The sequence below is a fragment of the Gymnodraco acuticeps genome, unplaced genomic scaffold (genome assembly GCF_902827175.1).
Source record: "Gymnodraco acuticeps unplaced genomic scaffold, fGymAcu1.1, whole genome shotgun sequence".
NCBI classification, from domain to species: domain Eukaryota; kingdom Metazoa; phylum Chordata; class Actinopteri; order Perciformes; family Bathydraconidae; genus Gymnodraco; species Gymnodraco acuticeps.
Window position 1 is genome coordinate 175,507 of NW_022990514.1, and position 144,179 is coordinate 319,685.

General features: G+C 40.6%; 5 protein-coding genes across 5 annotated transcripts; 3 read left to right on the top strand and 2 right to left on the bottom strand.

Moving 5' to 3' along the window:
- Positions 1-15,323: 15,323 nt before the first annotated feature.
- tmx1 (thioredoxin-related transmembrane protein 1) lies at positions 15,324-28,178 on the bottom strand. Its single transcript, XM_034227163.1, is given in 10 exon segments — positions 15,324-17,387; positions 20,253-20,319; positions 20,410-20,511; positions 22,392-22,437; positions 24,888-24,901; positions 24,904-25,005; positions 25,008-25,020; positions 25,912-25,957; positions 26,792-26,907; positions 27,970-28,178. Coding segments are annotated over 10 exon segments (921 nt in total). The 5' UTR covers positions 28,161-28,178; the 3' UTR covers positions 15,324-17,163.
- Positions 28,179-41,835: 13,657 nt separating this feature from the next.
- On the top strand, positions 41,836-89,789 carry trim9 (tripartite motif containing 9). Its single transcript, XM_034227162.1, is given in 15 exon segments — positions 41,836-42,821; positions 60,458-60,553; positions 63,008-63,130; positions 76,741-76,851; positions 77,565-77,718; positions 78,462-78,607; positions 81,022-81,160; positions 83,777-83,812; positions 85,128-85,168; positions 85,170-85,199; positions 85,201-85,251; positions 85,253-85,300; positions 85,302-85,436; positions 85,974-86,138; positions 89,271-89,789. Coding segments are annotated over 15 exon segments (2,286 nt in total). The 5' UTR covers positions 41,836-41,888; the 3' UTR covers positions 89,349-89,789.
- A 6,257-nt stretch (positions 89,790-96,046) lies between these two features.
- Positions 96,047-114,520, top strand: LOC117553283 (glycogen phosphorylase, liver form-like). Its single transcript, XM_034227159.1, is given in 21 exon segments — positions 96,047-96,361; positions 97,747-97,848; positions 99,069-99,147; positions 99,820-99,923; positions 102,959-103,090; positions 104,452-104,563; positions 105,492-105,574; positions 105,674-105,811; positions 106,349-106,441; positions 107,104-107,250; positions 107,528-107,691; positions 108,389-108,503; positions 109,038-109,139; positions 109,829-109,976; positions 111,900-111,958; positions 112,049-112,190; positions 112,853-113,060; positions 113,559-113,693; positions 113,803-113,869; positions 114,197-114,322; positions 114,324-114,520. Coding segments are annotated over 21 exon segments (2,562 nt in total). The 5' UTR covers positions 96,047-96,118; the 3' UTR covers positions 114,387-114,520.
- A 559-nt stretch (positions 114,521-115,079) lies between these two features.
- Positions 115,080-121,663, bottom strand: LOC117553284 (lysophosphatidylserine lipase ABHD12-like). Its single transcript, XM_034227160.1, has 12 exons — positions 121,404-121,663; positions 120,370-120,472; positions 120,130-120,249; positions 120,011-120,041; positions 118,820-118,865; positions 118,450-118,579; positions 118,318-118,355; positions 118,128-118,207; positions 117,963-118,045; positions 117,357-117,435; positions 117,133-117,266; positions 115,080-115,560 (listed from the first exon to the last, which is right to left on the bottom strand). Exons 1-12 carry the CDS (start codon positions 121,504-121,506, stop codon positions 115,533-115,535), a joined length of 975 nt encoding a protein of 324 aa, XP_034083051.1. The 5' UTR covers positions 121,507-121,663; the 3' UTR covers positions 115,080-115,532.
- A 3,451-nt stretch (positions 121,664-125,114) lies between these two features.
- LOC117553287 (chromatin modification-related protein eaf-1-like) lies at positions 125,115-131,755 on the top strand. The gene is made up of 7 exons (XM_034227164.1): positions 125,115-125,541; positions 125,656-125,793; positions 125,878-125,996; positions 126,355-127,651; positions 127,693-127,766; positions 127,855-130,035; positions 131,215-131,755. The coding sequence occupies exons 1-7, from the start codon at positions 125,247-125,249 to the stop codon at positions 131,725-131,727; spliced, it is 4,617 nt and encodes a 1,538-aa protein (XP_034083055.1). The 5' UTR covers positions 125,115-125,246; the 3' UTR covers positions 131,728-131,755.
- The last annotated feature ends 12,424 nt before the right edge of the window (positions 131,756-144,179 follow it).

Below are 144,179 nucleotides of genomic sequence, written 5' to 3' on the forward strand. Positions count from 1 at the left end.
ATTTTCCTCACCGCTGCCCCCAGATTTCCCTAAAGGCCACTTTGAAAGAAAGTACATTTCCTGTCACATATGAAGAGATCGATCCACCCAGAGGTTTTGTGCAACAGGCTGCAGACAACACTGCAAGATTATGAAACATTTTCTTGCAGATTTAATGTATAAAAGTTATGGTTGTGGCTGAGACACTCCAGGAGGTTTGCAGGCAGCAGCTGCTCCTCTAAACTGCATCCGTTGCACACCACATCAACCACAAACTGTTTGTATTTTCAATCCATCAGGAAGATGCATTATCATCCTGCAGAGAAGCTCCAACTTCACAATAACTCTGGGGGCAGAAACTGTCTTGTTTTCGCACAAGTTATAACAATCAAAGTATCAAAAAACGTGCCTGTTCTTGTAAAAGTTACAATCGTTCAAACAAAACTGCATTGTGAAATCCACCTAAAGCAAATCAGGCCCGTGGTGGATTTTATTTCGGCCCGCAGGATCATTTCTAATTACTATTAGATCTGGCCCGCCGGTATATTGCACGCACACCTTCACTCAATCCTGAGGGTCTCCTCAGTTCAGAGCCTGAGCCCAAACATTGATGACCTTGAACCTAAAATGAGATGCCAAGTATCTGGCTTGAGCTAGCATCACAGAGCAGCACACTGAGTTTAATGGATGTTTCCTTCTGCACTTTCTCTCAGGACAACAGGGCATGTTTGTTTTCTCTTTGAGGGAAATAGTTTTTTGAAGCTGTTGTTGGCCTGTGGAAAAATGTAATCATAAGAAATGACTCCGGAAAAGCTGCAGATAGAGCCATAAGAAATTAATGCAACTGATTATGTAATGTTTAATGTTGTTTTTATAGGCAATAATTTAAACTGTGTTAGTTCCAGGTTTAATATGTGCAATAAGTTCATTTCAATACGTTTTGCAAAACACATTGAACCAGTCCGGCCCTCGACTAGTACCCATTTTTTAATTTTGGCCCACTGTGTATTTGAGTTTGACACCCTAAAGGGATATGTGTTTTCTCCTGGATTATTTCTGATCTATCACAAATATGTGTCAAATGAAAGCCCATATAAGAAGGATGTAGGGATTGATTGACCGCTGTTCGTGTTAAACCATAACCACAATGTTTACTTGCTTTATGTCTGATTAAAAAAAACATTCAGTCAGTAATTGTGTTGACACAGGGTTCATGCAAACGTCTATGAGGATAATGTAAAATTGTGAAGAATAGATCCGTGTTGAGACCTGCAGGAGAGCTAGCTAACGTTAGCTGTTACCTGTGAGCTGGAGGCTGGAAGAAAAGTCCTGCTAACGGAGCTAGAAGCTAACTAACAGAGGCTGAATTGTGATATATTATGATGCATTCAGGCTGTGTCTGAAATAATAATTTCCCAGCAACATACATATATATTAGAGAGGGAATTTGGACCTTTTTGACTTCCTGACACTAGCTAAGCAGCTGCAAATAACCACAATTGTTAGCGTTAGCTGTTAGCTCCTAGCAGCATGCGGGTAGCACAGTCCTGCTAATGGAGCTAACAGCTAACGGATACTACATTGCAGTGACGTGCGGTGAGGTTCATGGCTGGTGAGGCACTGACTCTTTCAGGGTCAGATTTACAAATATTATATTTTGACCTTAATCGAAATATTCGGTTATTTTAAAAATCTTTTTTAGTCTGATGCTTCGATTCATTTTAAACAGACAATTCAACAAAAGGATACCCACAATCTAAATATTGGATTGTTCTTTCTTAGTAAGATAAGATCCCATTTTCATTACAATTGGGGTCTTACCTTGACTTGAAGATGAAGTCCATGCTATCCTTCTGGATAACAATCTCTAATACTTTTTTGTAAAAGTCCTCCTTATCTTCCTCTAGTTTCAAAAGTCTAGTTTGTTGTTTGCGTCTACCGTCTCTGTGTAGAATAACAGTAGCAACAAGAACCTGTGGGCTCACTTGCGCCCCCTTCAGTGTGGCAGAGGTTGTGGCTGCCTGCCTGCAGACCGTTCTTATTATACATCCATGGCAGACCTCCACTCTCAGGACAGTTCCGGTGCAGACCTCCACTCTCAGGACACCTCCACTGTCAGTACGGGAAGTGACGATTCTGACGCGTTTTTTTTCCCGCCCACCAAAGGACTCGTTTGATGGAAGTTTTCAAATCACAATGGAGACTCATCACGGAAGTGATGAGTCCGCCCACCGTGCACTTTGGGTCGGCCTTGGTCAAGCCCTTTTGACCCCCCCAGCCTGGTTCTCGTAAAAGTTTTTAGCTCAAATGACACCATGGAGGAATCTAACGGGAGTTGACAGGGGACTCTGCCCGCCTCACGAGTGCCTATTTTCGGACGCTTTTTTTCACTTTTCCCCGGTTTTATTATTTTTTTATTTTTGTGGCTATTTCACCCGGTTTCTACCAGGGACATTGCCCGGTCTCGGGTGTCCCCCCACGGCCTGTGTCCAGCCGTCTCCCCCCACTCATCCATATATTAACGCAGAGTGGGGGACTTCCCCCACTCTGCGTGTCTCTTCCTTCCCGAGCCGGCCGATATGAAGCGTGCACCGTCCAGGGGTCCCACGGGTACCGCAGCGGGGTAGAGGTTCCCAGCTGGAACCTCCCCACCTCCGCCGCGGTGCACCCGGCAAACACGGTTGTTTCTCGAACCTTCCACTGTTGTCTAGCGGGTGTAACTAAAATACAAGATGTCGTATTTATATATATAAATAAATATATATCTATATATATCTATGATATAGAAAAAAATATATCTATGATATATATATAGATAATGTGTGTCAAGGACTTTACATTTACATTTACATTACTTGAGCGCGCTCACAAAATAAGTGCCCGCGTTAAATTAGTGCCCGCGCTCCAGCCAGTTACTGTGGGCTTACGAGAGGCAGAGCTCGTCCCTGCCTCACTTCTCATTGCTACCCGTAGTTGTAGCGGAGCTCGGCAAATTTGCTGATTTTGACTATAAAAAGCTATTGGAATCAAACAGAAATCACATTTGCAACACAGATCAGTGGAGACATTTTATTATTATTACTATTTAGTTTTTCTTTAGTTGTTTTTCCGTTACATTGGAGTATGACAGGTGAGGCTCTGCCTCCCCTGCCTCCCCTGACTGCACGTCGCTGCTACATTGAGTTAGTATGGTGTTGTGTTCAGGCTGTATACAGTAACATTTAGAATTGGGCAAATGAAATTACAAGGTTATCATGATGTATTCAGATGTAATCTCATACAACTATTTCAATTACAGCAACATAAATATATATTTCAGACGGAATTATCACCTGTATGACTTCCTGAAACTAGCTTTGAAACAACTTTTGTCAAAAATGTCTTCAATTAAAGTAAGTATTTAAATACATATACAATAATTCATTTCCTTATAACTTGGTTAATAACCACCATTGATTACAGTTTCCTGACGGTTTACAATATTTTGGGACGGTTGAAAGTAAGTGTTTTACAGATTTACAGACTTTGGAAACCAGTCTATTGTGGTGACCACTGTATAACTGGGATATAACTGGGTCCTCTGTGGACTTTAAATAAAGTCTACAGAGTCTGATTAAAGCCTGGTCACACAATGTGAGGAAACATGAGCATTATAGTCTTGAAAGTGCCCAAACAAATCCAGTTAATTTGCAGTAAATCAACCAGCCATAGAGACATCTTTAACACTTATCCCAGGTGTGATGACTCTCTGAATAGGAGTTGATTACAGTAATAAATATTCCCATTAAAACAGGTCTAATCTTTAGGATCATCCCTGGCACACGACTGCCTGTTTGAAGGTTTAAAATCGCTAACCTCAGGGTGAATTCCAATCCCCAAACGTGATCAAACAGCTTACTGCTGAGTCAGCGCTTCGGCTCGTCAGGTGTTCACCAGGTCTGGCTTCTGATTGGCTCTGAGTGATTTCTGTCCAGGTGATGCAGCTTTGAGGTTCTTTACTCTGAGACAACATGACGAGACACGAGGAGACACACCTGCAGAGTTTATGATGACCTTTATGATAAGGCAGCCCACGTGAGGATGTTACACACTTTGTTCCTGTGTGCTGATTAATAATGCCTCATTATCATTTTACACAACCAGGACATTTCCCCGAGATGTTCAGGAACATTTCCCTGTATGGGCTTGTGTATTTAGGGAAATCTGTAATAGTGAATAATAATTAATAAATGTGGAAATATTAAGTACAATAAACAAAATAATAAATAAGTAGCAAAAAAAAGCTAATTTACAAATTAAAAGGAAATAAACTAAATACAAAGATATAAAGAAATATAAAAATATTTAAAATATATAATAATACAAAATAAAATAAAGTGAAATAAATAATACATGAAAAAAATAACAGGTAAACATTTTTTTTTAAATATAGAGACAATAAAAAAATTATGATTAAATAGAAATAAATAAAACATAAACAAGTTAATAGAAATAATTTGAAGATATTATATTCAAAAATATTGAAAAATAAAGAGAAATAAATTATATAACAAGGTAAATTACAAAAATTAATTAAAGCGGACCTATCATGCAAAATGCACTTTGTGATGTCTTTTATACATAAACATGTGTCCCCGGTGTGTCAGGGAACTCAAGCAGCGTCAGAAAATAAAACGCTCTCTCTTTTCCTCCGTACCCAAATCTCTAAAAACGGGGAACAACGGAGCTGATCCAGATTTGCTGCCAATATGACGTCAAATCGGCGGCGGCGGACCCACAGAAAGTTGCTATCAGAAACAATGCCTGACGTGTTTTGGACGTAATCTCGTCTTTGTTTGTCGCTAACACTCAGAGCTAACCTGTCCTGGAGGGCACATGTGTTTAAAAAGCAGGAAATAAAAAAAGGAACTCACCTTGTGATAAACCCGCAAGAGAAAAAGCATTTGAGCTCCATACTATTTCAGAAATAATCCTTGATGTGGTTTAGAACAGGACGGCGTTTTATCACAGCAGAATTTAACTTTATCTCTGATATTCTGATCAGGCATTAGCTCCGCCTCCTCTTTTTTATTTTTTCAAGTTAAGGACCCAAAATCTGCGTTTCTCTAACAGGGCTGAAATAGAGGGGTATGAAAAAATGCATGATCTGTTTGTATTTTGAGCAAAACACATCATGTTTTTATATATTTTTATATATTTGAGACCCAGCATATAACCTGCCTCACCCTCACAGTATAAACGTGTCCTTCTGCCTATTTTTATTTTACTTTAAAGGTTGTTTTTTACAGCCCTGCCTCCATCATAAAGTGCTTTACAGTATCCTGCAGGACGTCTGTGGGACACAAAGACCAACAAAGGAGCCCCCCCCCCCCCTTTCCTTTATTATCCTTAACGAGCTAATTAGGGAGAACAGTTGCTGAGGAGAACCACCCACCTCGTGTGAACCGAACCTGGGTCTGAATTACGACGTCTGCTTTCACTATTTCATGTTAATAACCAGGAACAAACTGGGTCCAAAATAATCTGAATTACAAGCAAATAAAATAAGAATGTCAGAAGGTTAATTACATTTAAAAAGATACAGAAATATTCAATCTTTTGTCAAACTTCTGAATAATAACAAGATTATGAAGAACTTTTATTTTGTATTTATTGGATATTTCTATGGATTCATTTTTTTTAAATTAAGTTTTTGTTATTAATTATTATGATCTGTTGTGTGTCCGTAATAATTGTATCTTTAAAGTGTATATTTTTACCTAAACTGCTAATGTTTTATATACATATTTGTATTCTATTTTATTTTATTTCCTTTAATTTGTTATATTTACATAAATATCTTTGTTCCCCCAAAACATTATTGCACTTTTTTAATTTAAATATTTTAATTTGAACTTTTTCATAGAAATGTTATTCTTTTTTAATAATGGTTTTATAAATATTTGTATTTAATGTATTGAACGTTTTTACTCCACATCTTTATATATTTTTTTACTTTTTCAAACATTTTCTAAAATGGAGCAACTGTCACAAAACCCAATTTTAACTTTTTCTATTAACTATTATAATTGGGTTTAACTACTTCTAAACCCAATTTCCGAAAGTGAATGCAGAGCTAAACCCTGTTAGCTTCAATGCTAAAAACATCCACAAACAATAAGAACAATCTATATTCTGTTCTCTTATCTGACGGTGGAGGATAGAGAGGGTTAAATCCATTTCAGCCGGAGCTCAGAGACTCTTCAGGAATCTCAAACCAGCTCTGATCAGATCCAGATGTTCCTGCTCTGGGTTCTGGGTTGGGCTGATCCCAGATTCAGGCCTCAGCCAAACATCTCTCTTCCTGTTCCTCACAGAGGGGGTGTTTCTCAATGTCGGGAACGCTTCCTTGGTAGGACATGTCTTCCGAGTCAGGTCCTTCAGAAGCGAGGCAAGAATCGTTCCTAGCCTCGGAAAACGAAGAATGGTGGAACAGGCTAACAGGTGTGCAGGTGTGCGTCATATTCGAGGCCCCGCCTTAAATGGAGCGCGATTTCCGCCAAAGATTTTGGAAATTGATCCGTGCGCAAAGCATTGTGCGGATTTTAAGATCGCGGAGTCTACACCATGTGCAGCCTCGAAATTTCCCGCAACGAAGGACGCCGGCCTCGTTAGAATTACAAGGATCCTGGACATTGGAACAGTCCTTCGGCGGCACTCGATGACGTAGCATCCTTGAAATAGTGGCTCTGGAGAACCCTTCCTCGACTTTGAGAAACACCCAGAGACTCTGTTCATGCTCTGAGTGCTTTTAATTTGAAAGGGTATTAAAGCTGTGAGGAGGGGAAGTATTTGAAGGAGAAACGAGCTCTGTGTTTCTGAAGGAGAAGACTTTGGGGTTTGTTGAGCTGTGGTCTTTCATATTTTTCTGATGTGGACCAAAAAGTCGATGAACTAAGATTACAACCTGCCTTCAAAATAAAAGCACCTATACAAGTTCAGATACTACCATTAGTACACAATGTTCTTTTAGACATGGTATGTCTTAAATCAGTGCTGTCGTGCACTTCCTGAAAATAAGGATTGAAATATCTGCCTTCTTGCTCACTTAACAATTGCATTAGCTTAACTGCTGCAGCTTCGATCGGCCGCCAGTTTCACAGGTTTGCTGGTTGTAGTTAATACATCCAGTAAGTAGGGTTTTATTATTTTCCATAGACTTCAATAGAAAGTGCAAAGATTGGGTAATCATGCTAGATATCACAAAGAAAATTAAGGTTTAAGGATTGTAGACCCGGAGGTTTTTTTCTTCTTTTAGCTAAATGCTATTAGCATGCTTACATTTGACCTGCTGGTGCTAGAGGAAACATCTCCAAAGTGTTGTTCATCCACCCTGAAGGAGAAACACCTCATGGAAATGCTTATGTAGTTTAAGTCATCATGCTTACATGTTATCCTTTCAACAAACTCTGCACAATGTTCTTATATTTAGGACAAAGTGTGGTGATGCATGGTTCTTGTGTGAAATCAGCTTCATGATGGAAGAATGTCTAACAAAGAGTGTTGTCTGTTTCCTTCTTGTCCTCCGGTTGTCTTCATCACTTCCTCTCCTGTCATAAACACATCCCATAACAGATATTTCATACTGAACATCGTCCCACATCAGCAGGGTCAAGACCTTTCAGCAGCTGTGATTTGATGCCGAATATGTCTCCTCTTACATCACATTACATGTCACTTGTTAAACGCTTTTATCCAAAGTGACTTACATACTCAATACTGTGGACAATCCCCACAGGAGCACTTTGGGGTGAAGTGTCTCAGGGACACAACGACACGCTGACTGCAGTGGGGTTTGAACCTGTGACCCCCTGATACCAACACCAACACACAACCCACTGCGCCACACGCCTTCTCTTACAGATCTTCTGCATTTCAATAAACCCCCAGCCCGTGTTGCAGAAATCTCCAAATCCCCGTCTTCTCACCGCAGGAGAAATAACTTGTGATGTTTGGGCGTCGTGTTTTTCAGCCTCAGAGGAACAGCTTCCTGTCCTCAGAATAACTCTGTTAAAGATGATGATGATGATGATGTGTTTAAATCTGCTGTGGGGAGGCAGAGTGGGAATTTCCCACATGTCATTTAATGTGGGAAAACTGCACACAAACATGTTAGTGAGGGTGAGAGGCCAGAGGAAGATTTCAGTTTTAATTTGACCGTCAGGATGACTCTGTTTACTGAAGAGCATTTACTCCGCAGCGTTAGTCCGATGGGACGTCCTGGTTGCTTTTAACTTATCATTTAACATTTTAATTTATTTAATATTCTTTTCGGAGACCGGAAACTTTCCAAGGGTTCTTGAAATCCTTAAAATGTTGTGAATTTGAAAAAGAGAAATCAGTACTGTTTAAAGTTTTTGCAGAGACATGATCATTAGTATTAATTTATAAATATATATTTATTTTTTAATAATATATTTTGCCTCATCTGCAAGTGTTTCCCTGTCATTTAAATGAAGACCCTGTAATTATAAACGTGTACTTGTTTTCCCCCTAATTATATTCATGTTTCTTGTTTTTATTAAATATTTAAATGTTGCTCTTGATTTTAATTTTGATTTGCATTCATTTATTATTAATACACCAAAGCAACGTCTTCTTTGCTTATGTATGTCTTATAGAAGAGGCATCAGTATTCCATTTAGACTAGATACAAACTCTTTATAAGGACATTATTATCAAATCAAAGTTTATTTTTAAAGCCCAATATATGATGGGACACAAGTCTGCTGAATTGATGCGCAAATAACTTAAGGCAGGAAGAACTGTGACTGTAAATAATGCACTGTTTACATGTCTTTAAAACAGAAATGTTCTTAACTTAAAACAAAAGAAAACCCAGCCTTAAGATCAACATCGTGAGAATCGTGCAAAGATCTTAACTACACAAATGTCACATATTTGTAACACACACTCCTCTTTTCTTGTCAGTGTGTTTCAAACGCAGCGCCCTGTTTTACCTGTTGGAACCTGAATGCTTCCTCTGCATGTCTGGACCTGAAGCTGAGTTTTACCGAGGCATTGAACGCACCGTCTCCACAAACAGACCTGAGGAGAAACAGGAGGTTGTGTTGAGGTTTAGGGTTACTACTTTAGGTTAGTACTTTCAATACTTCAGGTCTTTGTGACCAGAGTAAAATAAGAGATACACAAGATGAAGAAGTTAGAGAACTAATGATTCGTGTAACAATACTGTAAAAGTCCTACATTCAGTAATTATACACAAAATGTACTCAAAAGTAAAAGTACTTATTCTGCAGAATAATGGCCCTCGATATGTGATTTATTATTATATATTGTGTGACTTGAATAGATTGTTAATGTTGCTGCATAGGGTGGCATTTTACCGTTTTAGAAATTGCATATTATTCATGTTTACAACTCTTTTCTTACTTAAAACAAAATAAAAAAACAAGAAATGTGTTTTTCACGTTTTTCAACTCATAATCTTCATCTGAAAAGTGAGTAAAGGTTTAAAAAAAAAAAAACGGGAAGTGGAGAGAAATACACATTTAAATAGAAATACAATAAAATAACTTGTCATGAGTTAAGACAGCAGATACCAAACGTTTTTTATGCTTTTGATTATTGATTTTGCACAGTAACAGGGTTTATGTGTGTGTGTGTGTGTGTGTGTGTGTGTGTGTGTGTGTGTGTGTGTGTGTGTGTGTGTGTGTGTGTGTGTGTGTGTGTGTGTGTGTGTGTGTGTGTGTGTGCGTGCGTGTCAATTGATTTATTAAACATTGTAATTTGTATTATAAGTATTTTTTAAGGTTTCATTTTTAATTATTATAATTATTATATTTATTTTATTGAAGAATACATCTCAGACAGGAGGGAAATCCAAATCCCTCTGACCCCTGGTGACTCTGTGGAGGCGTTTGAGGGCTGCAGGACAGATGAGTCCTCCACATGCTGCAGGAGGAATGTCCTGCTGCACAGATGCATGCTGGGAGTTCAGGAGTTCAGGCACCTGTGATGTTTGCATCTGCAGGACGGGAAGTTGTTCCTTTCAGGTGTATTTAGGTATTCTCTAGCCTTTGAGCTAGTTCAGGCAGTCAGCTCGAGCACCAAGGAAACATTTACACGTGACACGCCTCGTCCCTCTTACAACCAACCAATCACATTCTCTTAAACTCTATTTAAGCTGACAGATCTCCATACCTCTGCCTCACTAATGCTGCTGCTCTCCTGCCTCACCCCAGCTTCCACCTGTAAGCTCGGGGGATAGTTATATAATCATCACTCAATGTTCTACATCTGTGGAGTGATGAGGCCCGAGCCTAGACTCCAAACTCAAAATATAAGCTGCTTCTAGAAACATATCAAGAAAAGTTGTCTGACTGAAATATATTAACCTTTAACTCCTTCAAATATATGTTATATATTTCAGTATGGATAAAAGGCAAGGACTGACAAAAGAGCAACACTAAAACTACTTATTTTACTTTATTAAGCTGCTGCAAATGTTTTCTCTCCTGTATGCTTATGATAACAGAAAATATGCGCGTGTGTGTGTGTGTGCATGTGTGTGTGCGCGTGTTGTGTGTGTGTGTGTGTGTGTGTGTGTGTGTGTGTGTGTGTGTGTGTGTGTGTGTGTGTGTGTGTGTGTGTGTGTGTGTGTGTGTGTGTGTGTGTGTGTGTGTGTTTGATGTTCACAGAGCTTCAGTATCTGCAGGACGACGTGTCGGCGTCCCATTTCATAATCTCTGAGAGGAGCTTTGAAGCTGCAGAGGAGAAACTCTGCAGGATCTGAAGATGAAACTTTACCACGTAATAAATGAATAATGCATTAAATCAAATATATTAACAACTAAACCTTTTATATATAAATTATGGAGGTGTGCAGTTTGAGAGAAATGTGTATAGTTTAAATGAAGGATCCTCCAGATGTATTCATTCTGCATGTCGGGACAAGCCTTAAAGTACGCTGTATGCACTTGGCAGGAGGTGAATGCAATATCTTTGCAATAGGAATTTGTTGCAGATTGCATGATATAAAAGTGCAGATTGCAGGAAAACGTTTTTTTTTTAAATTCTAAAAAAGTGTAGGAATACTCTGTTACAGTAAAAGTCCTGCATTCAAAATGTTCCTCAAGTAAAAGTAGAAAAGCATTATCATCAAAATATAGTGAAAGTAGCGACAGTAAAAGTAGTCATTGTGCAGATTGGTCCATTTCAGAATAATATATATGATATGTTTTATAATGATTGATCATGAAAGTGTTCTCAAAGCTGGTAAAGGTGCAGCTAGTCTGAATTCAATTCAATTCAAAACCTTTATTTATCCAGGTAAAATCCCATTGAGATCAATGATCTCTTTTTCAAGGGAGACCTGCAGCAGTAGGTTCCACAAGAAGACATAAACACATAAACAACAGAACAACAAAAGGACATCATACAGCAAAATGTACAGGGATTACAATTTACATATTTAACCACAAGTACAGGTACCAACAGCATCTGATTGTGTAGCATCCAACCGAGCTTTAAAAACATGTAGTGGTACTAGCTTGGTAATTTTCCATTCTTTTTGCAGACTGTTCCATGTTAGTGGAGCTGCACATCTAAAAGCTTTCTTCCCTAAGACAGTCCTAGCACTTGGCACATTTAATAAAACCACAGCATGCGATCTCAGGCAATAAGTACTTTCAATTCGCAGAGAGATCAGGGAGCAGATATAAGATGGTATTTCATCCAACATGGCTTTGTAAATGAAAAAGTACCAGTGACTGAGCCTCCGTACAGTAAGTGATGGCATAACCGCCTTGGTATACAGGGTACAGTGATGCGTAAGTGCACTGTGATACGCAGCATCTAACTTGTTCAGGTAATTGGCAGGTGCATTCATATATAACAAATCACCATAATCCAGCACAGGTAAAAAGGTCACAGTGACTAGCCTTTTCCTGGCCTCAAGCGAGAAACAGGACTTGTTTCTGTAAAAGAAACCTAGCCTAACCCTCAGCTTTTGTATACTGCAGGGTAGCTGGTGGATTTACTCCAGGTGGAACTAAAGTCTGATTCAACACTTTATTATATTTCACATCATTCATCCACATCTGTAGAGTAACTAAAGGTATTAAATACATGTAGTGGAGTAAAAGTACACCATGTACCTCTGAACTGTAGTGGAGTAGAATTACAAGGTAGCATAAAATTGAAATACTCAAGTAAAGCACCTCCAAGTTGCTTGAGGTGCTTGTATTACTTCCCACCTCTGCCCAGCAGAGACTCAGAACTACATCTTTGTTTTCATTCCCGTTGCACACCCTGTGTGTCACTTCCTCTCAGCTCGCATAATTACATGATGCTTGAAACAGAAATAAAGTTTGAACAGTTTGTTGTTGTTTCTGCCCATAGCCTCTGTGAGAAGAAGATGCCTCCGTCAGTGTGTGTGTGTGTGTGTGTGTCAGAGGATTTAACTGTTAGTAACATATATTTAAAGAGGACTCTAATAAACGTGTTCATGTGACTGAAGGAGGGTTAAATCTGTGTGTGTGTCTGTGTGTGTCTTCACACTGATGATTCAGCAGGCAGTCACCTGGTCTGAGGTCAGATAATTCATTAGAATTGAATTATGATTTAAATAACTGTTAAAGAGATCATGCATGAAGAGAGACGCAGCAGCCGAACAAAACTGAAGCCCTTTTCTTTTTTGTGTAAAATGAACTGGATATAATATATCATACGGCTGTGTACCTCTTCAGAAGGGTCATCATGATGTTTCCCTGAGACAGATTTGACTTTTTATGAATGTGTGTGTTCAGCTTATTAAAATGAATTCTGTGTTTGACAGGTTCATCACTTTCAATCACGTCCTGATCGACCTGCAGACACGAGAGCATGTCATCTCGTCTAACGTCCACCTCCTGAACAGCAGTATTAATATCAAAGATGTGCATAAAGTAAAACATACTAGAATATGTCAAAGCTTAAATACAATCAGTGGCTGGGACTTCAACACTAGCTATTGTTCTCTGAAATACATTTAATTTGAACCATTATTATCCATTTGTCATTTATTTTTTACAATATCTTACCTTTTTAAAACACCTTTGTAGACTGATTAATAAATGACCGTGTAGCAGTGTAGTCAGGGTTCTGGTTAGTTTCAGGATATTTGGTCAAAGTCTAACAGAAGGGATTTTGATCTTGTTGAACAAAATATAAACTTGCCTTTCTGAACAAAATATTAAACTAGTGTAAGAGCGACATCTGCTGGCCGATATTATATATTTGCTTTTATTTTCATATTATTTTTGCAAAGAAATACCCACTTTTTATTGAATTTTAATGTTGGGAAGTTACAAAGAGACACAAAATGTATAAAACAAGAAATAAAAAGACACGAAAGGCTCACAAAATAACAAATAAGAGACTAAAGAGGAATAACAACAGGCAACACGTCACAACAGAGGTGCACAATTATCAAAGCAGAAACAAAATATGCAAATATGGACAAGAAACAACCAGAAAATATCTATAAAAGAGGTGAAAAAACATCCAAATGATGCCAACTAACCAATAAAAGACAGAATACTACCACTGTATACTCTAACTTAAAGTGGATCTATTATGCTATATTGGGAACATATATTGTAGGGCCTATACAAAACATGTCTGTGAAGTGTTTTGCTTAAAATACCAAACAGATCCCCCATTGTAGCCATGCCTCATACTGCTCATACCCCTCTTTTGCTGCCCTGTTAGAGAAACGCAGATTTTGGGTCCTTAGCTTGAAAAAAAAAAGAAAAGAAAAGAGGAGGCAGAGCTAATGCCTGATCAGAATTCTACCGGAGATAAAGTTAAATTCTGCTGTGATAGAACACCATCCTGTTCTAAACCACACCAAGGATTATTTCTGAAACAGTATGGAGCTCAAAGGCTTTTTCTCTTGCAGGTTTATCACAAGGTGAGTTCCTTTTATTATTTCCTGCAAACTCGCTCGGATCAGTCATTAGCCCGCATGGTTTTTCTTACCACTGCTACGCTGACGACACCCAATTAATTCTGTCCTTTCCCCGCTCAGAGACCCAGGTCGTTGCACGCATCTCTGCTTGTCTAGCGGACATCTCTCAGTGGATGTCTGCTCATCACCTCAAGCTCAACCTTGACAAGACTGAGCTGCTCTCTTCCGGGAAAAGATTGTCCCACTCTTGACCTAACAATCAACATCGGCACCTCAGTTGTTTCCCCGACTCAGACTGCAAGGAATCTGGGTGTGACCCTAGATAACAACCTGTCCTTCACTGCAAACATCGCTGCTACAACCCGTTGCTGCAGATACACGCTTTACAACATCAGGAGGATGCGTCCCAAGCTGACACAGAAAGCGACTCAGGTTCTGGTCCAGGCTCTCGTCATCTCACGCCTAGACTACTGCAACTCCCTCCTGGCTGGTCTACCTGCATGTGCCATCCGACCTCTGCAGCTCATCCAGAATGCAGCGGCTCGTCTGGTCTTCAACCTTCCTAAATTCTCCCACACCACTCCGCTCCTCCGCTCCCTTCACTGGCTTCCGGTAACTGCTAGAATCCACTTCAAGACACTGGTACTTGCTTACCATGCTGCGAATGGATCTGGCCCTTCGTACATCCAGGACATGGTTAAACCGTACACCCCAGCGCGTGCACTCCGCTCTGCATCAGCCAAACGACTCGTTGCGCCCTCGCTGCGAGGGGGACCCAAGTTCCCATCAGCAAAAACACGTGGGTTTGCTATCCTGGCTCCAAGATGGTGGAATGAGCTCCCCATTGACATCAGGACGGCAGATAGCTTACACACCTTCCGGCGCAAACTGAAAACTCATCTCTTTCGACTCCACTTCGAGCGATAGATTTATTAACAAAGCACTTATATACTAATAAAGGACTGGCTTATCTAAAGCCAGTTGAGTAGCACTTGAAATGTTTGGCTCTATGAAACCTGATGTACTTATATGATTCTGTTTTCTTCAAGGTTGTGTCTTCCTGGTCGAATGTACTTATTGTAAGTCGCTTTGGATAAAAGCGTCAGCTAAATGCAATGTAATGTAATGCTTTTAAAACACATGTGCCCTCCAGTACAGGTTAGCTCTGAGTGTTAGCGAGGCTTGCTAATGTAAACAAAGACGAGATTACGTCCAAAACACGTCAGGCATTGTTTCTGATAGCTACTCTCTGTGGGTCCACCATCCGATTTGACGTCATATCGGCAGCAAATCTGTATCCGCTCGTTGTACTCAAATATTGTCCTGTTTTTACTTCCAGTGTGCATCCCTAATACATGCATTTGTGTTAGTAGGAATAAACAACATGAGACAGTTTTTTCAGAGTTAATCTTTATTTAAAAGAAATATTGAAACAATGAAAGGAGCTCAGAGTAAAGTGTGAATGCTACGAGGCGGGTAAAATAAAAATCACAACCGTCTCCAAAAATTATAATTATAAGAAATAAATCAAAGTCTAAACTGGTCATTATACGCCTAATCAAAACTGAAATGTGTGTACACACACACACACACACACACACACACACACACACACACACACACACACACACACACACACACACACACACACACACACACACACACACACACACACACACACACACACACACACACACACACACACACACACACACACACACACACACACACACACACACACACACACACACACACACACACACACACACACACACACACACACATTTTGCCTTACACACTGAAATGAATACAAGCCGAGCGCCGTTAATATCTGAAAAATTAGCAGAAAAAGTGCAAATTTGTTCGAGATTTCAAAAAGAAACCAAAAAGCACTCGTTTAGATAAATTCACCAAGCAAATCCAGGTTACATTTGACATGTTAGCGTAAAAAAGTTGGAATTTAAAGTGGTTAAAATAAGACAGCATTATTCGCTCCGTATTTGATTTATATAAAAAGGCGTCCCTAAATATATCCTCTTCCTTTTGTTTTCTTTAATGGCATGCAGATACATCTGGGCTCTTTAATTAAACGTCTCCTTTCATAATTAGAGAATCACACGTAAACATAATAACACAAAGTAAAATGAAACATCCCGTTGGTTGATTGTTGGGACTGGGACAAAAAAATACACCAGGGCTTTTATTTTGGAGGGGATATAGTTCCTTTCACAATAAAATCTGCTTCTAACTCACTGCATTTCTGCAAACTAAAGTGCAGCTCACATCAAATTAAAGTTTCGTCTGATTCAAAGGTATAATCCTTAAGATTTTCATGAACAAAACATACATTTAATGTCGTACATGGTGCCAAGGTATTTATATTAATTATTGACCTCTATAAAAGTAGTTTTTTTAATTGATGGCGGGTTTTTGCTGGAATGAAATTGCCTTTTTTTAGCAGGAAATAAATAATATTTACAAGTATCAGCGTCACTTTGTTTATCCTGATATCAACATAACATTTCCTGCTTTTCCTACTTCACAACAAAAGCATGTAACTGGAGAAACAGTGGGGCTTTATTGTGAAGGAGTGACAGGATGCGATAATACAAAATAAGACGATTTTATTTATTTATTTAGCAGAATTAGATATTTTTTGGCATGAAATATAACTTTAGTTTACTACAGTCGCAGCTCTAGCCTAAATTAAAACCATCCTCACACATTTCCTGCGGCTGCTGCTACTTCACAATTATGAAGGAGTAACAGGAAATGCTTTGACTACAAAATAAGACGCCATTCCTATTTGAATTTTTGCTAAATCTTAAGGATTATAACACTTCAGGTATTTCACACTTTCCTCCATCAAACACAGAGATGATTTGGGTTAATATGTTACGTTTGGGTTAAGGAAAACATAAGAAACATAAAATAACCGTATGAATACATTAGAGGAGGAGGAGGAACACGCCTGGGATAAAATAATAATAATATTTCTGAGGCAAACACATAATAAACGCACATTTAAAAAAACGATGCATAGCATAAACAACATTGCCAAGATCCAGCTTCATACCGACTCCTCGGCGCTCCTCCTGCTGCTGGGGAGTGTTTCTGTTTCAGGAGGAGTCTGAGGCTCTGAGGAGCAACTAGGGAGGAAGAGGAGGAGGAAGAGGAAGAGGAGGTTTCTACTCCCTGCTGTAAACACTGACTCCAGGTCTTCACTGCAGACTTTAGGAATCGTCGTCCTCTTCGTCGTCCTGCTGCTCCCGGGTCCCCACCACCCTCTTCCTCAGCGCCTCGTCGGGCAGGCCCTCGGGGGAGCCTCTCCTCCTCCTCCTCCACACCTCGTCCTGCTCTTCGTCCTCCTCGTCTTCGTCCTCCTCCTCCTCTCCGTCCGCCTCGTGCTCGTCCTCCTGACGCTGAATCAGACGAGCCTGCTCCAGGGTCTGCTTCTCTGTCGGGTTAGAATCAGGAAAAAAGGTTAAAAAAAAGATTTTCTGAATTTTGAGAAAAAACATTGTTTTCAGAAAAAAATCAAATGTAAATTCAGAGATTTTCAGAATAAAAACAAATCAGAAGACACTAAATTATAGTAGAAATAGATATGTTTTATTTTCAGAAAAAAATGAGAAATATTTATTTCAGAAAAATTATAGTATATTTTTCTCAACAAATACAAATATTGTCAGAATTCCAACTTTTTCCCAGAACTCCAAAAAATCTCACTTTTGGTCAGATCTAACAAAAAAAAGAGTAATTTTCAAACACCCAGAACATTTATTAATTCTAGCAATGCTTATTTTTTATATTGAAAGATTATTTATAGTTTAAAACTAGGGATGGTCGGATCGATATCGACCGATACTCACTCTCTGCCGATCGATCGGTGCTCTCTAAAAATGCCGATCGCGAGAGCCGATCGCATGGCGTAAAATGATGACGTAAAATACATGACGCTTTTCTCTGTGTGCGGCAAAACAAGCTCGCCAAAATGGCTTCACCAGTCTGGCATTATTTTAAGGTGTCCGAAAATGACAGTAAAATAGCGTTATGTAACGTGTGTGAAGCAGAAATCCTGCAGCTCTACCCGCTGTGACGGACCGGTGAGCGGAGCAACACACACTAAGAGTTAGACCTAACACACTTGGCTATTTGATCTACCTCTGGAACAAGCTACACTAGTTATACATATGTTTATTCTTCACTGTCGGGTCACTCAGTCATTACTGGATCAGTGAGCTGCAGGAGACGATACTGACAGGCTGTCAGGGGAGAGAGAGAGGAAAAGAGAGCGCTTCCGCTCATTTCTCCCGTGTTATTCTCCAAAGTTAATGTAAACTTGAATAATGTACTTCATTTGAATGTAATAATTATGTTGGTTGTTGTTTGTGGAAGCGCAACATCACTTTAAATGGAAGATCCCCATAGGCCCCGCCCACTCGATCGGTATCGGCCGATACTGATTCCGGCGATCGGCCCCAAAAGTGGCGATCGGAGCGTCCCTATTTAAAACGAATCAATATAATGGCGCGTTTCCACTGCAGCGCGGAGCTCGCTTTAAGCGTGCCGAGCCGTGCGGGGCCCGTTTTTGGTTGCGTTTCCACTTGGCTAGCGGGTCCTAATTCACAGTTTTTCTGGCCCCATAAAATCGTGGTTCTAGGGCCAGGAACAACCAGGCTGAGTCGGGCTGAGTATGCTAAACTAGAGAGAGAATCGCTGGCAAGGGGGCTACAACTACAACAAGATGAACATATTTGACCGTGATTTAATTGTAATACACGTTTCAAAATGATGCCGAAGTAACAACATACTGATACCGGTTAGTAAAAACCATGAATTAATGCTTTGACAAGTCTGCAGACAGACGGCAGGCGAACAACCATTTAAAATGCGTGTTTTCTGAATGGAGATCGACTAAGCTAACGCAGTATATGCTCCGTCCACACTCACAACAACGGCCTACACAGACATAAATAAACCAGCGACTGTATTCGCCATGACACTGGCAGTCTGTGGTTTGTACTTGTTTAACTTTTGTCTAGTTTCTGAACAGATATGAGGAGCTGTGAGCTCTGAGGGCTAAGAGCTAACGGCTGATGTTTTTCTGGGGCACTCATTGAAGATGACGTCACGGCTCCGCCTACACTGCGTTACTATAGTAACTACCCCAGTTCCTAAACTGTAATGGAAGCGCAGCATTAAAGTGAGCCGGGCCTAATAAGGCCTAACCAAACTGAGCGAGGCCTGCAGTGGAAACGCGCCATTAATTGACTGTAAAATTACACATTTTGAACATGTTCTCTTTCTTCCAGACGCTCGTGATCAGGTGGCGAGGCAGAAAAAACAGACTCCAAGTTATACAACTCTTTCTTTCAAACTAATAAAAGTAATCCAGGGTTTGCTTCTCAATCAATATTTATACATTATAACTGTAAATAAACAAATTAAAGATCAAATAAAAAGTGCTCCAGAGTCTGTGTCTCTGCAGGAGAACAGGGAGGGTGGCGTTAGAAGATATAGCAGACACGAAGGGTTAATAACTATAAAACATAGTGTGGGGGAAACGTCTGAAGCAATGGGAGTCAGGACTCAGAGACACGAGGAGAGCTGGAGCTTTGATGGCAAACACTGACGGTTTATTTGGAGCTTCGGCCGGAGAATTCACGAGACATGTCACGGGCCACGAGTTGACCACACGGTTGAGATGCCACAATCAGTTCTGAAGAGCCCTCCTGTAGCTCCAGGTTTTAACTAGAGAGTGTAATAATCAACATTCTTCAATAGATAGACTAAACAGCTGAGGACACTTTTGTTGTCGCTTATGGCTCGGGGTCATCTCCACCCGAGAAGGATGTGTTCCAGGTGTCCCACAACAATAACTATCTCTGACAGAGAGTTGCCCGGTCACAAACTGGCAACATCAACAACTTGCTAGGGCAGCCCCTCCTTACGGGAGATAACGGCTGCTCAAGGCTGGTCAGCTGCGTCAGAGGGCGAAAGGTAAACATGCAGGGCGAAATTATTCCCTGACAACTATCAGTACAAATATTTGTTTCGAAATCACGCAGCTCTAATTTTGTCCCTTTTTGTTTGCATGACGACGTGATAAAATATGACGGCTCTTATTTGAAGTTTCCTCGGGAACACAGTTTAAAAGTGTGTGTGACTTCCTTTTTTATCATGAGGCACGTGTCTGGCGGAAACATTGATATTTGAGCCTGATGGATCTTTGTGGCCCTTCATAGAATATCCGGGCTTTCTCCTGACGTGTGTTGAAGTTCAGTAAAGCAGCATTTCTATGATCGAATGTGAGACTCACTCTGGTAGTAGTCCGAAGAGGAAAAGCGTCTCGAGGGGAAGGCGAAGTCTGCGATGAACACCAGGAGCTGCAGAGAGAACCGGCACCATTAAGACACTGTGATGCATGATTAGACTCAATGCACTATATCTGTTTACAATGATGAATAATAACCAACCAGTCCCAGAGCGAGTCCAGAGAAGAGCGTGGCGAGGCCGAAGATCACGTACGATCCCCACACAGGGATCCCCAGATGATCCGTCATGTAGTTGTGACAGCGCTGCAAAACATTACAACACATCGTCACTACAGGAACAGACATTAAAGGTCTCCTATCATGCTACTTTTAGGCATATATTATGGGTCTCAGATATATACAAATATATAAAAACATGTCTATAATGTGTTTAGCTCAAAATACCAAACAGATCATGCATTTTAGAAATCCCTCATACCCCTCTATTCCAGCCCTGTTAGAGAAATGCTGATTTGGGGTCCTTAGCTTGAAAAAAATATATATAGGAGAATGAGAATGAGAATTCTACCGGAGATAAAGTTAAATTCTGCTGTGATTAAATGCCATCATGTTCTGAACCACATCAAGGATTCTCTCTGAAACAGTTTGGAGCTCAAAGGCTTTCTCTCTTGCCGGTTATACCACAAGGTGAGTTCCTTTTTACTTCCTGCTTCTTCACACACATGCTCTCCAGTACAGGTTAGCTCTGAGTGTTAGCGATGCTAATGTAAACACCGACCATATTACGTCCAAAGCAGTCGGGCATTGTTTCTGATAGCAAAGTTTCTGATTGGGCCGTGGGTCCACATTTCAGATATGACGTCATATCGGACGCAAATCTGGATCAGCTCCGTTGTAGCCCGTTTTTAGAGATGTGGGTACGGAGGAAAAGAGTGACGGAAAAATCTGAAAGCAGTCCGTCATTTTGACGGATTAGAACACAACTCGGAACAGCGCCAAAATGCCTACCAGCGGCCCACATTATATTACATCCTTAGTGGCCAGGTAGATTGAGGGCGATCTACTGTAGCTACTCTACTGTAACTATTATTTAGTCATTCACACCCCTGTCCGGTTGGTGGCGAGTGTGTGCATATTAAGTAGCTATTGTCTAGTCTTGTATTTGACCTCGTTGATTACCTCGTTGTTTAACCGGCTTTAGCAATCGCAAATTGTCACGGCAGCTGATCGTCCGAAGCTTTTTTTAATAAGCCCAGTAATTGTGATGATGTGGATAAACGAGGTGAAAAAAGAGGGATTGATGCGGTAGACTAGAGGATGAAGGACAAGCCAGTAAGACTAAAACTGACAACGTTCAGCCAGCAGCAGAGGGACAAGCAAGTGGCAAGGAAAAATAAATCATTCATGTTCGTTTTGACATGAAAAGTGACCGCACGGTCGGTGTCTCTGTTCATCTTTTTTTTTCTCCATGCCCTTAAAAGTTCTGTATGAACCATAAAAAAAAGGAATGAATGAACATTTGCTGCTTAGTACCCAAACATAAATATGTCTCATCATTAAAACATGAAAATAAAATGACGGGTAATAATGGATTATGACGGAAATTTTACGATCCTGTCCGTCAAAATGACGGACAACGAAAAAGTCTAACGCAACCACTGCCGGGGACACATCTTTATGTATAAAAGACATCAGAAAATGCATTTTGCATGATAGGTCCTCTTTAACACATTAACTAAAATACTAAATATCTGGGTTGTTGGCTCAACCTGCAGCTGAAAATAGTCTCCAATACATTCGTAAAACTAAGTCAATACATAAAAAGTAAAAAAAGAAATATGAGAAAGAATTGAAAATGGAAATAATATATCATATACCAGAAGAGATCTGCTTCGTCTAAACCCTGCTCCACAGCGTCATTTCTTTTAATTAAGTTTAACAGCTTTGAGTTTCCTATAAGTGTGCCCTTCCTAAAATACGTCCTATCTGTGCTTCACATGAGGCTGCATTTTGAATGTGTATCCTGTAAAACTGGATTTGTTTTGTTGTGCAGGTAAAAGCCGCTCTGATTCTCTCCCACCGAGCAGACTATTCTTCTTCAAATGGATTATGAGAATTTAAATAAATATCTTCCTACAATAAACCTCCTGTGTGTGACAGTGAGCGGGTAGGTCCTCACTTACCCGGATAAACATGGAGAGCTTGAACAAAGCCGACATGGAATTCATTCTGCGAGAGGAGGAAACAACAGCAGGTTATTCAAACTGTAACTTCTACACAGACAATAACAAACATCAAGGAGGAGATTAAACCGACAGAGAACAGACGCTAAGAATAGATTTTTTGTTTTTTTACACACGAGAATTTATATATCTTATTCACAAGATCAGCGTATAATCAGTGTTGCCCTCATACTAAATGTTTCTAGAAGAAAAACCTGTTATATTAATTTCATCAACTTTATCGTCTTATTTTAGTCATGATAAAAAAATGGTGTTAATCATATTTGATCATAGTTTTCATTAACAATCACTCCATCCTCACATGTATCACCAGTTAAACACCTGAACCAAGAACATCATCACCTGTTTGCAACTTACATATTCATATGTATGTATATAGACTCGTACGGCACTACTTCTATTCTATTTGATTGTATTTACTTGCACTATTGTATATGTTGTATTCAGTGTTGGGCAAGTTACTTCCAAAATGTAATACAGTACATATTACTGTCCTTTTTAAGTAATAAGTTACATTACAATATTACTGTCTCTGAAATCTAATGAGTTACACTACTTTTATAATACTTTACCAAAATAACCGCGAAAGAATGGCTAGGTATTTTAAATGCTAAAATGTAGTTTAGTTCAGCTCATTATGCATCCAGCGAAGGGCGATGTGGTATAGCATAACAACTGTGTAGACCATTAAGGCTACGAACAACTTGTATTACACGGCTTAGTTGAATACTCGATTCTGATTGTAAATTCATGTGACACGTTGTTAATACAGTACAGACCGCTGTCGAGGACTATAATGAAGGTTGCTAAGGAGGATCAAGAAAGAGAAAGAGGTTAAAGACGGAGCGCTGGACGTCAGATAAATCACCAGAAGAAGGCAGACAGGAAGTGAACAATAACAGGAACACGCAATGGGCTCTGTAGTTTGTTAATAAGCGGGATAATGCGCAGCGAGGCGTCATTATGGGGAAAAGAACACCCGACAGGCGGATCAGGGAGCCTGACGCGAAGCGGAGGGATCTTGATGAGCCTGAAGGGAAAACACCAGACTTACTAATCTACCCGCAATATTTTTCTCTGGTGTCGGAATGTCTCACGATGCTAGTGAATTCTTAAAAAACAAAACACCATTTAATTTCGGGTTAAAATGTGTTGCAACTGCGTTACTGAGAATTGTAACGGGTAGCATATTACCCAAATGTCATTAGTAATGCGTTACATTACCGTAACTCTGTTACACCCAACACTGGATGGCGCACGCAATATTTAAATTTGGCCTGTTTTACTTGTCGTACCATTGAATGGACCTTGTTGGTGTTCAACCCCAGTCAAATAAACTGAGAAACGGCTCTTATTCAAAGTTGAACTGCTGACTGGATGTTGGCCTCTCGTGTTATTGGAACAGAAACATCCTTATTTCCCTGCAGTAGTTTGTGAGTACAGCGAATATAATATAATATATAATATATATATATATATATATATATATATATATATTATATTTAATTACTGAAGTAGATAGATAGATATATAGATAGATAGATAGATAGATGGATAGATAGATAGATGGATGGATAGATGGATGGATAGATGGATAGAGAGATGGATAGATAGATGGATAGTAGATGGATAGGTAGATAGATAGATAGATGGATGGATAGATGGATAGAGAGATGGATAGATAGATGGATAGTAGATGGATAGGTAGAGAGATAGATAGATGGATAGGTAGATAGATAGATAGATAGATAGATGGATAGTAGATGGATAGATAGATAGATGGATGGATAGATGGATGGATAGATGGATAGAGAGATGGATAGATGGATGGATAGTAGATGGATAGATAGATGGATAGATGGATAGATAGATGGATAGATAGATAGATGGATGGATGGATAGATAGATGGATAGATAGATAGATGGATGGATAGATAGATAGAGAGATGGATAGATGGATAGATAGAGAGATGGATAGATGGATGGATAGATAGAGAGATGGATAGATGGATGGATAGATAGAGAGATGGATAGATGGATAGATAGAGAGATGGATAGATGGATAGATAGAGAGATGGATAGATGGATAGATAGATAGATGGATAGATAGATAGAGAGATAGAGAGATGGATAGATGGATAGATAGATAGAGAGATGGATAGGATGGATAGATAGAGAGATGGATTAGATGGATCGATAGATAGAGAGGATGGATAGATGGATGGCTAGATGTATGGATGGATAATAGAGAGATGGATAGATGGATAGATAGATAGAGAGATGGATAGATGGATGGATGGAATGGATTAGATACTGGTTGTATTGTGTTGCCACTGTGGAGCCTGGGACATAGATTTTCATTGATATACTACACTGTAGCTCTGTAGGATTAGACAATAAAAGCCTTGAATCTTGAAGTGTTTGCATTTACCTCACAGGAAGGAGGACGGGACCGAAACCAGGAAGAGATCGGCTCGATGGATTTCCATTTCTGCTCGTCCACGAAGCTCAGGAAGTTCTTCTTTAGTGCGAGCGCCTGATACTTCCTGAAACACGGCCGTCTTTACATCTATGACACAAATAAACAAAACATACATTAGGAACAGTGAGGCGACTTGAGCCCTATTTTCTGTGAGGGATATATCATGGCCAGACACATGTGTTTAGCTGCTGGGGAGTTATTGTGTTGAGGGACAGCATAAAGAATGAAACAGCAAAATGGGTATATCTGTACAAATATACGTGCACATTTTCTCTGCAATGTTATGATCATAGACTGTATATATAAAGGTTATGATCAGCAGAAACGATGCATCTGTCAAAGTAAAACCAGAATCTGAACGTAAAACATTTTGGATGTTTACTTTACACAGAAATGACTTATACACTGAAAATAGAAAGGAAACTCTGCGATCACAGGATGTGTTTGTGTCTGCTGGTGGTATTTAGTGAAGAGGGAAGTGATTTTCTCTAAGGTTAAAACTATTTAAAAACTTTTAGGGGACAAAGCAGCATTTTACATACATTTTAAAGCATAAAACACACTTTTTAGTAGCTCTTTTTCTTACCATTTTATACATTTTTATCAGGGATTAAATCATATTTAGTTCTACGATTGGGGAAAAAATAACTTTTAAGTCTTCACTATTTCCTTATATGTCACCGGCAAATGATTAATCAGAATAAATAATATAATCCAATGGTTAAAAATGACCTGCTTCCCTACAATGTGCATGTATTCATACCCTCCTTTAATTAAAACAAGTGAGATGTTTTTTCCTTACTAATGATTAGTTAAAGTAAGTTGTGCAGACATAAGATGGAGACACTTCAAAATGGAGAGAAAGGAGAACAGCGTTGATCTAAACTGATATTAAGAGCCACATCTATCAAAATGGTGAACATCCGCTTTACTGACCCCACAAGAGGAAGTGATAAAACACAGTTACTCAGAACTTACTGGTAAATGGTTGGAAGTGAAGTGATGATGAAGCGCCCGCTCAGACCTGACAGAGAGGACATTTAATACAGAGCTGGGTCAAAACATGGACACACAACACAGTGAATTACAGTAACACTGAGTCAGTATCACGGTTTCAAAGCACATACAGATATTTCAGGTTGTAATCTCTAAAAGACCACGTTTCACACATTTCATTTCCTCCCTTTCCCCGTGATAATCAGCCTTCTAATGGTTTTCCTGAGATCACAAGATATTTATTAATTACTACGAAATAAGTGTTGTTTTCATGGGACAACGAGATAAAGGCCTATTACGTTGGATTTCTTTGTTTTCTCATGATATTGAATTCATGATCTTATCCCATGATCTTGGGAAAACAACATTAGTTATTTCGAGATAATAACAAATAATTTGTGATCTCAACAAAACAAAATATTGATTATAATGTGGAAAACAGAGTAAATAAAAAGTTTGAGCCATGTTTGTTTAAGGCTTCTGTACCTAGTAGACTTTGCATCTTATACTTCCTACATTTTATGCACACAGTTAAAAATTAAAGCCTTTCAGATAATGACATTAGAAACTGTGAACTCGATAAAAACAAATCAAATGTAGCAATCATTTGTGGAAAATTGAGGATATACATTTTTTTAAACATGCTGTTTGTGTAGGGCTTCAACAGCAGTATACTTTGCACCCTTTTCTTAACATGTGGATTTGTGGAGTGTTTTTAAGGATTTCCATCCCCCTCATGCATGTGTATTTGTTGCATGTAAAGTCCCAGTGTAGCTGTAGAAGTGCATGTAAAGTAGCTGCAGAAGTGCATGTATGTTGCATGTAAAGTCCCAGTGTAGCTGCAGAGGTCACTGAGTCTTACCGGGCTGCTCGGTCACGTCCACCTTGGCGATGTTGACCCCCATGTCATCCCCCCAATCTGCAAAATCCTTCCACACCGTCTGGAGCTGCTGGCAGGCTGGGCACCAGGGAGCGTAACTGGGGGGGTCACAAGTCAAGCCTCAGATAAACAACAACATCCCTCACAATAATGTGTCTGTCTAATGTCTGCATCATAGTTTAAATCACGTTTTAATTTTGTTGTGATTTCCCATAGTTTTTTTATTTATCCATTTGTTTTGTTTCCATTTAGTTTACTAAATGCAATATGATATTGAGTTTGTGGTACATTTGTAAAATAAACCAATTACAAGCTGAAACACCCCGAGTGTTTACTTTAAGAGTTAGCATAACAATATGGCTAGCATGGAACTCTGTGGTATGCTAGTTAGCTCAGTGAAGGTGACAGCTATTAACTTAGATTCAGCTACTTTTCAGGATTACAACCAGGCACATTGATCGTTTATCATATTTATTTATTGTATCTTTAGGTAAAATAGACATTTAAGCGTCAACCTAAACTTATAAGGGATGTCATGCCCGTTTCTAGAAGCTGGAAATAGCTAACTGACAGGCTAGTTAGCCGTTAGCTGCTAGCCGGTAGCTCCCATAGGAATGAACAGGCCCCAGTTCTCTTTATATATCCTTGTTATGTTTTTACAAATTAAATTAAATTTGAATATGGGCCAAACATGAAACGTGTACTTGTCCTATATTGTACTTCTAAAATATATGTGTAAACATCAATTAAACAGTAGTATTCAAATGTTATAAGCCCACTTTTCAAATAAATTCAGTACATTTTCTAACTAATCTTAGTTGATAAAAAAAGTCACTTATTTGCATATGAAGCTTGAAATATACCCTTCACTATTATTATTATTATTATTGTTTGTTCCCAATAAGGATTTATAAATGCGAGTTTGTTTGTTTTTTTACCTTGCATAAGCTCAAACATGTTTTATTCTTATGTTGTTATTTATTTATTTTTCATAGAATCATATTTAAATGTATTTATTAGTATGTCTGCTGACACAAACAGACAAAATAAACTCAAAGGTTGACCTAAAAGGATTAAGGGAAGTCAAGCCCGATTTTAGGAGCTGGAAATAGCTAACTGACAGGCTAGTTAGCATTAGCAGTTAGCATTAGCACACTCACAATTCTATCATCCATTCTCCCGACAGGATTTCCTCCCAGCTGCTGTCCGTCACTTCTCTCAGGCTGTCCAGCTTAGCGGAGGATGTCGACACATGAATCACTAGAAACAAACAGAGTATCCATGAGGAGCGATGTTTTATAAAAGAAAACATTGAGGAGCTCATGCTGCTAACGGCTAGCAAACACGCCATGTCTGTTAGAAACAGACTTCCGGTATGACGTCACAGTCAGGTGGGGAGAGGGTAGGATGTTTGTGTTGAAATAATTCAATTGAATCAAATAGTATTTTTTTGTTGTTTGTCTTCTTTTAGACTAGTGAAAACCTGTAATCAATTATTTATTTATTTAGTCTGTTTTTGTCTGCAGATTTATCCTAAATTCACCAAAGGTTATCATTACATAATGCCTCATTTGCATATGTAAACATGACATGTCAGAACACTTGTAATATAAAACATAATTGTGTTAATGTCACTAATTACGTGGGGAGGTTTCATGATGATATATGTTAGTTAAATAGTTGTTATCGATTCACCTGTACCTAAAGACCATAAAGTAAAGCAGTGTAACATGTATTGAGCGTGTTTGACCAGCAGGTGGTGGTATTGAATTATAAATGACTCAGAAAGAATAATAATAATAATAAATTAAATTTCAGGTGCTCAAAGACGCTTTACAGTGGTGATAAAACGAGATAAAATAGAATACAAAATATTAAAACATAATTCACAAATTAAAAGCCAATCTGAAGAGGTGTGTTTTGGTCAGTGTTTTGAAAGTGTGTGTGTGTGGGGGGGGGGGGTCGGTGCAGTCTCTGATGTGTTGTGGAAGGAAGTTCTAGAGGGTGGGGGCAGCGACGGAGAAGGCTCTGTCCCCCCAGGTTCGGAGTTTGGTTCGTGTGGGGATAGAGAGTAGGTTCGCTTCTGATGAACGAAGGCTGCGGGAAAGAAGGTATACTGTTGCGTTCAAGGGTGAGAAAAATGTAGGTATTTTCAGTACCTCGACTTTGTATTTAAGTACAGTACTTGAGAAATCAATTTAGTTTATTTTCATGACAAATTATGATTATCTTAACATGTCTTGTCTGATATACTGTCAAGACCTAAGTGTATGCTCTGCAGAAACTGTGGAGACATGTTCAAATGTTTTCTTGAATAAACACTGTTTTCTTGAATAAACACTCAAATATTTCCAAGGTTCAGATTCATGTGTTTATGCTCCTGATGAAGTCTGATAGTATTCATTGCTTTGATCCAGGAGGAACTGAGACTTCTTCAAAGCTGCAGCATCAAAGTGTTTAATATTTTGCATGTGAATGTGTGGAAACCCCACGGAGTTTAGAGAGAAATCCATTAAATCTGACCCGAGGTGAAGTGCAACCCAGCCTGCTAATAATGTCGAAATAGATTCTCCTTCAATATTTTTCATTTATCTCAATATGTTAATGTCCTGTTAATGCCTTTTAGTTGGAAAATGAATTGTTAATTCCTCTTGTGAACTAAAACACGTAGAATCTGATAAAAACCTTAATCTGCCACCCACTCATTTCCATCCAAGTAGGTGCTTCGAATATCAACGAAACATAATTGATGAAACCACCTGAACTAAATAAAATTGACATTTTCCATGTGTTATTTTCAACAAATATATGTTTTGTCGGTCATTGTATTGTATTATTTTATTGTTGATCTATTAAAGAATCTATATTCACAATTATTTGTAAAAAAACATATTTAGAAAATGTCAGAAACAAGTTCGTACAAAATAAGTGAAAAATCAAGGAGATAATTACTGAAACATTTCTGTAAAGGATGTAAAAGAAACACATGTGAAATGTTAAAAAAATGACCCAAAATTATTAAACATATTTTGGAAAATGTTGATTAAAATATCCAAATATGCAGAATGAAAAGTTTTCTAAGAATTTCCCAAATAATCTGTGAAAATCTTCCGGAAAAAAACATAATTTTATAGCATTTGAATATAGGCAGTAACATGCTGAAAGAATGTAAATGAAGTGAAAATATGATGATAATAATAATAATAATAATAATAATAATAATAATAATAATAATAGCAGCTTGGATTTATATAGCACCTTTCATGAGACCCAAGGTCGCGTTACAAAGAAGAACAGGAGTAGGAACAAACATACAAAACAAAAGGCAGTCAGACAAACAGTCAGACAGACAAAACAACAAAGAGATTAGGCAGGGCCGTCCCTGGCCAACATGAGGCCCATGCAAAGTTATATGATGAGGCCCTCTGTTTCGCGAGCGTCGACGGGGGGTCACACTAATTGCGCCGCATAGGTGCGGCTCAGTTGAGGCACCCTCCCCAAGGTGAGGCCCCACGCAGTCTGCATGATTGGCCTGTAGGGAGGGATGGCCCTGAGATTAGGGGCCAAAGGCCGTGGCAAACAGATGGGTCTTGAGGGCCCTTTTGAAGGCGCCAAGCGTGGGGATGTTGCGGATCTCCGCAGGGAGAGGGTTCCAGAGGGTGGGGGCTGCCACACTGAAGGCTCTGTCCCCGAAGGTTCGCAGGTTGGTGTGGGGGGGTGGTAAGCAGGCCAGAGTCTGAAGACTGCAGGTTCCGGGGTCGGGCATGTGGGCGGAGGAGGCCCGATAAGTACCCGGGAGCATGGGCATGGAGGGACTTGTAGGTGAGGAGGAGAGCTTTGTAGGATATGCGGGACAGCCAGTGGAGGTGGATGAGGGTGGGAGTGATGTGCTGCCACGGCTTTGTGTGTGTGAGTACCCTGGCAGCACAGTTTTGAACATGGAGCCTGACCAGGGTTTTGTTGGGGACCCCAAACAGGACACCATTGCAGTAGTCCAAGCGGGAGGTGACAAAAGCATTGACTAGGGTTTCTGCAACCGAGAGTGACGGTCGGAGTCTGGCAAATAAATCCAAAATATCCCAGAAGAACATTTTCCAGGAATGACTCAGAGATTTTCTTCTTTAAAATAGGAGAGAATGCCCAAGCTCTCAAATCCTGACCTGCAGTCTGTCACCCTGAATTAATATGTCATGCTCACTTTGTTTTGTCACTTATAACCTCCCATGCTTGTTTGCCCATTTGTAAAAACGTCAATCAGCTGTTGTGTGTTTCTGCAGGAGCGTCTTCTTCCTCTCTGTGCAGAAGGACAGCAGTTTTTGTTTGAATGGTGAATCTGCAGCAGTTTTCACCTCCTGCTCTATAAATACCCAGCAGAGGACACACCAGCAGCTCTGCTCCACTTCTATGAAGCCTCCGCCTCCTCCTTCGTGTGGCAGCGAGGAGAGGAAGTGGCATGTCGGGGGCTGAAGAGGAGACTCATCCTTCAAACTGCATTACTGTGCAAGTTGGAGGTAGGAAACAAACCACATGGATTTAGCAGATTATCAACAGGGTTACTCTACAGAAAGTCCAATACTAAAGTTTCAAATCCACACAAGATGTTCACTGGATTAAGTACAAGAAGGTAATCTAATGCATAAAGTAAATCCACTTTATAAATTAGTCTGTGGCAATGATTGAGACGGTCGAGTAACACAAGTTGGAAGGAGCGGTCGAGATGGTGTAACACCTGGAATCAGAGACAGAGAGAGAGAGAGACTTAATTATGTTGTTGTGTTAGCAGAATCAGCTGTTTCCCAGAGGAACACCAGACTCACCTGAGAGCAGATAGAAACCACAGCGAGGAAACCTGACCATCTGTCAGGATCTGCAGAAACATCTGGATGCAGCAGAGCGTCCTCAGAAACAAAGGAAAGGATTCACATCCTGTCGACTGTCCTCTCCTCAATCTTAATCTGTTTCTTAAGGAGGCCTGCAGAGATTCACACATCACGGAGCGTCTGCAGGTAACTACATCTGATGTTAGTTATGAGACACATTGTCCTGGAAGAGCGGTTTCTGAAGGATTTATTGAAGCCTCCTTGAAAAATTATAAACATTTCTTACAATGTAAAGCCTTATACTGTCTATCCGAAATGCACATAATGAAACATCTTGAGTTTGACATGTCTGTGCGTTTTGTTTTTGTTTAAACTAAAGATCATACACATTGATGTCTTTAAAGAGGACATATCCTGCTGTGAGACTGGGACATGTCTCCATGCTTTAATGTTCACAAAGCTCTTTATTTTTCTCATGCCTGTGCTGCAGCACCTCTTTTCACCCTCTGTCTGAAACCAGAGCCCAGTCTGCTCTGATTGGTTAGCTGGCCGGCTCTGCTGTGATTGGTCAACCGCTTAGAGATGACCCCCCCTTAGCCTATCACCTACAATGTGTTGGAGCGTCAGCCAATAGGAGTGCGAGTGTTACATAGCGAAGACACTTTGTTCCGGAAGTAAATAGAGAAGACTAATGGATTTGTTTCTTATTTTAAAAAAAACTGTAACAGTGAGAAACTGCAGATTGGACTGCTCTGCACTAAAGTGTGGACATTGCCTTATTTTATTCATCTTTTAGGACTATTTATGACAACCATCTTGAATTAAATCCGAACCATAGGCTGATCTAAAGCAGGGGTAACAGTTTCCACCCCTTCTGTAAAATAAATGTTTGTTTCTGTCAATCATCTTTTATCCAAAAGCATGCTTAGCGAGGTTCTCTTTCTCTTACGACATGAGCCTCTCAAAGCATTGCACTGAATACGAAACATAAAAACCTCTTTGCTTCTTTCTATCTGTACACCAGAGAACAAACAACATGTTTTATTTTCCACGTCTTGATCATCGATTGATTCTCCACTTCCCGTCTTTATATCTGAGTGAAAAGCTGAACACCGTGAACCACAGAACAGAAAATAACCTTACAATGTTCCCGAACACTCCTCCAGTCGTCTCGTTTGAAAGCAGATTATTATTCAGTGTGTGCAGGTGATTCACTCCCATTCAGTTTCACAGCAGAAGCATTAACAGTGCCCATTAGCTTCGAACATTAACGCTGTTTAGATCTGGAGCTGAGGAACATGTGTGACGATAATAAACTGCGAGAACAATCGCAGCTCTGCAAACTCATTACCTGCTAATGGAGCATTCAATGGAGAGACTTCTGAAACACACACACTAATGGAGAACAATGCTTCAAAATAAGGTTAAAGAAGACGCTCCTGAGATCAACCTTTGCTATTAGAAAGATAGATGTCATCACATTTGAGGGAAATTATGTCAACTAATTGTAAAGATGTCAGTGGATACAAAAATATATTTTTTTTTTACCAGCTTTGGATCGCAAGGTACGTCCACAGGTTGAAGCTTGCCGGTGGGCGTGTCTGGCGCGCGACCATCAACCAATCACATTAATCTCCCGCCCCGTTTGATTGGCAAGCGCTTGTACTGGCATATGATTTGATTGGCTGGCGCTTCCGTCGACGCTTGAAAAGTTGAACTTTTCTCAATTTTTGAAGCGAGCAACGGAGGCAAAGCGACGCGACGGAACCACAATGCAGTTCGGCAAAGTGTGACGACACTCCATTCAAAGGAATGGGAAGCGTCTCCGTTGAAGCCTATGGTTGAAGCACGCGACGCTGCCGTGTGGACGGGCCGGAACTGTATTATTACATTGATTGTATTTGTATTTATTTATTCATCTTTTATCTGTATGTTTATTTAATTATTTTGCTGCTATTTTATTTTTAAAATGTTGAGGAATATTTATTTATATTGTTAACTAAATCATGTCTGTTAACTTTACTGTTGTTTTTATTATTTTTATTTACATATTTTGTATGTTATTTTTTCTTACTAATGTATTTTGTATTTCCTATTTATTTGTTTGAAGGGCTTACTACATAATATATATTAACTGTATTATTGTTATTAATTATTTTTTGTATTAATTTATTTTGGTGGAGGGATTATAATTTGTTTTAATAATTACTATGATTATTTAATTTTTTAAAGATATTTTTTATTGTATGTTTGTGATATTCATCTCTATACATGCAGTCTATGATATTCACAACTAACAGAAGGAGATGCTTACATAAGGATGAGCTGCGATGCCCATGTAAGTAAAATCCTTCATGAGTCACTGACAGAGAGGAAGCAGTGGGAGGACACACACACACACACACACACACACTTTCATCAAAACGCTGGAATATATATTTTTGCAACAAGCTTCATGCCTGGAGCAAAGTCCACATAAATGCATCTCCTTCATAAAAATAAACCTGATACTGACTAATCTCTGGAGCGTGACGTAAACGCTTCCCCTGCTCAACTCGTAATACTAGTCATTCACATTTTTGTAGTTATTGCAAATTGTAAATCATATATTAAATGAGAAACAGACATAAGGGCACAAATGCATTCACATGAAAAAAGGAAGCCACATTTTTTTCCTCTGCCAGCTGATTTGTCAGGAGACAACATAAGATAAATAATTAGACCTTGTCAATATGAATACGCTTTATTTGTGCGTTAAAGGATCACAGTATTTGGATTTACGATACTGTTTTCTCTCAGTGATTGTGCTGTTATGTTAAATATTCGTTGTTTCTGTTTCACGTCTGGATATTTGTCTATGTTGATGTGACACCTGGAGCTGCTGTGATGCAAGTCACATTTCAGACTTGATCTGAACAATAAAGTATTATCGTATCGTATTTAGTTATTTTGAGTTATCTTCATGGTTTAAGGATTTTTTCTTAGAGGTCCCATGTCATGCTTTTCTGGTTATTACCCGTCCCCCTGTTATGTAGCTTTTTATGCATGTCAACGGTCTGCAAAGTCACAAACCCTCACAGTACACCCTGTAGCGAGTAAAACTCTAACACAGAAAATATCTGTCTGTGCTGCCCCAGAACGCCTCGTTGGACATTTCTCTTTTTCCATTTTTTTCTTCTTGGGTATAGTGACGTATTTGGGTATGGTGACGTAACATAACGGCTCCGCAGATTGGTCCAAATGGACGTTATGTTACGTCTGCGGAGCCGTTATGTTAAGTCCGCGGAGCCGTTACGTTAAGTCCGCGGAGCCGTTACGTTATTTACATCTAATTTAGTAGACCTCAACAATGGAATTATGATCAGTAGAAATGGCCATGACATGGGACCTTTAAAGGAATAAGAACCCATTGAGATGTTATAAAAAGTATTAAAAAGCCTCAGTTACACTTTCATTAAAGACGGATAACGTCAAGACTAAATTCACAATACTGGGTCATGTGGGATCTTGTTAGTATAAATATCAATCAATCAATCAATCAATGTTTATTTATATAGACCAATATCACAAATGTAACATTTGTCTCAGTGGACTTCACAGTTTGTACAGAATATCATACATACATAAATATGATATATAATGATTTTTAATTTTATGTATTTTAGTCATTTCTATATAAAGGCTAGTTGGGATTTGAGCCCAGAACCTTTAGCTTGGGAATGTTTTTTCTACCTGCTGAGACAACGGGTCTTTGTGTATTACGATAGGATTTAGGACAAAGTCAGACACAACTCAGTCTGCTCTCTTCTATTTAATGTAAAGAGATTTGAACATTAACAAAAATGAAGCGAATAGAATAAATCGTAAAATGACACATGTTAACCCACAGTTGAAAACAATATAACCAACAATGAGGACACAAAGCTATGAAATAAATATATCTGTGCTCCCTTTTTCTTGTTTCCTCGTCCTCTGTTTCCTCCAGCTTTCTTTAATGTCCTCCCCCAGTCACTTCAGGGTAATTGTAAATCTCTCCTTCTTGCCATTGACCCTTGACCTCCACCATCTGAAGATGAGGATGGGGGGGTTGGTTTTGGAGATATTGATCCACTGGTTTGCACATTGAGACCCCCCCTCTCCTCCCCGGGGAGCAATAGGAGGCTTGTGGTCCGACAGAGAGGACGTTAGGAAGCCAGCAGCAGGTCTGAGTCGTTCTGCAGGATAAATCACAGTGAAGGGTCAGGATTCATGTTTGACTTTATATATTTCTTATGGGAACCATAAATCTTTTGGTTTATGTAAATGCACGCACTAAAAAAACACTCAGAGCATGAAGAGAAATCCACTATTATTATCCGAGAGCAGGTGTGAAGTGTATCTGGCTGTATGGGCTGAATGGTTTGTGAGGTTTAAAGAAATATATACATGTTTTTAATTTATTTTTGACTATTGACAACATGTGCTTTGTTTTTTTTACAAAGATATGTTTGGTACTTACTGTACAAATAAAACAAAACAAAGAAACATGTCTAATCAAATGCCTTTTATCCAACAGCAAATTAATTATGTGAAAACATTTAAATTGACTTTTTTTCCAATCGCCAAATTATTATTTATTGACTCTAACGTACAGATATCAATCCTTTCTTATAGAGAGTATAAACAAAGCAAAACAAGGAAACATACCTTAATTCCGAAAGCATTTTTTCTTAATAAATTAATTAACATGCTCCCTTCGCGTCGAAAGGAGCCAGTTGAGGTGGTTCGGGCACCTAGTAAGGATGCCACCTGGGCGCCTATAGGGAGGTGTTCCAGGCTGGGAAGAGACCGAGAGGTAGACCTAGGACCAGGTGGAGGGATTATATCTCTTCCCTGGCCTGGGAGCGCCTTGGGATCCCCCAGTCAGAGCTGGTTGATGTCGCCAGGGTAAGGAACGTTTGGGGCTCTCTGCTGGAACTGCTACCCCCGCGACCCGACCACGGATAAGCGGGAGAAGATGGATGGATGGATGCATAAAAAATAAACTTCCAAAATTATGTAAATACATTCAAATTAAATAAAAAATGTACAATTTGTGCACATGTCAAATTACTTTTTATTTGTTGACTTTAATAATAATGTATCTTACAAACGGTGGTGATGATGCAACAAAAAACCCACGAAACACGCCTTATGGCATGCCTTAAATCCAAAACCAAAAGTGAGTCAGTCTTTAGAAAAATAATGTAATATAAAATAAAATTACAGAAATAAACTGTGAAAAAAGAAATGATATTAAAATAATATGAGTAATTTGTTCTATTGAGTACCACACAAAAGATGTGATTCCCACTGCAAAGATATGCAGAATAACTGACAACAGGGAGAAAAACAATATGTGTTTTCCTGTTGTTCTTGATGCAGTTTGCATTCTGTTCAATTATTCTGCAATGAAGATACAAAAGGAAAATCAGAGGCATCTAAACATTAGAGTTCCTTTTTATCTGCACACAGGAATCAGGGTCAGAGTTATGGTGAATGACACAAAACAAGATCAATCACTGCTGTATGTCCTTAATGAAGAGCAGCACATAGTGAAGTGTGAGTGTCCTTTCTCTGAGTGTGTGGGCTGAGAGAAGAGACATGTGCGCAGGAAAGGACTCAGTGTGCAGCAGCACCTCCACGTCTGCTTGCAAACTGTCTGTGAATCATAGAATAATGTTTGATTTAACGACATTTCTTTGGCAACTCTCACTGCAGTGAAAAAATATACACAATAAATAAGAGTGGTAAAAGCAGAGGTATAGCGATGACAGTGCAACGAGATAAAATGCAATGTCAATGTGCATATTTACACTTACAGTCCAGATATATGTTAGTAAAATAGCCATAAGTATTTCTAAACAGTAGTCTTTGAGGGGTGGAGTTGTGTGTGTGTGTGTGTGTGTGTGTGTGTATGTATGGTGTGTGTGTGTGTATATGTGTGAGTGTGTGTATGTGTGGCCTAGCGTTACCATACTTGTGGGGACCTATCTGTTTACATAGTCACGTGTGGGGACTCGCCTCCCTTATGGGGACAACATGGAGGTCCCCATGAAGGGAATCATTCATTTTAGGGTGAAGACTTGGTTAGGGTTAGGGTTAGGGTAAGATTAAGGGTTAGGGTTAGGGTTAGGCATGTGTTGGTTATGGTTAAGGTTAGGATAAGTCTCCAGGAAATGCATGTAAGTCAATGTAATGTCCCCTGAAGTGATGTATACATGGTGTGTGTGTGTGTGTGTGTGTGTGTGTGTGTGTGTTCACAGTTGTTGTAATGTGCTCTGAGGTTGGACAGGGATAGGACATAGAATACAGAATGTTGATTATTTATATACATACAATCAGTCATATTCAGGTGTTTCTGAGCTTAAAGAGGATGTATTGTTCAGGTTAGTATATACCATTTACATGCACAACAACCATAACACACTAAAGGAGAGGGAAAACCCCAAGAGGCAGAATAGTATCTCTTTCAACATGTACGTTTACTCTTTATACCGTACCTTTGTTGCTCTAACAGCGTAAATGTCCCCGCTGTGGGAAGAGTAAAAGTGTTATAATACTTCATATCAGTGTAGTCATATCTTTATCTGAAACTGTGCATAAACACTGTCTTTAAACGCAATCAATGGACATGCAAACTATTCAGAAGTAGCTTTTCTTAGATGCTCATTCTCCATTTCCCTGCACCTGTTCAGTGTTCTGAGATAAACGCTAACGGAATCCTCTAACAAAGCTGCAGTAATAGGAGCTGACTCCATTAGATGGTGTGTGTGTGTGTGTGTGTGCGTGTGTGTGTGTGTGTGTGTGTGTGTGTGTGTGTGTGTGTGTGTGTGTGTGTGGGGGGGGGGGGGTTCCCTGCAGGCTGCTGGGTGTGGGGGTGGGGATGAGAAGAAGGGGAAACAATAAGTTACTCATCAGGGAATCCATCCGCACCGCGCACAACAACATTACTCTTCATTTCACTGACACTCTGGGTTATTGAGAGTAAGAGGTAGGCGCTGATTGGTAAAACAAAACAGTATAAAGTGAGGTCCTGTTGAGCTACACGTATATATTAGTCACAGAAATGATGCCTAAAGATACACTGATTTAAAACACATCACACTGTTTGTACGTTTTAAAAATATCCTATTATGCTTTAGGGGGTGTTCCCTCTCCTGTAGTGTGTTCTATTGGTTTTTGTGCATCCAACACATTGTATGTGATAGGCTAAGGGGCGGGACATCTCGAAGCAGTTGACCAATCACAACAGAGCCGACCAGCTAACCAATCAGAGCAGGAGAGGACTCTTTAAAGTAGAGACACTACATACTGATATACACCTGAACATCAGCAGGAGAGGACTCTTTAAAGTAGAGACGCTACATACTGATATACACCTGAACATCAGCAGGAGAGGACTCTTTAAAGTAGAGACACTACATACTGATATACCTGAACATCAGCAGGAGAGGACTCTTTAAAGTAGAGACACTACATACTGATATACACCTGAACATCAGCAGGAGAGGACTCTTTAAAGGAGAGACACTACATACTGATATACACCTGAACATCAGCAGGAGAGGACTCTTTAAAGTAGAGACACTACATACTGATATACACCTGAACATCAGCAGGAGAGGACTCTTTAAAGTAGAGACACTACATACTGATATACACCTGAACATCAGCAGGAGAGGACTCTTTAAAGGAGAGACACTACATACTGATATACACCTGAACATCAGCAGGAGAGGACTCTTTAAAGTAGAGACACTACATACTGATATACACCTGAACATCAGCAGGAGAGGACTCTTTAAAGTAGAGACACTACATACTGATATACACCTGAACATCAGCAGGAGAGGACTCTTTAAAGTAGAGACACTACATACTGATATACACCTGAACATCAGCAGGAGAGGACTCTTTAAAGTAGAGACACTACATATATGATATACACCTGAACATCAGCAGGAGAGGATCCCAAATTGAAACTTCTGTTATTTATTACCTCTTCTTAACTTCCCACTTCTTATTGTTCTTCAGGATAAATCACACTTTAATATCTTCAGAAACACATTTCTGCGTCGTGTTTACTATCATTAATTCTGCGGGATATTGCAAACAATAACCATACATTTAAGTTTCCCCCTGGAGGTCTAATTTACATGATGAAAATATATATGTAATTTTTTGTTCAGGTGGGTGTGAAGGGCACAGATGGAGCAGAATAAATAATCATGAGATCTGGGGTCTCAGTGACTTTGGGCTTTTTATAGAATAACTGCAGATGGAGATAATTTGAAAAGTGTTGAATAAATAAAAGTTACTGCAGAGTTTATGAAGGTTAATTACAGGCATGAACTTTGCAAACTTCAGATGCACTCCATAAATGTCTGTGGTGTTCCCTCTCCTGTAGTGTTTTGTTTTGCGTCCTGTAGTTTCTCTCCCCTGCATTGGACTTCTTTGTTTACTTCCAAAAAATGGTGACATCACTCTGTAACACTCATGCTCCTACAGTATAGGCACAACATTGGCTCTATGAGGAGGGCAGACAGGACAGACTTTTAGAGCCAGTTTGTGCAGAATAACAGCCGTGCAGCTCTCAGAGTAAACTCAGGATTTATGTTGTTTGTTTGCAGAGCTTCTCCTCAGCACATGGACACGTCGGGAGATAAAGGAGGTTTTTCTCTCGTCTATACATTTCTGCAACCTAAAGTCCTCAGACATCTCCAACAACATGGGTCCCAGAGTTGGTTGTCAGTGAGGCTTTTTATGGGGAAATTGGTCTAAATAATCCCATTTTACGGGACGCTCTCTGAGGGTAACGTGAGGCCACTCTAGTGTGATTACATCTGCATATTCTGAAAAGCAGGAAGGGCATTCATATGCACGTCTTTGTGTATGGGAGAAAATCCTGCAGGAATGTGTCTCAATAACATACAAAAGAAAATAACAAGGTACAGAGAACAAAGTAGCACAAGAAGAAAATAAATACATATCTACAACAAAATACATATCTACAACAAAAGTAATTCAAACAGATTTAATACAAAAAAATAATAATAACATTAAACACACAGACATCATTAAATGAAAAAATGTAAATCCTCAACAAAAAATACAAAATATAGTAATTATTAAAACATTAAATAACATTCAAAATATATATAAAAAGAAAAAATTCCAACAATTAAATAAAACATGTATTAAATTAAAAAAAGACCTAACATTTAAAAATGCAAATACATTTAAAAAATAATTAAAAGTTAGCGTGACATACTGACTAATTTGCATATTTAAACATGAGATGTCAGAAAATAGTTTTTTACCCGATTCACCCTTTGTGTCTCTTATTAACAGCTTTTCTGTTTCTGCTCATAATTCTCTTCAGATTTGGGTAAATATGCAACAAATGGCGACTTCATCCCTGTAAATATTTCCCTGGATTTAACCAAACCCCCCGAGTTATTCCTGGTTTGATGCCAGCAGCTTCCTGTGAGCCGCCTGCGAGTTCATAAAGTGGCCAATCTTTCTGAATTATATTTATTTGTGTCAGCGCCAACTCTCTGCTGCTGCCAGCAAAGAAATACATGCAGCTCTCAGAGAAGAACCTGCACAGAGTTATTTATACCTTAAGATGCTCCTAAAGTCTCAGATTTGGTTCTTTTTTATGTGACCTCATGTGAACTAAGAGAAAGAAGATGAAAATATAAAAATAGCTGTTGGTTAATGAAGCAACCTTATGAGCAAACACAAATTAATTATTTGATATACTATTATGTTAAATAAATAAGCACAAAATACTAATATGAACCTGAACATCTGCAGAATATCGCCCCTTTAAATATCATTACATATTTGTAGACAACGCTTCAGTATTTTGGTTGAATTAAACAAATCAACTTAATCAGCTTAAAGAGCATCTTTAGAACAATGTTTTTTTCTTCATATGAGTGATGCATGGTCTCATTTGAATAATTATGCATTCAGAGCAAAGTGTAGTCCTTTTAATCCTCCAAACAATCAGTCCAGTGTCCACAGAGACTTTAAAACTCATTACTCTGCTGACTGACAGCTGATCCAACCAATGGCTGCTCAGCATCCCCTTATCAGCCAATGGGAGAGCACCGTGACCAGCAGCTGGCTTCCTATTGGTGCAGATCTGCTGAGCCCTCTCTCTGCTCCAGGTCTGTCCCGCAGATCAGCAGCAGCAGCTCAGTCCGGATCTGTAAGCACCGACAGAAGCCATGGACGAGATGGAGGAAGAGCTGAAGTGCCCGGTGTGCGGCTCCTTCTTCCGGGAGCCCATCATCCTGCCCTGTTCCCACAACATCTGTTCTGCGTGCGCGAGGAACATCCTCGTGCAGACCCCCGACGCGGATGACTCCCCGCAGAGCAGATCTGGGGGGGACTATGACTACCTGGATCTGGACAAGATGAGCCTGTACAGCGAGGCGGACAGCGGGTACGGATCCTACGGGGGCTTCGTGAGCGCGCCCACCACCCCGTGCCTGAAGTCTCCAAACGGGGTGCGAGTTTTCCCTCAGCCTCCTCCCCCCCAAAGCCTCCTGCAGCCCGGATCCTTAGCCCAAAACCTCCTGCAGCCCGGATCCTTATCCCCGAACTTCCTGCAGTCCGGATCCTTATCCCCGAACGTTCTGCAGTCCGGATCCTTATCCCCGAACCTCCTGCAGCCCGGATCTTTGCCCCCCATCCCCCGCAACTCCTGCATCACATGCCCGCAGTGCCACCGCAGCCTGATCCTGGACGAGCGGGGTCTGCGCGGCTTCGCCAGGAACCGGGTCCTGGAGGGGGTGGTGGACCGGTACCAGCACAGCAAGGCGGCCGCGCTCCGGTGCCAGCTGTGCGAGAAGAGCCCCCCTCACGAGGCCACTGTGATGTGCGAGCAGTGTGACGTCTTCTATTGCGACCCGTGCCGCGTGCGCTGCCACCCCCCGCGCGGCCCGCTCGCCAAACACCGCCTGGTTCCGCCCGCGCAGGGCCGGATCAGCCGCCGCACGAGCCCCCGCAAAACCTCCACCTGCACGGAGCACGAGCTGGAGAACCTGAGCATGTACTGCGTGCAGTGCAAAATGCCCGTGTGCTACCAGTGTCTCGAGGAGGGCAAGCACGGGACGCATGAGGTCAAAGCTCTTGGAGCCATGTGGAAACTGCACAAGGTAAAACAAACATGTTTGTGTTTGCTTCTTTTCTGAGTGTGTGTGTATGTGTGTGAGAAAACATGTGTGTGTGGTTCATCTTGCTCTGAACTGAGCAACAAGTGCTACCTGTCAGTTCCGCTTTCCTCCACTGAGCGGTAACTGTCACAGTGCATATATTAATATTCACGTATAAAGGGGATGTATGCAAAATGTTGAAATGCGCACATATCCAAAACGCTGTTGCGCAAAACTGTTGCATTTCAGAACAGCAGCAGGCATCCATCGCCAACAGGAAACTGACCCTCCTCAGAATCACTATCGGAAAGGTCTTTACAGATAACCTGTCTTCTGCCTGGAAATCCATTTATATTCCATGTCTTTAGCAAAGTCCAGCACATTTGACTTGACACTGCATGTATCAAAGAGACAGTCATAGCTAGAGATGTAAAGTAAGTACATTTACTCAAGGCTACTCTCCTTAAATACAACATGAGGTACTTGTACTTTACTTGAGTATTTCAATGTTTTGCTACTTTGTACTTTTACTCCACTACATGTATTTAATAGCTTTAGTTACTTTACAGATCTGGATGAATGATGTGAAATATAATCAATGTTAAATCAGACTTTAGTTCCACCTGGAGTAAATCCACCAGCTACCCTGCAGTATACAAAGTCCTTCAAACTAGCTGCACCTTTACCAGCTTTGAGAACACTTTCATGATCAATCATTATAAAACATATCATATATATTATTCTGAAATGGACCAATCTGCAGGATGAATACTTTTACTTTTGGTACTTTAAGTATATTTTGATGCTAATACTTTTGTACTTGAGTAACATTTTGAATGCAGGACTTTTACTTGTAATATAATAGAATTGGATGGATGAAACCCTCTCACACATGTAGAGCACACAGCACACACAGTGACATTTGTTCTCTGCTTTTAACCCATCCTAGTTCTAGGAGCAGTTGTAACAGAGTATTCCTACAGTCTGGTATTTCTACTTTTACTCAAGTACAAGTTATGAGTACTTCTTCCACATCTAGTCATAAGAAGTAATGAATTAGCAGCCAGTAAAAACAGTATATATTAAGGAGCGAACAGTAATACACATATTAAAAGGTATATACTGGCTAACATTGGAGCTATGCTTTACACATGCAGGGAGGGGGTGTGTAGTGCTGGTGAAGCATCAATGTTGTTATAAAAAGTATTGACGCAATAAGCATTTTTGATAAATATCCATCAGAAATGTGGATATAGAGAGGTTCGAGGCAAGTAATAGTCCAGTATGTTCAGATAATGGCCTCTATTTAAATGTAATGCAGCTTTTAAAACCAGTAAAAACACTTGTACAATATATGGGTGTCCAAAATAAGACGATATCTGGTCTTCTATCATGATGTTGATATACTATGGAACCAGTTTTCCTCATCACTTACAGTCAGACGCAGGGGTCTTCAACGTTTTTCAGGCCAGGGACCCCCAAACTGATGGAGAGCTGGAGCAGGGACCCCCCTACTATATGTATGGCATACAATTGTGTTTTATATTAAACGGGGCCTAGTGCCGTGTATAAACATAGCTACTCTGTTATTGTACATTCAATACTAAGCTATTCAAATAATACACAGGTTAATATATTCATGTTTTTATTTTAAACATGTGCAAGGTACAAGGTGGCCGTGCCACTGCCATTTATAAACATACATCTTGAACACAACACAGAGCTATTAAAATAATTCACAGATTCAAGTTTTAACTTCAAACAAGTGCAAGGTACAGGGTGGCCATGCCACTGCCATTTATAAACATACATCTTGAACACAACACAGAGCTATTAAAATAATTCACAGATTCAAATTTTAACTTCAAACAAGTGCAAGGTACAGGGTGGCCGTGCCACTGCCATTTATAAACATACATCTTGCATACAACATTGAGCTATTAAATTAATTCACAGATTTTAACTTTAAACATACATGTAGAAGGGACAGTGAATCCTCAAACCATCTGTGGATGGCATATGCATATTTTTGGGTCTTCTCTTGTTTGCGCTTACCCTTATTAGCTGCTACATCAGCAGCAGGTTCCGCCTCGCCACTTGCATGTTCACTGGTGGTTTCTGAGGTGGATGGTATCTCTCTTGTGCTTGTGGATTTTTTTGGTCGAGTTACAAAACGATCCATTTCTATATATATATATAAATGTATGGTCTTCTCAATAATATCGCAGCGTGCGTCCTTGTGTCTGGGTCCTTAGTAAACTGGGGACTGAATAGGCTCTCGGCCAATCACGGGGAACCTGACAGAGCCAGCGTGTGTCATGCGGCCTCGTGATTGGCACAGCAGCGATAGGGGCGGGTCCTCCCCTTTGTGTACAGGAGGCCTGGTGGGACAGGTCCGGGGTAGTCTCCTGCTGTGAGTGAACCGGCGCCTAGCTTGAGATAGCTACTGTGTGTAGCTGAATGCGTGCATTGCTGACTGAAAGATAACGTCTTCTTCCTCCATTTCTCCGTTCGCTACAATATGTTGGAATCATGTTAATGTGCATTTAAAGACATTTCAATTTGTGGGAAAAAAACATTTTGAATTTTTTTTTTTTAAGAAATATAAAAAATTGTCTAATCAACCAAAGATTTCGTGACCCCCCTGCAGTACCTCCGCGGACCCCCTGTGTCTCCTAACAGCTGTTGAACGTCCTACGGTTCAATCACCTCCTCCTGATCGTCCTGCAGATTGACTCCCCTCACATGTGGGAGGCAATTTTAAAATTGATGGAAAAATCAGAAGGGGGGTTTCATCATATCACTGACATCAGACTCCCATCACCTGATACATTACCCGCCTCTTGTGCTGCATCTCCTTCTTTCTTGGCTATGAATGGTGTATATTTGAGAAACTGCTCAGTGGTGGCAGAGATCTTGTTGCCTGTTTCTGTTTTTTGGCTTTAATAACGACAGCACCTGCTAGCCTCTGAGCGCTGGAGCCTGCAGCTCGGCAGCAGATGGCAGCGAACAGGACGGACATGTTTCAGAGCTTCAGGGAGTTCCTCACAGCGCTCATCAGGGAACAAATGTTTCCATGTCCTGCAGACATACTGGAGACCCATGTGTCATGTATGCATACTGTACATGTGCTGTGTTTCTAGTTGGATTCTTCCTTAGATGGCACACACATGTGAACACCACTGTGCTTTGACCGTGAAGTGTTGTCTGAAATCCCACACGGCTGCTGAGCCCTCACAGGAAGTGAGAGTTACGGATGTTAGATAGCAACAATTGTTTGCAGTCTTCCTCTGAATTCTGGTTGTTCCCTATGTTCTTACATTACTGGCTGTTAAACTCTGATATTGAAATAACCCCGAAGTATAAGAGTTGGTTGCCTTTGGTGGGGCGCTACCTGCCTTCTATAAATAGCAGAAAACTGTAAAACAAGCGTGATTTTGAAATAGCTGTGTCCAATTACGTGCATGCATCCATTCTTTCATGCATTGACAACCTAAAAGCTTGACCTCCATGGCAAATTGTAGCTTCATTGGGTGAAAACTGTGGCTGCTTACAGCTGCTGATTAAAGACTTTTACAGTGTACAGGTACCAACAAAAAGGCTTTTAAATAGCTTGTTGTATCTGTCAAAATACCCAAACATATGACATGCTGTGAAACAGACAAAATGCTCAGAAATGTAATATGTTCCGCCTTGGCCCAAGCTTCACTCTTTGATCAAGTTTTGTGAAAATCAGGCTTGTAGTATTCTAGTAATCCGGCTGAAAAACAGACAAACGGACCAGAGATCTGATTTGCACAGGTTTTAATGACTATTTCAGCTTCCACTACTTAGATAGCTAAAGATTCATTTGAAAAAGGTTCTCATCCAAGTACAGAACAATGCACCTAAACACACATTAATATATTGTTATTCCATTAAATCTGATGAAATCTGGTAGTTAAATGTTGTGTTTCCAGTTTGATATATTTCTGCAGGAGGAAGTACAGAAACCTGTTACTCAGCCAGAAACTCCTAAATGTGCCCCCTTTGGTATCATTTAATAAGATCTGGGATTTCTCCCTCAAGGTTTTTTTTATCTGTGCCATCGTGGAAGTGTTGTTGGTACAAGCTGTGCTCTCGCTCGATCTCTCTGTGTGTGGGCGGCTGAAGCACCTGCAGCCATGGCAACACTATCCCTCTGAGTACTGTGTGTGTGTGTGTGTGTGTGTGTGTGTGTGTGTGTGTGGTGTGTGTGTGTGTGTGTGTGTGTGTGTGTGTGTGTGTGTGTGTGTGTGTGTGTGTGTGTGGTGTGTGGTGTGTGTGTGTGTGTGTGTGTGTGTGTGTGTGTGTGTGTGTGTGTGTGTGTGTGTGTGTGTGTGTGTGTGTGTGTGTGTGTGTGTGTGTTGTGGTGTGTGTGTGTGTGTGTGTGTGTGTGTGTTGTGTGTGTGTGTGTGTGGTGTGTGTGGTGTGTGTGTGTGTGTGTGGTGGTGTGTGTGTGTGTGTGTCTCTGTTCATCTTACTGTACAGGAAATTTGACTTGCAGGAGAGCACAATTAACAACGATTTAGGAAAAACCGATAAAAAGATTTTTTAGGGTTGGATTGAAAAATGCTTTTGTGCAAATGAAGCATGTTTATTGCACAACACAAATAGAAATGTAAATCGAATGCACTTTCATTGCTCTCTCATCTGAGGAAAGGACATAACATTTCTGAATCCATCCTGCTTCCCTTAGTATAGAAACTGTTCGACAATGATCTCGTCGACCTTCCTTTTAAAATATAAGATACATTGTTTTTTGGACATGAATGAATAAAATAACTAGAACCTTTATTTTCTGTTACAAATCAAATATATGGAGCCTTCTCAAGAAGTCTCCAACATTTAAAATCCGCCTTTATAACCAATTTTGCGTCTTAAAGTCAGTTTTTAAATTATAATTTAAAGCGCGTGACTGTCTGTTCACATCGGTGTCAGAGGGTTTTCATGTGGTGTCAGGACGACTGCAGTAATCTCAGTAAATCTTATTAAATCAGTAAATGTTGTGTCGAAACTCTGCTCTCTTCATGGTTTGTCATAAGAGGTCGCTCATGAATCCAGAATGTAATCTGAGTCCGGCTGTGTCGCCTCCATGTGCTTAGTTTCCAATTAAAGGGGATTAATTGGAGCTTTAGAAGATGTGTGTGTGTGTGTGTGTGTGTGTGTGTGTGTGTGTGACTGTGTGTGTGACTGTGTGTGTGTGTGACTGTGTGTGTGTGTGTGTGTGTGTTGAAAGTAAGATGCAGATCAGAACATTTGTAATTTACCCTCTTGCTATCCGAGCTACACGAGGCAGCAGAGATAACCCTGATGTCCCTGGAAGTTTCCCTCTGAATTTGGCATCTAGTCATTTAGATTGTATGTAGTTTTAGTTTGTTGTTTATTTTACACAGACGGCATCTATTGCACGTCTGTCCTGAGGTTTCTTTCATTTTTTTCTGACGTTATTTGGTCTATTTTGTGTTCAGTTATTTATAAAATTAAAGACGGACAGTTCTGTTGGTCCGCAAACATTTCCCCGCCCCTTGGAGACAACATTTTCATCATGAAGCTAACATTTTGAATTTAGTTTTTGTGAGGTTGAGTATGAATGTGTGGATGCATTCATGTTTGTGGTCGCAGCTGTCGCAAAGTTGGGCTTGTTTACGCATGCAATAAGTTGTATTTTAGCAGGACACTGAAAGGCAGGACTGACTCTACTATCAGTGTATTTATTGCAAGATAAATCGTTATTGTGATATGCAAAAACCTTATTGCATATTTTCTCATATCGTGCAGCCCTATCCTGCATGCACGCAGTGAAATGGTGTAGAAGTGAGGAACTTGAGGAATCTGCAAGAGCTTTTTTTGCACACATGTGCTGCCCTTTAAAGTCCCCATGTGTTCGATCCTGACACAAACAGACGCTCTGCATGCTGCCATCAGTGTGTGTGTTCGTGTGTGTGTCCTGCTTTGACTCCTGTCTGCTCCGAGTAATGAGGCTGCTGTCACACCCAGGACTCCCAGACAAAGACCAGCATGCACCTGTCCTTTGCAGAAATTTAAAGAATTGCATCAGTTAAACGTGCAGCTAATAGCTACGGCTGCTCCATAAATACCTGACCCACAACTGGGGTTTCTGTCTCACAGCATGTGGCCGAAATAATAAGCTGCACCAAGGTTTGGAGCTGTAGTTCAGCTTCAGATTTCAACAGACATAGGAACCCTTTAAAGAAATTCCTGCAGGAAATTGTATCATTCTTACAGCACATAAAAGCATACACATTGTAGTTCAGAGTGCCTTTTCTCAGTTAAACTGTATGGAATTGGATTAAACTATTTGTGTTGAAGAAGCCGACTTGCTATAAGTGATCCTGTGCAAGAAAGACACTTTAGCTTGATGTGCATTGATGAGGGATGAGACGGAGGATAAAGGCGGGACAAATATCTGTAAAGAAGGGAATTAAAGCTTAGTTTGACGGCGCTGATATCTAGCCCTTGAGCTGCAGTGTAAAGAGATTATCTGTGAACATGTTAATGAAAGACGGGGAGGAAGCAGGAGAATGATCGGGAAAGAGGGGTTTGATTTCCAGGTTGGGTCATTTCAGTCCAGCACAGAAAACACTGCTCATGCCTTAAAGGTATTTCAGCTCTCACATATTGTTATATAAGTTTCCGTGGGAACACAGACGGCTGAATATTTGAAATGGCTCCAGGCTGAGAGATAATGTGCCAGTTTCCCTCTGTGGCCCAGCTTCTCCTCTCTGGTTAAATGAGTCCAAACCAAGAGAAAGTGATCAGATTTGAACAGAATAATTTATGATGTGGTCACAAAGTCGACCCACATTTAACGAGGACATGGTTGCGTAAGGAAGTGAGCTCAACCTGGATCTGTGCAGCAGCTGGGGACGAGTTAGACCTGCAGTGACCCTGTTTATAACGTCATCATTATCATCAGCGTTAATGATAGTGTGTTCATTTGGAAGATGAGGTTAATAGCTTTGCATTGTTATCCTCAATTTGTTGTAGGAGTTTGGAATTAGAGAACATTTTACGGAGCAGAAACATGATTTAAGGTAAAATGAAGAGATCTTATTGGGTTAAAAGTCGGTGTGTAAGGTCTGTCTACACCTAAATGTAAAGTTTAAAAAATATATTTATCCAGTCAGAAGAAAATAATCTAAATAATTCTCTCTGTAGGATTTTTCAACAAACATACCCAACATGCCCAGTGATCTGACTCCTTTGTTTACTTCAGGAACATAGTGACATCACTATGAAGCAGTCACGTTCCTATTGGCTAGCGCTCCAACTCATTGTACGTGATAGGCTAAGGGGCGGGATTTTTTTTTAACATTAATGCATGGAGACATGTCACAGTAGAGGCACTAAATACTGATATACACCTGAACATCAGCAGGAGAGGACTCTTTAAAGTAGAGACACTAAATACTGATATACACCTGAACATCAGCAGGAGAGGACTCTTTAAAGTAGAGACACTACATACTGATATACACCTGAACATCAGCAGGAGAGGACTCTTTAAAAGTAGAGACACTACATACTGATATACACCTGAACATCAGCAGGAGAGGGCTCTTTAAAGTAGAGACACTACATACTGATATACACCTGAACATCAGCAGGAGAGGACTCTTTAAAGTAGAGACACTAAATACTGATATACACCTGAACATCAGCAGGAGAGGACTCTTTAAAGTAGAGACACTACATACTGATATACACCTGAACATCAGCAGGAGAGGACTCTTTAAAGTAGAGACACTACATACTGATATACACCTGAACATCAGCAGGAGAGGACTCTTTAAAGTAGAGACACTACATACTGATATACACCTGAACATCAGCAGGAGAGGACTCTTTAAAGTAGAGACACTAAATACTGATATACACCTGAACATCAGCAGGAGAGGACTCTTTAAAGTAGAGACACTACATACTGATATACACCTGAACATCAGCAGGAGAGGACTCTTTAAAGTAGAGACACTACATACTGATATACACCTGAACATCAGCAGGAGAGGACTCTTTAAAGTAGAGACACTACATACTGATATACACCTGAACATCAGCAGGAGAGGACTCTTTAAAGTAGAGTCACTACATACTGATATACACCTGAACATCAGCAGGAGAGGACTCTTTAAAGTAGAGACACTACATACTGATATACACCTGAACATCAGCAGGAGAGGACTCTTTAAAGTAGAGACACTACATACTGATATACACCTGAACATCAGCAGGAGAGGACTCTTTAAAGTAGAGACACTACATACTGATATACACCTGAACATCAGCAGGAGGGGACTCTTTAAAGTAGAGACACTACATACTGATATACACCTGAACATCAGCAGGAGAGGACTCTTTAAAGTAGAGACACTACATACTGATATACACCTGAACATCAGCAGGAGAGGACTGTTTAAAGTAGAGACACTATAAACTGATATACACCTGAACATCAGCAGGAGAGGACTCTTTAAAGTAGAGACACTAAATACTGATATACACCTGAACATCAGCAGGAGGGGACTCTTTAAAGTAGAGACACTACATACTGATATACACCTGAACATCAGCAGGAGAGGACTCTTTAAAGTAGAGACACTACATACTGATATACACCTGAACATCAGCAGGAGAGGACTCTTTAAAGTAGAGACACTATAAACTGATATACACCTGAACATCAGCAGGAGAGGACTCTTTAAAGTAGAGACACTATAAACTGATATACACCTGAACATCAGCAGGAGAGGACTCTTTAAAGTAGAGACACTATACATACTGATATACACCTGAACATCAGCAGGAGAGGACTCTTTAAAGTAGAGACACTACATACTGATATACACCTAAACATCAGCAGGAGAGGACTCTTTAAAGAGTGAGAGTTTCCTGCCTCCTGTGTCCTGACTAGACACTCCATATTGGTGTCTACGTTCCATACCAGTATAGTAGTACAGTTGTAACGATCAACTATCTAAAATAGTTGTGTTAATTAAACGCACAAGGGGTTCTTGAATGAAATAATATTATAAAGGTAAACAGAACTGATAAACGGACAATCTGCTCCTTAAACAAAATAAACAGAGACAGAATTCATGCATGGATCCATTATATTGACAGTTTTCCAGCCAAACAACACAAACAAAATTAAACAGTCCGCTCTGCGATACACAACAAGTGTCTTTACTTGCCTAATCCAGGCTATTGTTCATTGACAACAAAGGTTGTTGCTCCTGCGCCCGTCGGCGACAAAAACAGAAATGTTTGTAGGCCTTTTCAGGCTATAATCCACAAAACAAAGGAAACACGAGGACCGGCGTGTCCCAGAGGAGCGATCTCACCCGTGGTTGTAGAGAATATCTCTCTCTTTGAGCGCGTCCTCTCCACGGAGACGTGCTTCTTGGCCCGTCGATGCAATATCCACAGATTCGGTTTTTCATTAACTTCTCCGTCCCATGTTGAGGAAATTACAATATCCCGCTGAATACCAGCATTTCGCCACACACACTTTCTCCTCCCGTGAGAACCAACCCCCGGCATCCTGTTGGCGCACGCATAAGCCTCTGGGCGCGCCAAGACAGGTGAATATGTAAATGGGATTGCAGAACCACACCCTCAAACTTTACATGAAAGTGGACATTTAACAACTGTAGTTGCGAGGATAATACACATGTATCATAGATGTCATTTCATTTTCAATCTAAACCACATGCCTTAACCTTTTCCCCTGCCACTACAGTTTATAAGAAACACTTTGATCAATCATGCGACTGCGACTGTCACACAGTAGTAGGAGCCTTATTACAGAAGTGTTACTCTTTAAAAAACTTCTGCATGAAAACTTTTTTGCTTGCATTTACTACATGTTGGACACAGATGGATACAACTTTATGCAGAAATGTTTTAAGGAATACGGGTTATTCAGAAGTCAAGTGTTTGTGAAGTAATGAGCATGGTCTTCATGAATGAGACGTTATCATTCTGCAGAGTTGTGTGACCGTTTGTGAAGAGATGTTTTCATAAAGTTGGTGAACATGGCCCCACATTTACTTCAATTTATCAAGACTTTTCTTGATTCCCTCACCATGGTGGCATGACAGAAAAACAACGATTTCTTCACGAATTCAGGGAAGGAGTAACTGATAAACAGAGGAGCATTTTGGTAACATATTCCTTGGCTTGTTGTTGAGCACCATGGAAATCGTGCAACATGAGCGCAGAGCGGAGGACTGTGTGCAGAGAGCTCTGAGGATGTGTTGAGATGATGGGAGCACTAATAATCTCAGTAATTAAGCCGAGTGGGAACATGTGCACAGCATGAATAATTCAGCAGCAGCTTCTGGGTCATTCAACGTTTTCTCATCTTCCCTCTGCGTCCGATGAGTCGCAGGAGATCAACGTCAGTTTGGATTAAAACCTCCTCCAGGAGAGGGCAAGAGGTCAAAGTTAACTTTATTGGGTGTGTGTGTGTGTGTGTGTGTGTGTGTGTGTGTGTGTGTGTGTGTGTGTGTGTGTGTGTGTGTGTGTGTGTGTGTGTGTGTGTGTGGTGTGTGTGTGTGTGTGTGTGTGTGTGTGTGTGTGTGTGTGTGTGTGTGTGTGTGTGTGTGTGTGTGTGTGTGTGTGTGTGTGTGTGTGTGTGTGTGTGTGTGTGTGTGTGTGTGTGTGTGTGTGTGTGTGTGTGTGTGTGTGTGTGTGTGTGTGTGTGTGTGTGTGTGTGTGTGTGTATGTATGTGTGTGACTCTATGAGGTTAAAATGAAGCTTCAGCACTCGGACCATGAGAAGTCTTCAAGGTGGCTGAAAACGTGTTTGTCCGCCTGCCTGATGGTATTTGTACTTGTGTTTATTTATTTTATCCAGTTCAAAGTGTTTAAGCCGGTACTTTACTGCCAAAGGATCTATGCAATTTGAATAAATAAAACCCTCAAGACGTACCCGTGACTACGTGGTATTCATTGAAGGTATTTGGACGCTTTAAACGCAAGTCAACACTCGGCCATTATTTGTGATAATCAGTCACTATAAAAAAGATAGAATAAATACATACAAATAGCAGTCTACACACACATTTGGACAGGAGACTTCTGGTAGACTAGACTTCTAAACGGATATGACAACAGTAGAAATATACAAGTATACTGTCCATAGCAGCTAGTAGAAGGAGAAGGGGGAGGTGTAACGTCAGCGCTTAGCTCTTAAAGCATTTCTCTACAGGCTTATTAAAAACACATATGTACATTACAATTTCCCCGGTAAAGATAGATCTGCGTAACCTACTTTCTAAAAGCGTCTCTCAGAGAAAGTTCCTGCTCTTTAGAGCTGCAGGCTTTTCTCTTTAGCCTCCTTTAATCCAATATGCAGATCCACAGCGGAGTGAAGAGAGCGAGACAGGAAACACCAAACAGGAAGTGTTTGATTCCTGATTGTGTTCCTGAAGTTATCAGAGGCTCCAACATTAAAGCTGCCGTTGTCTCGTCCCTCAGAGGAAACGTCTTTTACATATCTATCATTCGCAGGGGCGAGCCGTCAGGGCCCTCTAGGACCTCTGTGAGGGCCTAAGATATTCTACGAAATAATATTTAAAAACATAAAAAAAAAAAAAATGTTTTTAAAAATATTTTTTTTAATATTTGTTTGAGTTATATTTTTCATTAGTTTTAACAAAATAACTTGATTTAATTGTATTTAAAATAACATTTCCAAAGAAATAAATCCTTCGAATCTGCCTATTCAGTTTCTGTTGGAATGTGAAGGTTAAATGAAAGAAGCTCGTCTCTGCGAGTCTGTAAAGAGAGGAGCTGTTGGACGTCCAGGCGGTCCAGCTATGAATTCACAGAGGGCCCGCTGAACGAGAGAGTAATGTCAAATGACAGTACAATTGACCAATCATATCTTCCCTCTAAATGGGTGGGTGTTATTATCGCGGACTTTATGACAAGTTCCGCCCGCTGTGAAACTTTTCTTGTTTCCATAGCAACAACAACAACTTCCTGTCAACAGCGTTAACTCGCCTTCAAAAATAAAAGCATGCCAAATTACACTTAAGACATACAACTGCAACGAAAGTAATAAACACAATGCAATATCCTTTTCAATTTCAAAGAACACAAACAGGGTTATTTACAAGTGTTGTTTTGTGTGGTAGAGGGTCGCTTTCATTGATGCGTTTTGCACCCTGGGCTGTTGTTTTGATATTCCGCTGAAGTATACGCTGTGACTTAATAACTCGAGGGAAGGGGTGGGGGTCAGAGGGCCTAGGTATAAAAGTCACGGCTCGCCACTGATCATTCGATGCTGTGATATGTATTTACCGCCATGGGAACCTTGTTGTTAGAAATAAAGCGCTCACATCTACTAACTCACGTGAAGAGTTATCATGTTTAACAAGATCCCCGAAGAAAGATCTGCACAAGTGGCCCGTGCATTATTCATCAGCGATATCTGCAGACATGTATAATGCAGAGTGAGTCATTAACTACAAAAAGAGATGAATATGTGGGAGCCCTTATTTGACGGACACCGGGGACAGGACTGCAGGAAATGGGACGACGGGACCTATTCTCGTCAGCGAGGCAAAGACTTCTGCAGACGATCAGTCGCTTTATGAGATGATCTAGTTTAAATGTGTCAGAAAAGTTCAATTGAGTACAAAGACACAGTGATATGGAGAGGGTTAATACTTAACCTGTGGAAGAGAAGGTGTTTTAAACGGATGCTTCACCCACAAAATCCTTGTTGAAAACGTATTTTGTTAAAAGAGCTATTCATATGTTTGTACAACCCAGTCTCATGGCATTTCGTGTTCACCAACACGATTTTTAATCTATTGATTCGTGTTCACCAACACGATTTCCCCCTTTTTTTCGTGTTGCACAGCACGATTTTAAAAGCAATGTATTTCTACTGGTAATGTGTTTCGTGCCTGCAGCACGTCTTTTTCTCCGGTCGGGTCGTGGAAGACCGGAAGCTGTGTGGTTCATAAAAACATGTTCTTACTGGTTCTTACTCAATATCAAGCCACAATTATTGCTTTTATTTTAAATCGTATAATTTCGGACTTTTGTTGCCGTCTGTGAGGAAAATAAATGGGGCTCAGAGCCTCAGAATACTGAAATCTGTATTTTTTAAAATCTTTTTTTCCTTCTAATTTGTTATTCTTTTCAAAATAACACACTGTTATTTACTCACCAATAACACACAATTATTCTTGCTTTTATTTATTGGTTTAATTCCATAATCTCAGGCTTTTTTGGCGTCCGTCAGGAACTGAATTTCAAAATAAAAATAACCGGAAACAGACGTAGGCATTTCGAGCGATTACCCAAGATCCTCAGCTATGATTTAAGCTAGCTGATTGGATGTTTTAGCCGCAATGCATGCTGGGATTTGGTGTTTATATGATATGAAATCCGGAAAACATTTTAAAAGAATAAAAGAATACTTAATTCCGAGTGTTCTTGCTTTTCTCTTTGAAAGTCATCACATAACCGCATTGTAATACACGGTTCGGCTGTATTACATATTACAGATCTGCCGTAGTTCTTTATTTATAGAGCCCTGATGAGAAGACCTTTGGAAAAACTGAAGAAATGCAGCCGAAACTGAATACTTGACGTGGATCATAAATATATCAACAATTAAACAACATCTTCAATTTCTCTTCACACAATACATCTCCTTGCAGTATCAACATTAATTCGGCTGAGTTTTATATTTGATCCAATTGGTAGATAGGTTATATTTACACCATAACGGTGCACAGCTGATAGAAAAGGACTGTAGTTTTTAAAGATATTACTGATTTTCTTTGACTATAAGAATGTAAATACTGAGTCTGAAATAGTATAGCAATATGCTGTAAAATTATGTGAAAGCATGAATAAAACTATACATCTTCAGATGTTGTACATACATAAGTGTCCTACACTAATAATACAAAGTTATTATGGCTGTGTGTTCTTGTGTGCAGTGGTTAAAGCACGTTATTGAATTATTGTTTTTATGTGTTATATTTGATTACAAAAATATTAAGAGTACATACTTTCATAGGAGGAAAGTAGAAGGTCTGTGATAGAAATATAGAATATAAAAATCAACCTTTGAAAAAAAAATCTATCAAATATCTCTCCTGATTGTTGGCACTTGACAATCAGGAGAGATATTTGATAGTTGGTACTTTAAAGAGTCCTCTCCTGCTGATCTTCAGGTGTATATCAGTATGTAGTCTCTCCATGCTTTAATGTTCAAAAAGCTCTTAATTTTTCTCATACTGCAGCACCTCTTTTCACCCTCCGTCTGAAACCAGAGCCCAGTCTGCTCTGATTGGTTAGCTGGCCGGCTCTGTTGTGATTGGTCAACCGCTTAGAGATGTCCCGCCCCCTAAGCCTATGAGGTACAATGTGTTGGAGCGCTAGCCAATAGGAGCGTGAGTGTTCCATAGTGATGTCACTATGTTAGGGAAGTAGACAAAGGAGTTCCTAAACATGTCAAAAGCCTATAGATCACACTACAGGAGAGGAAACACTACAACAAGCCAAATATGGCTTCTTTAACAGAAAATAGTGCAATAAAAAAGTGCAAGAGACAAAAAGAATAGTAGAAGCTTTGGTCTCATGGTGCTCTTCAAGGCTCTTTGTCTCTAAAGTCTGTCTCTATCTGTCCAGCTGCTTGTCTTCACCCTGCAGGTATAGTGAGGAGTAAAGCAGCTCTTTGCCTCGCTGTGACCTGGTTTCTGAGGACTGAGCTGTGCACACTGTGGAAAAACGCCTGCAGACAATCAAGAGCTTTTCTGCTCTCTGACTGTAAACTCATCACTGTTTCAAAGGAGAGAGAATGATGTGTGGTTTCAGAGATGAGAGGGCAGCTGCAGTGACCCCGATGAAAACACTCTGAAGGACTGGAGAGCATCTTAAAACCATGGAGAGGAGAATTTCATTTCAGAGATTTAAACGTGTCATCGCAGAGAAATAGGCTGACCTGGAGTATCCTTACCATATATATAGTGTGTGATCCTTAAATATCAGGAGGCATGGATTGGACATTTCATGGTTTCTTTTTTTACCTTCCCCATCACGTTCATTTCTCAGTTTGCTTCAGTTTGCTCTTTGTCTTGCCCAATCAACTAACTACATAGAGAACTAAACAACTACCTATATCATTACATCAACTATATAAATATAAAGAAAATAACTGACAAAAAAAATCAAATGTAACTAGAAAGAAGTTGCCTAAATAATTCCCTAAATCCTTAACTAACTAAATAACAAAAATAAAAAACACATAATAACAATTAACTAACTAAATAAATAAATGAATAATTAACTAAATAAATAAATATGTATCTTACTTCATAGATAAACAAATAACTTACTAAATAAATCAGCTAACCAAAATAGGCAAATATATAAATTACAAAATAAATAACTAAATACGAAACAAAAATCTGAATAAATGTCTAACTTAATAAATAAATAAACTTACTGACCAACTAACTAAAATACTAAAAATAAATACATGAATAAATAACTAAATTAAGAAAATAGCTAAAGCAAACATAACTTAATAAATACATTAAAACAATTATACATTAAATAATACAAATAATAAATAAGTTACAAAATAACAAATATAATTACTTAAATAAATAGATAACTTGTGAGAAAGCTCCTGTCTTCCTGTCTCTCCTCCTGAGAGCAGGAGCAGAGTTTCCTGCAGCTTACTCTCTGTCTTTGCTCAGCTGTTCGCAGCTAAAGTCTCTCTGCAGGAATAATGTTAGCAGCAGCTGTCATCCTTTCCCAAACGCCAGGGTCAAAGGTCAGCCCCCCCACCCCACCCTGACCTGCTGACCTCAGAGCTGTTTCCACACAGTTTCCACTGGATCAGCTTTTTATACAGCTTTTATTGCTCTGTTCTGGAGAGGATTCCTCTTTTCCCTTCAGCTCCAGAACTACCACTTGTTTCCCAGATCTCAGTATCTGTGTTTGTTTTTTCAATCATCTTCATGCATTTTGAATGCTTTACAGTAAACATCCTCTGTTGAGCACCTTTGTTGTTGTCTGGGAGAATTATTCAGACAATATTAATATTTCAGTTTTAGTGATTTCCCGCTCTTTTCCTCTCAGAAGACAAACGCTCCCTAAAGTGACGGTTTGTTCAGTGAAGCAGAGAAGTTTCCCACAGACTCGTCCTCTCGCTCCGTCACCTCTGAGTTCACACACACACACACACACAACACACACACACACACACACACACACACACACACACACACACACACACACACACACACACACACACACACACACACACACACACACACACATATATATATATATATATATATATATATACACACACACATGTATATATATATATATATATATATACACACACACATGTATATATATATATATATATATACACACACACATGCACATCGCTCTGAACAAACAGCAGAGTGTGTGAGAGGGTGTTTCCCGTCACGTGCACGGTGCTCTGCTCGTGCACAGTGGACTGTAATCCAATAATAAGTCCTGCAGCAGCTTGATTGTGCATTAATCGTCTGAGTGTTAAATGTCACTTTGTGTGAGAGACACTTCATTTTGTCTCAGGATGAGTCTCTGCAGAATGTCAGTTTCTCTGCGGGATGAAAAGCTGCTTTGTGTTAAAACTGATCGCTCTCGGTTCATGAACAACTTCAAAAACAGAGTCAGCTTATTTCCCAGAATCCCAGCAATGGTTTGATGTAAATAATTTCTTGATATTGTCAGGAAAATATGACAAATGTCCCCCAAAAATATGAAAAAAGTCAAAACGATATATAAAACATTTCCTAAAAATATGTGAACCAGTAAAATGGACTTTAATATGATTTAAAACAGAGTAAGATTTAAGAGGCATTTCTGCAGGACTCATTAATCAATTATCAAAATAGTTCTCAGGGTGAGTCTTTCAGAATATATGTTTCTTTGCGGGATGAAAAGCCGCTTTGTGTTCGAACTGACCGCTCTGAGTTCATCCAAAACTTAAACATGGACATATTTAAAGTCTACAGATTTTCACAGCATGCTGGTTGTTTGTGGTTTGTTTGTATATGCATGAACTGCAGAGGTCAAACTGACTGAGGAATCTGCATCTAAAATAACTCGAGCTGCTGGGAACGTGCTGCTGCCTCCATGAGTGTTTCCTGTCGGTCTCATAGGTCACTTTAAATCTGCATTTACTACATTTGTCCGATTAAAACAAGATGTCCATACTCGAGAAAAGCACATAAATAACTGCATATCGATTACTTTTTCTTATTTGGTTAATATGTTGGTTTAATTGACCCAAACATAGGATTACATTTTACTAGATGACATAGTTGTAAAATGAGTTAAATTATGTTGTAATATGAGACAAAAAAAATCACACTTCTCAACCAAAAAAAATTCTCAACCAAAAAGTATTAAAAAGAAAATGGATGCTTCAGTCTGACTTTATTGAATCGCGGGACCCTGTATCTCCAATGCAGCGCGTAGTATGGATGGAGTGTAATGTGTTTGCAGACACATTTATCTGCAGGTATCTCTAACTCTCTCTCTCTCTCTCTCTGCAGGGTCAGCTGTCTCAGGCTCTCACCGGACTCTCAGACCGAGCCACCGAGGCCAAAGACTTCCTGGTTCAGCTGAGGAACATGGTGCAGCACATCCAGGTACGACACACACACACACACACACACACACACACACACACACACACACACACACACACACACACACAACACACACACACACACACACACACACCACACACACACACACACACACACACACACACACACACACACACACACACACACACACACACACACCACACACACACACATACACACATACAGACACACACACCATGTATACACTTCACTTCAGAGGACATTACATTGACTCACATGCATTTCCTGGAGACTTATCCTAACCTTAACCATAACCAACACATCCCTTACCCTAACCCTAATCCTAACCCTAACCAAGTCTTCACCCTAAAATTAATGATTCCCCTCATGGGGACCTCCAATTTGTCCCCATAAGGGAGGCGAGTCCCCACACGTGACTGTGTAGACAGATTTAGGTCCCCACAAGTATAGTAATGCTAGGCCACACTAACACACACACAGCCACACACACTCTAGCACTCACACACCCAGGTACTACACACACACACACACACACACACACACACACACACACACACACACACACACAAACACTCGCACATCCAGGTACTACACACACACTCACACACACAGTACATACATATACATATACATACACACACAAACACTCACACATCCAGTTCCTAAACACACACACACACACACACACACACTCTAACACTCACACATCCAGGTACTACACACACACACACTCACACATCCAGTTACTAAACACACTCACACTCACTCACTCACTCACTCACTCACACACACACACACACACACACACACTCGCACATCCAGTTACTAAACACACTCACACTCTCACACACTTTATCAAATCAAACTGTTGCATCCCCATGGTAACAGCAGAGTGTGTGTGCATTGGTTTTACATTACAATAACATGTGCAGCACTTACTGAGAGCACATCGACCAGGAATAGATTTACAACCTGCTGCTGCGTGGGGGGATTACAGACGATTAGAGGGGGGGGTCGGGGGGGGGGGGGATAGAGAACTACAGGGATTCCTTAGTGGTCGCTGAAGGCAGCATCTCATTGGTTCAATGAGGGAGGCTGTGGCTCGGTGGACAGAGTGCTGGACTTCGAATCAGGGGATAGCAAGTTCGAGTCCCACTGCAGTCAGCATGTCGTTGTGTCCCTGGGCAAGACACTTCACCCCAAATTGCTCCTGTGGGGATTGTCCACAGTACTGAATGTATGTAAGTCGCTTTGGACAAAAGCGTCTAACAAATTACATGTAATGGGATTTCTTTCTCAGAATTCTTTTTTTTTTTATTCCGAATTGTCTTTTCTTAAAAACAAATTTTTTCTCAAGTTTTTTTTTTCTGACTCACGATCAACATGTTATTTTAGATTTAGATTCCACTTCCTCATGGTTAAGTGCTATATTTTTGACGCCTGTTTAGCATTTTGCGGTCCATCTTATCATGTCGCAAAATGCCAAAAATAGGTCAACTCACGGTGACTACATCCATTTACTTAATACATCCATTTGTTCAGGACCCCATTGTCCTTCACAAACAACGTGTCATTTACTGAGATTTGGGGTTTCTTTCTGAGACTTTTACGTTTTGTCCTACGGCACAAAATACGAGAATTTAGAGAATGGATTTTTCTCGATTTCCATTTTTTTCAGAAAATAATAAAAAGAAAAAAATAATTCTGATTGTCAGAAATCAGAAAAAACTATTTAAATCTCGGAAAATAATTTAATTTTGTTCTCTATATACTGCAGTTACATTCTTATTAAATGCAGCGTTTACCAACAGCTAACAGCGTAAAGCCTAAAGTTGTTTTTTATAGTAATAATAATCAATTTGATTTATAAGCGCACTTTTCATTTGAGTAAACAAAACTCAAAGTGCTACAGAGTAAAATGGTTGAAACCAAACATGTACAACAACAAAAAAATGTAATAAAGTAAACAAGAGAATAAAAACATTACCAGTTTACATTTGAGCAGAAGTAATAAGATATAATACAAGCTATTATAAGCTGACTACTTTTATTTTGTGAACAGGCAGCATTTAAACATTTTTGTACATCCTTTTCTTGAAGTCACTATGAATTGAGGAAACTCGTTCAGTAAAAAGTCCATCATGAATATCCTCTTAGCTTTTCCTTTGCATGTTTACATTACAAATCTTAGTCACCTTTTACTCTGCTTTCAGGCCATCAGCAAACACACCACCTTTATTAGAAATTAGCTAATCTTTTTACTGAATACTAAGTACTTACTAATACAATCTTGAAATACTGAAATCTTAATTTAAATCTGTATTTAAATTAGATTTCCTCGTGGATTCCTGGTAACTCATTAGTAGCGCCACGGGTTTGTGTGGTATTCTGTATAATTATAAAAGTGGTTGCTATAGTTTATTATTTGTATAGATGTGTTATTCCTCTCAGCCTGTTCCTGTTGTGTTGCAGGAGAACGGAGTGGAGTTCGAGGCGTGTCTCGTGGCTCAGTGCGACGCTCTCATCGAGGCTCTCAATCGACGCAAAGCCCAGCTGCTGTCCCGGGTCACCAAGGAGCACGAGCACAAGCTCAACGTGAGTTTCAAATAATAAAAATACATCTCATCATGTTTCAAAACAGTCGGACAACTGTCTTTGTTGTCGGAAACGTACCTAAAATGTTTTACCGGCTTATTTTAACAATGTGATCACATGACTCCTTCTGATGTTACTGCAGATCTGCTGTAAGCTAGCTAGCTAACGTAGCTAACCTAGTCATTTCAGATATACTGACCAACACTAACAGTTATGAGACGACTCACTCTGCAACCGAGACAGTTGTTCAGCTTTATAATCCTGAACGTCACCAAGCGCTCCAGCTGTGTGTTTTTATATCTGCATCGTTTTCTGAAGCTGCAAAGCGTTTCTCTTCATGGAAATGTTTTGGGTCGTTGTAGAGCGTTCGCACCGGTCGGCCACCGTAGGTCTCCGGTTGAAAATTCCCTGTGTTCACGAAAGAGGCTTTTTGATTGAAGATGATTTTGATGCAAATATTAAAACAATTAAAGGAGAAAAACATGTTTTGTAAATGATTTAAAATAAGAAATCTGGAAATGTCTCACTTAAAGGTCACCTATCATGCTATTTTTAGGCAATAGCATAGGTCTCAGATATATAAAAAACATGTCTATGAAGTGTTTTGCTCAAAATACCAAACAGATCACCCATTCTAGCCATGCCTCATATCCCTCTATTTCACTTCCTGTTTCAAAAGTGCTGATTTGGGGTATAAAGATAAAAATAAAAATAAAAATGTATCAAATAAAAAAGGAGGGGTCTGAGCTCATGCGGGACCCGGCAGCTACTGTCTAAACTAAATGCTGCCGTGATGAAACGCCATATCATGGATTATCAAGGATTCTCTCTGAAACAGTCTGGAGCTCAAAGGCTTTCTCTCTTGCCAGTTATACCACAAGGTGAGTTCCTTTTTATTTCCTGCTTCTTCACACACATGCTCTCCAGTACAGGTTAGCTCTGAGTGTTAGCCATGCTAATGTAAACACTGACCATATCACGTCCAAAACAGTCGGGCATTGTTTCTGATAGCAACTTTCTGATAGTGCCGTGGGTCCACATTTCAGATATTACGTCATATCGGACGCAAATCTGGATCAGCTCCGTTGTTCCCCCGTTTTTAGAGATTTGGGTACGGAGGAAAAGTAAGAGGGTTTTATTTTATGATGCTGCTTGAGTTCCCCGACACACCGGAGACACATGTTTATGTATAAAAGACATCAAAAAGTGCATTTTGCATGATAGGTCCCCTTCAAAACTCCAAATGAGATTTCCCTACTCTTAAATTCAAATTTGAATGACATTAGAGTTTTAATCAGAATCAGAAACGTTATTTGTCCCAGGGAAATGTACAATCTCACAGCAAAGGGACAGCGACAAAAGGGCAAAACAAGTGCTCGACTGCACTGATTTAAGGCATACAGAGCAACATTTGTCTTTCTACGTCTGCAACACGATGAACAGCAACATAACTGAGTAGGAGGAAGAGGAGGAGATAGATTTGCGATGAACAGCATCCAATTTCACACTCGGCCGCTCTGCAGAATCACACATGTAGGAGGAGAAACACACTGTGCATCGCTCAAACACTCATTACACATTTCTCCCCTATGTATGAAATATTTAAATGTGAAGCATTTTATGGCAGGGCTTCATCAATCACTCACAAACTCATTATACTCACGTTCAATTCCCTACAAGCAGGAACGTTCTGTTTTCTTTTTCTTTAAACATTTAGAAACATTATATTACATTAAAACAACGATGCAATATTTGGGTAAATGCACTTATTTGCCAAGAGTTGAATGAGAACACTGATAGCGTTCATCCTCCTTTCCATCTTGTCAAGCTTTAATTATTTTTGTTTTGAAAAGTGGGATTGTATAGAAGTCTATGATAAAACGTTCATGCTTCTCTCTTGATCTATTACCTCAGATTGTATAGAGGTCTATGAGAAAATTAGCCAACTTTCCTCTTGGTTTATTACCTCAGTTCAATCAGGAGAGACGGTTTTGATGTAAGAATACATATTTATTGCAAAGATACACAAATGAATGTAATGGTGATTTTGGCGATTAGGCCCCGTTGTGCAGGAAGTATCATTCGGGAAGGTAGAACCGATCCGATGAAACCCCCCTGGGGTCTAGACACTGGTGGTGGTGAATGGATGGTTGGGTTCGGTCTGAAGGGGAGTGGCTTAGCTTGACCCTGGTGGTGGTGAATGGATGGTTGGGTTCGGTCTGAAGGGGAGTGGCTTAGCTTGACCCTGGTGGTGGTGAATGGATAGTTGGGTCGGTCTGAAGGGGAGGGGCTTAGCTTGACACTGGTGGTGGTGAATAGATGGTTGGGGTCGGCCTGAAGGGGAGTGGCTTAGCTTGACCCTGGTGGTGGTGAATGGATGGTTGGGTTCTGTCTGAAGGGGAGGAGCTTAGCTTGACACTGGTGGTGGTGAATGGATGGTTGGGTTCGGTCTGAAGGGGAGGGGCTTAGCTTGACCCTGGTGGTGGTAAATGGATAGTTGGAGTCGGTCTGAAGGGGAGTGGCTTAGCTTGACCCTGGTGGTGGTGAATGGATAGTTGGGGTCGGTCTGAAGGGGAGTGGCTTAGCTTGACCCTGGTGGTGGTGAATGGATGGTTGGGCTCGGTCTGAAGGGGAGTGGCTTAGCTTGACCCTGGTGGTGGTGAATAGATGGTTGGGGTCGGTCTGAAGGGGAGTGGCTTAACTTGACCCTGGTGGTGGTGAATAGATGGTTGGGGTCGGTCTGAAGGGGAGTGGCTTAGCTTGACCCTGGTGGTGGTGAATAGATGGTTGGGGTCGGCCTGAAGGGGAGTGGCTTAGCTTGACCCTGGTGGTGGTGAATAGATGGTTGGGGTCGGTCTGAAGGGGAGTGGCTTAGCTTGACCCTGGTGGTGGTGAATGGATGGTTGGGTCGGTCTGAAGGGGAGGGGCTTAGCTTGACACTGGTGGTGGTGAATAGATGGTTGGGGTCGGTCTGAAGGGGAGTGGCTTAGCTTGACCCTCGTGGTGGTGAATGGATGGTTGGGGTCGGTCTGAAGGGGAGTGGCTTAGCTTGACCCTGGTGGTGGTGAATGGATGGTTGGGTTCGGTCTGAAGGGGAGGAGCTTAGCTTGACACTGGTGGTGGTGAATGGATGGTTGGGTTCGGTCTGAAGGAGAGAGGCTTAGCTTGACACTGGTGGTGGTGAATGGATAGTTGGGTTCGGTCTGAAGGGGAGTGACTTAGCTTGACCATGGTGGTGGTGGTGGTGAATGGACGGTTGGGTTCGGTCTGAAGGGGAGTGACTTAGCTTGACCCTGGTGGTGGTGGTGGTGGTGAATGGACGGTTGGGGTCGGTCTGAAGGGGAGTGGGATAGCTTGACCCTGGTGTGGTGAATGGATAGTTGGGGTCGGTCTGAAGGGGAGTGGCTTAGCTGGACACTGGTGGTGGTGAATGGATGGTTGGGGTCGGTCTGAAGGGGAGGGGCTTAGCTTGACACTGGTGGTGGTGAATGGATAGTTGGGTTCGGTCTGAAGGGGAGTGACTTAGCTTGACCATGGTGGTGGTGGTGGTGAATGGACGGTTGGGTTCGGTCTGAAGGGGAGTGACTTAGCTTGACCCTGGTGGTGGTGGTGGTGGTGAATGGACGGTTGGGGTCGGTCTGAAGGGGAGTGGGATAGCTTGACCCTGGTGTGGTGAATGGATAGTTGGGGTCGGTCTGAAGGGGAGTGGCTTAGCTGGACACTGGTGGTGGTGAATGGATGGTTGGGGTCGGTCTGAAGGGGAGGGGCTTAGCTTGACCCTGGATTCAGAGGGACGGGAGGTGAAAAGGGGTGGAGGAGGGTTGCGTTCAGTCACCTGAAATGACAGCTGTCAGAGGGTGGAGAGCAGACTTAAAAGGTTTGGCAGAGCGCTATGATAGGTTCTTGGGAATAGAGCGAAGTGATTGGTTAAGCTGGAGAGTGACGCCCCCGATCACTTATTGAGAGGAGAGAGAGTAGTTACATGGGAATAGTAAAGAGTAAAGACGGTCTTCCTGGTTGAACTTACGCTGAGCTTCATTAAACATTTTCCAGATCAGTTTTTTCAAATTATGGTACCAGTTAAAGTAAAAAATAGTCAATAAAATAGCATGTGGGCAGCGCTACCACAATGTTTATTATACAAATGTAACCCTTTCACTATGTCGTCAATCTTTTTCTGGCATTTGATCATCAGTCAAACCATTTTAGCACTGCAGGGTCTCACATTTAAATATGTTGTGCCAAAGAAAGAGATGAATTTAAAGTTATTTGCATATCTTTTCATTTACTGTTCTCCTTTGTCAGTTTTTGTTCAATGGACAACAACAATGAGACCACCATCCCTTCCTCTGAAATAAAACCACAAAAGACACACACAGCCGCTCTGAGCAGTGTGTGCTGTTCAACAACACTCGTACATTGTGAAGGTTATAAACATAAAACTCTCCCTCCCACACTCGACACTCATCGCCTGTAGAGACACAAATGTCACCATTACAGCAGAAATCACCTTTTCCTGTTGCCTGTAGGTGGAAAACACTGCGGCTTGTTTACAGCTGCCGATACTGACGTTGCTTTATCAATTTAAAGACGTTTTTTACACGCATAGGATGTAAGATCTGTTCCCTTAATGATTGATTAGCTGTGAGACGACTGATGAATGATTAACGCGGGGAATCGGACATGTTCACACCTCCAAGACGGATGAATTTGAATGCATCTCGGTGCAGATCTGATGCCTGCTGACAGCCAGCAGACCAGAGACGCTGCTCTCTGAATCTCAATGCAACAAGAAGCTGATTTTATTTTTTACTGCGATGCTCACTCAGGGACACTGCCTCCATTATGTGGCCAACAGACACAGTTAGCTGGTGAAAGTTAGTTTGAAGAGCGGCTGGAAGACATTTGTAGCTGCAATTTGGTGCTTTTACAGGCCTCACACGTCACCATGGCTACAGAGTGCTTGAGGAGAGGCGAGCAGCATGTTTGTATGCAGCAGTTTTATGTCCTTATTTATGGATTTTAATCATACAAAAATGACTGAATAGGCAGGATTAATCAGGGCACCTCATTAGCTTCTTAATTGGTCATGTATTAAATGCATAGCTGGCATTTTGTTCCATGCAACAATCTGCTTTCCATGTGTAAAGAAATGCTAAATATGCAAGGGATTCATGAGCATCAGGAGGGCACAATTGGATGAGGAACTACAGGATTCAATTTGTCTTTAATAATAATAATAATGCATTTTATTTATATAGCGCTTTTCACAACTCAAAGACGCTTTACAGTATGAGGGAGGGTAGACAAACAAGGACAGGCAAACAAGTAAGTACATAATTAAAAGGCAGTCAAGAGGAAGTTGATTGAGAGGGGGGGGGGCTTATGGGTAGACAGAGTTGAAAAGATGTGTTTTGAGGCGGGACTGAAAGACTGTGAGGGACTCACAGTCTTGGGGGAGGGAGTTCCAGAGCCTAGGAGCTGCCACTGAGAAGGCTCTGTCCCCAAAGCTGCAGAGTGTGGATGTGGGAGTGGATAGGAGTCCGGCTGTGGTGGATCTGAGGGACCGTGGGGGTTGATAAGGAGTGAGAAGGTTTGTGAGATAAGGGGGGGCCAGATGGTGGAGTGCTTTGTAGGTGAGGACCAGAATTTTGTAGTTGATGCGATGGGAGACAGGAAGCCAGTGGAGGTCTTTGAGGATTGGGGTGATGATACAATTGTCTAAATAAACGTAAGTACATTTTTGCCCATGTGTGTCGAGTGCAGAAATCACTTTGGGTGCTAAATATCCATTTTAGCATTCAGCAAAGAGTGGTGCAGGTATTACTTTGTATTTTTTCGTAGGTTGACCCTGAAGGCAGCATCTCCCTGGTTCTCTCCAACAAAAGCCAAACGGCCAATTGGTCAAAGTAAATGAGCATTTACTTCCCTGTGATATTCAGAAATTATCTCTATATATGATATAGAATAACATTTGGAGTTAGAAAATAACTGCAGTGAGAATATGACAAATTAATATGAAAAAGTGGAAGCACTGTGCAGTTTTAAAAGAGGTAGCATTTAATAGAAATTGTGCAAAATATACAGATGAATCTCAATTAAAAGTTTTCTGAGTTCAATCACGACTCCACTGATTGCAAACATTTGTCAGATTGAATAGAAGTCAATGAGAAAATGTTCCTAATTCCCTCTTTATTTATGACCTCACATTTCCCTGATGAGTTTAAGGTCTCAACCTGCAGTGTCAAGTCTTCTTCAACACAGCTTGATGTTCATTTATCAAATGATGTTCCCATTTAGAGTAAAATAGAGGATGAAGCAGTGTGTGCTTTAGGGCGGGGCTACCTTTTGATTGACAGGTTGCTACCATGTCCATATTAATTTACTGTTTACCATTACATGTCTTTAAGGTCATTTTCTGATGCATTTACTTTGAGAGACATCAATGGCTAACAGGAAGCTCCCTGATGCTCGCTGAGTGTCACAGGAAGTGGCACCTGTCACTTCCTGTGATCGTCACTGTAGCGTGAAGCATACAGGAAGTGGATTGAAATCCCTTTATTCATCCCCCCTTTCATCTGCATCCTCTCCTCCCTTACTACTCGCCCTTTCCTCACCTCTCTCTTCTTCTCTCTCTTCTTGTCAGTATCGTTGAGTCCTCTCCGTCTCAGAGGTAATGCATGCTGCCGTCTGACTGTAAAGGTTATGTTAGGTTAGATTCTGCAGTCACAGTGCCGCAGTGTCCTGGTAACTCCAACAGAAACAGAGAAGGAGGTCATTTATTCACACAGGCAGCTCCTCCTGGCAGTAACCTGCCATGCACGGCTGCAGACAGTGATGCTGCAAAAGTTTTAACCATTTTGTCTCCCAGTTGTGTGCGTCACTCTTTAGTGTCCTCTTGTCTCCCAGCTGTGTGCGTCACTCTTTAGTGTCCCCTGGTCTCCCAGTTGTGTGCGTCACTCTTTAGTGTCCCCTGGTCTCCGAGCTGTGTGTGTCATCTTTTAGTGTCCCCTTGTCTCCCAGCTGTGTGTGTCACTTTTTAGTGTCTCCTGGTCTCCCAGCTGTGTGCGTCACTCTTTAGTGTCCCCTTATCTCACAGTGGTGTGCGTCACTCTTTAGTGTCCCCTGGTCTCCCAGTTGTGTGCGTCATTCTTTAGTGTCCCCTGGTCTCCCAGTTGTGTGCGTCACTCTTTAGTGTCCCCTGGTCTCCCAGCTGTGTGTGTCATCTTTTAGTGTCCCCTTGTCTCCCAGCTGTGTGCGTCACTTTTTAGTGTCCCCTGGTCTCCCAGCTGTGTGCGTCACTCTTTAGTGTCCCCTGGTCTCCCAGCTGTGTGCGTCACCTTTTAGTGTCCCCTTGTCTCCCAGCTGTGTGTGTCACTTTTTAGTGTCCCCTTGTCTCTCAGTTGTGTGTATCACTCTTTAGTGTCCCCTGGTCTCCCAGCTGGGTGTGTCACTCTTTAGTGTCCCCTGGTCTCCCAGCTGTGTGCGTCACTCTTTAGTGTCCCCTGGTCTCCCAGCTGGGTGCGTCACTTTGTAGTGTCCCCATGTCTCCCAGCTGTGTGCGTCACTCTTTAGTGTCCCCTGGTCTCCCAGCTGTGTGCGTCACTCTTTAGTGTCCCCTGGTCTCCCAGTTGGGTGCGTCACTTTTTAGTGTCCCCTGGTCTCCCAGCTGTGTGTGTCACTCTTTAATGTCCCCTGGTCTCCCAGCTGTGTGTGTCACTCTTTAATGTCCCCTGGTCTCCCAGCTGTTTGTATCACTCTTTAGTGTCCCCTGGTCTCCGAGCTGTTTGTGTCACTTTTTAGTGTCCCCATGTCTCCCAGCTGTGTGTGTCACTCTTTAATGTCCCCTGGTCTCCCAGCTGTTTGTATCACTCTTTAGTGTCCCCTGGTCTCCCAGCTGTTTGTGTCACTTTTTAGTGTCCCCTGATCTCCCAGTTGTGTGTGTCACTCTTTAGTGTCCCCTGGTCTCCCAGCTGTTTGTGTACATTTTTAGTGTCCCCTGGTCTCCCAGTTGTGTGCGTCACTCTTTAGTGTCCCCTGGTTTCCGTTGTGTTTTCAGCTTCTCGCAGTGTTTGGTTTATGCAGCGTTTAGTAAACGCTGCGCATGTTTCCTCAAGTTGGTGTGTTTTGGCACATTTGTGTTTTTGTATCTGCATCGTTTCTGAAGCTGCAGCACGTTTATCCTATTTGAAATGTTTTGGGCCATTGTAGCACGTTAGCCCCTCTCGCCCACCGTAGCTTGGAGATGCCAAAGACAGCAGTAATGGCATTTTGCCAAATAAAGAGCTCCTTTTGCAACAAGAGGACTAACATGTTTTAACGAGTATGATGATAAAACCATCACCTGGTGCCTTGGATATAGTCATGTCGGTTAAACCTGCTTTTCCTAACCTGAATAATAACGGTGTGTCTCGTTGTCTGCGGTTGTTTGTGTGGCGTTTTTTTCACCAGAACAGCCATATATTTGTCTCCCCCTGCAGACACTTTCCTCCTCTCACCTCTCTCTCTCTCTTCATTCATTACTCCCACATCTCCTCTCTAAAGATGCTTCATTTCTGCACACACCTTTAAATGTTCTGGAAAGTTCCTTATACAGCTTTAGCCTAGAGCTGCTCGATTATAAGATAAGATAAGACTTTATTCATCCCGAAGGAAATTGTTGTGCAGAGTAACAAAATACAATAAACACAATAAACACAGCAGAAAAAGAGCAATTAAACATCCACAGACAACATGAAACATAGAAACATAGATGGTCACACAATCAATGCAATCATTATTAGCAGTATTAAGTAGTTAGTAGTGCAAAAATTAAAACGTAGTGGCAGTTACGTAATTGCACGTTATCATAGCATTATTAATAATAATACTAATAATAATATAATATAATATTGCACATAGTTATATATATATATATATAGCAGCGAGTGTATTGCAATGATGTTAATTATATTGATTTTTTTGGCCAAAATTATAATCTCGATTATTTGGGTCAATAATTGATATCACGATTATTAAAAACGATTATCCATTTACTTTGAAAACATCCATTTATTGAAAAAACATTTTTTAACAGTGTGTTTTTAACAGTTGATTACCCTGAACTTTATAATTCAACTGAAAAACCAATACAAAAAAATCGTTTTATTTCGATTACGTTGTTTTCGTAATCTTTGCAAGCCAAAATCGTAATTGCGATTAAAATACGATTAATTGAGCAACCCTACTTTAGCCTTGTTTTATCTCATGAAGTCCCTAACTAAAACACCCTGAACAGTCTGGTGAGTCATGGTCCAGGTCATGGGACTTTGTGTTCCCATGACAACATGTCCATGTGCCAGGCTAACACATGTGACATATCGAGCTACATTTCAAAAGCTTTAGTTTTGTTGCTAAAGGTCAAATTCAAGCCATTTAAGAATTCAAATGCTTACATAACATGTCCTTTATTACATTTAACCTGTTGTGGAAACATGTATTGATCAAATTGATATGAAACAAATGAGACAAACATCGCTGTGACACTGATCGGGACTTTAACCCTAAACCTTCACAGTAAACCCAAAGTGACATATATGCACAATCAGAAATATGATTCTGATCTCAGTTAATTTAGCTGATTCAATGATATTTAGTTAATATATTCTTTATTCTTCAATTCAAAGAATGTTCAAACAAATTTAAACCAAAAAATAATCCTCATTAAAGGTAGGGTATGTAATTTATTTCAGAAACACTTTTTGTTATATTCCATGGAATGCTCTTAACATCCCGATAGCAATGAATATATTAAATGCTTTGACAATAAATACATAAAAACACGTCATCTGTGGAAGCCGTGGCGCTGTAAAAAGCACGACCAATCATCTGAGCCGGCCCGGCTAAAGTAATTGGATGGCCTACCTGCCTGTCAGCCTTCCATCTGTGCACAAACTTATCTCGTGCCCTCATTGGTCATGTGCGCGTTCGTGTGTGTTGGAGGAGGGGCTCTGTAAGGAAGTCAGAAGGAAGAGGCCTAAATGGGTTCTAGGTGGGAGGCTGTGGCGCAGTGGAGTAGTGCGTTGTCAGCATGTCGTTGTGTCCCTGAGACACTTCACCCCAAATTGCTCCTGTGGGGATTGCCCACAGTATTGAGTATGTAAGTTGCTTTGGATAAAAGCGTCTAACAAATAACATGTAATGTAATGTTTATTTAGTCTAAATGAGGTCCCCCTTAATTTCCCCAAAGTAGAAATGGGTCCGGGTTCTTACGGGTTAAAGCAGGTTTCAGGAGCTGCAGAGAGGAGCTGCTCAGGATGCAGCGGGCGTTCGAGAGGAAAGGGAAAAGGGAGGAGGACGAGATAAAGTTGTCGGCACAGGAATCATCCTCGATGAATTTGGAGATTGTGATTTCAGCTGCGTGGAGAGGACACAGTGATTGTTAAACAGAGAGGAGCCGCCTGCAGCTGATTGATCACAGCATCACATAGTTTTGTATTATGTGGTTCATTTCAGGTCACATCGTCTTAGTGCCGATGGCGGTTAATGACAATCGTTTCATCTTTCTGCACAATACTACCACAACTGCACATCTGCTACAATTGTATTTAGACATAGTGATCATATTTGTTCAACCTAATATGTCTCTATTTTCATTCGATTTTTTGTATTGATATGTTGTTGTACAAAAACAATTACGTAATTAAAATAAATCACATGCATATTAATGTGCTACAATTTAAATAATAAACACATATGTCTAAAAAGTTTTAAATCATACTCGAATGAAAGATACATTTAAGTAGAAAAACATATATAAACATGTATAAACGGGGTTGATTATGAATGTGATAATACATTCAGATAGCGCTCTGCCTAACGACGCCCTCCATGGTTAACAGTTCTGTGGCGCAGCATTTCACTCTGCTGCCTGCAGCCGTCAGTAAATCTCCTTCCTGTTTCCTGTCCGTCTGCAGACAGGATTCTCCTCTCCGATAGCAACAGTGAAGTTTCTGTTTCCTAGCAACCCTCAGTCCAGCTCCAGCACCCCCGCACGGAGCTCTGCGGACATCAGGAGTGCGGAGGATCTCCCAAATCTGTCAAAGATGCAACACAAAAGAAATCTAGGAAAAACGTTGATGCATGTTCAGAAAGGACGGTTTAGGATTCAAGATTCAAGTCTTTTATTGTCCTTCTGACTGCTCCACTGCAAGCAGATTCAAAGACAGTGTCACAGCCAGTATAATTAAGATATACATAGGAATAAAGAATTAAAAAAGTGCAGTAAAAAGCAGGATTAAATTAAATACATCAAATAAAAAATAATTTAAAATGTATGATGATGTTATCAGAATACTGTATTTACCCCAAGGGGAAATTGGGATTTATAAGATAACATAAAATGAATATCATTAAAGCGGACCTATCATGCTAAATGCACTTTTTGATGTCTTTTATACATAAACATGTGTCCCCGGTGTGTCGGGGAACTCGCGCAGAGTCATAAAATAAAACCCTCTCTCTTTTCCTCCGTACCCAAATCTCTAAAAACGGGGGTACAACGAGCGGATACAGATTTGCTGCCGATATGACGTAATTTCGGATGGTGAACCTGTGGAGAGTTGCTATCAGAAACAATGCCTGACGTGTTTTGGACGTAATCTTGTCTTTGTTTACATTAGCAAGCCTCGCTAACACTCAGAGCTAACCTGTACTGGAGAGAGCATGTGTTTAAAAAGCAGGAAATAAAGAAAGGAACTCACCTTGTGATAAACCCGCAAGAGAAAAAGCATTTGAGCTCCATGCTGTTTCAGAAATAATCCTTGATGTGGTTTAGAACAGGATGGCGTTTTATCACAGCAGAATTTAACTTTATCTCCGGTAGAATTCTGATCAGGCATTAGCTCCGCCTCCTCTTTTCTTTTTCAAGCTAAGGACCCAAAATCCGCGTTTCTCTAACAGGGCAGCAAAAGAAGGGTACGAGCAGTATGAGGCATGGCTACAACGGGGGATCTGTTTGGGATTTTAAACTGTATAGGTATATGTTTCCAATATAGCATGATAGGTCCACTTTCAATTAAATACAAATAACTTAAAATAAAAATGTATTAACAATAACATTTAATACAATTAAATATAAATTAAAAATCACACAAAAATAAACTAAAATACAAATATTTCAAAACCATATGAAATTAAATGTGTAAAAATGCACATGTTGTACTTAAATATATAAAAACAATACATATGTAAACAAAATATGTAAATAATAACAAATATATTATTATTTAGCTCGAGGAAAATTATTTTTTGACAGTTTCTTTATTTGACAATAAATTAAATAATAACAATAAAGTCAATATGTTAACATCAAATTCAAATATACAGTAAAAATTTAACATATTTTACCACAAAATGTAATACAAATAAATATGTAAAAATGTGTATATTACAATATATCCATTGGGTATTAGTATTAATTTAAAGATATTAATAATTCATCTGTATTGCACACTTAGGAGTGTAGATGATATATAGTGAGAGGGGTGAAATAAAAACTGATTTATTAATGTGGGTTTTTTTTTTTCTGAGGAGAATTCAAAACTGCGTTCATGTTTATTTTTTGCTGCTGATGCACAGAAGCCTCTCTGATGCTCACAGCTTCACCACTCGTGTGAAAAACAAAATGTCACTTTCCCTCCGGCCACGTCAGTAACAGATCAGCCTCCTCTTCCTCCTCAATCTGAGCATGAGAGGAAGAGTACATCTCTCTGACTCTCCGGCTGCTGATCTCAATGTTGGTGTTCCTGCAGGTCTCCTTCTCTCTTCATGCTTCAACAGCCTCTTTCATTTTACTCTGCATCCTCCATCTTTTATTCCGTCATATTTTACTCTTCTCTCTGCGTTCATATTTCTCATTCATCAATAGTTCTGCAACCTTGTGCGTATTTAGTTCAATTTGTATTATAATTAATTTAGCTGGTTTCATTAAATGTAATAAATTGTACTTATATATTATTAATTATATATATATTTTTTTACCAATACCCAGAGCCCAACGTGACAGCTTCACAATTTATTTGATCTATTATTTATTTTTGTATTATCATTTGTTGTTGTATTTATTTTAATTTGTATTATTATTATTATTAAAGTAATAATTTCTTATTATACTTATTATTTGTTGTATTTATTATTATTCATAAAGTTATTATCGCACTTTTTATTTTTTTATTTTATTTTGAAACTGTCATGGAAACCCAATTTACCCTGGGATAAATAAGACATTCAGATTATGATTTAGATGTGTTCTCTAACCAACATTTACATACATACTATATTAAATCATAATTACAAACAATACATAAAAAACCATGAAAAGTTCATGCATGGGAAACCATTTATTTAATGAAGGCATCTCCAGTTTTCCCACTCATCTTCTGCCCTATGTATCCTCTCCTTTGTGCATTCTACCCATGTTGCACACCAGAGTGATTCAAGGAAAGAGTGATTACCATGTGATTATCTTCTGTGTGCTTGTTGTTGTTTTCTACAAGCAGAACGTGATTCCCTCGTGTATTTTCCTCGTCTTTTCCTAACACCATCCGTGGTTATTTGTGTGTTTCCTGCAGGTGGTGCGGGATCAGATCTCCCACTGCACGGTGAAGCTGCGTCAGACCACCGGCCTGATGGAGTACTGCCTGGAGGTCATCAAGGAGAACGACCCCAGTGGATTCCTGCAGGTAACACACACAAACTGCCAGGGTTACACCGGAGAGGTGCCCTTGAGCAAGGCACCGGGCAACTCTCACTCCCACTGCTCCTAGTACTAGGATGGGTAAAAAGCAGAGAACACATTTCACTGTGTGCCCTGCATGTGCAGAGATGGCAAAAGTACACACATCCTTTACTCAAGTAGAAGTACAGATACTCGTGTTTAGAAATACTCTGGTAAAAGTAGAAGTACTGACTAAACTTCTTTACTCAAGTAAAAGTAAAGAAGTATGGGCTTTGAAATGTACTTCAGTAAAAAGTACCCATAACGACCAGCTGTTTTAAAGAGTACCTGACCTCCCTTTATATTAATAGAACAATAATGTCATTGTTAGCTAATGAATGTTTCCATGCTGAACAACGGCAACATGACAACGTTTCCATTGGTCCCTCTTCTTTAGAGAAGACCAGGAAATGATGGATACACGGATCGTGTTCAAATCAATAGGCACGCAATGACTCTAAAGAATAATGATCACGCACCAAACACACATTCAGACTAAAGGAACCAGCTGTTTGGAAAATGTGAGAAGTAGAAAGTACAGGTATTTGAGTTCAACATGTAAGAAGTAGAAAGTACAGGTATTTATGACCATTAAAGAGGGTTTCATCCCTCCAATTCTATTCTATTCTACAGGGTGTTTGTATTGATGTGAATGAATTGATTTGTTGTTGTGTTCAGATCTCGGACGCTCTGATCCGGAGGGTGCACATGACGGAGGGGCAGTGGGGGAAGGGAACCCTCACCCCTCGCATGAACAGCGACTTCGACCTGACTCTGGACAGCAGCCCCCTCCTGCAGACCATCCACCAGCTGGACTTTGTGCAGATGAAAGGTGAGAGGAGGGGGGTTCAGACAGAAACAGGTAAATACATGACTGTTTGACTGTGAGTTCGGTTGAGGGGGGGGGGGGGGGTGGGTGGGTGGATGTATGTCTGTCTGAGTGGGGATGTTATATTACCTTTGATGACAACAGTTTTTTGCAGCTGTCTTTTTTTTTTATTAATTTTTTTTTTATTTTCACATTTTTTATCATTTTTCAATTTCTGATTTGATTTATTGTTATTATTTTCAAATAATAATGTTTCTGTTTTTTTCTATTGAATTTTAAATGTATTAATTTTTTTAATGATTATTATACATTTTTTTCAATTATCTAACATGATTAAATATTAAATGACATTGAAATCCTAAATTCATCAAAAAAATCCATTTAATGTACAACCTTAAAATATGCTTTGTCAAACCAACAAAATAAAATGTAAAAAAATGCAATGACATAATTAAAATTGAAATAGCATAAGCATAACATTTGATAATTAAAATGGAAAATGGTTTAACAAAATATATATTAACTTTAAAGGCCAAACTATTTATATATCAGTGCAACAATAAAGTAGTTAACTAGTACATTTTTTTAACATTTGCAATGTTGTAAAACACACCATTAAATTCTCTCTGAAGGTGATGCATGGCTTACAAGATGCAACCTCTGCTAGGCTCCATCAAAATGGTCCTTTTTATATGATTTGTATTCCTCCCGGTGCAGTAATATGATTTTTTATTATTTCCCATCAGTCCCGGCGGCCCCCATGCTGCAGCTGGAGGAGTGCTGCACGCAGAACAACAGTGCCACGTTGTCATGGAAACAACCGCCGCTGTCCACCATCGCCGTGGACGGTTACATCCTGGAGCTCGACGACGGAAACATGGGGCACTTCAGGGTACATGAACCCCCCCCCCCCCCACACACACACACACACACACACACACACACACACACACACACACACACACACACACACACACACACACACACACACACACCACACACACACACACGCACACACACACACACACACACACACACACCACACACACACACTCTCTCTCTCTCTTTAACAGGAAGCATTACATTTATTAGTCCGTGGGGGGGGCTGTGCTGCATTTCCATTTAGATTACAGAACAAATAGAGAGGACCAGTTACAGTAATAACTCACCTTCACAGAAATACTACAACAAAGACTCCTTTATTCAGTGTTGGGGGGGGGGGGGGGGGGCACCAGCTCCACCAGTGGGAGGAATGCTTTGTGTCTGAAATCCCACAATGCATCTGACTGGTTATATGTTCGACCTTATCTATACAGTCTTTGGATATAACCTCATATACAGAGAGGACTCTACATTAGGGACACTACATGCTGATATACACCTGAACATCAGCAGGAGAGGACTCTTTAAAGTAGAGACACTACCTACTGATATACACCTGAACATCAGCAGGAGAGGACTCTTTAAAGTAGAGACACTACATACTGATATACACCTGAACATCAGCAGGAGAGGGACTCTTTAAAGTAGAGACACTACATACTAATATACACCTGAACTTCAGCAGGAGAGGACTCTTTAAAGTAGAGACACTACATACTGATATACACCTGAACTTCAGCAGGAGAGGACTCTTTAAAGTAGAGACACTACATACTGATATACACCTGAACATCAGCAGGAGAGGACTCTTTAAAGTAAGACACTACATACTGATATACACCCTGAACATCAGCAGGAGAGGACTCTTTAAAGTAGAGACACTACATACTGATATACACCTGAACATCAGCAGGAGAGGACTCTTTAAAGTAGAGACACTACATACTGATATACACCTGAACTTCAGCAGGAGAGGACTCTTTAAAGTAGAGACACTACATACTGATATACACCTGAACTTCAGCAGGAGAGGACTCTTAAAGTAGAGACACTACATACTGATATACACCTGAACATCAGCAGGAGAGGACTCTTTAAAGTAGAGACACTACATAGTGATATACACCTGAACATCAGCAGGAGAGGACTCTTTAAAGTAGAGACACTACATACTGATATACACCTGAACATCAGCAGGAGAGGACTCTTTAAAGTAGAGACCTACATACTGATATACACCTGAACATCAGCAGGAGAGGACTCTTTAAAGTAGAGACACTACATACTGATATACACCTGAACTTCAGCAGGAGAGGACTCTTTAAAGTAGAGACACTACATACTGATATACACCTGAACATCAGCAGGATAGATGATAAACCTTTTGTTTTTAAGTTTAAAGGACTCTATAGACCCCTCAGATCAGTTTCCAAAGAGTGAACGGCTCTGTTCTGCAGGAGGAGCTTTACGGTTTAAATATCCTCCACCATTGATATACCGTTATTGTTCATTGGGTTTAAAGTTTCTATGTAACAAAGAGCCGGGGCCTCTCTGTGTGTGTACAGAAGGTTGGGGGGGTATTTGGATTACACGTCGGACCCCTGAGAAGATAAATATACGCTCTGATTCTGCAGGACCCTGCCTCACTCAGTCTCGGAGGTCTGCAACTTATCTGTTTCCACTGCACCTTGGCATATAATAACACATTTTCACTTTAGAGGGAAACCCCAAAAAGCAGAATAGGGCCTATTCAAACGTGATTCAGCAGAGAATATTTGCAAACATTAATCATACATGTTACCTTCACTGTCGGGAATTGAGAATATGTGTGAGGAACTTTTATTTCTGTAACCGTGTGTGTGTGTGTGTGTGTGTGTGTGTGTGTGTGTGGTGTGTGGTGTGTGTGTGTGTGTGTGTGTCGTGTGTGGTGTGTGGCCTAGTATTACTATACTTGTGGGGACCTAAATCTGTTTACACAGTCACGTGTGGGGACTCGCCTCCCTTATGGGGACAAATTGGAGGTCCCCATGAGGGGAATCATTAATTTTAGGGTCAAGACTTGGTAAGGTTAAGGGTTAGGGTTAGGGTTAGGGTTAGGCATGTGTTGGTTATGGTTAAGGTTAGGATAAGTCTCCAGGAAATGCATGTAAGTCAATGTAATGTCCCCTGAAGTGATGTATACATGGTGTGTGTGTGTGTGTGTGTGTGTGTGTGTGTGTGTGTGTGTGTGTGTGTGTGTGTGTGTGTGTGTGTGTCTGCATCTCTATTTATACAGTGTGTGGGATCCTCTCCCACTCTCTGCTCTACAAACTCTTCTGTTTCACAAAATAAATCCTAAAATAAATCCTAAAGAGACTCTGTGTGTGTCATCACTGCACACAGCATGTCTCTGTAACAGTGTATGTATGTGTGTGTGTGTTACAGGAAGTGTACGTGGGCACGGAGACCATCTGCACAGTGGACGGGCTTCACTTCAACAGCACCTACAAAGCCCGGGTGAAAGCGTTCAACAACAGCGGGCTGGGCCAGTACAGCAAGACCCTCGTCATGCAGACCTCCGAGAGTACGTGAATACATCAAATACTACTTCAAATACTACTTATTTATTAATCTGGTGCAGACCTCTGATAGTATGTTAAGCATCATCTCCTCCTCATACTAGATATATAATTCTAAGTCATATTTATAAGTATTATAATTCTAAGTATTATATTAAAATGTTTTAAGGAAATACTCTGAAACAGAATTCAGTTGTTTCTTATCGTTCAGTCAGGATGTGGAGATAGTTTCCAAAGAAAAGAGCAGAGACTCGTCTTGAGTAACATTTTGAATGTAGGACTTTTATTTGTAAAAGAGTATTCCTACACTCTGGTACTTCTACTTTTACTAGAGTACAAGATCTGAGTACTTCTACTTTTACTCAAGTACAAGATCTGAGTACTTCTACTTATACTCAAGTACAAGATCTGAGTACTTCTACTTATACTCAAGTCCAAGATCTGAGTACTTCTACTTTTACTCAAGTACAAGATCCGAGTACTTCTACTTTTACTCAAGTACAAGATCTGAGTACTTCTACTATTACTCAAGTACAATATCTGAGTACTTCTACTTTTACTCAAGTACAAGATCTGAGTACTTATACTTATACTCAAGTACAAGATCTGAGTACTTCTACTCAAGTACAAGATCTGAGTACTTCTACTTATACTCAAGTACAAGATCTGAGTACTTCTACTTTTACTCAAGTACAAGATCTGAGTACTTATACTTATACTCAAGCACAAGATCTGAGTATTTATACTCAAGTAGGCCTAAAAGATCTGAGTACTTCTACTTTTACTCAAGTACAAGATCTGAGTACTTGTACTTATACTCAAGCACAAGATCTGAGTACTTATACTCAAGTACAATATCTGAGTACTTATACTTATACTCAAGCACAAGATCTGAGTTCTTATACTCAAGTACAAGATCTGAGTACTTATACTTATACTCAAGAACCAGATCTGAGTACTTCTTCCATCTCAGAGTAAGTCTGAAGTAGAGTGAGGCTGAGGCTGATACTGAATTTGTCAATTTAAGATCTGTATTACACAGTTCGTCCAGCAGAGAGCGCTGACAAATATATTTCTGCAGCATATATTAAAAGGGCAAGTTAAAAAACACCTGGATCATTTTCTAAATGACTTTTTTTAATCGTTCAAAGCCAATACAAAAATTGGGTTCGGCTTGCTTAATATTTATAAAATATAAATCTTAGTCAAAACATTTTATAGTAATTATTTGACTTTTTAATTCAAGCCATTTCCTATAATTATTAGTAGCAATTAATTAGTTGCTTTATTTAATGCCTTCCACATGTTTGTTTTTTAATGATGCAAAATGTGTCTAATAGACTTCTTTGACATAATGTTGGATTTATATAGTAATTAATCAAATTTGATCAAACAGCTGGCAGGTATTTAATTGCTGGTAATTAACAACGTATACAAATATAATTTGTATCACTTCAGATCCCAGACGAGGGTCTCACTCTCCTTCCTCTTTCTGAGTGCAGCGTTCATTCAAATATGATAAATCCTGACTGAATAATAAAGTGCTTCTGACTGTTAAAGACTCCATCTTCAGAAACACTTCTTACATGTTGGGGGAAAAAGAAGTTATTTGGGCAGATTTGAAAATATGCACTTTGAGTTTTTAATGATGTCTTTCAGAGACACGCGGGCCATCAAACGCCCTCGTCCTCTTTCATTTTCATCTGACACTAAAGTCAAATAAAGTAAACTTCTCTACTTGCAAGGATTTAAAAGAAGCAGCAGCAGCAGGAAGTGGATTCTGTTTGAGCTTTGACACACACACACACACACACACACACACACACACACACACACACACACACACACACACACACACACACACACACACACACACACACACACACACACACACACCATGTATACATCACTTCAGGGGACATTACATTGACTTACATGCATTTCCTGGAGTCTTATCCTAACCCTAACCAACACATGCCTAACCCTTGCCCTAAACCTAACCAAGTCTTCACCCTAAAATGTATTATTATGGGGACCTCCATGTTGTCCCCATAAGGGAGTCGAGTCCCCACACGTGACTGTTAACAGATTTAGGTCCCCACAAGTATAGTAATGCTAGGACACCGACACACACACACACACGTTTTATTCTCTATAAGTTTAAGATGTATAGAGACTATACAGATTATACTATTTGGTCATTTTGTCACATTTTTGGGTAATTTTGTTTCTCTTTTTGCAGTCGTTGTTCTCTCTATAGTCATTTTAAGTCACTCTGTGGTCATTTTGGAGGTTTTTCTGGTCATTTTGTGTCACATTGCGTTTCTTTTGTGCTTTTTTGGTAATCGTATGTCTCTTTGTTGTATTATTTGCAGTTACGAGTCATTTTCTGTTTTTTCTGGGTCATTTTTGCCTCTTTTTGTGGTTTCAGTCTCTTTGTGTTCAGAAAGAGTTTCTTCCTGGTTGTATCTCAGGGGCCTCGGACATTAGTGTTTGCTGCTGGTTTACCTGCTTTTTGTTTTTACTTTTCCTCCTCCTCCTCCTCTTCACCGTTTGCTCCCCGGCTACGCTGCACTTCCTCCTCCGTCTCTTCCTCCCCCTCTTCCTCTCCTCTCCTATAGCTGGACTCCCTCCATGTGATATTCAGTCTCTAGGCTCAGGTATGGCTCTCCTGCTTCCTCTCTTAACCCCCCCCTCCCTCTCATCATCAGTTCTCCTCCCCCCTGCAGAGGGTCTGTTTGCTGCTCCTGTTAATAAAGATCTTTCTGTCCTGTGGGAAATAAAGCGGTGCTATAAACGTTACTGCTCACAGTGACAGGGAAGGGGAGCAAACAGCCCCCCTGTGCACCCCCATATCTGTGTGTAGAGGATAACATGTTAGTACACCCAGAGTCCGACAGTCGGCACCGTTATCAGCGTCTGATTCAGCCTGTGATGTGGGTGAAGAGACCAAACTAATTACAAGTCTCCCTGCAGGTGGTTAGGGTTTTACTCACCACCAAGACCATGCAATTAATGTGCATTAAATGATGTTTAAAGTGCGTAAACAGACGCAGAATTGTTTATCTGTTTTAGTAACATATCCATCCATCATCTACCGGGTCGTGGAGGTATCAGTTCCAGCAGAGGGACCCAAACTTCTCTTTCGCAGAGATGAAGTCCCTCCACCTGGTCCTGGGTCTGCCCCTCGGTCTCCTGCCAGCTATCACCATATCAAACTCCTATAAAGATAATTAGAAGCAAACATTTTAGCACACATCACAATAAGACATTATTCTTTTTTTTAAATTGTAAATGGGAATTTGAAACAATGTTTTCAAAAAGTCCAAAATGCTGCAGAAATGTTCCATTTACTTACATCAAATAATCATAATAACCCAATTAAATATTTATTTTGGTCCGCTAAATCGTGTTTCCCTCTTTTAATTTGGCTGAACTGACCTTTTATGATAACAGAGATAATAAGAAATAATTAAAATATATAGTTCAAAATCTATTTATTAATAACATTATATAAAGTCGAGTCTCCAAGCTGATGAACACAAACGCCAGATATATTTGCAGACTGTCTGACACGGGTGTGATTTTAATATAAATAAGTTAAATTATAGAGTAATAGAGTATAAGATGTATTAACCATAACAATTATAGTAAGTCATCTAATCTTCTTTCTTATATTTCATATTAATTTATGAAGTTTTTACAGTGAAACTCACCTCATCTAACCTCCAGCCTCATCTCACCTGCAGTGTGAAATCGTCATCAGCTGTTGTGATGTCACTAATGTGTGTGTGTGTGTGTGTGTGTGTGTGTTGTGTGTGTGTGTGTGTGTGTGTGTGTGTGTAGTGTGTGTGTGTGTGTGTGTGGTGTGTGTGTGTGTGTGTGTGTGTGTGGTGTGTGTGTGTGTGTGTGTGTGTGTGTGTGTGTGTGTGTGGTGTGTGTGTGTGTGTGTGTGTGTGTGGTGTGTGTGTGCTGTCTCCTGGTTCACCTTCGACCGGGCCTCGGCCCTACCAGGACATCATCCTGTCCAACGACAACCTGACGGGTGTCGTGCAACAGCTACGATGACAGGGTGGTTATGGGTAATTCTGCGTTTGTCGCGCGGCGTTCACTACTGGGAGATGACGGTCGATCGCTATGACAACCAACCCCGACCCGGCGTTCGGCGTTGCCCGTAGCGACGTGCTGAAGGACGTCATGCTGGGGAAGGACGACAAGGCCTGGCGATGTACGTTCGACAACAACCGGTCCTGGTTCATGCACAACAACTCACACACCAACAGCGTACAACACACACACACACACACACACACACACACACACACACACACACACACACACACACACACACACACACACACCAACAGGTACAACACACACAAACACACACCCTACCAACCTGTCCTTGTTCATGCACAACAACTCACACACCAACAGGTAAACACACACACACACATACAACTCACACACCAACAACTCACACACCAACAGGTACAACACACACACACACACACACACACACACACACACACACCCCCCACAACACCAACCTGTCCTTGTTCATGCACAACAACTCACACACCAGCAGGTAAACAAACACACAGGTAAATAACTACAGGTAAAACACACACACACACACACACACACACACACACACACACACACACACACACACACACACACACACACACACACACACACACACACACACACACACACACACACACACACACAACTCACACACCAACAGGTAAACACAACTTAAAGTAAAGACATTGACAGGTAGACACAACAACTTCCTCATGTCTGTGTGTGTTTAGGACGGACGGTGGCATCAGTAAAGGAGCCACGATAGGGATCCTGATGGACTTCACCCGAGGTATCCTCATCTTCCTCATTAACGACGAGCAGCAGGGGCCGGTCGCCTTCCAGGGCCTGGAGGGCGTCTACTACCCCGCCATCAGCCTCAACAGGAACGTACAGGTACAGAGACATATTTCATTTTAAATGCTTACTGTTGGAAAAATATCACTCGTCACCGGCTTGAGCTTCAATCTCAGGATCCATGTATCTGTGATCCTCTCCAGAATGGAAGTAGTCATCACATACAGAGCATCAACTAGTTCCTGAACAGTGTCCTTCACATGCTGATATCCAAGAGAGGGAGTTACACAGTCACAAGATGGAGGAATAGAAAGCAGTATTCAATGTTTACTTCAGATTAGCTCCACGTCAGAAATGAGCATGCTTGATGTCTCTCTCCATAGAGGCTGAATCATCATGTTAATCACATAGCTATCATATGCCTCAAACAGTCCTGATGCTCTTCTAGGTAATCACACATCCTGTCATGTTCACAGCTACAGTTGGGATACCTTTGTTACCATGGGGACTCTGATATTGGAAGAGTACATTCAGTATTTTCACAACACTTACTATATTTTGTAGTTAATTTAGAAAAATAATCCCTGAAATACACCCCTTATTGTCTCGTGTTTGTGAAGTAGCTGCAGTAAAAGTCCTCTAGGCTTCTAAGTTTGGCGGGAAAGTTCCTGCAGTTGAAGAGGGTTAGCTTAGCTTTGCATTAATAGCGGAAATGGAGGGGAAAACCAGCCAAATGAACAAAAACCGAGGTGAGAAAACAACAGGAAGTCATTGGTCCAAGCCAAGAAAAGAGCCATATAAACCAGCAAATGATCTTTTAGTGTCTTTTTAGCTGTTTCCCCAGTTCCATACCCTACTGTATGCTGAGATGAGTAAGCTTACCCATTTGTGCGATTAACTGATATGAAAATGTATTTTGATGAAAATAAATTCAAGTTGGTGGAAAGATATTTTTTTATTTGATTAGATTTATTTCGAATGTGTAAAACAATAATACAAAAATGTTGCATGATAATTATTATACAATACAAAATTAAAGGTCCCATGTCATGCTTTTCCGGTTATCACCCGTCCCCTTGTGTGTTATGTAGGCTTTCTCTGCATGTAAACGGTCTGCAGAGTCACAAACCCTCAAAGTACACCCTGTAGCGAGTAAAACTCTAACACAGAAAAGACCTGTCTGTGCTGCCCCAGAACGCCTCGTTGGACATTTCTCTTTTTCCATTGTTTACTTCTTGGGTACAGTGACGTGCCCATACCCAAATGGACAAATCCACGGACTTCCTCACACACACTCAATCTTTTCTCAGCTGCAGCACCGCCAATTTCTCCTCCGCGGGACGTGGCGAGGCTGTGAGTCGGTGTGTGAGCACACACAAACTCCCAGCCAGGCTGTGTGTGTGTGTGTGTGTTGGGGCTGGTTTCGGGCTGGGTTTAGCTGTGTCTCGCTGTCTCGCAGACGGCCACTGGGCTCATAGGGAGGGGGGGGGCAGGAGCTCCAACAAGCCGTTTTAGGACAGAGAGTGAATACACATACTATACAGAGATGCTGTATGAGAAACCAATGTGAGTTTGGAACATTGAACAATGTAAATGTATTCTAGTAGACCTCAACAATGGAATTATGATCAGTGGAAATGGCCATGACATGGGACCTTTAAGCAATGTCAAATTGATATACAAAAATATTATTAATTCTAAATTATTTATATGTGGTGTCAAATATTTGTGTACAGTAGACATTTAATACAAATAATGTTAGCAATCTTTGTCAATTGTTAACAAATCCTTTCTTTGACTATTGTTTAAAGTATGATTTTATTTTTTACAATTGACCTAAAAATGTCAGTTTGATTTTTACCCAAACCATATCAACACTTTAAACCAATCAGAACACATTATGGCATTTCCTCTTCCTATTTCCCACCATTTAACAGTTCATAATGTATTTATAACCTGCGAGGATATATTATTTAAGAGATTTCCGAACACTTTGAGAGTTTGAGTCATGCACCGCTCCATTAGCCGCAGAAACAGCTGCAGGGTTGTTTGAGCCGTCTTTACGCTGCAGGCAGATGCAGAGTTTTTAACTTAGATTATGAGTTCAGTTATTATTCATTAAAACTGCTTTTTAAGTTTTACAAACACAGAGGATTAAAGCTTGAAGGGGGAAGCTTCAAAGACTCAACAGCAGTGATGGCTTTGAATGTCTTATTGCTCTGTTTACTGAGAGATAATCCAGCAGCTCCCTCTGCAGGCTGGACATATATTACAGCTGAGACACTGCAGGGGAATGGGGTAACATATTTAACTAGCAGATATCACCGTGACCCCCCACTTCACTATTGACATTAACACTTTATATTACAAGTTTTCTGACAAATTAGTTGTAATGCTATTTTTTGGTGAATTTAAGAGAAATCTGCAGACACAAACAGACGGGCCATTTCTCAATGTCGAGTAAACCTGCTGCAGAGCCACTATTCCAAGTATACTACGTCATCGAGTGGCGCCGCAGGACTGTTTAAATGCATGTTAAATGCCCAGCATTCGACGCCCACTCGATGACGTAGTATACTTGGAATAGTGGCTCTGCAGCAGGTTTACTCGACATTGAGAAACGGCCACAGAGTCACAAATGATCTTAAATCACCTTTTGAAAATCTGGAAAGCATTGCACTCGACTGCTTACCATATACATTAAAAACACATAGTAGGATATGCATGTTAAAATAAATGCATGCGGTCCTTTTAAAACAAACACAAACAATGTAAGCGGTAGTTGAAAAATATTTTAGTTTTTTTATTGCAAGTTTTCTCAAATGTTATGGTTAAATATGCCGATGAGGCATTTTGTTATGTTACATTTTGGTGAATTTAGGAGAAATCTACAGACACATTCAGTCAAATAAACTCCTTATTGTGGATTTTGCATAAAAGTAGAAGTGTTATGTATAATAATAATAATAACTGAGATGCATGTAGCGCCTTTCAGGGGACCCAAGGTCGCTTTACAGCAGGAGTAAAACAAACCAAAACCAAAACAGTCGGACAGACAAAACAACCAAATTAATTAGGGGCCGAAAGCCTTGGCTAACAGATGGGACTTGAGGGCCCTTTTTAAAGGCGTCAAGTGTAAAATAAGAAGTGTTATGTATGACAAATGCATTAAATACATGTGTTTCCATGAAAAGCCTCATGTTTTTTGTATGTAAATGTGTTTTTCTGCAGATCACGCTGCACACTGGTCTGCCCATCCCTGATTTCTACACCACTGGGGAGGCAGATCCGGCCAACTCGGTCTGCTGAACACTGACCGCGGCGGGGGAAACCTCTCCAGGATTTCCCAGGGTTCATCCTGCCTGTCAGTAACTATACCCCCCCCCCCCCTCCTCTCTGTAGGAGGCCCAAAGCCATGCCTTTATCATGCATAAACCTTGGACACTTGGACAAACTGCAGCTCTGAAATGCACCGTGCTTTGAAATCTGTTCTGTCAAGTTACAGTTAGTTAGAAAATCCTGTTTCAAAATGTGCAGTGATCATAATAACCGGTTAAAGGTCTCCTATTATACTGTCTCCTATTAGTGCTGATTCTCTGTCTGTTACTTTAGATGCAAATAAGGAGCCCCTCCCCACGCCCCTCTGAGAGAGATTTGGTTCAAAAGAACTCAATGGTGCTCTAGGAGGAGATTCAGGTGATAAGGGGGGGGGGGGGTTACCTTGGTTGCTGATTGGCTAATGGTTACACAAGCCAAAACATCGTTATGACATCATAAAGTGTCCAAAATCTGATCAGCTCATTTTCAGACAGGTTTTTATATAAATGGATCAGGACAAAAAGAGAGAGAATCTTTGTTCCTGAAACTTTCAGAGTCTCTTTCCACAAAGGGGACACATGTTGATGTAGAAGAGACATGAAGAAGAGGGGACACATGTAGATGTAGAAGAGACATGAAGAAGAGGGGACACATGTTGATGTAGAAGAGACATGAAGAAGAGGGGACACATGTTGATGTAGAAGAGACATGAAGAAGAGGGGACACATGTTGATGTAGAAGAGACATGAAGAAGAGGGGACACATGTTGATGTAGAAGAGACATGAGGAAGAGGGGACACATGTTGATGTAGAAGAGACATGAAGAAGAGGGGACACATGTAGATGTAGAAGAGACATGAAGAAGAGGGGACACATGTTGATGTAGAAGAGACATGAAGAAGAGGGGACACATGTTGATGCAGAAGAGACATGAAGAAGAGGGGACACGTGTTGATGTAGAAGAGACATGAAGAAGAGGGGACACATGTTGATGTAGAAGAGACATGAAGAAGAGGGGACACATGTTGATGTAGAAGAGACATGAAGAAGAGGGGACACATGTTGATGTAGAAGAGACATGAAGAAGAGGGGACACATGTTGATGTAGAAGAGACATGAAGAAGAGGGGACACATGTTGATGTAGAAGAGACATGAAGAAGAGGGGACACATGTTGATGTAGAAGAGACATGAAGAAGAGGGGACACATGTTGATGTAGAAGAGACATGAAGAAGAGGGGACACATGTTGATGTAGAAGAGACATGAAGAAGAGGGGACACATGTTGATGTAGAAGAGACATGAAGAAGAGGGGACACATGTTGATGTAGAAGAGACATGAAGAAGAGGGGACACATGTTGATGTAGAAGAGACATGAAGAAGAGGGGACACATGTTGATGTAGAAGAGACGTGAAGAAGAGGGGACACATGTTGATGTAGAAGAGACGTGAAGAAGAGGGGACACATGTTGATGTAGAAGAGACATGAAGAAGAGGGGACACATGTTGATGTAGAAGAGACATGAAGAAGAGGGGACACATGTTGATGTAGAAGAGACATGAAGAAGAGGGGACACATGTTGATGTAGAAGAGACGTGAAGAAGAGGGGACACATGTTGATGTAGAAGAGACATGGAGAAGAGGGGACACATGTTGATGTAGAAGAGACATGAAGAAGATGGGACACATGTTGATGTAGAAGAGACGTGAAGAAGAGGGGACACATGTTGATGTAGAAGAGACGTGAAGAAGAGGGGACACATGTTGATGTAGAAGAGACATGAAGAAGAGGGGACACATGTTGATGTAGAAGAGACGTGAAGAAGAGGGGACACATGTTGATGTAGAAGAGACATGAGAAAGTGGATTTTGCATAATAGGTGACCTTTAAAGCAATATAAGATATGTTGAACATTGCTCCTATTTGCTTTCTTGCCAAGTGTTAGATGAGAATATTGACATCTGATTGGGTTGCGACTCTTTTCATTATATATTACCCTTCAGATTATTTTCCAGATTGCTTCAGAAAATATTAACAAATGTGCATCCCAGGTTCCAGAGTCCAAGTAGATAAATATTCAAAGATATTCAGTTTAATAAAAGCAGCAAATAATCCAAATAAGAAAAGCTAAAAAAAACAGCAATGGCCTAAGCTTTTAATCAAATATCACAATATATGATATTTTAATCATTAAGCCTGTACTTTAAATATGAAGTTACAGTTGGCAGTAAATATGGTAGCTTTGGATTTTTCTAAAATACTTTAAAGTTTTAGAGTTGCTGGTTGGAGCATTTATTAACTTTGGTGTATTGCTGCAATGATCCCTGGGAGATCCGCATCACAGTCATATCCGCATCCGTGCACACGAGGCGCTTCTCTTAGTGGCTTGGCTTCTGTATCGTCTGTAATGAACTACAGGAGGGATTTTGTTGGTGTAATGATCATGAGAGCGGGCAGGTGTGTGCATTAAAGTGTGTTGTAAATGATGATGAAGCTCTTTCAATAAGGTGCTACAGCGCCGCGCTACATTCTGCTTTTTTTTACTGTAGGTGACTAAATCCTGGTAGTTTTGTAATACTGTTACTGAAACGCAGAGAGGTTTATAGCTAAATAAGTTATTGATGTTCAGAGTTTTTTCAATGAGAATTTATCATTGTTCCTTTATTTAATGTACAGTTATTACAGAAAGGGAAGAATCTTAATGTTGTCGCTTTAAAAAATGTGGTTTGTAATTTGTTCTCAAACTGATTATGTCCCGCTGAAGCAAACAGGAAAGGGAACGATGTACTGGACGTTGTTTTGGGCAACAGCCTCCGCAACAGGAAACAATATGGAGCAATGCAAAGTCATGCTTAGCACAAATACAGGAAGCTATACTAGCTAGGGAATGTTATCTTTCTAGCCAGCTGTTGCCAAAAGTGTGGCTCTCGTAACTTCAATTGGAATTATCTTTGAACACCCTGTGGTTAGACTTGTAGTGCGGACCTGACCTCTGGGTGTCATGAACAACATTTGGTGCCAACTAAACAAGTACATTTTGAGATGTTTAACAGAACAAGGGACATCTTTGCCAGATATTTATGGTATTTGTACTTTTCAATAATGCAAAAAGTGCCAAAATGTATGATAATTTAACCATTATGTGACACTTGAATTGGCAGATTATCTAATCTTCTACTGTATGTCTCATTTAAATTAAATAACAGAGGGAAAAATAATGATCCTACGTCTGTGTTTTCGTAATTTTTTCTCATGTCCCCTATCCCAGGGCTGTCAAACTCAAATACCGATTAAAAAATCGGTACTAGTCGAGGGTCGGACTGGTTCAATGTTTATTGAATGAATTCATTACACATATTAAACCTGGAACTAACAAATAGTTAAAGTATTGCCTATATAAACAACATTAAACATTACAAAATCAGTTTCATTCATTTCTTATGGCTCTATCTGCAGCTTTTCCGGAGTCATTTCTTATGATTACATTTTCCCACAGGCCAACAACAGCTTCAACAAAACTATTCCCCTCAAAGAGAAAAACAAACATGCCCTGTTGTCGTGAGAGAGAAAGTGCAGAAGGAAACATCCATGTAAACTCAGTGTGCTGCTCTGTGATGCTAGCTCAAGCAGATACTTGGCATCTCATCTTGGGTGCAAGGTCATCAATGTTTGGGCTCAGGCTCTGAGCTGAGGAAACCCTCAGGATTGAGTGAAGGTGTGCGTGCAATATACCGGCGGGCCAGATCTAATAGTAATTAGAAATGATCCTGCAGGCCGAAATTAAATCCACCAAGGGCCTGATTTGGCCCCCGGGCCTTGAGTTTGACACATGTGCTCTATCATATCCTCTAAGTGGGTTGATTTGTAGGTGGTTAAACAAAACACTATTACGCCTATTTCTTCGTTATCTAGCAGTGCTGCCTGCAGTTGCTGCTAATGGAAAATACAGAGCAATGAGAAAAGTCTGTAGGACTCATCCTCTGGGAACCATGAATATCTGTGCTAAATGTCTTAGGAATCCATCCAATAGTTGTTGAGATAATTCTGCATGAATGTGGGGACCTGAATTCAAAATGTCCCGAGGTCAGGTTGAGGTAACAGATTCCCCGGTACATCCTCTTCCTGAACATGTCCAGCATACACATTAAAATGCTTTCCTGTGTTTAAGCTTCATGGGCGTGCCTTTCCCCCTCTTCAATACTCAAAAGATTTATGAAAACTTTGCTAATAAATAAATCATTGCTTCAGCAGAGGAACTGTAACATCTGTGATGCCTGACTTCACCTGCTGCTATTTTTCTATCGGCATTGAGGAGCAAATAACCGTGTTTGTTATGGACATAATATCCCCAGTCAGGTGTCTTTCTTAACTTTATAAATCCTCTAGCATTTTTATTTTATCTCCCCCAGGATAAATATTGATTGTAAAGCAGAATATATCATTTTCAGTATACGTGCATGTGTGCAAACTGCAGTGCTCAGAAAGCTGCACGGCCTTTTAAGCCTTGATTTATGCATCGTAGGCAGGGCCTTTTCTCCGGACGTAAATATAACGTAAATACAAAAGCAGCCATTATCACAACATTACACAACCTTAGAATCCAGGAATAACAAACACATTGGCTTTAATTCAGATAATTAAAGGGATTCATATGATTATTAACACAAATGATCTTCTCCTGGAACATTTTCTGTGTGAACTAGTTATATTTTTGACTGAAAAATAACATAAATGTGTGTTCCTGTTCTGAACATAAGAGGGCACTGATGTTTAAAAGGTGTGTGATTGTAACGTTTATTATTCCAAAGCAGCCAAAAACACTTCAAAGATATTAAACATAGACCTGGGGATTATTTAAACTTCAAACTTTTATGAATTATTAAAAAACGTGCACACAGTCGCTGGGCGACACTGGGTGTTATATATCCAAATGTACGTGTGTGAGAGAGAATGTGAATGTGTGTGTTGCATTATAACCTCATTTAATTGATTATTTTTGCTGTTTGATGCAAGGTGGAATGTGATCACTGGATATTTGTAATTTACAGTGATACAGGAATATGTCTACAGAGAGTATTATGAATATAAAATGTTAAAAACATTATTTGATTTGAACACAGTATGATTATTATGATTATATGTCTATCATTACTGCTATTATGATGATGATGATGATGATGATGATGATGAAGTGTAAAATGAGCCGCTGTGTTCTTTTGTATGTGTGAATATTCAATAAATAGGTGTCGACGAAGTTTGATGTTGCCTGGAATATTTTTTATATATATTTGTCTGTTTTAATGTTTTTATATTTCATTGTCTTATAGCAGTGAACCAAAGTATATATTTAAAGTGATCTCCTTTTAAAGAGGCCCTATTTGTTTTAACTTCTGGAACATAATGACATAACTATACACTTGTGCTCCTATTGGCTAGTGCTCCAACACATTGTACATGATAGGCTAAGGGGCGGGACATCTCTAAGCGGTTGACCAATCACAACGGAGCCGGCCAGCTAACCAATCGGAGCAGACTGGGCTCTGGTTTCAGACAGAGGGTGAAAAGAGAAATCTGCCTGGTTTGTTATTATTATGACAGAAAACAAAGGACATTATATAATGCTACTAGTATACAAACTGTAGTATCATATAATGTCCTTTGTTTTCTGTCATGTTTGTATTAATGTTTGGAACTAATTGAAGCAGGTCACCATTGTAAAAGAGGTCTATGATCTCAATGGGTTTTATCTGTATAAATAAAGGTTTTGAATTGAATTGAATTATAAATGAAATTTATTATTATTTTAGTTTTTATAAAAACCTGCACTTTTTACATATGTTCTGTCTTAAGATTGACCTAAAACAGAAATGTCAAGGTACAACTTTTCTAAAATCCTGCAAAAAGACAGCAAATAGAAAATAAATACAAACAAAATATATTTCTCACGGACATAGCATTTCAAATGATATCCGCTGTTTGTGTTTGTTTTGGAGGCTGGCATCCTATTATTCTAACATGCGTATCCTACTCTGTGTTTTTACTCTTGGGCAATGCATTCCAGATTTATAAGAGGTGAAGTGTCATTTAAGGTCATGTTTTGCTAACTTTGGCTTTTTGTTCTCCTGAATTCACCAACAGTTAGCATTACATAATGCCTCGTAAGCATATTTAAACGCAACATGTTAGCGTGTTTTAGCGTTTGCAGACCATGATGCAGTAAAACCTATGGAACAAACCACAGGAGGGAACACCACAACAAGCAGAACAAGGGCCTCTTTGAAGAGTAAAGAGAATAGAAAAAGCAAGTTTAAATGGAATAGAAGAAGTAGAAAACACTGTTCTGTATTCTGTATAAAGTAATATTAATAATATTTAGATTTAAAAGACACCAGAAACAGAAACGTGTTCAGCTTTGATTTATAAGCTTTAAACTGAGTATGTTTTACATGCACACACTTTATTTGTAGTGCAACAACTCTATTATCACCTTTAATGTACTAAACCTAAGAACAGATCTTGAATAAAAGCACCTTATTGTTTGCACATCTGAAACTCTGCACACACTTTCTCTTCCTGTTGTGATCGTGCAGTGTGTGTGTTGCGGAGGAAACCCCTCCCCCTGCAGCCACCAATCAGCAGCAGCAGCAGGTGGAGCCTCCAGCTGTAAAAACCTCCACCATGTTACCTTCTCTCTGCACTTCACTCTGCAGAGCCTCCCAGCACACACCTGCTGCTCCCCCCCCACACCCTAGCCTCAGCATGGCCACCCCGCTCACAGACCAGGAGAAGAGGAAGCAGATCAGCATCAGGGGCATCGTGGGAGTGGAGAATGTGGCGGAGCTGAAGAAGGGCTTCAACAGACACCTGCATTTCACCCTGGTGAAGGACAGGAACATCGCTACTCCCCGGGACTACTACTTCGCCCTGGCCCACACCGTCAGGGATCACCTGGTGGGCCGCTGGATCCGGACCCAGCAGTTCTACTACGAGGCCGACCCCAAGGTAAAACTGGGGATATAAAGTCCACTTACGCATCAGAGTAGGATTCCCAAGCTGCAAAAAAAGTATGTTTTTAACAGCTTGGAGACCCTTGAAAGTGTGAAATCCTGAGACTAGGCTGTCATGTAGGTGTGTCCTATTACAAGATTTCGTATTTTTGTTATAAGAACAACTCATTTTGTATCTTGCGATTCACATCGACCACAAATATACATTTAAATGTAGTAGAAAAAACGACCAAAAAGTGATCAGAACAAGACATAGAACTGAACTAAAACAAACAAGAGTATGTTTTGTATATGTTTGAGACCCTTAAATGTCATGGAGGTGTCTCCTGTTAAAATATTTGATCAAACAGAGAGAAGTGTTTTGTATTCTTATAATTTAAAAACAAATGTTCCATGTAACGATTCACCACGACCACAAAGAGACATTTAAATGGACCCAGAGATGCAAAACCACCAAAAAGACATGGTTTTAATGTTTGAGACACCTCAAATTGCACAACCCTGAAACAAGGCTCTCATTTGTGTTAATCACTGACATGATTGATTGATTGAGTGATTGACTGACTCCAAAACACAGATAACAGTAGTCTAAAATGTGTTTTTAACATGTTTAAGACAGAAAATCCTCATAAAGTCTGTTGTAGGTGTGTCACATCAAAGGGTGCGATTAAGGACAGAAGTCAGGCAGAACATGCACTGGTTGATTTTGATATTTGTAGATGTTTAGCCTAAATTAAATGTTCCATCTTTACCTCAATCAAAGACAAATGTTTTTGACATGGTTTTGACATCTGAAATTGTGAAATCAGTTTCACAATTTCAAAAAAACTCACGAACTACACAGATTTTGTACATGACACTTGAATATATTCTATGACACATGTTACAGTTATTAAGTAAGTTATGATGAAGTATGACTACGAAGAGACATGACGCATAGATGCAATTCAAACAGAGATTCAAAACAGCCAAAGATAGCTGCAACACCTCTGCAGAGAGACATCAAATGACTGTAAAGAAACGAGTATCCAGAGACATAAAGTGTCTTTGAAAAGAAGTACAAACTAAATATTTTTCTTCTCACTTGCATCTAAAAAGTCTCCCGGCATCATTGTTTGTGTTTGTTTTGGAATGTATTCATAGCAAAGAGCATTTTCTTCTGCATGTTTATTCAAACACATTATTATGGATGGACGCCATCTTGTGCAATGTTTCCTGCTGTTGAAGAGTTTCCAGGTCATTGCTTCCTGTTTACACAATCAGGAAAATGTTTGCTTCCTTGTTCCAGTTTTGCTGCAACACTCCCACTGTATTTCCCTGCAACCTAACTTATTTTTGGTATGTGCATGCATGGTAACATGATGTGTTTTGTTTGAGCAGAGGGTGTATTACCTGTCTCTGGAGTTCTACATGGGCCGGACGCTGCAGAACACCATGATCAACCTTGGGCTGCAGAACGCCTGCGACGAGGCCATCTACCAGGTCAGAGTACACCAAAACAGCCACAAACACACACTTTAAAGGTCCCCTATTATACTGTTTTTTTTTTTGTATATACAAAACATGTCTCTGAACTGTTTGGCTGAAGCACCAAGCAGATCATTGCAGCATCCCATAATCCCCTCTGTTTCAGCCCCGTTTCAAAAGTGCTGATTCTCTGTCTGTTACTTTAGATGAAAATAAGGAGCCATGCCCCTCTGAGAGATATTTGGTTAAAAAGAACTCAATAGGCGCATTCACACCGGAGTACTTTTCCCACAAAGGTTAATCAGAACTTAGTTCATGAGAACTCTTTAGTTCTCATGAACTAAGTACAGATCGCGTTCACACCGGAATAAGTCCCTGGGGGAGGATTAGGCAAATTAAGCCGCTGACGTCACTTCTTCTTCTGCTTTGGGTTTACTGGCAGGCCGCAAACAACTTCACGGCGTATACTGCCGCCCAAAGTCCCCGGCCGGAAGTCCCCGGAGTTGGGGACTGGCTTCACTATTCACGTCGACACCTCCTCATCTCCACCGCTCCCATGTTTTATTTTGTGTTGCCATAAGTTAGTCTCTGCGTTTGTGCGCTGGGCTAATGCTAATGGGAGGATAATAAAATGGCGGCTTCACAAAACTTTTTGGGAGTTTTACGGGGCGTGGTTTGCATTCCGCCCAGCCAATCAGACACAGGAACCTTTTTCTCCCACGAAAGTCCCTGCTCTCTAGCAGGGACGGAAAAGGGGGTGAAAAAGGTTCTGATGAACTAATTTTAGTTCCGGCTCTTTTTGGTGTGAATGCAACATTTCGGAACTATATCTGAGTGGGAAAAGTACTGCGGTGTGAACACGTCTAATGGTGCTCTAGGAGGAGATTCAGATGATAAGGTGTGGAGGGGGGGGGGGGGTTACCTTGGTTGATGATTGGCTAATGGTTACTCAAGCCAAACAAATCGTTATGACATCATAAAGTGGTCAAAATCTGATCAGCTCATTTTCAGACAGGTTTTTATAGAAATGGATCAGGACAAAAAGAGAGAATCTTTGTTCCTGAAACTTTCAGAGTCTCTTTCCACAGAGGGGACACATGTTGATGTAGAAGAGACATGAAGAAGTGGATCTTGCACAATAGGTGACCTTTAAAATATGCATCATGACTCTGCTGCTCTCCATGACTACCTGTTTTTGCATAAACGTTTTAAAAGTTGTTTTTCTGTCCCTGCAGCTGGGGCTGGACATGGAGGAGCTGGAGGAGATGGAGGAGGACGCAGGGCTGGGGAACGGAGGCCTGGGCCGACTCGCAGGTAATTAAACTAACATTTTATTTGATCTCAACTCCTCTGAAACAGTTCAATGAAAAGACAAAGAAAGTCAAGTTTATTTGTTTTGAACAATAAGGCCATTCAAACTCAAACAGTCAGGCATACAACTTTTGAGAATTAGGCCTTTCTGCTGAGAACATTTACCACAACAAGGCAATTCAAAGTGTTTTACAGACACATGTGAAATATTGCAAAATAAAAACTAATAATACTAACTAAATAATTAAATACTTAAAATATCTTGTAATTCTTGTATTACAATATTAAAGTGTCCTACTACTTTTAAACATGTTACCTGTGGTGCAACAACACTCTTGTATAACTTCTAAATGTATCATCAATCATTTATATATATATATATATATATATATATATATAATTTAGAATCTGTAATATTTTTGAATATCAATTTGTAGTTTTTGTATTGTATAATAATTCTCATGTTAAATGTTTGTATTATTGTTTTACACATTTGAAATAAATCTAATCAAATACAAACAAATATTTTGCACTCGTCCTTTAAAATCCTCTGCACGTTTAAAGCAGCCGCAGACATGTTGCAACAGAATGTGTAGAGGAGCATTACTCAATCAGTTAACTGCCATTGTGTGTTCTTTATTCTTTATGTATACTTATGAAGTCGTTTCTCCACAGCGTGTTTCCTGGACTCCATGGCCACTTTGGGGCTCGCAGCGTACGGTTACGGTATCCGGTACGAGTACGGCATCTTCAACCAGAAGATCAAGGACGGCTGGCAGGTAACTGCAGAGAAACAGTAACTGCTGAAGAGCTTAAGATCACTGCAGGATGATCGCAACTGGTCTTTACTAATCACAACATTTCTTATGGCATCAAAGAGGAAGACATTACAATTTCACTTAAATTAACACATTCATAAATTTCTGACACTAAAATAAAGGATGAGAGAAAAGTGCATCAAAAGCCTGGATACAAACAATGACATCGACAAAGACATGAAGGCTGTAAATAGTTAACAGTGCTGCACTTCAGTTATATGCAAAAACTACAACACTCAGTTAGCTACAGTCCTTTTGCGGTAAAACAATTGTTCAGATTTCATTACATTCAAAATAATTCAAATGAGCCCAGTTTAGTCTCTTCAGTGAAGCACTGTGAAATTATTTTAATTATTTTTAATATATTTTATTGAAGAGAGCTGAGCCAGAAGGCAAAGCTCTCTGTCTACCGGGCCATTTTCGTTCCTACCCTCACCTATGGTCATGAAGGATGGGTCATGACCGAAAGAACGAGATCGCGGATACAAGCGGCCGAGATGGGTTTTCTCCGCAGGGTGGCTGGCGTCTCCCTTAGCCTGTCCACACGGCGGCGTGCGTTGAAGCTTCAACGCTTCTGCCCATTCACTTTGAATGGGGTGACGTCACGCTTTGCCGAACTGGGGGGGAGATTCATGGGATTGGTTGTTGTTCGAGCTTCAGACACTCCCGCCGGCAAGCTTCAACGCACACCGCCGTGTGGACGGCGTGCGGGAAAGGAAAGTTTGGGGTTCTCTGCTGGAACTGCTACCTCCGCGACCCGACCACGGATAAGATGGATGGATATTTTATTGAGCATTAAAAGTACAAAATATACAATGACAGAATAAGAAAGGTACAGAAACATAATGCTCACTTTAGGAAGAAGATTTTTTATTCTTATGCAAGTTGAGGATCATTTCAGTATATGGTCTTTATAATTTTTGTATCTATTGCATTCTTTTAATGAATGAAGCAGATGAGAATAGAGTCAACGTTTTGGGAATAAATCTAACTACTAGTGTGGCATACAGTATAGGGCATATACTGAACGTTTGACTTTATTTTTTACATTTCAAAGTCAACTTTATTGTCAATCTTTCAGTTTGTGTGTACAGAAACCGAAATACCGTTTCCCACAATCCCGAATACAATAACAAAGATATATATATTAAAAAAAATATATACACACACACAATCAACAGACACATTTGTACATATGCACACATTAAGACATAAATACAATCACAACAATCAATTTAAAATAACAGTCGCTTCAATAACTTTGATAAATGTGCGTTAGTGCATGTCTCATTGACATAAGAAGAAAATATCTAAAGTATTCTCACTTTTTTCAGAAATGACGTCAAAACGTTGGGAGTAAATCAAACTCCCAGCATAAAAGATCAAATTGATACTATTCTTGCAACACAACATTGAAATTATCCTTCTCTTATATGTCTGCCTTACTTTATTTTTCCAAACATTATCAGCTCTAAATTACCTGTTTTTTTTTTTACCTTTTTTAAAACACATTCTTTATGAACTCAGTGACCTGAAATAACCAGATTCAACCCTTTCTTATCTCTGACTGTGAAACCGCTCTTGCTGCAGGAGTCGGAGTGGCTCGAGGCCAAAGTAGAAATGAATTACATCACATGAAAGATAATCATTAACGTCCTCCACAGACTGCTGCGGTTTTAGATGAAGAAAACAAAATAAATATTGTGTATTTTATGATAAGAGATTCTCAAACTAAAGGCCTTTGCCCTTTTTAATCCTGCTGGCTGTTTGCTGTTCATCCCACAGAGTAAACACGCACCATGAACTAGATTTTAAACTCGGTGTTTTCTCACCAGAGGATGAATTTACACGTTAAATCCTGCTGCTAGTGGAGAGTAAAAGTAGAAAGTAAGTGGGTGCTTTAATTGTATCTGATCTAATTATTGATCTCATAGCATTATAATAACTTGATAAATCACAGAACTGAAACATTTTTGTGACTTCAAAGTGCTGTGTGCAGAGGTCAGATACGTTTTAGGGTCTTGCTCAATTCTTCTTCTTTCTCTCTGAAGTCCAATATGTTATGTCATAATAAAGCTTTTCAGAGGACACGTGAATATGGGCACAAACCACCCCAAAGAGAGAAGCTAGACATGAAGATAGAAAAAGACTACAAAGCGACAAATAACCATAATCAGACATACAATTACTAGAAAGGTAAATCATTTAAAAATAGACATAAAATAACTACTACTTAGATATTTTATTTAAGTGTATTTGAAGTGTACTAAGTATTATGTTCGTAACCTGTATTTAAATCAGGCTTTATAATTATTTGAGTGACCGAGATCATGTAAGTGTATTTCAAGTGTACTATGTATTCATTTATTGAGCTGTACTTAAATCAGGTTTTAAAATAGTTTGACTGATAGAGATCATGCAATGTTATTATTTGTTTATTGATTGTTATGAACCTACCTGAGGACCACAGATGGAAATTAGCTATTAGCTATAATCTGGCATATTGCATCCCTTCTCATTGCTGAGATTAATGTTTTTGTATGCATGGTCCTTCTATAAATAAATACAAATACAAAGGGATATAAAATGACCGAAAGAGACATAAATTAACTTTAAAGAGACATAATTAACTATAAAGTTACATAAAACGACAAAAGAGACACAAATCAACTATGAAGAGACATTGAATAACTAAAATAGACATAACACAACTAGAAAGAGGTTTTAAGGAGACATACATTGACTAAAAAGAGTAAATCAGCCACAATTGGAAAGTTACTACAAAGAGACATCAATCCAATAAAAAGAGACAAGAAATTTGGTGCATTTTATTCTGCATATGGACCTCATAACATCAAATGTACTTGATAAATCACAGGTGCTGTGTGTTTGTGTCAGAGGTCAGATAAGTGCTTGTGTCTTGCTCAACACTTCTCTCTCTCTGGACGTTTTATCGTATAACAGCTGTTTACCTTTGCCCTGTGTGACCTGTGCAGGTGGAGGAGGCCGATGATTGGCTGAGGCACGGGAACCCCTGGGAGAAAGCCCGCCCCGAGTACATGCTGCCCGTCCACTACTACGGACACGTGGAAGAGACCAAAGACGGGTCCAAATGGGTCGACACTCAGGTACTCAGACGCAAAACAACAACAGCAAAATATAATCCATAAAGGAATTACTTTGAGACTCGCAATGACCATGTGACGGGGCAAAACAATACGATACAGAAGGATAAGAACAAGATGTAAAACAGCAAAATAGAGACACAAAATATCATCAAAGGGACCAACTACAAAGCTTCTCAAAATGATGTTGCATAATGATTTTAGGGAGATGTTAATTGTCTACAGCACATGTGTCAAACTCAAGGCCCGGGGGCCAAATCAGGCCCTTGGTGGATTTAATTTCGGCCCGCAGGATAATTTGTAATTACTATTAGATCTGGCCCGCCGGTATATTGCACGCACACCTTCACTCCATCCTGAGGGTCTCCTCAGCTCAGAGCCTGAGCCCAAACATTGATGACCTTGCACCCAAGATGAGATGCCAAGTATCTGAACTAGCATCACAGAGCAGCACACTGAGTTTACACGTTTCCTTCTGCACTTTGTTTCTTGAGACAACAGGGCATGTTTGGTTTTCTCTTTGAGGGGAATAGTTTTGTTGAAGCTGTTGTTGGCCTGTGGGGAAATGTAATCATAAGAAATGACTCTGGAAAAGCTGCAGATAGAGCCATAAGAAATGAATGCAACTGATTATTTAATATTTTAATGTTTTTATAGGCAATTATTTAAGCTTTCCAGGTTTAATATGTGCAATAAGTTCATTTCAATAAGTTCTGCAATAAACATTGAACCAGTCCGGCCCTCGATTAGTACCCATTTTATAATGTTGGCCCACTGTGTATTTGAGTTTGACACCTGGTCTACAGAGTGACACAAAACGACCACAAACAGACATAAAGTGAACGCCTATGAGAAGTCGCCAAACTACGAATGAATGATACAAAAAGATAACAGATCACAGATGCAGAACAATTTTTAAGAGACTTCAAACCATCTCAAAGACACAATATGACCACAAAGAAACGCAAAACAACCACAAACAGAGATAAAAGGACTAAAAAGAGACGCAAAAGCATCTTTAGAGTGAAGCAAATAACCAAACAAATCATACAAAATGACTAAAGGACTTAATATGATCACGAAGGGATAAAAGATGACTACAAAGAGACTCCAACGTCTACAAAGTAAAAACTGAAAATGATTATATTTGTCATTTCTATGTCGGAGTTACTTTTGGCTATTTAAATTAAATGGACAAATCTATTTATTTATACTACTTTATGTCAACATTACAACGTAATTTTATAGTTGTATTATGAATATAAATCAGGATGTCTTAAAGCATGTCTCCTCTCTTCCATCTTCCCTACCCATGCCTCTGGGTGAGATTACAGAGACTTTATTTCCTGCCTGTGTTTGTGCAGGTGGTTCTGGCGATGCCGTACGACACGCCCATCCCCGGGTACATGAACAACACGGTGAACACCATGAGGCTGTGGTCCGCAAAGGCGCCCAACGACTTCAACCTCAAGGACTGTGAGTGCACAGGGTTTACACTATTTCTGATGTAAACCAACTTTTGCTAAACAGTCATTTCAACAAGAAAGAAGGAAACTGCCGCAACTCAGGCACGTTGCATAGAGACGTCTGTGTTGCTCAAAGGTTCAGTTTTCTTCTCCTGTAGACTTTAAAATGCACTTTGGATTATAAGCACCTGAAGGCAGCATCTCCCTGGTCCAATGGGATCTCTCCATTTGATTTTGGATTGGTGTCAAACAAACATTTGTGATACTTACACATTTTGTACACCAGGATAATGTCCACATATTAACACCACTGTATGATTTCTGAAGAAAAAGCTAACTTTAGGCTACAAAGGAACTACAGCACGGTCACATGACTTCATGTCTCCCCGCTAAGCTAAAGGTGGCTAATGTTGGGCTATAAAGGAACTACCGCACGGTCACATGACTTCACGTCACCACCGCTAAGCTAAAGACGGCTAACGTTGGGCTATAAAGGAACTACAACACGGTCACATGACTTCATGTCACCACCGCTAAGCTAAAGCCGGCTAATGTTGGGCTATAAAGGAACTACAGCACGGTCACATGACTTCACGTCACCACCGCTAAGCTAAAGACGGCTAACGTTGGGCTATAAAGGAACTACAGCACGGTCACATGACTTCACGTCACCACCGCTAAGCTAAGGCAGCTAATGTTGGGCGTGATGACGTTTAGTCGTCTCATTTAGACGCTTGTTATCAACCAACGTTTTTGAAATGACCAGTGGGGTATTTACTGACGTATTTTACCAAAAACACATCCAGTAAACTATTGACATCCACACCAGGGGACAGGAAGTGATAAAGTGCTGACTCATGTAAGGTGTGTATATAAGGACTCATTCCTGCACCACTTTTGTTGTCAAGGTAACTAAAATGGTCTTCCCCTGTCTGCAGTTAATGTTGGAGATTACATCCAGGCGGTTCTGGACAGAAATCTGGCGGAGAACATCTCCCGTGTTCTTTACCCCAATGATAATGTGAGTTCAATATGTTGATGTATTTGCAGAAATGTGCATAATACAGTACATGTTGAAGTGGTACTACTAAACTCTGTCTGTGTTTTATATATTTTGTAGTTCTTTGAAGGGAAGGAGCTGCGTCTGAAGCAGGAGTATTTTGTGGTGGCGGCGACACTGCAGGACATCATCCGACGCTTCAAGACCACGAAGAAGGGATCGCCTGGACGGACTTCCTTCGAGAGCTTCCCCGACAAAGTAAGAAACTCCCACACACCGTTGAAAAAACTTACTGATGAAATATTTATTTACACAACTCCTGCACCACACCGGCGAACTGAAGGTTGTGCAATTGCGTTTTTTCAGTGTGAGAAACTCTGCAGATATAACGGTGTGAGAAGGTGTGGCTCATCTTATGCAATTTTTGTCTTTAATTCAAAAGGAAGATCAGATATTAATCCTTAAATGGGCATTCAATATTTTGGAAACTGTAATGATTGCTATTTTCTACATTACAGCCATTTTACACTGTAACTACCCCAATATTACACATTAATAAACTCCTATTACACCGTTATCACACCAGGATTACACCTATATTACTCCCATAATACACTGTTATTAGACTGTAATTAAACAGTTATTACACCCATTTTACACATGGAAACACCCTGTAAATGAATGTATCCCCCAGGAAACGGAAACCATTTAAGGTCCCACAGCAGCTCCTTTACGCTTCATTTATAGGAGGTCAAATAAATAAAAACGTTATTATGATTATTTTGTGTTTTCCAGGTCGCTGTCCAGCTGAACGACACTCATCCGGCCATGGCCATCCCTGAGCTCATGAGGATCTTTGTGGACATCGAGAAGCTGGACTGGGACACGGTGAGTCAGATTTACATTTTTTGTTGAGGGTTACTCAAGTGAAACCGGATGACATCACTGCAAATAACACAAAAGGTTAAAACGACATGATGACAGAATGATTATTCCTGTGTTGCATAATGTTTAATAACATATTCATGTGGAAAGTCAGGAAAGTCAGGAAGGTTAGGAAATAACATCCAGACAAGAAAAGGAAGTTTGTTGATGCAACATTTGGGATGTAAAATAGAAATCAGGAAAGCCGGAAATGTTTAGGCTTGCATGCAGTTCCAGATGGCGACGTAAGAGTGACAACAAAAATATAAAAAATAATATATCTTAAAAAGATAAGTCAATAAATATGGAATAAATAAGTGCATTTGATAAAAGTGAAAATATATAAATATTAAATTAAACATGTGGAGTTATAAGACTTTATTTATTTCACACAGAAAATATGCATTATTTTATGGTTTGAACAGTAAATTCTATTTTTGTTTTGAAATATTTCATGTAATAACAGTTTATTTTATTTATTGCGTTTCTCAATTTAAATGTTATGTATCCCCCTTGATATTTCCACATTTGTATTAACTGCGTCATCCTTTTTTACGGCACTCTTATGACTCCATACATGCAAAGTTAAGGTGTATTATTTAATAAGTGTAAAATGATTTCTGCAGGCATGGAGCCTGACCCAGCGGACCTTCGCCTACACCAACCACACGGTGCTGCCCGAGGCTCTGGAGCGCTGGCCCGTGGAGCTGCTGGAGAAGCTGCTGCCCCGACATCTGCAGATCATCTACCGCATCAACCAGCTGCACCTCGACGTACGGACACAACAAACACAACAATGGCATGCTTTTAAAGGAAACCAAGTTAAAATGGTTTTTATTTGGAAAATCACCGTATTTGATGAATGCATCAAGTAGACTAAATGTGACAAAATATGCAAACAGAGATTTAACACGTACACTTATTTAATGGTTTGCATCTGCAGATCATTAAACACATCGATCCACCTCGATGCACAGGTTCAGCAAACAGAGAGATTTAACCCTTCTGTGAGACATACATGTGATACTTTAAATGTGTGTGTTCCTGCAGAGGATTGCCACCCTGTACCCAGAAAACATGGACAAACTGAGGAAGATGTCTCTGATCGAAGAGGACGGCTGTAAGAGGGTGAACATGGCGCACCTGTGCATCGTGGGATCGCACACCGTCAACGGAGTCGCCGAGATACACTCCAACATCATCAAGACGGACGTGTAAGACACACACACTCTTGAAAACACATTCTTTTTTTCAAGTACAGACCCATGTTTAAAAATACTCCAAAAAAAAAGTAGTACTGACTAAACTTCTTTACTCAAGTACAAGTAAAGAAGTATGGGCTTCGAAATGTACTGAAGTAAAAAGTACCCATAACTTTGTGTCCTTGGGCAGGACACATTTTCTGTATTCACTGTTACATGTCTATGTGTAATATGTAATGTAAAGCGTTTTGAGCATTCGGAAAAGTGCTCTAATAAATGTAATGAAACATAGATTCAAACTAAAGTAACCAGCCTGTTTTGAAGAATGTTGATTATTACACTCTGAACTAGTTAAAACCTGGAGCTACAGGAGGGCTCTTCAGAATTGATTGTGGCATCTCAACCGTGTGGTCAGATCGTGGCCCGTGACATGTCTTGTGAGTTCTCCGGCCGAAGCTCCAAATAAACCGTCAGTGTTTGCCATCAAAGCTCCAGCGCTCCTTGTCTCTGAGTCCTGACTCCCATTGCTTCAGAAGTTTCCCCCACACCAATTATTGATATACATTTTAATAAGACGGTACCCAATATAGATACTTGTGGGACACCATTTTTGATATTTAAAATGGTCTCCAATAAGTCGCAAGTGTCCCTATTTATACAAAACGATGAAACACAGTAAGCAACCGCCCTTCCCGTTTCTCTCCCACAGTTTCCGTGACTTCAGTGAAATGGAGCCGCAGAAGTTCCAGAACAAAACGAACGGCATCACGCCGCGCCGCTGGCTTCTGCTCTGCAACCCCGGGCTGGCCGAGCTCATCGCTGAGGTCTGTTTGAAAAATAAACATTCAAAAGATTCAACATGTATATTTTCTACTTCTTGTTTATTTCTTTTAATTTTCATTGTACAATGCCATGTCTTTTTATGCTGCTGCAACACAAACATTTCCCAAATTGGGATCAATAAAGTACTTATCTTATCTTTTATATAAATACAAATCATCGAGGCACCTGTCTTTTGATTGAATCGAGTGCTGAACAATTTTTGAAATATATATATATGAGAAATAATAATAGACTCGTATAAAAATACATGTGGAAATCACAAAATATTATAATAATTTCCATTTATTTTCTTATATATTTAAAGTGTTTATATATATATATATTTAAATACACACTTTTCTTGAAATAACCTTTTTGCATTTTGTTTATTTTTTCCTTTATAGATTTTGTATATACTTTTTTATTTATTCCTCTTTATATAGAAAAAGAATTGCCGAGTCTTTTGTAGTAATAACAGTAATAAATGAGGTGGAGTATATTAAACACTTATTTTTGTGATGTCTAATTGTATTCAGGTGATTGGGGAGGATTATGTGAAGGACCTCTATCAGCTGAAGAAGCTCTTAGAGTTTGTTGATGATGCCGCTCTGATCCGGGACATCTCCAGAGTCAAACAGGTAACTGAGCACTTCTTTTATTGAAGTACTGCACTAAATTGAAAACCTACTTTATACCTATATTCAACCTCATTTCAAAGGGATTTTAAATAATAACCAAACCACACAATAGGTTAATTTCTAAACATCATTGTCAAAGATCAAACCAGTCGCTCCCAAAAAAATGTTGGCTTACAAATGAGTTGTTGGCAGTTTCAGAGCCACATTTTAACTTCTTAGTTGCATTGCAAAGAGTTTCAATCATCCAATATTCAAAGTATTTATTTTATCAGACTGTACAGAAAGTGTGCCAACAAAAGGAACAGTTCAGTACTGTGTACATAAGCCTAAGAAAGATGGTGCATTAATAGATCTAGAAGCTGTTTCTGATATGAAAGTAGTGTAACGGTGTTGATAGATTGCAGAAATAACTCTTGGTGGTTCCTCTTCTTTTGTTAGCCTACTTATTGCATGATGTTGCCATACACGCAGAGGGCAGGCTTGGTTGTAAATGTCCTGTTGCACCATGGAAACATGCATTTCAACAGTGCCTTCCTGTAGCTGTCTCATTCTGCACACCATTGCATGCATAGACATCACACTCATCATTACATCTTGCAGATTTAATGTCAGTACGTGTCAGGACTCTGATTCAGTTGTTTCACATCAGTCATCAACTGCAAAGTCACATACTTCTGCTTCTCTCTCAGGACAACAAGGTGAAGTTCGCTCAGTACCTGGAGAAGGAGTACCGGGTGAAGATCAACCCGTCCTCCATTTTTGACGTCCATGTGAAAAGGATCCACGAGTACAAGCGGCAGCTGCTCAACTGCCTGCACATCATCGCCATGTACAACCGTATGTGCAGAAACACGTTAATAACACCCAGTCTGACCCCTGCTCTAAAACAAGTCACAACAGAGAGTGAGATGCAGCTGACTTTAGATCAAGTGTGGGAATTTTCCATGCACTGTGACAAACAGGAAATCAGTTTTTACGCAACATGCAATTTACTTTATTGCTCACTTTCCCTGCAACAAAATACTTTCCTTACTTGGGAATATTCCCCAGTGGCGGTTCTAGACCAATTTGACTGGGGGGCCAGTTATTTTCTGAGGGGGGCACAATAAATGCAGGACGAAAAAGAGAACTAGACAGTATGAAGTAATTGCGTATAAGAAAACAATGCAATACAGTTATTGGTATTTGTTTCAGATATATCTTATAGTTATTACTGTTAGCTTCAGCTTAAGTTATAGTACAATTTTTTTTGCACTAACACCATATAATACTTATATAAAAATAAAGTCAATGAACAGTTACATCTCTACTTTACATTTACAATTACACGGATACAATATTTTAACTCACCTTCAATTATCGTGGTAGTCTCTCGAAACGTAGGTTTCAGTCTTTCTTGGATGCAACAGCCTCTGATGATCCGAGATGAAAAGTGTTTGTTTTTCGCGCGCTTCAGCCGGACAGTGAAAGTGAGTGCACCGCTCTAATGGGTCCTGAGTACACCCCTCTAATGGGTCCGACTAGAATGACGAATAACGTTAGTGCCGCCTATTCCGTCATTCAATAAATGGTGTAATAAATCATACTTTTTTCACTTTTCATTTTTAGGGGGGCCACAGGGGGGTCAGAGGTCAGTGTTAGGGGGGCACTGCCCCCCCTAGAACCGCCCCTGATATTCCCCTTAATCATTTCGACAGTGCATTCATTAAGAAGGGCCAGACAGTGTCCATAAGTTGCATAAAAGAACAGCAAAATATAACATAAGGACAGATCTATCACAAACAAGAGTTTACGGTCTTGCTTGCTTAAGCTACATGTCGACATTAGCATGCTGAATTAATAATAATAGTACAGTTTCCGTGCAGTCATCTGAATGTGACAAACAGGAAATCTGTTCTGTGCAACATGCATGTTTTTTAATGCAGAATTTCCTTGCAACAAAAAACGTTCCTTACTTGGAATACTCCAAGCTATTATTGCTAGTTCAGTCATTCATCACAAAGAGGTCAGTGTCCCTACATTGCGTAAAAGAACAACAGAATATAAAAATCATTAGGACAAAGGTTTACAGTCTTGCTACCAGTGGTGCTTTGAGCTAAATGCTAGTATTTGCATGCTAACATGATGACATGCTCAAATAATGTTTGCAATGTTTACCATCTTAGATAAGCATGTTAATGTGTGCTAATGGCAAACAACACAAGGTACAGTTAAGGATTATTGTTATGTCGTTAATTAAGAATATTGTCATATGTTGTTCTACCTGATTCATCTAATATATAGACTCGTATTCCACTTTTTTCTCACTTTAAAAAAGAAACAATTTTTCTTTTTGTATTACTTTTTAATATAGTATATTTTAACGTTGTCTGCTTATCTGTATTATTGTGTTGCATTGTTGGAGAAGCCTGTGACCTAAGATTTTCAACGACATAATTTCTCTGTAGCTATGTTAGTTTGACAATAAAGAACCTTGAACCTTGATGTAGCTAAATAAAAATGGTCTGCTTCTGCAAGTGGCTTTTAATTATAACAGTAGATCAAATGTTATTCTGCTGCAGGAGACACTCAATGATATTCTGCAATTAAGTAGAAAAAAAGACATGTGATTATCGGACAAATGTGTTGAAATATAGCAACAAAAATCCTAAATTGATTATTGAATTCCTAACTCATTGCCATATTTGCAAAGAGGTCACACTTTAATGAGTTTATATTTCTACATATTCACTGTTAAATGTTGTGTTTCTGTCTCTTAAGGCATCAGAATGAAGCCCAATGCCCACTTTGTCCCGCGGACCGTGATCATCGGGGGGAAGGTATCCCAGCATGCACCTCAAATGTTGAAAAGTAAACAGAGGTGTGATGGTTCAGAGTAACAGTGAGTGTCTCCCTCTCCTCCCCTGCAGGCGGCCCCCGGGTACCACATGGCGAAGATGATCATCCGCCTCATCACGTCGGTGGCGGAGGTCGTGAACAACGACCCGGTGGTGGGGAGCAAGCTGAAGGTCATCTTCCTGGAGAACTACCGCGTGTCTCTGGCTGAGAAAGGTAACCAAACACAACTTTATTATCATTAAAACATGCACTAGGGTGGTTTTAAATACACCTGCTCTGGTGGGGGGGTGGAATCATTTTTATATTTATTTGTATGATTTAATATGATCCCAAAATATTAAGATAAACTTGGAAAAATCTGTTAATTCGACTTAAACTCGTTTTTTCAACTGACGTTTTTATCCCTCAAAAGCATTTTACAACCTTTTTTGTGCTATATGATTTCATTAAGTTCATACATTTATTCTTATGATTAATTATATTATTCTAACACTTAAACACAAACGTGCACGGGCTAAATTCACATTTGAAGGCTTACATTTAAAAGAAACCCCAATTAAAAGAAAAAGATTAATAAACTCTTTTATTTCCTTACTAAATATAGATCCCATATTTTTTTACTTATTTTTACAAAGCATTTTATTCAACAAGTACTACGAGGATGTAAAGAGAATTTCAGCAAAATATTCATTTTGAGAAAGTTGTTTTATTATATGATGTGTTTTTGGAGAAGATCACCCACCATCCCTTAATGTGAATGTATCTTCTCCTTCTTAATCTGAAACACTAAATCCCCTCTGTCTGACATTGAGCTCCTGCAGGTCAAACCTAATCAATAACACTTTAATTATAATATTTCCTGTCCTCCTCCGCAGTGATCCCGGCCACCGACCTGTCGCAGCAGATCTCCACGGCGGGCACCGAGGCGTCGGGCACCGGGAACATGAAGTTCATGCTGAACGGCGCTCTGACCATCGGCACCATGGACGGAGCCAACGTGGAGATGGCGGAGGAGGCGGGCGAGGCGAACCTGTTCATCTTCGGCATGAGGGTGCAGGACGTGGCCGACATGGACCAGAAGGGGTGACTGGTTTTATAAAATAATTGTATATGGTCAAAAGAAATGTTTGCACATTTTATATACTTACATTTTTACCATTATTTTTTTAATTTAAGTATCTTTTTTTATCCTATTCTTCTTTATTTAACAGTAGTTTTTTGCACATATTAAACTTACCCTCTACGTCATTGCACTTTAAAAAATAAGGAATATAATTTTATTTAAAAAAGATTGCAGTTTCTTTGCACACTTGTCTCATTTATCTTATAACCTTTTGTTATTTATTTTAATAACAGTACTTTTTGCACCTAATAACTCTTCCTTATTCAATTTAAATACTTTGATTTTTTTTAATTAATTGTTATTCATAGTATTTTTTTTATTTCACATATTAAAACTAGCATTTTACCTTATGGTATTATAACTGCAGCTATTTTTGCACTCTTAAAAGCAATGCAGAACACATGTGGGATGAAGTGCATATCTTTATCGATACTAACTTATGTTATGATTATGTTCAGGTACGATGCGATGTCGTACTACAAGAGGATCCCGGAGCTGAAGCAGGTGATGGATCAGATCACCAGCGGATTCTTCTGCCCCAAAAACCCAGACCTGTTCAAAGAGGTCACCGACATGCTCTTCAAATACGACCGGTGAGAAACACTCACTCATATGTCCTTTCATCTGAGTTCCTAGTGTCTTGTGATGAACCCTTTTAGACTTCAGACTTAATGTATATATTCCCTCTGTGTCTCTCCTCAGGTTCAAGGTGTTTGCAGACTTTGAGGACTACATGAAGGCTCAGGAGAAAGTCAGCAAACTGTACCAGGTAACATTTACCTCTGACACACACCTGTGTTTTAGAAAGCATAAAACAATACAATATGGGACTATAGAACAAGTAACAAGTTTAAAATGATCAAGCAGGAAGCAACACATTTAAGATTAAGATAAATCAAACAAATTGTAATTTAATTCTTAATACTTTCTTAATAAAAATGGCAAGATTAAGATGTTCAATCAGGAAGAAAAATAATCCTAAAGATTAAAAAAAACCATTGTAATTTAATTAAAAATTATATTTAATTATAACATTTTATTTTCTACATGTAGTATTATTGATTATTTTTATGAATTTTGTTGTTGTCCGTAACAGAACCCGAAGGAGTGGACGAAGATGGTGATCCGAAACATCGCGGCCACGGGGAAGTTCTCCAGCGACCGCACCATCAAGGAGTACGCCACCGAGGTGTGGGGGGTGCAGCCCACCGACCTGAAGATCCCCCCCCCCAAACGAGCCGCGGGAGGCCGTGGTGGAAAAGGCCAAAGCTCTGAGGAAGATATGAGGCCGCCTCTGCGTTTAGACATGAACTTTTCTGTCTTTAAATCTGTTATTATTCCATTTATCACTAATCCTCTTCCAATAACTGTGGGTGTTTTAAAAATCTCATCTCGTTATTGTCAAAGCATAGAATCTACGGAAGCCCTGCAGGGCCAGTGAGAATATTTTTTTTTGCTGATTTATGTTTTCTCTCGTCTTTTGAAATAAAAATAAACAATAGTCCATCATTTGTTATTATTTTCATAAGTTAAACAGGTGGGTTAAAAACTTTTTTCATCCATGAAAATATGATTTTTGGGTTGGTAAGATTTCCTGAATAAATTAAATGTTTTCTTTCTCATTAGTTTATTTTTTAGCAATGATTTAATTTTACAAGGATAATTACATTTCATCAAATTAATATTTCTCTCCTCTTTGAAAACCGTAGAAGAAATTCAAATGTTTTTTTGAGTGCATGGGGTAGTGCTGGTAGTGGCTGAAATGAGTATTACAACAAACTGTTAAAGGAGAACCGGAAATGGAAAATTAAGTGTTAAAAATAAATAAATGCGGGAATGAATCTTTCTAAAATGTTTGTTTATCCATAGTTCAGAAAAAATTTAAAAATAAAAAACTTGCCAGCATTTTTTTCTCCATCTGTTACTCAAAAAGAAAATACATCTGTTTTTAGATCTAACAAGGAATGAAACACTTAAGATCACACTTAGATAACCAGTTTTATTTCTTGCTTGCCTCTCAGGGCTTCCGTACATTCAAAGCACTTGCATTAAATAGAAATGTCTGTTACAGTCCTAAAAACATCAACACATACAGTGGGGGGTTAAATAACTTAATATTCCTGGAGTTCAGTGGGACGTCAGAAACAGAGCAGCAAAATAAACTGGATTTAAATTACATTCCTGCAAATTCATGCTGCATTTAATGAGCGACAAAGCCTGAGTGTGCTGCAGGCAGAACAAACATGCATTTACATCTGTATCATTTAAGGGGGAAAAAAACGTCATTTATTATTTAAAGTGCTTTTTCTCAGTGTTAAACAAACATGTATTCTGTAATTTAAATTGTATAATCAGTGCTTTTGTTCGTGTGACAAAAATAAATATGTATGTTGGAATCTCTTCGTCGTTGTTTTACTTCTCCGCAGGACGCTCTACTTTCTCAGGGTTTGTAGAAAATTCCTGCAACAAAAACACATGTACACTGTTTACAAGAAACACTTAAAGGGCCCTAATCTGTTATGTTCAGATTCATATCAGTAGGTAGTGTCTCTACTTTAAAGAGTCCTCTCCTGCTGATGTTCAGGTGTATATCAGTATGTAGTGTCTCTACTTTAAAGAGTCCTCTCCTGCTGATGTTCAGGTGTATATCAGTATGTAGTGTCTCTACTTTAAAGAGTCCTCTCCTGCTGATGTTCAGGTGTATATCAGTAGGTAGTGTCTCTACTTTAAAGAGTCCTCTCCTGCTGATGTTCAGGTGTATATCAGTATGTAGTGTCTCTACTTTAAAGAGTCCTCTCCTGCTGAAGTTCAGGTGTATATCAGTATGTAGTGTCTCTACTGTGACATGTCTCCATGCTTTAATGTTCAAAAAGCTCTTTATTGTTCTCATACTGCCTCTTTTCACCCTCTGTCTGAAACCAGAGCCCAGTCTGCTCTGATTGGTTAGCTGGCCGGCTCTGTTTTGAATGGTCAACCGCTTAGAGATGTCCGGCCACCTTAATTTAAGTAAAAAAATTCTGAAGAAATATCCAAATTGAGAGGAAAGACAAAATTCTGAAAATATTCAACAGATCTGATAAAGTAAACATTTCTGGAAAAAAAAAAAAATAATAATAAAAAAGTTCAAAGATCTGATAAATATTTCAGAAAAGTCATATCTGGAAGAAGTGTCACAATTCTGAGAAAATAAATTGTGAGAGGAAGAATGTCAGAATTATAGGTGTCATAGTAGAGGCACAAAATAATATGAACATACGATGTATTTTTCTAGTGAGTGAAGAATTATTTGTTCGAAAAGTTATCAGTATAATCCGAGTTTTTTGCACACATTTACATCAGCTTTAAAGTACACCAATCATGCTATTTGTAGGCAATAGGTCTCAGATATATAAAAAACATGTCATGTCAACATTTTTCTCAAAATACCAAACAGATCACCCATTCTAGCCATGCCTCATATCCCTCTATTTCAAAAGTGCTGATTTTGGGTATAAAGCTTTTTAAAAAAAAGAAAGAAAATTGATTAAAAAAAGAAGGGGCCTGCTCATGCGAGAGATTCTACCGGCAGATACTGCCGTGATGAAACGCCATATCATGGATTATCAAGGATTCTCTCTGAAACAGTATGGAGCTCAAAGGCTTTCTCTCTTGCCGGTTATACCACAAGGTGAGTTCCTTTTTACTTCCTGCTTCTTCACACACATGCTCTCCAGTACAGGTTAGCTCTGAGTGTTAGCGATGCTAATGTAAACACCGACCATATTACATCCAAAACAGTCGGGCATTGTTTCTGATAGCAGCGTTTCTGATTGGGCCGTGGGTCCACATTTCAGATATTACGTCATATCGGACGCAAATCTGGATCAGCTCCGTTGTAGCCCCGTTTTTAGAGATTTGGGTACGGAGGAAAAGAGAGAGGGTTTTATTTTCTGACGCTGCGTGAGTTCCCTGACACACCGGAGACACATGTTTATGTATACAAGACATCAAGAAGTGCATTTTGCATGATAGGTCCCCTTTAATGAAACTTACCCGAGCCTGTTGGTCAGATTTGGGTCTAAGTAGATGTTGTTGTGGGAGTACCCCAGATCTGCGCTGTAGGAAATCATCTCCACCTGGACATCTGTTTTATACTGTTTCTGAGCCTGCAGGGATATCTCGTACAGCTGCAGACACAGAGGAAACAAAGTTATTTAACAAGAAAGCAGCAAAATATGCACGAGGAAATGATGCAACGGCATAAATAAAGAGTGTACCTTCAGCCCCATTTGATAGGGAACAATGTGATCGTCCTCTGAATGCAGGATGAGGAGAGGACTGCTCACCGTCTGCAAACTGGGGACATGAGGGGGGAAACATTCATTTAGGGAAGATTTATTAGCTAAATATGTATTTGGTGCAATTTATCATTGTTTTTCCGAAACTTCTTTTGGATTTAATAAAAGGTGGCATAAGCAAGAATTTATGTAGTCATAGAAGTGCCAGAATAAAAAATAATATATATATATTTTAAAAAAGCGACAAGAGAAATATATAAAATAATAAACAATTAAAGCAAGTCGGTTGATAACTGGACGGTTAAAGAAATAGAAAACGATACAATTAATTCAAAAAAATTAATAGATGGCATTATAAAGAAAATAATATACAATAAATTATTTGATATACAATTAATTTATATCCAAAAATAAATTAATGTATATATGTTATCTTCAAAAAAAGTATACATATGCATAAATTAACAAAACTATTTCAGAAAAGTTGTATTCTTCTTTTTTCAAAATTATTTTAATTTCCTCTAATTTTTTGTATTGAAATAAAAACAATAAATATAATTGTAATGTATTTATTACTGCACTTACTTTTTATCACTAGCAAACACAATGTTGTTCATGTGCAAAATGCTCCAAATCAAGCTCTCAAATCCTGGCAGGAACATGTACATCTGGAAGGAAACATATACAAAAAAACTGTTACAAATATTGATCAATTTCTGTACGAATACAAATACTAGTGTGCAGACAGACCTTCGTGACGGGATGAATGGCGACCACTTCTCCGATTGTTGTGAACGCAGCTTCCAGAATCACAGCGTCAACAGCAGAGCCTGAAATAAAGACAGCAAAACAATTAAAAATATGGATGCATGGAGTATTACATTTACATTTTAACTCTTGAGAATTGAGTTATTTATTATAATGCAAGACTCTAACCCACCTTGATCTTGTAATTTCACTGCAGTATTGGTTGCGACTCTAGAAACAGAAGCAGAGTAGGTGTTAGACGTGTCTTATCCTCTCAGTAGTAGTTGTTTTGCTGCAGAGTTGATGTTAAAGTGTATAATCTGACCCTGATCCCAGAGAGTGTCCCCACAGAGCCACTGCAGCCCCCCTGCTGTGCTGCAGTACCCAGTCGTGCAGGCAGAGGGCGTCCCTGGTTAACCCTTCCTCACTGGGCTCTCCAGTGGAGTCTCCAAAGCCTGAAAAAAAGGAGATAAAAACATTTTAAATCAGGATTATATCAAGACATCGATTACAGAAGAGAACCCCTGTATGATCAATTAAGGTCTTATCTTATAAAACGATGTGAAGGATGTATTTTTTATGTTTAAACAGGGCTGTGGGAACCCAAAAATGACATAAGGGTTGATATAAAATAAGAATTAGACCTGTATTTAACAGAACAATTATCATATGAGGTACAACATTAAGCATCTCACCTCTGTAGTCTAAAGATAAGACGTGGTAACCTGCAGCACTTAAAATCTGAAACACACAACAATATTACGTTTATCTTAAAGTGCACCTATCATGCTATTTTTAGGCATATATTATGGGTCTCAAAATATATAAAAACATGTCTATGATGTGTTTTGCTCAAAATACAAACAGATCATGCATTTTAGAAATCCCTCATACCCCTCTATTCCAGCCCTATTAGAGAAACGCGGATTTTGGGTGCTTAGGTTAAAAAAAAAAGAGGAGGCGGAGCTAATGCCTGATCAGAATTCTACCGGAGATAAAGTTAAATTCTGCTGTGATAAAACGCCATCCTGTTCTAAACCACATCAAGGATTATTTCTGAAGCAGTATGGAGCTCAAATGCTTTTTCTCTTGCGGGTTTATCACAAGGTGAGTTCCTTTTTTTATTTCCTGCTTTTTAAAACACATGTGCTCTCCAGTACAGGTTAGCTCTGAGTGTTAGCGAGGCTTGCTAATGTAAACAAAGACGAGATTACGTCCAAAACACGTCAGGCATTGTTTCTGATAGCAACTCTCCACGGGTCCACCATCCGAAATTACGTCATATCGGCAGCAAATCTGTATCCGCTCGTTGTAGCCCCGTTTTTAAAAGATTTGGGTACGGAGGAAAAGAGAGAGGGTTTTATTTTCTGACGCTGCGTGAGTTCCCCGACACACCGGGGACACGTATTTATGTATACAAGACATCAAAAAGTGCATTTTGCATGATAGGTCCGCTTTAAGGTGGATAAAACAACAAGTGAAATTTAGAATATTAATTGGAAGTGGGTTTTTTGGGAAATATCTGACGGAATTTTTACAAGATTTCACTCTCGCAAAACCGACTTCCTGTGAAAAATGTCCCTGCCGGGCTGATATTAGAATACATAATGCGATTAAGTTGTTTGATAAAAAAGCATTCTTAACTTTAAAAATAAGCAATGAAGAAATTGAAATGTAGTAATAAAACAAAAATCTCTCAAAAAAGGAGCAGTGATTCATTAAAAAAAATGTTAATATAATTGCCTTACAAATATGTTTCGTTTAATAGAAGATTTTTTTTAAATGCATTTAAATTGTAATTATTTTTCTCTAAATAAAAATGTCACTAAAAACACCTTATTAAACAAAGTATTTGAGTAAAAGGTACTTTAAAATCAGAAGCGTACCTTCACCAGCTCCACTCTGTGATGTATAGCTCTGCAGAAACAACATGAGAATATGAATATAAACAAACCTCCCCACAGACTCCATTAGTACCAATTTAACCCCCCACACACACACACACCTGGTCCCTAAGTTTCCATGGAGATAGATAATAACAGGCCGGCCGTCGCCCAGGGCCTCCCGGTACCACTCAGGGCCCCTCCCCACGGACCCCTCCCATTGGCTGGCAGGAAGCGTATGCCTGAGAGACACAAAGACACTCCAGGTTAAGACGTTTTTTATTATGTACAGTTAAAGGAGGAAATCCCAAGTGAAAAGGCTCGTGGTGCGTTCAGGTGACTGGAGAAAGCAGAGGACGTACCAGACCCCCACGGAGACCCCCTCCTCCGGGCTCAGGTAGAAGTTGCAGGTGTGGTTCAGGACGTCTGCAGGGCGGCTCAGATCCACCGAGAATGGAAACTTCACTGCAGAGAGCGTGCAAGGTCAGTGTCATGTGTTTTAATATATACCAACATATTACAGAGCTGCAATAAGTAGTCGATTGACGGAAAAATACGCAACAATTGTTTTGATTTTGTTGTGATTTTTCATGGAAAAATGTCAGAAAATATTGATTTATTTTATATTTTTTGCTCTGTTTTATATCAAATTTAAGTGAATATTTTTTATTTATTACAAATCAGTTTTAAGACATCACTTTTGACTATCATAAATGTAGAATTAAACTAAATAAAATCTTAAAAGGGGCCCTATTATAACCATTGTTATGCTCATTTCATTTTAAACAATTATTGTATTTTCTCCCTAAATAAATAATAAAATATATAATATAAATAACCTCTTGAGAATTATATTTCTGCCTAACTAACTCCTTTGAAAAGTGTTGAAAATAATTGAAAAGGTGAAGAAAATCGGTCAAAATTGTGTATTTTTCAAGGCTTAGAATATGCTTGTAATGTTTATTATTGTATCTAAAACTTCTATAAGTAAACAAAACATCCTCAAATCTTATTTAATTTGAAAAGCTAGGATCCAATTTCCACAGTTCATGAGGACTCTTTTAAACTGCGTGCATGGTGTTTAAAAAAACAACTTTATTTAAACAGGAAGAGTATCCCATTCCACATTAATATTCAGCCTCTCTTTAAAAAGGGAGTCCTGGAATAAAGGCCTCAAAGTCATATCCCCTGCAGAGGACACATAGCCTATATATATATTACCACCGTGTGTTTCTGAATATATATTAGAAATATAATAACACATTAAACCTATTTGACACACAACACTGTGCATCACGCATGTGGTTTCCTGCATTAGCAAACAGCTATTTTCTGTGACTGTATCCATGCAAATGCAGATGTAGTGCTGTTAAGTGTGTAAACATGCATTACTCACAGAAGTGACAGAATATGACATGTCCCAGGATCCAGGGCAGCAGGTAGAGGATGACAGGAGCTGCTGCGTACACAGAGATCAGGAAACACGCAGCTCTCTTCATCCTGAAGCGGCTCAAACACTTACTTTCTGCAGAAATAATCAAATAGATTCAGTGTTCTATGTCGTGTTGCCTTTTCCTGGTTTCAGTGGAGAGCTGAGAGAAAAGCCTGCTGAGCTCTTCCTGGCAGCATGACTGTTGTGAATGTGAAATGCAGACAAAAGCAGGTCAAAGTTCGTGTGAATTAACATTTCCGCTGCTGTGATTGGCTCGCTTTTGCAAGAACACACCCCGCTGACAACCGTGCACTGCAAGGCATTGTGGGTATTGGAGTTCTTTGGCGTAGTAGTTCGTAGCTGCATTCGTAAATTGGTTAAAGTATGATTTTAAAACATAATAATGATTTAACTATAAGATATATCTATAAGTAGTCATATACAAACCACCAAATGGTTTTTAAAAATGAATAAATAAATACAAACATTTAGTAAAAATAATTGTTATAATAATACAAATAAAAACATAATAAAACATAAAACTAATAATTATTATATTATTATTATAAAAGTACTCATAATATTCATATTTATTATAATAATGAAATTATTCAATTATTATTATTATTTATATTATTTTTTTGTTTCTTTTATCATGTATTTTATTATTTATTTGCTTTCATTTTGATTTGATTTCTTCATACTATATTTATGTTATGCACTATTACACCAAAGAAAATGAAAGTGTTTTCTTCTATTTTCTATTAATATTATTATGAAACTCTTTTTTTGACTTTATATTTTATTTTATTTTAATGCTATTTTATATGAATATTCTATTGAAAAATAAGCCTTTTTTTAATTGAAAAGTCTAGTTTCAATTCTTTCCTATGTGACCCAGAAACTCCAATCAATTAAATCAATGCAGCATTGAGTTTTTATACACTAACCAAGTAGAACAACAAACCTCTTCATATCTTTAGACATATTTAACTTTTTCTATATTGAAACTCTAATTTATTTTATGATATCAAATATTTTTTTGAGTTTGTTCCCCAGGGGGCTGGCCTCTGTCCTCTCCCCGGTCACCGCCCCTTCCTCCCGGCAGACGCTTTTCAAACCCTCAAAACCGTCAGACATAAACGAAGCATAACCCGACTCAACCTCTGAGACATCAATTGGCTTACCCTGCATTTGCAATGGAGCCAAGACTTCTGTTTCACCAACTTTGGGATTATGAATAGTTGTAGCCAAACCAACTGACTTCACATGAAAATTGTTGATTTTCCCCTCTAGCAAAGGACATTCTTTTTTCCAATGACCCTGTTGATGGCAATAATGACACACATTTGAATTGCTTGCAGGCCCGGTTCTACGGGGGTGCATAAGGGTGCGTCAGTTGAGTCGTTATGCACCCTCATTTGAAAAATGAAAAGTAACATTTTTTTTTAAATTAAAAGTGAAAAACATTACATATATAGTAACAATAATAATAATAGTAGTAATAATAATAATAAGAAGAAGAAGAAGAAGAAGAATATAGTTGAAATAAAATAAATTGTAATTGTGGTTAAATAACATTGTCTGCTGCATTCATTTGGTCAATTTAAACGGTAAGTAACGTTATTATGTCAGGTGCGCGTGACCTGTGCCGCTGCGCGTTCATCATCTGCAAGGTGCTTACACAGCAGTCAATGATGGACATCAGAAAATGGTTAAAACAACCAGCCCTTATCGCCAGCAGTAACACTGCATCTACTGCAGGTAATAACAGTTCAGATCATGGGGACATTACGTTACCCGCGGCCACTGTCGTGGACACTAACGTCCTCCCGCCCGACTCGCCGGCTTTGCCCGCCTCGCTCACGGAGGCGGAGGCGGGGCAGCCGCAGTCGTCTTCGTTGCCCCAAACACCGCCACCCCTCAGCGGCCCGCAAGTGCCAGAGGACCTTGGCAAAACAGAGCCTGCCCAGGTATATTTAAAAAAGTATCCAACTCGCCTGTACAGTGGGGTAAGGCGCTAATTTAGCAGCTCATGGTTTCAAAACAGAGATTGGCTGGAATATTCATGTGAAAAAGATGCCATCTTCTGCTATGCATGTAGACATTTCGGTTCAAGTAAGTCAGATGCCTTCACCACAACTGGCTACAACAACTGGCGCCATGCTCTTATAGGCTACGTGATAAGGGACTAGGAAGGCATGATCCATAGATCTCTTCATTTTGCTCTCAAAGTGCACCAGATTGATGCTTTTAACTTCAATATTTAAAAAAAAATCTTCCCGGGGGAGCATACCCCGGACCCCCCTAGAGGAGGTGAGAACCCCCCTAGAGGGTGTTAGGTCCACTCCCCACTTATAAAAATTGCACTTTACCACTGCACCCTCTCTAATCTCAGATAAACCCTGAGTCATTTTGTTCTGGAACCGGGCCTGAAGATAAATATTTTGTCATCTAAATAAGGGAAAGCATTGTTATACATCTAATTATTGTGGTCAATGTAAATTAACAAATCAAAATAGTCAGACTCTTCCCTTGCATTCATTGGTTTGTTATCGAAATCAAACCGTATGATACATTACACAAAATTATGAAGAACCAAGAATCGGGGGATATTTTTATTTGAACTCTGAAAGGAGTTAATGGGCTTTGCATTCTCAAGCTTGTGCAAAGTTGTTTGTATACTTTTGAATACAACTTGTATACCGCTTCGTGAATAAAGATTTGGGGGAAATAATTAATTTCTCGGTTTTTCCCCTATTTGGCCATCAACAATTATATTAGCCATGCCCAAATAAATACTGTATTGTTATGTCTCTATCATTCTTGTGACTTCATTTTGCTTCAGCTGCTGCTGGTAGTCCCTAAAACCAACCAAGGTGTTTGCGAGACAGCGTATACAGAGGCTTTTTTGTATTTGGAAGAACACTTTTTGTCATCTCTGTAGGTTGAACAGTTTGTATATCGAGCCTTCTCAGCGGTAGCCCCCAGGCTCTGGAACGACCTGCCCCCCATTTCAAATTGTCGCCCACCCTCCAAACTTTTAAGTCTCGCCTAAAGACCCACCCCTTTTCCCTCGCTTTCGAGTCAGTCTGAGCTATGTTTTATCGATTTTTATGCTTTTATTGTATGTCCATAGCCTTTATGTACTGTGTATTAATTCTTATGTGTGCCTTTCATCTATTATTATATTTTATTATAATGTTATGTTTGTTGTGAAGCACTTTGGTAAACCCTCTGTTTTTCACATGTGCTATACAAATAAAGTGGGTTGGATTGGATTTGTAATAGTTGGTATGCCTTTGAAACCAACGGTGCTAGTGAACTGTGAGCGCGGAACCTCACAGCGGCGGAGAAACTGTGGAGCGCTTACACCAATAGCTCCTCTTAAGCGCATAAAGGTGTGCCGCATTTACGCTTCAATGTCATGCAATCTACCCACACTACCTTTGCGATCGACGTATTGGGCACCCCCGATCTACATGATCAATATACAGGGCTTATTTTGTAGACGTTAGACAAGTCTTAACGAGGCCCACCTGTTGCAAGCTAATTGAACACAGGTGCAAGCATTAGCTGAGGCTGCACCTGCCTTGTTGATTGGCTGCCTGGTGGTAATATGTGTCAGTATTAAAGCCCTGTCTCATGCTTCATTGCCAAGTGCTCTCCACCCGCAGTGAGTTTGATTTTACAGAATGGGAAGCCTATGAGCACCTATCACAGCTGTATTGGTTGTCACAGCACCTGCTGATGTTCAAATAGTTGCGGCAAAGAAAGTTATCTCATCTCCTCACATTACAAGCAGTCATGTGCAACAGGATGATACGCAAGAGAAAAGGCGCTGGTGTTTACCTGGCTGCAGCTGTTATTCTGACGTGTTATTTTGCGCAAACTTTAGACTGTTATCGTCTGAAGAAAACAGAAAGACGAGAAGGGAGAAAAGATGCCGATGCAACAAATGGGTTCCGAGAGGGGACAATTGTTTTCGGGAGAGCTTTTGAAAAAGGGTCAGGACTTGATTCTCAAGTCACAGACGGGACCAATAAATCATCCTCAAACGCTTATGAGGAGGATGAAGGTGATTATCAAGCAGACGCTGCAGGTAAAAATATTTTGATTACGTATCGAAGGGTTTGTTATTTTGCTTGAATTGTTTTGCATCTCTTTAAAGTGCAAACTATTTAAAAATATATATGTATATTATATTCGCCTTCAGGCTGGATGAGCCCAACACAAGTCGCCAGTCCCAAAGACTCATCATGGATGAGCATGTCGCCCTCACTGCAGTGTGGTTCGGGCAAGTTGAAGTTCAGAGCAGTGGGATCAGGAGCATCACAATTTGCAGTAGAACAAGGTAAATCAATAGCCATAATATCCTAAATGTAGACTTGATTTATCTCTACCAATGATATACACACTGAACCTTTTTACCCCACAGGAAATGCACCTCCAATGCCTCTGTCCCAGGTCCCGTCTACCTGTGGCTACAGCATGCAGAGGAACTCATATGCACTTGTCATGTTGGTTCCCTATGATGGCTGCAACATGGTTCAAGAGGTAATGTGAAACTGATTTAAAGAGTGAGGAAGTGAGTTTAAAAAAACGATGGCTAGTGCTGTGAATTGTTATAGTTTAACGAGAGCCAAATAAATTAAATGTTTAATCTGCATTATATTGATCTCAAGCAAAAATGTGTTTTCGGCTTTTCAAATGCGAATTGTTTTTCGCTTGCTTTCAAATGTACTGATTAACTATGTTTTTTGGATGGGGACCGACATTCAAATATGTTGCATCATGATGATCTATTCAGAAGATATAGCATGAGATTAAACTTTTGCCTTGTACAGTCGGATTGTAACATTGACAGGTTTGTGTGATTCCTTGCTGTTTCTAATTGTATGTTTTTCTCCCAAAGGGTGGAAGTTATGTACTCCCGATGCGTTGGCAAGGAATTCCAGTATCTCTCTGGTGTTCCAAACCTGCCTCACCTCCTGCCTCACCTCCTGCCTCACCTCCTGCCTCACCTCCTGCCTCACCTCCTGCCTCACCTCCTGCCTCACCTCCTGCCGCACCTCCTGCCGCACCTCCTGCCTCACCTCCTGCCTCACCTCCTGCCTCACCTCCTGCCTCACCTCCTGCCTCACCTCCTGCCTCACCTCCTGCTTCCAAAACAACTTCCCCCAATTCCCCTGTAGCTCAGATGCCTCAAACCCCTCAGATGCCCCAACACCCTCAGAAGCCCCAACACCCTCAGAAGCCCCAACACCCTCAGAAGCCCCAACACCCTCAGAAGCCCCAACACCCTCAGAAGCCCCAACACCCTCAGAAGCCCCAACACCCTCAGAAGCCCCAACACCCTCAGAAGCCCCAACACCCTCAGAAGCCCCAACACCCTCAGAAGCCCCCACACCCTCAGAAGCCCCCACACCCTCAGAAGCCCCCACACCCTCAGAAGCCCCCACACCCTCAGAAGCCCCCACACCCTCAGAAGCCCCCACACCCTCAGATGCCCCAGATGCCTCAAAACCCTCAATACTCTCAAATGCCTCAAAACCCTCAGATGCCCCAGATGCCCCCACATCCTCAGATGCCCCAACACCCTCAGATGCCCCAACACCCTCAGATGCCCCAACACCCTCAAAACCCTGAGATGCCTCAGATGCCCCAGATGCCCCAACACCCTCAGATGCCCCCAAACCCTGAGATGCCTCATATGCCCCAACACCCTCAAAAGCTCCAACAGCCTCAAAACCCTCAATACTCTCAGATGTCCCCACATCCTCAAAACCCTGAGATGCCTCAGATGCCCCAACACCCTGAGATGCCTCAGATGCCCCAACACCCTGAGATGCCCCAAAACCCTGAGATGCCCCAACACCCTCAGATGCCCAAACTGCCTCAAAACTCTCAATACCCTCAGATGCCCCAACACCCTCAGATGCCCCAACACCCTCAGAAGCTCCAACACCCTCAAAACCCTCAATACCCTCAGATGCCTCATATGCCCCCACACCCTCAGATGCCTCATATGCCCCCACACCCTCAGATGCCTCATATGCCCCCACACCCTGAGATGCCTCATATGCCCCAACACCCTCAAAACCCTGAGATGCCTCAGATGCCGCAAAACCCTGAGATGCCTCAAAACCCTGAGATGCCTCAGATGCCCCAACATCCTCAGATGCCCCAAAACCCTGAGATGCCTGAGATGCGTCAACACCCTCAGATTCCCCAGATGCCCCAACACCCTCAGATTCCCCAGATGCCTCAAACCCCTCAATACCCTCAGATGCCCCAACACCCTCAGATTCCCCAGATGCCTCAGATGCCTCAATACCCTCAGATGCCTCAATACCCTCAGATGCCTCAATACCCTCAGATTCCCCAACACCCTCAGATTCCCCAACACCCTCAGATTCCCCAACACCCTCAGATTCCCCAACACCCTCAGATGCCCCAACACCCTCAGATGCCCCAACACCCTCAGATGCCCCAACACCCTCAGATGCCCCAACACCCTCAGATGCCCCAACACCCTCAGATGCCCCAACACCCTCAGATGCCCCAACACCCTCAGATGCCCCAACACCCTCAGATGCCCCAACACCCTCAGATGCCCCAACACCCTCAGATGCCCCCACACCCTCAGATGCCTCATATGCCCCAAAACCCTCAGATGCCCCAAAACCCTCAGATGCCTCAAAACCCTCAGATGCCCCAAAACCCTCAGATGCCCCAGATGCCTCAACACCCTCAGATGCCCCAGATGCCCCCACACCCTCAGATGCCCCAGATGCCCCCACACCCTCAGATGCCCCAGATGCCCCCACACCCTCAGATGCCCCAACACCCTCAAAACCCTGAGAGGCCTGAGATGCCCCAACACCCTCAGATGCCCCAACACCCTCAGATGCCCCAGATGCCTCAAAACCCTCAATACTCTCAAATGCCTGAGATGCCCCAGATGCCCCAACACCCTCAGATGCCCCAGATGCCCCAGATGCCCCCACACCCTCAGATGCCCCAGATGCCCCCACATCCTCAGATGCCCCAGATGCCCCCACACCCTCAGGTGCCCCCACACCCTCAGATGCCCCAACACCCTCAAAACCCTGAGATGCCTCAGAAGCCCCAACACCCTCAAAACCCTGAGATGCCTCAGAAGCCCCAACACCCTCAAAACCCTGAGATGCCTCAGAAGCCCCAACACCCTCAAAACCCTGAGATGCCTCAGAAGCCCCAACACCCTGAGATGCCTCAGAAGCCCCAACACCCTCAAAACCCTGAGATGCCTCAGAAGCCCCAACACCCTCAAAACCCTGAGATGCCTCAGAAGCCCCAACACCCTCAAAACCCTGAGATGCCTCAGAAGCCCCAACACCCTCAAAACCCTGAGATGCCTCAGAAGCCCCAACACCCTCAAAACCCTGAGATGCCTCAGAAGCCCCAACACCCTCAGAAGCCTGAGATGCCTCAGATGCCCCAGATGCCCCAACACCCTCAGATGCCCCAACACCCTCAGATGCCCCAACACCCTCAGATGCCCCAACACCCTCAGATGCCCCAACACCCTCAGATGCCCCATATGCCCCCACACCCTCAGATGCCCCATATGCCCCCACACCCTCAGATGCCCCATATGCCCCCACACCCTCAAATGCCCCAACACCCTCAGATGCCCCAGATGCCCCAACACCCTCAGATGCCTCAGATGACCCAACACCCTCAGATGACCCAACACCCTCAGATGCCTCATATGCCCCAAAACCCTGAGATGCCCCAGATGCCTCAAAACCCTCAATACTCTCAAATGCCTCAACACCCTCAATACTCTCAAATGCCCCAACACCCTCAGATGCCCCAGATGCCCCAACACCCTCAGATGCCCCAACACCCTCAAAACCCTGAGATGCCTCAGAAGCCCCAACACCCTCAAAACCCTGAGATGCCTCAGAATCCCCAACACCCTCAAAACCCTGAGATTTCTCAGAAGCCCCAACACCCTCAACACCCTCAGATGCCCCAGATGACTCAAACCCCTGAGATGCCCCAACACCCTCAAAACCCTGAGATGCCTCAAAACCCTGAGATAACTCAGATGCCCCAACACCCTCAGATGCCCCAACACCCTCAGATGCCCCAGATGCCTCAAAACCCTCAATACTCTCAAATGCCTCAAAACCCTGAGATGCCTCAGATGCCTCAGATGCCCCAACACCCTCAGATGCCCCATATGCCCCCACACCCTCAGATGCCCCATATGCCCCCACACCCTCAGATGCCCCAACACCCTCAGATGCCCCAACACCCTCAGATGCCTCATATGCCTCAAAACCCTGAGATGCCCCAGATGCCTCAAAACCCTCAATACTCTCAAATGCCCCAACACCCTCAGATGGCCCAGATGCCCCAACACCCTCAGATGCCCCAGATGCCCCAACACCCTCAGATGCCCCTACACCCTCAGATGCCTCAGAAGCCCCAACACCCTCAAAACCCTGAGATGCCTCAGAAGCCCCAACACCCTCAAAACCCTGAGATGCCTCAGAAGCCCCAACACCCTCAAAACCCTGAGATGCCTCAGAAGCCCCAAAACCCTGAGATGCCCCAGATGCCTCAAAACCCTCACTACTCTCAAATGCCTCAACACCCTCAATACTCTCAAATGCCTCAACACCCTCAGATGCCCCAGATGCCCCAACACCCTCAGATGCCCCAACACCCTCAAAACCCTGAGATGCCTCAGAAGCCCCAACACCCTCAACACCCTCAGATGCCCCAGATGCCTCAAACCCCTGAGATGCCCCAACACCCTCAAAACCCTGAGATGCCTCAGATGCCTCAAAACCCTGAGATGCCTCAAAACCCTGAGATAACTCAGATGCCCCAACACCCTCAGATGCCCCAGATGCCTCAAAACCCTCAATACTCTCAAATGCCTCAAAACCCTCAGATGCCCCAACACCCTCAGATGCCCCCACACCCTCAGATGCCCCATATGCCCCCACACCCTCATATGCCTCAAAACCCTGAGATGCCCCAGATGCCTCAAAACCCTCAATACTCTCAAATGCCTCAACACCCTCAATACTCTCAAATGCCCCAACACCCTCAGATGCCCCAGATGCCCCAACACCCTCAGATGCCCCAGATGCCCCAACACCCTCAGATGCCCCAGATGCCCCAACACCCTCAGATGCCCCAGATGCCCCAACACCCTCAGATGCCCCCACACCCTCAGATGCCTCAGAAGCCCCAACACCCTCAAAACCCTGAGATGCCTCATAAGCCCCAACACCCTCAACACCCTCAGATGCCCCAGATGCCTCAAACCCCTGAGATGCCCCAACACCCTCAAAGCACTGAGATGCCTCAGATGCCTCAAAACCCTGAGATGCCTCAGATGCCCCAACACCCTCAGATGCCCCAACACCCTCAGATGCCCCAGATGCCTCAAAACCCTCAATACTCTCAAATGCCTCAAAACCCTCAGATGCCCCAGATGCCCCCACACCCTCAGATGCCCCAGATGCCCCCACACCCTCAGATGCCCCAGATGCCCCCACACCCTCAGATGCCCCAGATGCCCCCACACCCTCAGATGCCCCAGATGCCCCCACACCCTCAGATGCCCCAGATGCCCCCACACCCTCAGATGCCCCAGATGCCCCCACACCCTCAGATGCCTCAGATGCCCCCACACCCTCAGATGCCCCCACACCCTCAGATGCCCCAACACCCTCAGATGCCCCAACACCCTCAAAACCCTGAGATGCCTCAGAAGCCCCAACACCCTCAGAAGCCCCAACACCCTCAGAAGCCCGAGGCAACGACCACACTGCCTACAACTGCAAAGGCGACTCAAATTCCTGCACTGCCTCAGATGCCTCACTACGCTCTGATGCCTCAATACCATCTGATGCGTCAATACCCTAAGATGCCTCAATACGCTCAGATGCCGTTTCCACAATATATGCCGATGTATCCTACCTTTAATCCTCTTTATCCTCCCAAATATCGAGCTACAAAGCCAAAACCTACTGCGGCGACAACACCAACTACAACTAAACCAAAGGCTAAAAATCCCTCATCGCAGCTTCCACCATCAATGCCTTACTATCATCTTTACCCTATGACCCCTCCCTATCCCCAATATCCAACCACTCCAGCTACCACTGTGAAAACAGATCCCCCGCCCACACCAGCACCCCATTCTCCTTGTCATCCCCATGTTCACTTGCCCATACCAATGCTGCCTCCTTTTCTTCCTCCAAGCTACCATACTTAAACAGTTCTAATAAAAGTTTTGAACAGACGCTTTATAGTTTGTGCTTTTGTTAACCTTCAACTACCCAAGAGGCTTTTTATTCCAGGCTCTTCAAGAAGTCTCATTTGGTTTGTGAATGAGTGAACAGTCCATATTGAGAAATGACATTTCATTTAAACAGAAAAATTGTGCTGACAAATTAACTTAAAGTGCACACTTTAAATTCCTACATTTATAAATGTAATTAATGTTTGGCATTTGAAGTGTTGTCATAGTGTGGCTTTGTGTCCACATGGTGGCATCATTGCTCAAACATTTCTTAGGTTTTGAATTGGAACATTTTGTGTTCACACTAGCTTTCCTTGTGTGAACAAGCTTTACAATGGTTGTTTTTTTGAAAACGTATTTCAGTCAAAGGTAAAGTTCCATCATGTCCTTTCCTAAAATACGTACGCTGGCTTCACTCATTACATACACCAACTCTGAAATGGAGCATTTACAACTTTGGGCAGTTCTGCAAAACATTGAACCTTCAGCATTTGTCTCTTTTTGGTTTTGTAAACAAGCATTACTAAATATTTGGTCAAACACTAGGTCATAAGTGTTCAAACTACACATGTAGATGTTATATTTATAAAAGTAGCCTTCATACAACTAAAAATGACTTAAAAGGTGAGATCCTTAACTATTCAAGTGAAATGTCAACAATGATAGAAGCAAAACCTTTTATCCTACAGGGTGTGCTTAACACCTGTGTATTGTTTCTTTCAAATTATGGATCTGACCATGAAACGACATCTCTGGTCCAAGTCAGGCTGGAATACTGATACATGTTCACCATCCTGTTACCGTCTGATTGACTTTCCTTGATGTGAAGATAAATATTTTGTCTTCTAAATAAGGGAAATCATTGTTATACACATAATTATTGTGGGTCAATGTAGATTAACTATTGAAAATATTCAGACTCTTCGCTTGCATTCATTGGTTTGTTATCGAAATCAAACCGTATGATATACAAAATTATGAAGAACCAAGAATCGGGGGATATTTTTATTTGAACTCGGAAAGGACTTAATGGACTTTGCATTCTCAAGCTTGTGCAAAGTTGTTTGTATACTTGAATACAACTTGTATACCGCTTCGTGAATAAAGATTTGGGGGAAATAATGTGTTTTTTCCCCTTTCCTGTCAAGTCGGGGAAAATAACAATGGGCAATGTCTTATATTAAGAATACTTGAGGTGAGAACATCTTTAAATATAATGGGTTAGCAATTGAGGATGTGTACACATTCTTGGTATATTTCCATGTTTTCTTTCCATTGTCTTTGGATGCACTGCTGTTCTTGTTTTTTATCCTCACAACCCTTTAATCTACATTTAAAGTATTGGAGCAATATAGAAAATACGTTTTTCTATTTTATAAGGGTCCAAATTACATCATATGAGTTGTATTTAGTCTACTGTTATGTAAACAATGTAATTATTAAGAAGCTTATCGTACAAATAATTTTATATTGAAAGATTTTTTTCCCTCTTAAGGCAAGGCAAGGCAAGGCAAGTTTATTTATATAGCACTTTTCAACACAAGGCAATTCAAAGTGCTTTACAAAAAATGAAAGAGATTATCATAAAATCAGTCATTAAAAAGAAAAGCTAATAAAATAAACATTAAAAGAAAAAAGTACATGGATAAAAGTTACAGTGCAGTCTAAGATATGAATAGTTCAATTAAAAGCAGCGACAAAAAGAAAAGTCTTCAGCCTGGATTTAAAAGTAGTAAGAGTTGCAGCGGACCTGCAGGTTTCTGGGAGTTTGTTCCAGATATTTGGAGCATAATAACTGAACGCTGCTTTACCATGTTTAGTTCTGACTCTGGGGACAGAAAGCTGACCAGTCCCTGAAGACCTGAGAGATCTGGATGGTTCATAATTTAGCAGGAGGTCAGAAATGTATTTTGGGCCTAAACCATTCAGTGCTTTATAAACCAGCAGCAGTATTTTGAAATCTATTCTTTGACACACAGGAAGCCAGTGTAAAGACTTCAGAACTGGAGTGATGTGATCCACTTTCTTAGTGTTAGTGAGGACTCGAGCAGCAGCGTTCTGAATTAGCTGCAGCTTCCTAATAGATTTTTTAGTGAGACCTGTGAAGACACCATTGCAGTAGTCGAGTCTACTGAAGATAAAAGCATGGACAAGTTTTTCCAAATCCTGCTGTGACATTAGTCTTTTAATCCTAGATATATTCTTTAGGTGATAGTAGGCTGATTTAGTAACAGTTTTAATGTGACTGTTGAAACTCAGGTCAGAGTCCATGACTACACCTAGATTTCTGGCTCTCTGTTGTTTTGAACATTGCAGACTGAAGCTCAGCGCTAACTTTTATACGTTCTGCCTTGGCTCCAAAAACCATTACCTCAGTTTTATCTTTGTTTAATTGGAGAAAGTTCTGACACATCCAGTCATTGATTTGTTCAATGCACTTACTCAGTGTTTGAATTGGAGCATAGTCTCCTGGTGAAATTGTTACGTAAATTTGTGTGTCATCTGCATAGCTATGGTAACTTATTTTGTTGTTCTTCATTATCTGAGCCAGTGGTAGCATGTAGATGTTAAAGAGAAGAGGCCCCAAGATGGAGCCTTGAGGAACCCCACATGTCATATTTGTCAACTCAGATGTGTATTTACCTATAGAAACAAAGTTGTTTCTGTCCTTTAAGTAGGATTCAAACCAATTCAGAACTGTTTCCGAAAGTCCCACCCAGTTCTCCAGTCGGTCTAGTAATATGCTGTGGTCAACAGTGTCAAACGCAGCACTGAGATCTAATAATACTAACACTGAAGTTCTGCCACTGTCTGTGTTTAAGTGGATGTCATTAAAGACCTTTACAAGAGCAGTCTCAGTGCTGTGGTTTGGACGAAAGCCTGACTGGAACACATCCAAACAGTTATTTAAATGCAAGAAATTACTCAACTGTTGAAAAACAACTTTTTCAATGATTTTACCTAGAAATGGCAGGTTTGATATGGGCCTGTAATTGTTCATTACTGAAGCATCTAGATTATTCTTTTTTAAGAGCGGTTTAATGACTGCAGTTTTCAGGGCCTGTGGAAAAATACCTAAGTGAAGAGATTTGTTTACTATATGAAGTAGATCTGAGGCCATGCAAGGCAAAACATCTTTGAAAAATCCTGTTGGAATAATATCAAGGCAGCAAGAGGAGGATTTCAGAAGTTGAATAATGTCCTCTAGGTTTTTATCATTAATCTGATGGAATTGTGTCATGATGTCTGAATTGATGTTAAGTGGAGATAGGGACAACACATTTGCTATTCCTGATGCAGAGGCACTGACTGCTTGTCTGATTTTCTGAATTTTGTCAGTGAAAAAGGAGGCAAAATCATTGCACGCCCTGGTGGATAGAAATTCAGAGGCTACTGACACTGGGGGGTTAGTTAGTCTGTCGACGGTAGCAAACAAGGCACGTGCGTTGTTTTTGTTTTTGGTAATGATGTCAGAGAAGAACGATTGTCGTGCATTTTTCAATTCCAAATTATAAAGGCCAAGTCTCTCTTTAAAGATTTCAAAGTGAACCTGGAGATTTGTTTTTCGCCACCTGCGTTCAGCTTTTCGACATTCTCTTTTTTCTGTTTTCACGGTCATGGCCTTTCTCCATGGAGATATTTTCTTGCCAGACACTTCCTTTACCTTAGTTGGAGCAATGGCATCTATAACATTTTTAATTTTTGAATTAAAATGATCTACTAGCTCATTTACTGAGATGTTGGCAGGGGCAAGTGTGGAAGAGAAATTCTGAGTAAACATTTCCCTAGTATTTTCAGTTAAATATCGCTTTGTGGTTACCTCTTTTTGAACATTTTTGTGAACAGAAATAGAGCTCTCAAAGAAAACACAGGAATGGTCAGAGAGTGCAACATCAGTCACCACAACCTTAGAGATATTCAGACCCTTTGAGATAATTAAGTCCAGAGTGTGCCCCTTATTGTGCGTGGGCTCCGTCACATGCTGAGTCAGTCCATAGCTATCAAGAACACAAAACAGTTCTTTAGCCCCTCTGTCCTGGGGGTTGTCAACATGGATGTTAAAATCACCAACAATGACTAGACGGTCAAAGTCAATACACACTATAGACAGCAGTTCAGTAAAGTCATCAAAAAAGCTTGCACAGTATTTGGGTGGTCTATAGATATTTAGGAACAGAGCTCGAGAGGAGCATTTCAGCCGAAGGGCCACATATTCAAAAGAATCAAAGTTTCCATACGATGTCTTCCTGCATTGAAGGGAATCATTGAACAGAATAGCAACTCCACCCCCTTTCTTATGTATTCTTTCCTGACTCATAAAACTAAAGTTGGGAGGGGTTGATTCGATAAGAACAGCTGCACTGTTATTTTGTTCAATCCAAGTTTCTGTTAAAAACATAAAATCGAGATTGTGCTCAGTGATTAAATCATTGATTAAAAATGTTTTTCCTGCCAAAGACCTGACATTTAATAAAGCTAGTTTAAGTTTGTTAAACACACTATCAGTCATGTTTTTTGTAACAAGCTGTGGCTGACATGGAATCACTGCTAAATTAGATACACTCACACAAACGTTTGAGCGCTTCCTGTTTCTATGATTCACCGCTCTTAATCTATTACCTATCAACACAGATATCGGCAAAGCTACTGGCAGGCAGGGCCCCGACATGTCCTGGAAAGAGTTGAGAGTGCCATACGCCCTTGAGCCTGGACCCATCACATATCAGTAAGAGTTTGTTGTGTTTTGTACACACACATCCTTATCAGGCTTCGGAGACTGCAGAAGCCCCCTCGAAGGGAGGGGAGGTGGTCGACGTAGGCACGGTGATGGAGACGGGCTAGATGGTGCGGGGGGTAGAGGACATGCTGCCAGGGGGGGGAGGTGGTTGACGTAGGCGCGGTGATGAGGACGGGGGAGATGGTGCGCGTCTCCGCGGTGATTTTGGTGGGCGTCGTTGAGGAGCGGGGGTAAAGGACATGGTGCCAGCCCTGCGTATCGCCTTCGTTTGGTCTTTGAACTCCAGGAAGGAATCGGTGCCAACCCTCTGTATCTCCTTTGTGTGTTCATCGATCTCCAGGAGGGTGGGCGAGGGTGAAAGGGTGAACGGAGTATCCTCAAAGGCGTTGACAGGGGGGGGGGGGCAGTGGAGACTCCTCCATGTGTCTCATATGTCTCCCATAATCAGAACATTCCTCAGGCGGGTGCAGTGATAATTCTTCAGGGTTTTCTGCGTGATATGTTGTGTCTTTCTCGTGTTTTGATTCCTCTTGCCGCTTGTCCTTGGCAGAGGGAACAGATTGATGACGCAGGCAGTTGAATATGTTAGAGATAAACAATTTCACTCCTGACTTGTTCAGGCAAACTCCATTTGCCTTGAAAAGATGTCTGCGGTCCCAGAAAAAGTTAAAGTTGTCAATAAAATTGACAGAATGGTCAGTACAGGCCGTTGAAAGCCAGGTGTTCAGTGCAAACAATCTGCTGAATCTCTCCACTCCTCTTCTGACTGGCGGTAGAGGGCCACTGATGAACACCTCTGCATTTAGAGAGCTGGCAGTTTCCAACAAACATTTAAAGTCTTCTTTCAGCACTTCTGACTGTTGTTTCACAACATCATTTGTTCCAATGTGCAGTACCACATTCTTCACAATCGGATGTTCAGCCCCAATATGCAGGATCTTCTCAGCCAAGTCAGAGACCACATCCTTGGGAAAACAGAGTACTTTGGTGTTGTTCTTATTACACAGACCTTTTACATCTCTTACAGCAGAGTCACCCACAATCAGAGTTTCAGGCCCAGTCGTTAGCTTTCCCTCTAGCCTTTTACTTTTGGAGTAGCTATTGGTCCATACCCTGCTGCGTGAAGAGGACAGGTTATCCAGGTCATCAGATCTCCGGTTCTCGGTCAGCGGAGCGTATCTGTTCTGGATTGGCACACTTGGTGGTTTAGGAGGATTGTTTGTAATTCTCCCTTTAGCAGCTGTCCACTGCTGTTTCCTAGTATGAATAGGGGTTGAAGAGGCGCTCTTCCTGGGTGATAACAATGCAGGCCAGCCGGTCGCATCACAGATTTCGGAGCTCTGGGCTCTGCCTGTTATCCGTCCTCCCAAATCCCATGGAAGTGATTTACTCTTAGGCTTTGCACCCAGAGAGTTCCAGGGAGGACTATCACTTGTAGATTTATTACCCGGTACACAGCCCTCCTGTTCCTTGGAATCCTTGTAGCTGCTAACTAGCTGTGAGTTAGCATACCCTTCTCCATTACTTTGCAACACTGGTAAAGTCGTGTCATTCCCACGACATAGTCCATTCACTTCCACGTTAACTTCCAACCGTTGCATTTTCATTTCCAACACAGCCATCTTCTGTATAAGTTTCTGGAAGTCATCTGTAGAGAACGGAGGCATTTTGCTACCAACTAGCTTAAGCTAAATAGCAGTAGCCTACCAGGCTTTAGCTGTTGCTAGGCCACGCTATTGCAAGACTGACGTCGTCGTAAAAATGTTGAAATATGGCTGAAACCCTCCGTCTATTTACGAAGATGAACCAGTGATAAGTTAATGTCCAGGAGCCGCTGCTCAAAGTTTTCAGAGAATAAGAATAGGAAAATCAGCATAAAAAGTAAGCAGAGGCAAGAGCAAGCAGAAAAGCGTCTGCACTGTAAGAAAGATAAGGAGGAAGGCTAAGCAGGCTAAGTCAAAGGAAAACCCTGAAATGTGAGCAGAGTTCAATCAATCAATGTTTATTTATATAGCCCAATATCACAAATGTTACATTTGACTCAGTGGACTTCACAGTTTGTACAGAATATCAGTATGACAATACGAACCCTCTGTCCTTAGACCCTCACATCGTACAAGGAAAACTTCCGGAGAAAACCCACAGTTTAAAGGGAAAAATGGGAGAAACCTCAGGGAGAGCAACAGAGGAGGGATCCCTCTCCCAGGACGGACAGACGTGCAATAGATTGCCGTGTGTAAATTGAAAAGATAATACATTTGCAACATAGGTAGTCCAAATGTTTGGAAATGCATGTGTGTATAATAGGAAGATGAATCCACGAGGATATCCATCCAGGACCTATGATCCACGACCACAGCCACGACTCAAGATCCAGGGCTCGCGATCCAGGACACAGGACCGCAGGATCATCCATGACTCCGGATCCCGGCGTATATAGACACCAAAAGAAATAAATGTGGGGAAGCTGGGTTAATCGGAACATGAGAGTACACAGGTATTGACAGAGAGAAGGAAGAAGTAAGATGTCCCCCGACAAACTAAGCCTATATCAGCAAAACGAGGGGCTGAATCTAATCAGCCCTATAAGCTTTATCAAAAAGGAAGGTCTTAAGCGCACTCTTAAAAACGGATAGGGTGTCTGCCGCCCGAACACAAACTGGAAGCTGATTCCACAAATGTGGAGCTTGATAAGAAAAGGCTCTGGCTCCCATTGTACTTTTAGAGACTCTAGGAACAACCAACAACCCTACATTCTTGGAACGCAATGCCCTAGTAGGACAGTAGGGTATAATGAGTTATTTAAGGTAAGATGGCGCCTGCCCATTAAGGGCTTTGTAGGCGAGAAGAAGAATTTTAAATTCTATCCTGTGTTCTATAGGGAGCCAGTGTAAGGCAGCCAGAACAGGAGTAATGTGGTCCCTTTTCCTAACTCTGGTTAGTACACGAGCTGCAGCATTTTGAATCAGCTGAAGCGACTTGACTGACTTCTTGGTACACCCTGATAATAAGGAGTTACAATAATCCAGCCTTGAAGTAACAAATGCATGGACTAGTTTCTCTGCATCGTTTTGAGGCAAGATATGCCTGATTTTTGCAATGTTTCGTAGATGGAAGTAGGCGGTCCTTGAAATTCATTGTATGTGGGCGTTAAATGATAAATCCTGATCAAATATAACACCAAGATTCCTTACAGTCTCACAGGAGGCCAAATTAATGCCATCCATTCTTCGGGCCAAGTACAATAACTTCAGTTTTGGTCGTGTTTAACATCAAAAAGTGTAAGGTCATCCACGTTTTTAAGTCCTTGAGGCAGTCTTGAATTTTATTTAGATGATTAATTTCATCAGGCTTGATGGATAAATATAGTTGAGTATCATCCGATAACAATGAACATTTACAGAATAATTCCTTATAATATTGCCTAACGGAAGCATATATAATGTGAACAAAATAGGTCCGAGCACTGAGCCCTGTGGCACTCCATGGCTAACTTTGGTTTGCGTGGAAGATTCATCGTTGACACGTACAATCTGAGAACGTTCAGATAGATAGGACCTAAACCAGCCTAAAGCAGTTCCCTGTATGCCAACTGCCCTGTAACCAGAGCTGTCTCTGTGCTATGATGTGTTCTAAAGCCAGACTGAAAATCTTCAAATAAATCATTGTTTTTTAAGTAATCACACAACTGTTTTGCGACTGCTTTCTCAATAATATTTGAGAGGAACGGAAGATTAGAAATAGGTCTATAGTTGGCTAAAACCTCTGGATCGAGGTTGTGCTTTTAAGAAGCGGTTTTATCACTGCTACTTTGAATGATTGTGGAACATAGCCTGATAATAAAGACATATTCATAATATTTAATAAAGAAGTGCTAATTAATGGAAAAACTTCTTTCAACAGCTTAGTTGGAATCGGGTCTAAGATACACGTTGATGGTTTAGAAGAGAGAATCATTGAATTTAATTGTTCAAGGTTTATGGCTGAAAAGCATTCTAGTTCACTATCTAGTGTAATATTAGAACTTACATTTCCGGGAGCTGTTGATAACACTATACTGGTCAAAGGCAAGAGGTCATTAATTTTGTTTCTAAGAGTAACAATTTTATCGTTAACAAAGCACATACAATCATTGCTACTGAGTGCTATGGGAATAGAAGGCTCAATCGAGCTATGGTTCTCTGTCAGCCTGGCTACAGTGCTGAAAAGAAATCTTGCATTATTCTTAATCTCATTTATTAATGAAGAGTAGTAAGCTGCTCTCGCTTTACGCAGTGCTTTCTTATATTCATTGAGAGTAATATGCCAAATTAAACGAGATTCTTCAAGTTTAGTGGAACGCCATATCCTTTCAAGTTGTCTCGACTTTTGCTTTATTTTGCAGGTTTCGGCATTATGCCATGGAGCTAATCTATGTTGTTTTATTTTCTTCTTTTCAAAGTAGCAACAGAGTCTTATTTTATTTGCAGCGCATCTGTATCACTATCAACAACATAATCAATTTGGGGTGGTGTACATTTTGTATAAGTTTCCTCCCTGATGGGTCCAGGCTCAAGGGCGTATGCCACTCTCAACTCTTTCCAGGACATGTCGGGGCCCTGCCTGCCAGTAGCTTTGCCGATATCTGTGTTGATAGGTAATAGATTAAGAGCGGTGAATCATAGAAACAGGAAGCGCTCAAACGTTTGTGTGAGTTTATCTAATTTAGCAGTGATTCCATGTCAGCCACAGCTTGTTACAAAAAACATGACTGATAGTGTGTTTAACAAACTTAAACTAGCTTTATTAAATGTCAAGTCTTTGGCAGGAAAAACATTTTTAATCAATGATTTTATCACTGAGCACAATCTCGATTTTATGTTTTTAACAGAAACTTGGATTGAACAAATAACAGTGCAGCTGTTCTTATCGAATCAACCCCTCCCAACTTTTGTGAGGAATTGCAGTATCTCCTTCTCCTTTTTTCTGTTTGTCTGTCTTCCTGGCTGGGCGTGGTTGACCTACTTTCCGTTTCCCGCCAACTCACCTCCGCTCCTGTTTCTCATCATCACTGATTACCACTACTCACCTGCTGCTGCTTAAAACTCCGGTTCGATCATCAGACTTTGCCAGTTCTTCGTATACTCACAGTGGTAAACTCCAGTTCCGGCTGACTAGAATTGCTAGTCTTTTTGTATACTCTTCCAGTTGGATTTTTCATATACTAATCCTGTTCTGTTTTGTGCCTGTTCCAGAAACTCCATATTCCATTCCGTCCTGCCTGCCACGTCCAGCCCAACCTCCGTCTCAGCCCTGCTCCACGTTCCTCCCACTCTGTTGAGAGTTTGCTTTGTCTCCTGCCTGTTTTTTGAGGACTTGAATAAATCCAGTCTTTTTGACACTTCACCTAAGTCTCCGTCCCAAGTGTTCTTGCATAGCTGGTTCAAGTTTTGAGTCTCTTTACGAGGAGCGTAACAGAAGAACTGGCCAAGAATTAACCCCGCAGAATCCGGAGCGGATTCCACCCCAATCCTTCATGCCCTGTCAAGTCAGGGTTCCTTCCTGGGTGAACACGAAAAGCTCATCCGAGCGTTGGTTTAGAGTAACCGGTCCATGGCTCATCATGTCTCAGAGTTGGCGTGCCAGATCTCGACTCTCACTACCTCGACGGCAGCATTTCAGGCTACTCCCAGTCCAGTGCCTTTGCCCCCTCTTCGCCAGGATTTTCCTATCACCGATCCTGAGCCATTTCACGGAGATGTGGAGAAATGCAGAGGTTTTTTGTTTCAATGTAACAAGGTTTTTCGCCAGCGTCCTGTTGCATTTGCTGCTGAAGCAACGAGGATTAATTTTGTTTTGGGGTTGCTCCGCGGGAGAACTTTAAACCTGGGCAGAGGCTTTAAACTCTTCGGTGGATTTTGACACTCTACGTTTTGAGGGCTTCTCTGATCGGTTCTCAGCTGTTTTTGATCATCCCAACTCCTCTGGCTCCGCCGAGAATAAGCTGCTTAGCCTGCAACAAGGAAGCCGGACAGTGGCTGATTACTCCATCGAGTTTCACACACTCGCTGCAGAGGCTCGATGGGACGAGGCGGCTCTCAAGGCGGTGTTTTTAAGAGGATTAAGTGACCAGCTTCGGGACGAATTGGCAGCACGAGACGTTCCAGCGGATCTCTCAGAGCTGATCTCCTTAGTGTCTCGTTTGGACGGTCGTCTACGGGAGCGCCGAGCTGAGCGAACACGGAGGGATTCACCAGTTTCACTCAGTAAGCCCAGTTTTTCCTCCTACTCTGCTCACTCGGTGTCTAGACCTCCATCTTTTCCTCCACCGTCCAGCGTGCGCACCTCTTCTCAGGAGGAGCCCATGCAACTGGGTCGTGCTAGACTTTCTCTGGAGGAGCGTCAGCGCCGGATAGGTGCAGGCCAATGCCTGTATTGTGGAAAGACTGGGCATAGCATTCCCAACTGCCCAGTACGTCCAAAACTGGGAGGCTCGTCAGTAAGATTGGGGGTTCTGACGAGTCTACAGCAATCATCTCTAACCCCATCCTTGACTCGTTTTCTTATTCCCGCCAAGCTCTGTGTTAGTTCTATGACATTGCCTCTCCAGGCTCTCATTGATTTCTGGTGCGGAGGATAGCTTTTTGGACCAGGAGCTAGCTGAACAGCTGGGACTCTGCTTGAGCCGCTAGAGGAACCGTTAACTGCCTATGCTCTAAATGGAGAAATCATCTCCTCAGTCACAGCACAGTCACCCCTTGTGACTTTAATCACCTCCGGAAACCACCGTGAACTTATCCAGTTTAAGGTAATATCCTCTCCTTCTACACCTCTGGTTTTGGGTTACCCCGTGGCTAGCGTACTCACAACCCACACATTGATTGGGCTAAGGGAAGGATTATTGAATGGGATCAGCACTGTCTCGCTAACTGCCTGTGTTCTGCCATACCTTCAACTTCTGTTTCCCCAAATCCTGTTGTCTGCCCTGATGCATCTGTAGATTTGACTGGTGTTCCTACTACTTACCACGACCTGCGTTGGGTCTTCAGCAAAGAGAGGGCCCTCTCTCTTCCTCCCCACCGACCCTGCGACTGCCCAATTTGATCTGCTCTCTGGAGCACCTCTGCCCTCCAGCCGCCTCTACAATCTGTCCTGTCCTGAGAGGGAGGCTATGGAGCTTTATATCACGGACTCTGTGGCTGCTGGTATTATTCGTCCCTCCTCTTCTCCTGTGGGTGCAGGGTTCTTCTTTGTAGGCAAGAAGGATAAGTCGCTACGACCTTGCATAGACTTTCGGGGGTTAAACAATATCACGGTCAAGAACAAGTACCCATTACCCCTTCTCACCTCAGCTTTTGAAACCTCTCCAAGAGGCACCCTGTTCACCAAGCTTGACCTTTCGAAACACCTATCATCTGATCCGCAATCCGCCAGGGGGATGAATGGAAGGACAGCGTTAACACTCCATTGGGCCATTTTGAATATCTGGTCATTGCCTTTTGGTCTCACTAACTCCCCAGCAGTTTCCAGGCTATTGATCATGATGTCTTGCGTGACTTCTTAACCGCTTTGTCTTTGTCTACTGTTACGCGTTTTCGAAGGTTATTGGAAGTCTTCTCGCTCTCTCCACTCTGGGCCTGTTGATGATGAAGGAGCCTGCAGTGTTTAGCCACTAATTAACTTTGTATTGTCAGACCTTTTTGAAAGT

Coding starts and splice junctions, on each gene's coding strand:
- LOC117553284 (XM_034227160.1), bottom strand. CDS start 121,506: ATGAAGAGAGCTGCGTGTTTCCTGATCTCTGTGTACGCAGCAGCTCCT. Junction 118,356..118,449: donor GGACACTCTCTGGGATCAGG/GTCAGATTATAC, acceptor TTCTGTTTCTAG/AGTCGCAACCAATACTGCAG. Junction 118,046..118,127: donor CCATTCATCCCGTCACGAAG/GTCTGTCTGCAC, acceptor GTTTCCTTCCAG/ATGTACATGTTCCTGCCAGG.
- LOC117553287 (XM_034227164.1), top strand. CDS start 125,247: ATGTGCAACAGGATGATACGCAAGAGAAAAGGCGCTGGTGTTTACCTG. Junction 127,652..127,692: donor CCCTGAGATGCCTGAGATGC/GTCAACACCCTC, acceptor CAACACCCTCAG/ATTCCCCAGATGCCTCAAAC. Junction 127,767..127,854: donor ATTCCCCAGATGCCTCAGAT/GCCTCAATACCC, acceptor CAACACCCTCAG/ATTCCCCAACACCCTCAGAT.